Genomic DNA, 144,179 nt, shown 5'->3' with positions numbered 1-144,179 from the left:
CTGGTTATCACAGGCGACTTCAATGCCCCCTGCAGACTCTGGGGGTACAAACGCGAGGAGGCCAGGGGGAGGCGGCTTGCGGAGCTTATATCCACCTTAAGCCTCACCCTTCTCACCGACCCGGCCACCCCCACGCACCTTGGTAACTCGGTGAGCAGGGACACATGCCCTGACCCCACTCTGGATAAGAACACACGACACGTTACATGGACTAACCTAGAGGAGACACTGGGCAGTGACCACTGCCTAATAAACACCACACTCTCCACATCCTTTCAGACGGAAGGACAGCCAAGCGCGAATAGTTAACTCGGACAAAATGCGCAAGGAAAATATCCCGCCTATCCTCCATTCAGGCAATTACGCAGACTGAGCTGCGCACATCATACTCACCCAGAAGAAATACGAATCCATATTACAAACATCAGATACATCATTACAAACATCATTACAACCCCGTGGTTGACAACCACCTTCTGCATTTGTGGGAGGCCCGTCAGACCCTCACGCGCCGATGGAAACACCAGAAGCATAATAGAGCCCTTCGAAAGCGAATTCAGCACCTAACACAAGCAGCGGAATACGCGACGCACTTAGCAGATACAAACTGGGTAGACTAATGTAATGATATCGCACATCAGATCTCAAACAAGGGCACATGACGGCTATTTCGCAGCCTCATTGACCCCACACAAACGCGAGGAGAAACGCAAAGACACCTACGAAGAGCCATTCATGGATTTCAAGGTACCACAACACAACTAGTGGAAACGCCTCGGGACAGGTATCTCTGCCAGCAGCAAGATCCGCGAGGTCCGCAGTATACATATTCGGGAAGCGAAAACGAGACCCTAGACGCCCCTTTCCTCCTACATCACATGAAGGCAGCATTGGCAAAGATGCGCAGAGGAACAGCTCCTGGTAGGGATAACAACACAGTCAAGACGATGGCAAACTTGGCCGACCCTACGCTGACACAACTCTTGGAATACATTAATGATATCTGGAGTGGCCGGACGTCGGTCCACCCTGAGTGGAAAACATCCCTGGTCACATTAATCCCCAAACCAGGGAAGCCAGTAAACACAGACCACCTTCGCCCCATCTCCGTAACATCTTGCGTGAGCAAGTTGATGGAAACGATGGTGCGGGACAGACTTTCGGAATATCTAGAGTAGAAGGGGGACTTTGCTCCTACCATGTTCGGATTCCGTCCTCATAAATCGGCACAGGGTGTACTCCTGCAACTACACCGAGAGGTTATCCAACCGGTGGTGATGAAATACAACAACAGGGCCATCTTAGCCTTAGATCTCAAGGGGGCCTTTGATAATGTTAAACATAGCGTCATTCTTGAACACCTCAGCGACACTAACTGTGGAAAGATCACGTTCAATTACGTCAAGGACTTTTTATCGGCCAGAGCAGCCCTGATCCGCATAGAAAACTCAGAATACTGACCGTATCAAATGGGTACTAGAGGGACACCGCAAGGGGCTGTCCTCTCTCCCATCCTAGTTAACATCGCCGTGATGCATCTACCACGCCAGCTGGCGGGCATAGAGGGTATTCGCCATGCCCTCTATGCAGATGACATCACGGTTTGGGCAACACAAGGGAACTTGGGTAACATTGTGGACAGCCTGCAACAAGCTGCAAAAATTGTACACACCTACGCGGCGCGCTGCGGACTCCAATGCGCGCCCAACACGTCTGAATTCTTTCACATCAGAGGAATGTCTAACGAAAACACAGATATCTCCATCACGCTTCCTACGAGTCCAATCAGACGAGCGGAGGAGATCAGGGTTTTGGGCCTCTACATTCACCAACAGCTCCGAATTGACACAACACTCACCAAACTGAAGAAAATAGGGGACCAGGTGGGTCGCATGAACCGCAGGGTCTCCAACAAGAGGGGTGGACTTCGGTGCAAAGATGCGTTGCGGCTGGCGCACGTTTTTGTAACCAGCAGGGTCATGTACTCCGTCCCTTACCTCTACCTCCGCAAACATGAGGAAGAAAAATCGACGCAGTAATTAGGAAAACGTTAAAGAGGGCGCTTGACCTTCCGATCTCTACATCCAATAGCCGTCTTAAGGCTTTGGGTGTGGTGAACTCATGTCAGGAGCTTAGGGAAGCCCACCTTCTCAACCAGTACACACGGTTGGCCCAAACACACTCTGGCCAAAGTCTACTTGCACGACTGCATATAAAACATGACTTCCACCTACAGGAGCGGGTCAAGGTGCCAGAACTGTGGCGCACAGCCATTCTGGTCCGACCTCTCCCCACTAAAATGGACAGAGATGAACTCACCGCACAACGTGAGGCGCGCGCTCGGGCGCTGGAGCTACAATATGGACAGAAGACAGGTGTCTACTACGTGGACGTTGCTGGCCCAGACCCCGAGGGGTGGTACACGGCCGCTGCTATTCACGAAGGAACACATGTGGATGGGCTAACCTTTAGGGCGTATACTGTAACACAGGCTGAAGGGGTCGCCATTGCGCTTGTGGCCTCTCACAGTAATTCCAGATGCATTATTACTGATTCGTGGGGCGCATGTCGCAACTACGTAGCAGGGTACATCTCACCCTTAGCCTACAAAATACTGCGCAACTGCATAAGGGACGCGGACACTCAGCCGAAACGTATTATTTGGATTCCGGGTCATCAGATTGCGGGGAAATGAGGCTGCAGATGCGGCTGCCCGAGCGCTCATTTCCGGGTTTCCTCCGTCAATCCCAATGGAGACAGACGGGGAGGGTTACCCTCTCCTCCGGTATAGGGAAATTTTAGAATATTATAAGGAAATTCATCGCCTCTACCCTCCTCCTACAAGGGGGCTGAAGAAAGCAGATGAGGGCATCCTATTAGGACTCCAGGCTAACACAACGTTATGTCCTGCAATCATAAAACATTGCGATCCTACGGTCACAGGACAGTGCCAGCACTGTGGTGAGGTGGCGGACACCTACCACATGGTGTGGGCCTGTCAAAACAACACAGCCCTTACTCCTCACCCGAACACTACACGAGAGGACTGGGAGGCGGCCCTGCTTGGCTGCTCAGACCTTCGGGCCCAACAGGCCTTGGTACAGAGAGCCAGGGCGGCGGTTTCAACCAATGGGGTCCCGAAATAAAGACTCCACCTAGTATGTAGGAGCCTCGAAAGAGGTCCCACAGCTCTTCTTGTAAATAAATGCTTTTCACCACCACCACCAAAAGACAAATCGCGGAAGAGCACCGTTTGATTACCATTCCAAGCAGTTCCACAGCGTACCTAGCGTTGTGTCCATTGTTTTGAAAGTGCATCAGTTAGAAACAGAAATTACTCGTTTTGAGAAAGTATAAAATATGTTTTTATTCTTCTCAGGGCTCAATAACCTGGTCCAGCTACCACCATATGAATATTTCATTGACACTTGTCTCGTCAAACCAATCAAAACGCACTACTTTTGTCGCCACTGGCACACGACGAAACGTCACTTCCCATAACAAAAAATAGCCGATGTGTGTCAGAAATCAAGGTAGTTTATCTGGAAAATAAAATTAGAACGGCTGCGTTTTCGGGGATGCCACTTGCGCAACGATGTCGGCGCAATCCACAGTACCAGAACAAGCGTTGAAAAGGGCATGCTTAATTTGTGTCGCAGGGCCCCTTTAAAGGCTGTCACTCCGCTAGTAGCTGTGTTGGGTAGGCTGCCCTTGTGTTCCGAGGAGGAGCAGCGTTTGAGAGCCATATCAAACGCAGGCGGCGTTGAGTCAAACGTACGGGACGCCACACGTAGCGACACTAAAATTATGCGAGAGGCGGGCCATGCAGCGTCGCCGCCCGCACTGCGTTAGCGTCGTCTCGCTGGCGACCCACGCTAGTCTTCTATTTCTGTATCATAAGAAAACTGGCTTGGGTTATGCGCATGCGCCCTGGCGGCTCGCAGATCTCTCGGGTCCGCTATCTCCTTGGGTCCCCAATTCTAAAACTATGTTGTGTTTCGCCGGAGTTGGGATGTGCGCTTCCGACTTGTGCTTTGATATACAGGTCGTGGTCGCCCGTGCTTGCGCGCTTTTCTCTTGAAGGGGAAGGTTTGTGCGTCTTGTGATTTCACCGCGATGTTTGCGTTGAAACCGCACGAAGGTCAACTCGCTGCAGCGGCCGCGTTTGCGAGTGGATTGAGCTGCTAGCTAGAAGAGCCAAAGTAGGGGCTACTTGGAGTAAGAACTTTGACAGTTAGCTCGCGCTCGTTCTCTGCATGTGTGTGCATTCTTTTCATGCGTCCTCTTTTGTGTTTGAGCAGCGCGCTACAAGCGCCGAGCTGTGAGAGTTGTTAGTTCGCGCTCGCGCTGTCTGTGCTCTTTTGGTGCATCCTTCGTGATTGAGCAGCGCGCAGCAAGTTTCGAGCTGCTTGCCATCCTTCGTGCGCCATTCCAATTTGTTGCTATCGCTTTCTTTGCTTCGCCCTCGCGGCGAAAACGTGACTTTTCTTTACCAACGCATCTGTTATTGCATGCCTTTGGTTGTAATCCACGAACAGAAAAGTATCATAATCATGAACTGGCACGCGCTATCTTCGCCCTGTTCTTCCTCTTGTTCAACTTTTTCGCTCCGAGAACACGTACGCCCGTTTTTCCGGCACGGGATGGAATGGGTGAAAGATCGAGTACAGAGAGAGAGAGAGAGATAAACAAAGAGAGAAAGAGAGAGAAACAAAGAGGAAAAGAAAGAGAGAGAAATTCTTGGCGGAAGAAAATTCTTGGCGAGGCGGTATTCAAACCCACGTACCCACAATCCGAAGGCTAGCATCGTAACCACTCGGCTATACGGAAACTCTAGCAGTGCATAACATAGCCTTGCATAGTATTGCGTAGCAAGGGGGTTACGAAGGGAAGTGAGGGTGAGGAGGAGAGATGTGAGGTTGAGAAGAATGGAAAAGAGGAGGAGAGCGATTGAAGCGTAGCATAAAAAGAAAACGAAAGAGGAAAACAGAGAGTAAGAAAGGGAAGAAAAACAGAAAGCGAGAAATAGAGAGAGAGATAGCAGAATGAAGTTTAAGAAAGATAGAAGAAGCGAGAATAAAGACAGAAAATATTTTTAGAACAGCAGCAACGCGGAACGGCGACAGTCAAGTTGGTTGATTGATTGGTTGATCCTCAGCTACTTGGCGCAACCCACTGTGGGGGATCGGCCATGAAACAGGTGGTGCCTTATTTTAGAAATAAAATTGTTTTACAATCCGAGTATGTTTAGGAATGGATGGTTTAAAGATAAATTCACTGGTACAATCCAGATTTCCAAAAAAAAATTAAGAAGCCAATAGGTTGAAACAGCGAAATTCTACATAAACTTGACATTCTATTCTTTTTGTTTCCCGTAAAAAATCGCACACGGCTTCGCAAACGTTCGTGTGGCTAAAGCCCATTTCACTTGCACCAAAGGAAAAAACGACCGGAAGGGATATATTCAAGCCCATCCTTCGGAGGGGTTGTTCTAGCAATAGTTTTCTTTGATTTGAGAACAATCTGCATGTTAAAAAGAAATGATGCAGAGGATCTCTCTCGTTGCAGTGGAGGCATAAGGGTGACTGTACCAGACCCGACCTGTGTAGGTAAAAGATCAGGGGGGAACTCGGCATCGTATCCTGGTAATTGATATTTATGCCCTTCTAGAGCAGCACCAACGATTTTTCATGGATACTTAAGGTGGGGAAACTCAGATGTTGCAAAAGCCGATGTGGCAAAGGTATCATCATCAGGATCATCATCATCATCATCAGCCTGTCTACGCCCACTGCAGGGCAAAGGCCTCTCCCATGTTCCGTCAATCAACCCGGTCCTGTGCTTTCTGATGCCACGGTATACCTACAAACTTCTTAATCTCATCTACCCACCTAATTTTCTGTCTCCCCCTCACGCGTTTGCCATCTCTTGGAATCCAATCAGTTACCCATAATGACCACCGGTTATCCTGCCGACGTGCTACGTGCCCGGCCCATATCCATTTCTTCTTGATTTCAACTATGATATCCTTAACCCCCGTTTGTTCCCTGACCCACTCTGCTCTCTTCCTGTCTCTTAAGGTTACACCTATCATTTTCCTTTCCATCGCTCGCTGCGTCGTCCTCAATTTAAGTTGAACCCTCTTTGTAAGTCTCCAGGTTTCTGCTCCGTAGGTAAGTACCGGTAAGATGCAGCTGTTATATACCTTCCTCTTGAGGGATAGTGGTAGATTACCATTCATGATTTGATAATGCTTGCCGAATGAGCTCCATCTCATCCTTATTCTTCTAGTTATTTCACTCTCATGGTTCGGCTCCGCGGTTACTACCTGTCCTAAGTAGATGTACTCTTTCACAACTTCCAGTGTCTCGCCACCTATCGCAAAGCGCTGCTCTCTGCCAAGATTGTTCCACATTCTTGGCAGAGAACAGCGCGCAGGTATACGACGTGGCAAACTTTTCAAATCGCGCCGCTGACAAACGCCAACGTCGGCAATATAGAGATTATGAGACCATTATGGGATGCCACCGCAAGTGCATCTGCATATTCATTGAGGGTTAAACCCTTGTGACCTGGTAGCCACTCTAAGCGAATAAGGCGATAATGTCTTCGTACAAGAGACAAAATACTCCTAAGGCATTCGAGAAATTAGGTGCACTTAACCCACATATGCCCAGTGTCCTACATATAGGACGCTTCTTTGATGCACTCGAACATCGCTATTTCTTTACCTGACGACTAGCGCTACTTACAGGACATCAAGCAGGCCTCATTCTCAACGTGTGCAAGCATAGATATTGCTTGCTTTTCACGCTGCCACGTGCCGACCGCTTTCTCCTGGCAAACGCGTGCTTTGCGTGAAAGACGTCATGGAGAGGAAGAAGTGCACCTGAAATGCCGACCAATTTCTCCGGGCAAACGCGTGCTTTGTATGAAAATGCGTGATGGAGAGGAAGAAGTGGAATGTCGGTATGCACGTGAAATGTTTCAAGGCTTACCACACCCACACCTAGCACGTCTATTGCCCAGCGTCCCATATTTTTAGGACGGCTTGAAAAACAGTGTTGCGTTTACCTGGCACTAAAAAAACTTGTGCTTTCTGTTGAGGGTAGAAGTACACTTTTTGTGAAAAAAAAAGTTGTTTGTCATTTTTTCTGAGTGTGCAGATAGACAGACAGTCTGTCAGAACGATAGCATCTGTTATTGATAGGGGTAATTTAGGTGGGCTAGGACAAGCGCAAGCGATTCCGCTTGATAAATAGGCGTAATATCGGGTAAAAGAATTGAAAAAGACCAATCCAATGCTGGGGATGCAATTCCCACTCCTGCCTTTTCTTCACAAACTGAAGCGTCAGTCGCTATAACGATGTTTGTTTCTAAATTTGACAGGCGGTCTTCCAAAACAGCATTCAGGTACCTATTGGGTAAATGTTTGCATTCCTTAGGAAAATTGTTTGAGGAGATCTGTTAAGTACAAGTACCTCACGAAGGCTTATTTCTACTTTTTCAAAGAGTTTCTGTGCGATAATCACTTGTGGACACCTTAGTCTAGACCACTGATGGTTAAAGAAGGACGTCGGCTGATTAATAAAAACATACTGTGAGCTTCTTTGAGGTGTCACATATATCTTTAGGAAGGCACGTACTGTTAGAATTTGGAGCCCTGTAAGAAGAGAAGGCAAGTGCGCTTCTTTATACAAAATAATATTTGCGACAAATTTAGAAAGCCCAAGAAATAATCTTGTGATTCGCGTTCTAGGAGAACCAGTGGTCGAAGTTTGTAAACAGGTGCTCCAGAAAAAAATACGTTACAGAAGCACGGACTCAGCGGGAGCAGCGTTCTTTCAGGAAAACCAAAGAGGATGACCCACTAGAAGGCGCTAGAGATCGCAACCCATTACTCAATTTCTTTGCTACAATAGAAAGAGTGAAATAGAAATAAGCAGAGACAAAGAAATAAAAAAATAGCGAGAAGAAACAAAAAGAAAGCTAGAGAAAAAGAAAACGAAAAAAATGCCCCCACCTCCCCGAAGGGAATCGTGAGGAAATGCGAATGCATTTCTTGCGCCGAGAGAGGGTACTGTTGCCGTCAGACATTCGCCCTCGCCGACTTCTGCCATCGCCTCGAGAGGCGCCCAGCCAGCGAACGGTCGAGAGTGAGGCGCGAGCGGACGGGACAGTGGGGCGCCAGCGTTCTCGGCTCGGCGTTGGCGTTTCACAGCGGCGTCTCGAGCACATTTCCGGATGTTCTTGAGAGGCGCCCAGCCAGCGAACGGTCGATAGTGAGGCGCGAGCGGACGGGAGAGTGGGGCGCAGGGAGGAGAGAGAGTGAACGGCGAGAGAAGGAGCGGCGAAGCACTGCACCTACCCTATCCTACACTCTCTCGCACCACATGCTCCGGTTGCTAGGGGCGAGGATAAGCGCGCGCGCCCGCAGCTGTTGCTATGAGAGAGGGCGCCGCGGACAACGCCGGATGCCTGACATAGCCCGACTAAGAAATGCATTCGCATTTAAAAAGGGGCTGCCATCCCATTCTGGGGTGCTGTGCAGGATGGCCCGAGTTTGGCGAAACTCGGGATCTTTCCGAGCTCTGGCGACGCCCCTTTTCAACGAGCTAACAGTACGAGAAAGTGAAATCCATCCCTCAGCGCGCGCTCCGTTCCATTGGTTACGATGGAACGCGGCGTCACGTCAAGGGCGGTCGAGAAGGTTGGGTGTTGTCTTCAAACTAGAGGCACCTTCTTTCATATGTTTGTCGTTCCACTGAGTGCAGAAGTGCACCCATGCAAGAAAAGTGACAGAAAATTCTACTAACTATATTTTTTATGTGTTCGCGGGCCGTTTGAATCGCTTTTCATGCGTTTAATGTCTGCACTACGTATCCTTTAGAATAATCAGCACCGTGGCCTCCGATATTAGTTCCGACCAAGCGCCTTACAACACCGCGGCTAGAGCTAATCGCCGAGGCCTCGTGTACAATCGCCATGGTCGGCCTCTACATTCTAGCGCGTTGCTCGGCCGGCGCGCTCCCTCTTCGTCCTCTTATTAATCGGCCGCTCGCTCCCCGAGCAGGTGCGGCCGGCTGATTAGCTAATTGGCTGGGCGGTATACCTAGCTAAGTCAGGACAAGCTATGAAGAAGCTGATAGAGCCAAATCCTGCTAAGGCCGAGCTAATTAGGCCACGTCTTACTAGGACCATGCTAAGGAACCCTGTAAACCTAAGAACAAGCTAATTAAGACCATGCTAATGAACATGACGCAAATTAGGAGCGTGTATTTAAAACCAAGATAATCAAGACCTTACACGAGATCGTGGTAATTATTAGAGTGCTAATTAAGATTATGCTAATTACCTCTGTAGAATTCAGGATCTTGCGAATTAAGCCTGAGTTATTAATGTCGTGGTAAATAAAACATTAACAATCAAGACAGAATTATTCAGTATCATGTTAAGACCGAGCTAATTAGGGTCATGCTAGGTAACACGACGCTAATTGGAAGCATGCTAATTCAAACGAAGCTAATTAGGGACTTCCACACCATGTACGCGGGAATGATCACTCTAATTAGCATTATGTTAAGTACATACGTGCTAATGAGGACCTTGATAATGAAATCTAAGTAATTAATGCCGTGTTAATCAGAACATTACCAATTATTACATAACTAATCACTGCCATGTCAATTAAGGCCTAGCTAATCAATAGCACGAATACTGAGACCGAACTGACACAGTCATTACTTCGAATCAGGCCAAGCATACTGAGTAGACGAGCCACGTAATAAGCTCGAATGAGCTAGGTGACCACAAGTTCCTCCGATGGCCCCAGCCTTGCACAAGCAGTGCAAGCTGACCAAATTATTTTATATGCAATGAAGCTGCTGAGCAGCTTCCACTGAAACTCTTGACATGCACACCGGCACTATGACAGTCCGGAGTTGAACTGGGGCCTTTTCAGAATCAGCGAGTTTGTGCTCGAGTTCGCACGTTAATCGATTTGATTCACAGACGCCCGCGGCGAAGATCGGGTCCACCCACCGCGTTTGCTCTTGCGGAGGAGCAGTGCTCACGGCGCAACGCCACCGAGCGGCACGATTAATATATCAGCTTAATCGCACAGACTATGCACACACGCACGAAGAACTAAAGCTTATATCATCACGTGGCTACGATGTCTCGCATTCAACTTCACCGCGCTCACGATGTACACCTAGCTCACAGCCACGGAGCAAACGCCCCTGGTGGGATTTGCGGCGACAAATGTTATTATTTATTTGTTTGTGCAGACATAGTTCCTACCGATTCGTTACTACGGAAATATCTTTAGGCGTGTTATGTAAGTATAGCAGTAACCTGTCCATTTATTTATCTGTAATATTCCAGAGAAGCGAAACGAGCTGCACGAGAGTGCTGCGTGTGAGCCCTTGTAGCCTTCGAGAGTGGAAATTTCCATGCTGCAGGTGGAACGAAAGAATTCTCCGAAAGAGGACAAACGCCCACGAACACCCGTGGGAGGCGCGATGATCAGTCGGCAAAGAGACAGCGCGAAAATCACGCTGACGTCGCTACACTGTCAAAATGTTGACTGAGTGGCGGCGCTGACGCGTTTGCACGCGGCGTTGCTTTGAAAACCGCCGCAAATGTCGCACATGCGTGTGTGACGCCATGCTCGTTCTTGTAGCCGATTTTATCAACGCTGCTATTGCGTGCTCCGCACTGTCTTCCTGTCATGACCGCCGTAACGCGAGCTCAGAGCAAACTCGTGTGCCCGAGAAGCTCGGGCCATCCTGCATAGCACCCCTGCTAACGTTAATGTCCAGCGAATCTGTATCGAACAGCACACATGCTTTTGGGACGGGGGGGGGGGTTATTATTACTTTAGAGTTATGCTAGTGATAATCGCTGTGTGGTCGCTGTGCTAGACCGTGATTGGTTCCGCGATCATTTTCAGGACGACGAACTTGTTCCTTCCGTAGAGTATCCTATTCACGATGTTCTTCTTGTCTTTAGTTTCTGTGGCCTACCCATGGCAGTCTTAGCAAGAACTGAATGAGTTGCTAGACGGGTCTGCTTTCTGTATTTCATAGCGGGAAACACAGGCAGTGAGAAGGAAGGGCCGTTTGGCTTCATTCGAAGCCCTCGTGTGAAGTGCAAAGCACCTGCAACCTCATCTGCACCGGGAAGGCATGGTAGGGTGTTCCCATTGTTCACAGGCGCCTTTTCATTCATCAAGCTGTTTTGACGCTTGTTTTATGTATTTTTTTAAACGAACTCTGAGCTTTATGGTATTGTAAGGGGCTGAAAAAGACAACGAAGAAGACAAGGAAGAGGACGACGTTGACAGACCCTGCAAGCGGGGCGTCATCTTGTCAGCCGCTGAGTTCATTCTCTGTATATATATTGTAAATATATTCTGCTCGTAACATCTTTGGTGGAGGTGCGGGGTATTCACTTCACGCACTATCAAGCACAATATATGCCTGATTGCAAATAAAGATATGCCGTTTGCGTTCATTTGTTAAAAGACATCTAAACTACCCAGAAGTCGAAATTTCGTTGTGGTGTTGCATTTGTTCACGAGACTACAGCGAAAGAGTTCGTCGGCTCGTCTGTCCGTCTCTCCGAATGCCCTTCCTCAGTGTCCGACGTGAAAACGCAAGGAACGCGCGCATCTGCTAGCAGAGGAACACGCGAGCGAGCGTCTGTTGGTGGTTTAGGGGCCTTGCGTTTTGTTTTGTAGCGTTAGCTACACTTGCCTAGCAGGAGCCGATTTCGCGTGGAGGGTCATGAGCCGGGCTGCGCATGCGCGAGGATCAGTGATGTCACACAGCTGGGTCACCGGAGCTGGCATCTCACGCCCTCTCCGACACCGCCGCGCGCGGCTCGCCGCTGCTGGTCTGCGCGTTCGGGAGGAGTGCCGTCGTAGGCGCGGCTGACACGCTGGCGCCGGCGCGAGCGCAGACTCCGCCACGGCCGCGCGCGGCTCGCCGCTGCTGGTCTGCGCCGCATTCGAGAGGAGTGACGTCGCAGACACAGTGGCGCCGGCGCGCGAGCTGCTATTCGCCTTTGCTGTGCAGTCGCCGTCTGACACTGCGCTGGGGCCGCTTGTTAGCGCCTCTGACTGGCGTTAGCAGGCGGGTAACGCCATGGAGAAGGAGAACGCAAATGCTGCTCGACGGCGCAGAAGAGCCGAGAAGCTTATCTCATCGGATCTCGAAGTAGTTGCCTGGAATTTAGCGGTTCAACCTACGAACAATGAGCAGAAGAAGGCTACACGTGCTGCGGAGACACTGGAGGAAAGGGAGGAACGTCTAGCACCCTGACGTTGAGCAAAAATAAATATGCATGTGCCACATAATAACATACCGTGTGTGTGTCAGTGGAGCAGCAGTAAGCATGACAATGAAGGTAATCCTAGACAATCTGGAAAGCTAAGAATAATCCGCTGAACCTTTGCTAACGCTAAGATAAGATAGCCGAGATAAGCGACTGCAAATTTTTTTTGGTCCGCGGAGACGAAGCCGTTCCGGGGTAGAGGTATACTGATTCGCTGTAAACCGAAGGCCACCGAACTGCGCACTGCCTTCAGGCTTGGCACAGCTAGTCCGAAGCTGACCTAATTTGCCTTCTAACACGCGGCTTACTTTCAATGTGATCGTGAGCGTGGAGGCACGTCGCAGCATCCTGTGGCGGTCTATAGCAGCAGTCTACAGCGGTGACCGTGGACTGTGTTTATGGCGCGGCCATATAGATTTATGGCATCATTTCTCGAGAAGAGCGAGCGATGTCAAGCTGATTTTGAGAATGAATTGTAAATTTTAGGCCACCTGCTTTACTATAATGTTCCGATCACACGTTCTCAGAAGCCTCGACTATCGAGTGGCAGCATTTTCTAAACATACTAAAAAAGTTTTGCGCGTCCCCTTTAAACTATATCGGAACCTCCTATTAAATGCGAAGCATTTCATAGCGAACCTTTGGCATTTTGAGCGTCTCTATCTACCTTTCTATCTAGCCGCCTACGTCTGGGTGCTCTCATGATCGCCTCCTTAATTTGGCGTAGACCAAAATTGGCATGGCGGGGTAAGAGGATTTGATGAATATGACTGTCGGGTCATGACATGAATAACGTGAAAATCCGGTCGCGTACGACGTCAAGCCCTTTCCTCCAGACACGTGCGGCACATACCCGTTTATCACGTGCCGAGGTGTACGGGTATCGCCACATGTGATTGGCAATTTATCTACTTGGGAACAGTGTCAACAAAGACATTTGTAATTTAAATGCGAGCGCGTTAAAAAAAAACGGCATCGGCAACATTGACCCGACAAATGGAAAGAATAAAAATTGGGCAGATCCCACGCGTTGTGGGAATTGGTTTCACGCGAAGCAGTCAGCGAGTGCTTCTATGCTGTATTTTGTAGTTTTGAGCCAAGCATTACGAGGTGGATCGACGTGTTCTTGTAAGTGTAGTAGCTGTGTGCACATCTTGGGCTTACTAGGTAATTCAACAACACTGGCATTAAAGGGTTACTTACGGTGCGACGTAACGTCAGCCCTCACGTTAGAGTACAGACGTCAGTATTATCGAAACTAAGTACACTTTATGGTGCAATCATGTGAAAATCATACGTAACTTTCGTGAATGTATTTATTAGGGGTCTAGCAATGCTTTAATATAGCTTGCTGATTCATAGGAATACAAATGTAACGTTTATTAGATTGGTATAAAAGCGGAGCCAAAACTGGAACCACCGACGTTAATCTGAAATGACGTCTCTGTCGTCTGAGTACATATGTGGTGTTTATTGCTTCCTTGTAAAATGAGATAGCCAGCACCACAACCACAACTGACATTGCACCATGATTACACCTGCGTAAGCTCTTTTTCCAAACCAGTTTATAGGCCTGGCGTGGCTCTGTGGTAGAATACCTGACTTCCACGCAGAATGCTTGGGTTCGATTCCTGCTGAGACCCTAACCTTTATTCTTTCCATTCGGGGTCGGGGGTCAACGCGGGCGATGTCGGTTTTTCTTAACTCTCTGCCATTTAAATTATCAATGCCTGTTCTCGCCGTTCTTGGGTAGATATAAACTGTCACTCACCTGTGGCGCATACTCGTACACCGCGGCCCGTGGTAAACGGGTATGTGCCACACGTGTCTGGAGTAAAGGGTTTGACGACGTACGCGACAGGATTTTCACGTTATTCATGTCATGACCTGACAGTCATATTCGTGAAATCCTCCCATGCCAATTTTGGTCTACACCAGTTTAAGGAGGCGACCATCAGAGCCCCCAGACGTAGGCGGCTAGATAGATAGATAGATAGATACATAGATAGAAACGCTCAAAGTGCCAAATGTTCGCTAAGAAATGCTTCGCATTTAAAAATTAGGATACCAGCAGGAATCGAACCGAGGCATTCTGCGTGACAATCAGGTATTCTGCCACAGAGCCACGCCAGGTCTATGAACTGGTTTGGAAAAACAGCCCATGCAGGCGTTGTAACGGTGCAACGTCAATTGTCGTTGTGGTGCTGGCTATCTAATTTTACAAAAATGCAATAAACACTACATATGTACCCCTACGATACAGGCGTCATATCAGATTAACGTCTGTGGTTCCAGCATTGGCTCAGCTTTTATGGCAGTCTAATAAACATTACATTTGTATTCCTATGATTCAGCAAGCTATATAGAAGCGTTGCTCGGTCCCGGAGGAATACATTAACGAAAGTTACGAACTGTATTCACATGACTGCATCATAAAGTGCACTTTCGATAATACAGACGTGAGTGCTGGCGTTACGTCGCAACCTAAGTTACCCTTTAAACGCCAGTATTCTCGACGTGCCTGGTAAGCCCAAGATGTGCACACAGCTGCTACATTTACAAAAAATTACAGTGGCTTAGCTCGGCTATGCCAGGATATACGTAGTGTTAGCAAACGTTCAGCTGATTTTTCTGAGCTTTCCAGATTGTCTAGGATTAGCTTGATCGTCATGCTTACCGCTGCTCCAATGACACACACACGGTATACGTATTATGTAGCACATGCATATTTATTTTTGCTCAACGTCAGGTTGCTTCTTCATTCTTCGTACGCTGAACCGCTAATTGCCAGGTGACTACTTCGGTATCCGATGACATAAGCTTCTCGGCTCTTCTGCGCCGTTGAGCAGCATTTGCGCTCTCCTTCTCCATGGCGTTACCCACCTGCAAACGCCAGTGAGAGGCACTATCAAGCGGCACCAGCGCATTGTCAGACGGCGACTGCACAGCGAAGGCGAATAGCTGAGCGCGCCATGGCTACGGCGTCACACCTCTCGAATGCGCAGAGCAGCAGCTGCGAGTCGCGCGCGCCGGCGCCAGTCTGTCTGCCCGGCTACGACGCCACTACTCCCGCGCTCCGCCACCAGCAGCGGCTAGCCGCGCGCGGCGGTGGCGGAGAGCGCGTCAGATGGCAGCTCCGCACTGATCCTCGCGCATGCGCCGCACGGCTCATGACGATCCACGCGAAATCGGCTCCGGCTAGGCAAGTGCAGCTAACGCTACAAAAACCCGTCGATCCACCTCGTAAGTAACACTTGGCTGAAAGCAATAAAATACAGCATAGAAGTAATCTCCGACTGCTTCGCATGAAACCGTCTCCCAAAACGCGTGGGATCTGCCTAATGTTTCAAAATTATTTTTTCAGTACAACTAGAAGGACATCTTTAAACGAAGGAATAAACCGGTCGATGGAATCAACACTCAACGTTTTTCTATACGGAGTCTTCTAGGGTGCATTGATGCGCGCTTTCTTCGCGTGCACATCGACGCACCTTAAAATGTTCAGTCTCTGAGCGCTAAAGACAACGAGATGCAATGTCAGAAGACACACGTAGAAAGACTGAAATTTTTGCCACCTCAGTAAGAGAATGAGAGTTGCCTGACGAGGATTAAGAATACTTAACGGGGCTCGTCTGAAAAGAGGTGAGGAAAACCCGCTTTATTTGCGTCACTTACAGGAAGCGGGCCCGTTCTTGCGTTGAGCGGCGTCGCTGTCGCCGTCAGTAGCGTAACAGATAGACATGAAAAAGTAACCGATAGACATGAGAAAATAGGATCAGGATCAAATGGGATTTGAACCCGGTCCCTCTGCGTGGCTGTCGAGTATTCTACTACAGAGCCGCGCTGGTGCTTGGAACTCGTTTGCAGAAAGGCCCCATACAGGACTCATGTGGCAACAACTTTAATTGGTGCGAAGGAATGGCGAAGAAGGCAATGACAAAGTCTGTTTCGTCCAGGTTTTGGTGCTCGCTTCGATGAGTATCATGAACGAACTAGCCAACAAGTACGTCTTAGGCCCCTACATAAGGATCTCAATGTCCTCAAAGCAAGGCAGCACTGGTTGTGAACAGTTTGCTCTCTTTATGGGTAGCAAACCGCACCATCTTCTCTGAATGCCCTGGTAGCCCCTGTTGGCGGAGCGCGGTGAACCTGTGTAACAAGCGTCGAAAGCTGGGCGAGTCGGTAAGGTTTCATCTTCAGTTGTGAGTCTGCGCTCGTCTGTCCCTTTCGTTCCTTCTTTGTGTCCCGTCTGTTGCGCAGTTTGCTAGAAGGCGGTGAACCTGTTGTTCGCAGTTGGTTTAGCGCAGCACAGTGATACAGGGCGTGTTTCAGAGCTTCGCCAGCCGCGAACTATCAAAAAATGGATACAGGCTCTGCGCACATTAGCAGCTCGAGGCGGCCTGTAGAGAATGTCCCAGAGGCGCGGCACGAGATGGCGGCATGTAAGAGTGTAATGATCCAACAGAATTACGAATGAGTATGAAGAAAGGCGAAGCTATTGAAGGAGAAGGATGAGGAGCGCGGAAAAATGCGGTGGGATGAGAAGCAAGTAATATGGAGAGCAAAAAAAGAATTGCTTCTTTAAAAATCCAGCCATTCCAACGCTGTGAAAACCATTGGACCGTGAAACTGTCCGTCATTACAGGCATTATCATTGCGATCTAGCACAATTCGCTCCTAAGTCCGCAAAGGCAGCTTCGTCGTAAGGATCTACATGCAGGATCTCCTTCGGGAGTTGACCAAGTGATACATAAGCATTGAGGTTTATTATAGCTACCGGTCGAACCTGGAACACTGTGTGCGGGCGCCATCGGCATGGCGTCCCTATTCTTCGCGACCTCGCGAAGAATAAGGACGCACCTCGCGACCATAGGGACGCACCTCGTGACCTTCGAAAGGCGCGTTTGACATAAAAGTTGATTTGCGTCCTGTCCTGCTAGGGGAGTTTATTCTATTTCCGTGAAATTCAACCAAGTCTTTATAGAAAGTGTTATATTTCTGCATTTGTGTTGCAGCACGGGTACAACGTATTCATGTACTTCACAGATATTCATATTCTGAAAGTGTGGGTGGTGGCCTAGTGCATCAAGAAGCCTATGAAAGTGCTTGTTGCTGCCTCGGAAGAGGCAATAAAGAAATAAACAAGCGTAACTCTGACATACTTGCCTGCGGAACTTGGGGCCCTCTTTCAAACCCGACCGCAAGAGTGAAAAGTTATTTTTATTGATTTATTCTTTTATTTCATACGGTCTTACGTGACAGAGAAACAACTTACTTAGACCACTCCCAAAGCGCATGAAGCATGGGCTCTTTGCAATCGTTTTCTTTTCGATCAAATTAGTTTATTATTAATATATATTGATCGGATTTTTACATGCTTCTTTAATGATGAGTTACTTCTTGACTCTTTACTTCTGAAACAATTTATTTGTTGAAGCCAGTTACTGTCTAAAACAAGGTGCCATCCGATTCATGGCTGATCCTCTGGCCGGAGTGGGCTACGCAAAGTAGGAAACGACGACTGCCGACATGAAATGCACATGTAGAAGTAGGAAACAGGCAGGGGAGGTGACTTGAGTAGCAGAGGAGAAAGTTACAGTGCACAAGGAGAATGGTTGGAACCAAGACAGGCGCGGACGACATGGCGTTCGGCTCAAGACTGGCAATAGCGCAACCTACAGTAAACCGGCAGTGGCGAAACCTGCGGCATCCACTGGCACCTATTAGGAACGAGCCTTTGCATGTACGGAGGATACTTAGTATACAGGAAGAAGACCCAGTCAGAGACTGCATAGGGACCTGAAAAAGACAGTTATGGTAGTTGTTAACATTAGCAGAACAAAATGCACAAGTGACTACTTACAATGGAAATCCAAAAAAACGGCAGTAAGTGGAAGATGGAAGCTTGCGATGAAAAAATCCGTGAACAGGGGGTGGGTGCTCGAGGCGACGTTTCGACAAGTAGACTTGTCTTCTTCAAGGCTGGAACTGGTTTCCTTAGCTATCGTGTGTATATGCTTCGTGCCCTCTCCAGAGTGGGGTTGGTGGAGGGGGGAAGGGGAGGCCGCCGTGACGAACTGTGTGAGTCACAAGGCAGCGGGAAGAAAAAGAACGAAAAGCGGGGGGGAAGGGAGAGGGGAGGGTGTACGTTTCGCTGAATGATTGTCAGTGGAAGCACGTGGCATGTCAACAATTGTAGGTTCGAAATTCCTAGAAGAAGGGCTTAACTCTCGTTCGTTTCCGTTGTGTATGTACCAAACCGAATCGATTCAAGAGCCCCCTTAGAAATGTTAATACCTGCTGGCTGGAGTGTATTGAACTTGTGAATAAGGAATGACGATATTTTCTGTCCCTTGGGGACCGGAAGTTTTACTGAAGTATTCTTGAAAACTTTTCAGCGCGAACTGGACGGAGCACAAAGAAGAGCACACAAGACGAGCGCTGTCTAATAACTGAAGTTTATTGAAAGAAAATTCAAACACCAGAAAACCAACAACGCATGCGCGGATGTTACCTGTAGTCAAATAACTCATTAGGCTTACGTAGTTCACAATCTAAAAGGCAAACGGACGGCTCAGATATGCAGTCATCTCCCGCATCTTTAATGAAGTACGCTTCTGCAAGTTCACTTGCCCTTTTATCTCTATGCTTGTGCAAGATGACAGTATTGTCGAAGAACGGTTTACATTCACACGCCCTACAATGTGTCGAAAGGTGTGACGTCGGCATTCCGACGTCATTCGGCTATTGTGCTGGCGGAGTCTTTCATTTATGCATTTACCCGACTGGCCTATATACAACTTGCCGCAGGAGAGGGGAATCCTATAGACCACTCCAACAGAGCATAAAACGGGGGAGGTTGCGATGCTTCACCGGGCAACCCACACCCGAAGTTCCTCTAGCCTTGTTTTCCATCGCGGCACAAGCTTTACCAACTTTTAGGTTTGACGAAAAGAGAGCATCTACATCAAAACTTTTTGCTATCTTCTTAAAACGATGAGACAGCCGGTGCAGGTAAGGCATGACCGCGTATCTCCTGGGCTGATCATCTGGTTCACCGGTTACAACTTGGCGGGATTTGCACTTCTTGATTAATCCTTCCGAGGCTGACACTAAACATACGCAGGGAACCCAGCATTCTTTAGGCGATCAACTTGCTGCAGAAAGCTATCCTGACATCTGTGTGTGCAGGACTTTTCCAAGGCAGAATGTAACGAATTCATTGCTATGGCATTCCTAATAATCTTAGAATGACTGGATGTGCAAGAAAGCAGAGATTTCTTGGAACGCGGTGTGTAACACCAGCAAACATGGTCACTCAGCAAAAACAAACGGAGTTCTAAAAACTGCAAACAATTCACAGGTGAAATTTAGTCCAAACGCCTTTTCCCAAAATAACTTCATAATGTTAATGTGGTGAAAAGGGGAACAACCTTTATGGAAAAGAAGAAGGTAGCCATCGACGTAGCGAAACATTTTCACCACCAGATCACGCGCTTCACAGTCTACAAGCCGGTCAACAGTACTCAGAAAAATATTGCTCAAAACAGGTGCTACCCTAGAGCCGATACATACACCAGACTTTTGTATGAACTGCTTCCCTTCTCACGTTACAAAGGTGGACTTTAGATAAAAGTTCAACAGCTCCAGGAACGCCTCAACAGACACTAGGCTACAAATGACAAAGGCCAGCTCTTCATTATCTTCGGTGATGCAACATTTCACAGATTTCATCAACTGGTCGTGTGGGAGAGAATAAAACAAATCTTCCGCATCGAGACTAAGCGCTTCGCATTGACGTGGATTATTGTTCGCTAAAAACTCTACAACAACACAGGAATTACGCACTCGAAGAGGGTCCACGACATGCAGTGTAGAAAGCTGCTTCAGCAGGTAGCCGGGCACTTCGTGTTGCCAAGTGTGACGTTCGTACACAATACAGCGAACGGTACTTCAAGTTTGTGGGTTTTGGGAGCAAACAAAGCCTGAAGAGTATTCATGCGTGCCTTCCCAACCGCTGAGGCGATGCGCTCAAAGCCAAACTCATTCAGGAGGGAGACCGCTTGCTTTTTGACGTGGTTAGGCTTCAAAAGTGAAGGCTTGAAATTTTTCGAGACAGCGCTCATGGCTTTCTCCGAGAACGCCTTCTGATGAAGTACCACGAAGTGACCTTCCTTGTCTGACAGCAACAGTCTCAAATGGTTATCGACAAAAAAATTCACAAGTGGTCCCAGTCCCCCTGAAGGTATGGGCCTACCTCTTGGTTGAGAAGCGGATGAGATAAGGGTCCTTATGCACGAAGTTCGCTCCCCTTCAGGAACTTGTTACGAGATTGAGCGGGTAAGGGCCAGGGTGTCAAGCGTAGACAGCTTTGGCTCGAAGCAATACTTCGGACCGAGCTGTAACACTAACTATAAAGTCATTTTGAAGGTGTTTACAAGTCTTACATCTTGGACGAGAACAAGGTGTTATATGGGTAGTGGAATGAGGGTTTACTTTGCATGCACTAACATGACCTTAAAATTCCTATTCCGGCGTTACACGACTTTTGGTACTCCGGGAAACGCTTTCCTAAGGCGCTCGTTGCTTGCCAGTATTGAGTAATACTTACGGAGGATGATATTTATGTTTGGTAGCGCATTTGAGTATTTGGCTATAAATGCTGGCGGCTGCTTGGGCTGTACTACGGGGACCCTTTGAGCTAGTGATGATTTCCTGTCTAGTTGACATGCTTCGTTGTAGACCTTATTTAGAGCATCTTGCGGGTAATTTCTTTTAACATGTTTCCTTTAGGTTGCTTAAGTGGTGAACGTAGTCACTGTCATCGCTACAGATCCTTCTTATACGCCTCGCCTGTCCTACAAGTATCCCTTCTTTGCAGTCTCGCGGGTGATGACTAGTGTAATCTGGGTATTGCTGGCTGTCTGTTGGTTTTCTGTAAAGCGTCGTCTTTATTTTCCTGCTTCAATAGATACCGTCGTGTCTAGGAAGTTAGTTTCACTGGAAGAAATCTGCATGGTGAATTTGATACTAGAGTGAAACTTGTTACAGTGGTCAATGAATGCGTTTAGTGTACTTACGCCATGTTCCCAGATGATAAATATGTCGTCTTTGTAACGGATATAGGTGGTAGGCTTCACTGGACATGATTCCAACAGCTCTGATTCTTGAAAAGCGCAAAGAAATCCATGCCACGAACTCTGCCTTTAATAATTCGTTGAACACGGTAGAAAGCTCCGCAATCCCAGCCCAACACCCAGAACGCCGTAGCGAAGTGGTAGGCATATCACAAAGCTTAAGTCCAGTCGATATAGATCTACTCAAGCGCGGCCTTACATTTTGTCCCACAAACAATGCAGTGAACGAGTACGAGCTTCACAAAGATACAAGTGAATTTTCAAGAAGTTTGGGCATCAAGGAATTCTTTTTTGATAAGGCAGATACGGAAGACGTAAGCAATGACGCTTTGCGTCCGCCAGCCATTTGGACACCAGATACACAACAATGCCAAGACTTAGATCAAATTATAAAACTAGTCTCAAGGGAAATTCTGAGCCCAGCTAAACGGAGTCGAAAGCCGAAGAACTTTACGTATGTAAAACACGAGGTTCTGAAACAACTTTCAAACAGAAAGGACATCGTTATAAAACCAGCGGACAAGGGTGGTAGTATAGTAATCTGGCCTATAGAAAAATATAAAAACGAAGCTATCAGACAACTAAGCAACAACACGAACTATCGAAAATTAGCCTCGGACCCGACTCAAGAATATAGTAATAGCATACAACACACGATCATGTATATTCTAGCCAGGGAATTAATCAGACACTCTGAGCATCGGTTCGTAATGCCTAAAAATAAGCAAGCAGGCTGCTTCTACCTTCTTCCGAAAATTCATAGGGTGTCCATAGATGAACTGCTTATCGCTCAAATCCCGGGCAGGCCTAGAGTATCTAACAACAATACACCTACTGAGTGCTATCAACGTTTCTAAATGATCATTTATCTAAAATACCATCTAACCTACCGTCTTTTGGAGAAGATACACCTCATTTCCTTCGAATAATAGATTCTGTAAACGAAACACAAACACTCTCAGATCAGGCCATTCTGGTGACATTAGATGTCTGCTCCTTGTATACGAATATACCTATCGCTGAAGGGACTGATGCGGTCTCAAAATCAATCATAGAAAGCAAACATACACACAATGCTGAAGTTAACCTATCGTTACTGAAATTAGTCCTGGACGCTAAATTATTTTGAATTTGATTCGACCTACTACCTGCAAACTTTCGGCACTAGCATGGGAACCCTTTTTGAGCCAACATACGCCAACATTTTTGTGGGACAGTTATAATCATAAATAATATCCTCTGTAAGTATTGCCCAATACTGGCAAGCAACAGGCGCCTTAGAAAAGCGTTTCCCGGAGTACCAAAGGCCGTGTATCGCCGCAACAGGAATTTTAAGGACATGTTAGTGGATGCAAAAGTAAACCCTCATTCTACTGGCCACATAACGCCTTGCCCTCGTCCAAGATGTAAGACTTAGAAACATCTTCAAGGTGACGTTATAATTAAAAGCACTGGAAGTGATTACGTCCATCATATAAAATCTAGTTTTACCTGCACTAGTTCAAACGCAGTGATGCTACCGAGGACTTCTGATTTGGAACAATTTTGGAGCAGCAACATTTCCGTTTTGGAGCACTATGGAGCAGCAAAAATTTTCATCTTGGAACACTTTGGAGCAGATAATTTTGCATCTGGGGCACTCTGGAGCAGCAAATTTAACATCCTGGAGTGCATTACAGAAGCATATTGCATTAACATTCAAGCCCCTGAATATTATTATAGGGCTCTTATGAAGGCTAGAAATATTTCGATTCATTGAAAATCTCATGGAAAAAATCAGCTCAGGGGAACTCCATACTTCACTCGCTAATGAAAAAATAAGGGCTCATGCAGTTGAGTGTTCTGGATTGACCTCTTCGGCAATTATTTTCGACACTAACAAACAAATAGAATACGGGATCAATAAAATTGTACTTTATGAAATAACACTCTAAATACACCTATGTGGTTATCAGCAGATGTGGTAGACAAACGCCGTAATGTACAGCAGTGCCTCAATGGCAAAGAGCCTCACTGTCCCTAATGCATTCCCCCAAGAAAACGCCAAGGCGAAAGTTAGGTTCTTTTTCTTCTCGATCGGCAGGTAGATCCTCCCCCTTCCTCTCTGCAAGCTTTCTGCACCTCACCTGGTTTTGCGCTAGCTCCATGATCGGTGCACCGATCACAGAAGCAGTGTAAAGTGATGATGTCATGTGACGACGTCATCACGTGACGTCACGATATATGACGCCATGATGACGTCAAAAGTTTTGACGATCTATGACGTGTTGATGACGTCATCACATGATTATTTCTTGCATCAATCGATTGACGCCGCCAACGGTCAATTTTCGTGTTTGGTAGAGCATCTAAGGCTTTCGCATTAATATTGCAAATTCAACGTTGACAGCCTGGCCGTTAACAACCTGGCCTTACATACCAAACTGTCCTCCACCATGTCACCTCTGTGCCATGCGGAAACAGTTTCGCTTATCATCCACTTCACAGAGTGAAATGGCTCCTCATTCTTTTTTTTTTAAATTTTTATTGTGATAGCAATGATATGGACACTCTCGGCGGATTTTTGCCGTCGCCGTAATTTTCCGTATAAAATCCAAATGAATAACCACCACGCGCATCCTAGCCGCGGATAAAAGCTCGCGAGCGCTGGCGACGAACGCGGCTGAAGCGGAGATTAAACTAGCCGGCCGTCTGTCTCCGTCGCACGGAGAGCGCATGAGGTAACATCTTCCCGCGTGCGGGCCTGCCGTCGATTGCTCATCAGAGAGGAAACGCCCCGCCCGTCTTTCGTAAGGAGCACGAAGGGACGCCAGGGGAGCGAGGGGGGGGACCGCATCGTTCGAAGGGCGCAGTCGCTTGCGCGAGGCATCAGGAGACGGTTCGTAAACTTGCTGTGCTCTCAACGCTTACTTCGCGTTTAGAGAACTCAGAACACGAAAACGCTTCGGTTCCTGGAGCGACCATATTTCCTTAAACCAGCGTTTTGTTGAGTTACGCGAGATCGGATCCAAATGAGTTAGCTGCTAGCCTTACTTCGTATAACAATACAATTTGTTGGTATCGCATTCATAACTGAGTTTTTTTTAACCGTCTGCTACTGACCCTCGAAAGCGAGGGGCGGACGTGTAACAAGGCGTAGCCGCTTCACTGTGGGCCGTGAGCGACGGGCCCGCTACTGACAGCTGCGCATTTGCGGCTGCTCCGACCAGCAGATATGATTTTATTAATGAGATTACATTTTTTAAAAGCAAGCAAAAATTTGAATTGGAACCCTATAGCACGTGAGCTCGAAAGGGCAGGGCCTTTAAGGGGGTATTTACCGCAGAGTGATTACAAAATCGGATGTGCCGGTGGAAGGGATTACGAAAAGGCTCTTCTGGATGAAGATCCATGGATAAAGTATATCTGAGGAAAAGTGTCAACGCGTTCCCACCGTTCGCGTGCTCTTTCATAGACGCGAAGCACGGAAAATTTGATATTGTACCATATATATTTTGCTAGAGATCCGATACTTCATTCCGCGATGTCCAGAAACAGAAGTGACAGACATTTTAGCGGCACGCATGTAGTTATTACTGAATATTGATTTCCTTGCGTGCCATGTGACGCTTGAAACGAGCCATCAGCAGCGTTTCTGGAACAGACGACGTCCGTCGATGAATCGCCGTCGCACTTTCTCGCTACCGATAGGCCTAGACGTCACGAGCTTCTGCGGAGAGCGCGTTTTGCTGTCGAGCCGACTTGCAGAACAGAAGCTACGTTGGCACCGTGCATGGCATCGTGGCTTACTCGGGACGCACGCGCGAGCGCTCTTTTTTATTCAGCGGAATAATTCTTGGTCTATGGTTGCGACTTTGGCAACCCCATGATCAAGCTGCACATGTTCTGACGCGCCGGCGGTGCGATTGCCGGTGATAGACGCCCTCAAACGCGAGACCTTGGCGCAGTTTGGCACAATTTTCGTCGATATTATCAGGATGGCGCAGTAAATACAATTTGGCGAACTTTGGCGCAGTTGGCGCAGGAGTGGAATCACTGCAAACGTCATCTACATGATCGAATGTTCATATTGTCAAAAACGGTACACTGGCGAAACGGGACAACCTGTTAATGTTAGATTAAACGGGCATCGCGCGGACACGCTGAAGTTACCCAAAGCAGTGGCACAGCATTTTAATGTAGCAGGCCAGAATTTCGCAGATCTCAAACTTTACATACCTCAGTCAAACTTCCTGTCCGCAAGAAACAGAAAATATACAGAGTCATACCTTATTCACAAGATCAATACACTCCAGCCAGCAGGTGTTAACGTTTCTAGGGGGGCTCTTGAATCGATTCGGTATGGTACATACACAACGGAAACCAACGAGAGTTAAGCCCATCTTCTAGGAATGTCGAACCTACTATTGATAAAATGCCATGTGCTTCCACTGACAATCATTCAGCGAAACGTACACCGTCCCCTCTCCCCCCCCCCCCGTTTTTGTTCTTTTTTACCGCCTTCCTTGTGACTCACACAGTTCGTCACGGCGGCCTCTCCTTCCCCCTCCCCCACCCCCACTCTGGAGAGGGCATGAAGCATATACACACGATAGCTAAGGAAACCAGTTCCAGCCTTGAAGAGGACAAGTCCAGTTGTCGAAACGTCGGCTCGAGCACCCACCCCCTGTTTACAGATTTTTTCATTACATACAATGGAACGCTTTTAGCAATCGCATGGTAGTAAGGAAGATTGTAAGGAAAAAAATCACAGCATATCCACGGGGTGAATGATGATGAGTGGGGCGAAGCTGCGGAGGGAATCATCTGTAAACCGTGAAACTCTTCCGTGAAATGCGCCGAGTACATAATATAAAGAGTGTGAAACATCGTGTATATATTAAACATCAAACTTTTATTGTACTGTTGGTTTACGTGGTCCCTTCATTATCACTTGTGATCGGTGAAATGCAAGGAAGAAGTCCGCTCCCGAGCGAAAGAGCGCCAAGAGCGACCGCATTCCCCGCTCGCCCTGTGCGAATTAAAGGCAAGGCTAGAGGGAAGACAGGACGCGCGTTCCACGACGCGAGGTCGGTAGCATGCCCAACGAAAGCCAACGGAACGCGATCGTGCAAGTGCTCCGGCTTCGCATCGCCTCATGGTTCTATTTAGCGTCCCAAAACCAAACATATTGCTCAAGGTGTGCCTTGCGTTTTTCGTAGAAATAATTTCTTTATCATGTACATTAAGAGGAAAAGTTGAAAGCTCACTAGAGTGTATCGCCCGCAAAGTATGTCTTTTAGTGTGATTTAACTCTCGTACGGCAGGGTCCTCGCGCCGTTGCCGGTCCACCTCGCCCGTTGACGATCGGGCGAGGTGGCTACATACAATACTACTACTACACTTTAAGAAAAACATCTGGCGTTCTTCGTTCTGCTTTTACAAAACATCTGGCGTCTTTCGTTGGTTTATTTCATCAATCAACGGCGTTTTGAACAAAATTTTTATTGTTTAATCACGCACAGGAGAAATCTCACCAGGCACTACCTTGGAGGTAAACAATGGCTGCTAATGGCAATGAGAGACAGAAGAAGTCGGCTTTTAGCTAACACTTACACTTCTACTTCTACTAACGTTTCCTACTGGAACATGCCAATGGCTGCTAATGGGGAATGAGAGACAGAAGAATTCGGCTTTTAGTTAACGCGCACGCTGCGAATTTTTTATTGTTCAACAACGCACAGGAGAAATCTCCCACCGGCACCATCTTGGAGGTCAAAGCGTAAGACTTGTTACTCACTACTACGAACACGACGACTACGAGGGACGAACGGGTGCCGCCTTAAGGAGCTTCGCCCCTAAAATGTACGCGGCTGCACTAAACGTGAAAGCTGTAGGATATGCGGAGCAGTGACTCGGCTGCTGTTCAGGGACGCTGGCTTTCGCGGGAAGCGCGCGCTGGCGATCCAAACGAGCAGCCTGCTCAGCGTCCATGGCGGGAAAAGAAATCTTCATTTGTGACGCAAAGGCACCGTCTCCCCTCCTCCTTTCCCTCACACAGCTCCTTCTCACCCTCACTTCTCTTTTCCACCCCCTTGCTATACTACACTATACAAAGCTATAATATGATATACCCTCCACCTTCCCCTCCCTCTCACCCTTCCCGTCACTTCTCCTCATCACCACTTCCATTTTTCTCCCTCTTGCTACACTATACTATACACGGATGTGCTTTACCATCCTCCTCCTTTCCCGTGTCCTCGCATCTCTACTCAATACGCTGACTTCCTTGTCCCACCCCTTGCTATACTGCACTAGACCAGCGCGTCCTCTATTTTTGAGTGCCTGGGCGAACGGTCTCCTCGGGCCGTCGCGCGCGCGCTCCGCGTCCGCTCGCCGTTGCCGCGTGGTGGCGCTGTGCAAGTAGACTACGGGAAGCTGGCCCTGAATGGTCGCGCATACCACGAAGCTCACGAATTCGTGTTTGCATCCGAGTTTAATTGCATTTGTGCTTCTTGCAAGCTTTCACAGGTACAGGGGGATGGAAAGAAACGCGAACATAGCGGCGCGCTGTTTTCATCACGCTCTAACCGTGGTGGCAATAAAAAGATGCTAGATGGTCTTTTATTGTGTCATGGATGATGTCATCTTTTCATAAATCATCCAGGCTTTAAGCGCTTGAAAATAGATGCGAAACAGCAAAGAATACAGATGCCGCATATTCACGTGTCTTTCCATCCCCGCTGTACGTATTAGGCCGACAGTCTGTCAGGCCGCGCTGCCGGTTGGATACTTGCACTCGGGTTTGATAGTATTCGCTTTTTATTTTCTATTTGAGTCTATTGAAACCGCCCCAGTGCCTTAGTATGTCATACTGTTGTGTTCCACTCTGCAAATGGACCTGAAAGAAATTACGATTGTCGTTTTATTTCCCTTTATTGATAAAGAAAAAAAATCTCACAGGGTCCCTTATGCATTTATCTAAGACGACTGAAAGGCGAAAGCCATCTTCTTATTTTCTCTCAGTCAATGTATTAAACATTCCCTGCATCACTCTAAGATATTTCTGCGCCTAACGTGGTTTTATTACAGCCTAAAGGATCGGAGGCAGTACAAGCTTTCTGCGCATCAGCGGAGGCATGCTCTGCCTCCGTGATCGGCCCATTTTGACCAAGCGAAGGTGTAATATGACGACGTCACGTTGTGTGAGTCACGATGATGTCACAAAATTTTATGATGTGTGACGTCATATGATGTCATCACGTAATTATTTTATAGCACTCGCGGTGGCGCCGCCAACGGTCAATTTTCACGTTTGATGATGCATCTATAAGACTTTTGCCTTAATACACTATGCGGCTGTCATTCCATGAAATTCCAGCTGTCGCTAGTGTTCAGGAGAGGTGGCTTGAAGTAATGAGGTGGGATAATTGGTCTCCTTATACACCTTCAAACTCCACTAGAATATGCAGCCGTCGTTTAGGACCCGATGCTTTCATAGAATATACGAAGCGGCGGCTTGAGAAGGATGCAGTAGCGTCACTCTTTGCAGACTACCCTTCACGTTTGCAGCCCAAAGTAACAACTGAACCAAGCATGAGAAGTATCCCTATACGTGACCATGTTGCGTCCGAACAGTCAACGAATGCATGTAGCACCAGCAGCAACGCTGCCTCGCATTCGTCGCCATCTGCATGCAGCGCTGACATTAGGTGCCGAAGCTGAAGAAACGACGCCAATGGACACCACATGCGCTACCGGCGAAACAACCGACAATCATTATGTACAGTGTCACAATAAATGAGTGCACGAGGCTGAGCAGGCTGCTCCATGCGACAAAAGCGTCCAGGTCGACAGCCATTCGGCCTCTATTGACGGTTTCGCTGTTTACTAACACAGGCCCTGGACCGCTTCCGGTTTCTTGCGCTGGTGTTGGCTAGCAGAATTGGCGGGGAACAATAGCCTTGGCGAGTAGCCCGTAGAGTTTCAACACTTTTCTCCCTGTGTCTAGCAGAATATTTGAATTAAATTTTCTTCTAAGCTACACACAACACTAAAAGAGTTAGTCCTTAACTATAAGCGCCTTTCTTTTATGTGAAAGTGGAAAAAGAGTATTCCCTTACTCTGACAAAACTTAAAACAACGCTTTACGCTTCGGTGTTGCAGGATCACAAATGAGGTGACCGGAAGTTTCTTGGGGTACACCACGTGCTCCTGCTATCGCAATCTTGAAACCGTCTATACCTTGCTGACTACCAAAAGGGCCAAATAGAAGAGACAAGAAACAGAGCTGAGGAGCCAGATACTGAGGCTACAACAATCCGTCGACAAATACAAAGACGAGCTCAAGCAACTGACAACAGGCCGCACCATTTTTCACGCCTTTCACATTGGCTCAAATTGAGAGTCGGCACTACGACTTTATACTGGAACGACAGAGACTGTTTACACACATCGGTCAGTGATGCAGGAAGAGCGCGGCATATGTAGCTGTTTGTGTTTGTTTTTCATACCACCACGATTTAAGTGGTTTAAGCTCTAAAGTGGTGTAATCACTTGGCATAGTTCTTTTTCTGGCACCAGCTGCTGCTTTCTCCCGGTGGCAACAAACGCAATTCTCAAAAGCTTTACGAAGGGAACAGGCAATCACGTAATCCCTGGAAGCAGCCTAGCGACATTTCATGCTATTTAGCGCATGGACTCCAGGCTTGCGTGTAGTGTGCTTCACCAGTAGACGGTAGCACGCATCGGGGAACTTTAAGCGCCCAATCTTTCAGTATTAGCTCTTGGCAAATGCTGTTTTCGAAAATCGACTTTCAGACAGTCAAAAACCGACTCTCAGTCAAGCGAACGTAACGGTGTCAAAACTATTTTCCGCGCATCACGGTATCGGGCTAGCAGACGTCGCGCGAGCGTCTCGATCAGAGAGCCGCCAAAGACACACGCCTTCGAAATTGGCTGGTTGTCCAGAACGACAAGTGCTTCATGACTGTAGTTTACAAGTTTTCATTATACTTTAAACAACGCGAATACAGCCGAAAACTGAACCATACAGCAACTTCGAATGCAGCCACGGCATTCGTTTCCGCGAGCGACGACGCGACGGCTTGTCTACTGCGGTGGCGGCGCCCGCCGCATTAACGCCGACGGTCGGTTCCCATTGCGCTCCGCTCCCTCACCCAGGTACAGACAAATAGAGGAGGCGCTGACTAGGCACGGCTATTTTTATTTTAGAGCGCAACTCTTAGGTGCCTGTTCCTGCGTTGAGCCGCGTCGCCGTCGCCGTCAGTACCGTAACGAATAGACATGAAAAAGTAGCCGATAGATATGAAAACGTAAAATCAGAAAAAAATACCCAGGATTGAATGGGATTTGAACCCGTGCCCTCTGCGTGGCAGTCGTGTATTCTATTACAGAGTCACGCTGGTGCTTGAAACTCATTTGCAGAAAGGACCCATACAGGAATGATGTCAGACAAGGAATCGCGTTAACCTAATGTAGCGTGGCAGATGAGTAAAATTGCAACCAGTCATCACACAATGCTCATTGCGCTACGAGTTTGTGGTTTAGTGCTCCCACCCACTTATATGTACTAAGCCATAATTCTTCATCGTCACCCCGCAGGGCCGTCTGCGCAAGCAGGCGTTTGGTGTGTAGCGAAACCACAGAGCCGAGATAACGGGGCGTTTCTACGCCTCCCACGCCTAGCCGTGGGCGGTTTTGCCGTGTCCGTGGAAAAGGGGATCCTGGGGGTTGAGCCGACGCCGGGTGATTGGACCTTTAAGGCTCCCCGGCAGAGGCAGCACACCCATTTGGCCCCGGCTTCACGTAGATGGCACCCTTGGGCTGACCCTCCGAGGGGAAATCGGCAGTCGCCTTTTCCTGTCTCTCTCTCTCCCCACATATTCGTCTTTCTCTCTCACTTTTGATCTTTCTTGTGTCCTTCCCACTTCTACTTCCTCGTTTCTCGACAGCAAGGATTAAGCTTGTGCAAATGGCCAACCTTGGCCTAGGAGCATTAGGTTATAGCAATGATGTACAGCTAGCGTATGCAAGTCATGCAAACTCGTACCGTCCCCTTGTTGGGCTCCGTGGTGGGTGGCTGCCATCGTTGCTGAAAAAAATACATGCGTTATGCGTGAAGCATTCCACTTCTTCCTGATCGTGCAGCCTTAAAGCGTGTACGCACCGAAGCTGCCTTGAAATTTGTCCCTCCGCACACAGAATCCTTCACTGGATACCATCTAGTGCATAGCCGTCTATATGAAAGACCAGTCAGGGCTATTTCTCCTTTCCTTGTGGCCAAATCCTTGACTGATTCCATTGGACTAGGATACAAAGCAACCAAAATAGCAAGCGATGACCTCCCCCTTGACGTTCGTGACAAGCTGCGACATGACAAACTTCCTGCACTCAAAGCATTTCGCGATACCCGTATCACAGTGACCCCACACCATTCTTTGAATACTGTCCGTGGCGTAGTCTCAGAAATCGACTTCATTGACCTCAGTGCTGCAGAACCATTGGGATGTTGGCAAGAGCAAAATGTGACTGAAGTACAAAGGATCAAAATTAGAAGAGAAAACAATGAATACGCAACAATACACTTGATAGTCACATTTGCCTCCAGCACATTACCAAGTTTCTCAAAAGCGGTTATAACAAAAGTTGTGTCAGGCCGTACATCCCAAACCCCCGTAAATGTTTCACGTGCCATAAATGCGGCCATGGCTCGCAGACCTGTCGGGGTCAGCTAACTTGCGCTAAATGTGGAGAGAAGGATCATTCTTCTAAAAACTGCACTGGCAAAATCCAATGCATCAACTGTGAAGGTGACCACCCTGCATATTCTCGATCATGCAGAAAAAGAAATCGTCGCGTGCAAAGTTCAAGAAAACATGTGCCTTCTGGAAGCTAGGAAAAATACTCGATTTTTCAGGGCAGGTCCTATGCTGATGCGGCAGGTCAGGGGGCAGCGCCACACCGACACTCGCCATTTAGCCAGCCCACGCACAGCGAGCTGGCAGTGGCATGCGCCCCCACGGTGGCGGCAGTCAAGACTATGCGACCCACCCAGCAAACGATTCCGGCGACTCCAGGGTCGTCGGGCCTCAAGACCACTTCTCATGAGGCGAGGTCTGAAACAGAAAATTGCAGCTCGCTCGTGCGGGCGTCCAGTGCCTTCCGCGAGGCAATGGCCACAACATCGGCAGACCCTAGCGCCTGCGAAGAGACGCGGCTCTCTGGAACAAAAGGAAAAATAAGATGGCTGATCCCTCTGTAATAGGAATCGGTATAACACGAAAGTGAATTAAACGTGTCGTCACAGAAGTAGTTGATTGTTTATAGTGCAGTGGTATATCAGAGCTTGTACAATGTCTCCTGTTGCTTGGCCGATATAGCACCGCTTGATGTGGACGCAGTGATGTTGACGACTAGTGGGACATCTCCGTACCGACGACTAACGCCCATGATCATGATTTAACCTTTGCGGTAGCTAAAATTCTTAACATATACGTGGACATTGCGTATGGTGAATCGCACGCAAAGATGGCATCAACAAACACATAATAAACACTAATACTCGATATGCACTCCTTCAAAGCGTCGTAAACGCGACGAGAAACGCTACGCGCGACGTGTCTTCGCTCTAACCTAGCCATTAACTCTCACAGGGCGAGCGGGGAACGCAGTGAGACAGCCTGGCGAGCGTCGAAGTGCTATTTTTCGATATGAATCGATGCTATGCGCGAGGCTTGAGCTAAAGCCACCACCTCGCGGTTTGTTAAAGCGTTGACGAAATTACACTTCTATTGGAAACGCGCAGAATGAGACGGTCGTACCAACGGCGCATTTTTTTTTCGAGCCTGGTGGCACGCATGTCACCGCCCCATTATAAAGGGGATGCTCATGGCATCCATCCATCCATCCATCCATCCATTCATCCATCCATCCATCAAAGAGCACTGTGAGAGGACAGTGTGAAAGATAAAAGGCGCGTTCATGTCGCCTCCGGTATATGTTCGGCGGTAGTTCAGTGGGCTAAACGCCCGCCAGCCATCATCGCGGACCGAGAGGTCATGGGTTCGACTCCCGGCAACGAAACTTTTTCTCTTTGCCATTTGATGGCGTTCATTTTGCTAACGTATTTCCGTGACGGAAATACGTCATGAAAGTCTTGGTGGGCCGCGGCGTAAAACACTTTCGTGTTAGAACAAAAGATAGTGGGACCGGGCAAGGGCCCTTGAACATCACCCACATTCCTCGATCACACACAGAACACGTATTCGCTCCACAAACATGGCGGCCTTGATACTGTACTGTAACGTTAGAGGATATAGGGGTCCTCGCCGCCTTTCCAAACGACGGGTTGCCGCGCTTCCTCACAACTCAAAAACATTTATTAGTAACAAGAAAGGTTAAAGGGTTACGCTCATCAGACAAACATAGTCCTGCCGGCCACCACACTTGTCGCTCACAAATGATCCTTCATCACGCCAATCGCCCAACGCCCACGCGCACACACCCCGCCAGTCTGTCGCCAACTCCCCGCGCATCGTGTCGTATGGCGCTTTAGTAGGGCGTCTGTGGGACGCGAGCACCCCTACTGCTCAGCACGTGTAGTTATGAGGTGGCGATGCGCGCAATTCCTACACAAGGACCAATGCACAATCTCGACGATATATATAACGGAGCTACTATCTGAATGTTAGCCACAGGAGTTCTGTGTGCTGGAGACGCATTTAAGTCCCATGCACACAAACTTTCTAAAGCGATATGCAATTTTCCAAAAAGACCATGACGGTGCAGACATGTCGTGTGGTGGTGTAGCAATAATAGTAGATAGGTCGGTTGCTTGCCAACATCTAGCCCTAGAGACGCCCCTCGAGGCAGTATCAATAATAGCAATTCTTTGCAACCGACTGGTCACCGTTTGCCCGATATGCATGCCTCCTTACTACAAGATTGATAAAACAGTATTCTATAACCTTGTTGACCAGCTCCCAGAGCATTTCATCATTGTCGGCGACTTTTATGCCCACAACAGTCTGTGGAGAGACTCGAGATGCGACACAAAGGGTAGATTTATCGAAAACTTCCTTTTAAGCTCCGGTGTATGCCATTTCAGTCAAAAGCAACCCACTTGTTACAAATGGTCACAGAAGTCTTACACTTCCTCACTACGAAACATTGAGCAAAATAAACAGGGACAGGAAAGACACACGCACAAGCGCTTCCTTGCAACCGGAAGTTTACTGAAGGAAACAAAAATATAAATAACAAAAAAACACCACCTGAACGATTAGAGTTTGGCGGTCAGATAATGATCTCTAGTTTGTGTAGCGGAACCTAGCTTGTAAAGTATCTCTAGTTTGTGTAACGTTACTCTTCCCCTGACTTCGCCATTGGCTCCGCCACGCTCTTTCCGCACTTAGACTGGAAAGTTGTCCCTGATTCCTTTGGAAGTGACCACTTTCACATAGCCTTGACTCTCATAAAGCCAGAAGAATCTATTCATCCTGAACCGCGATGGAAACTGGCTTCGGCTGATTGGAAGCTATTTAATCAATCCACCTTTTTATCCCGAGATTTTATCACTGGACTTTCTATAGGTGATGCCGTAGCGTATTTTGCTGATTTTGTCGTAGCTGTTGCAGAAAAATGCCTCCCACATACAAAAGGTACGTCTCTTAAAAGAAGAGTTCCCTGGGGGAATCAAGAATGGTGAAGCATGGTGAAACGGGAAACAGCGCAGTAAAAGACAAAGACAATGAAGGAACACACACCACCCACGCTTCGTGTGGTGTGGTGTGGTGCGTTCCTTCTTTGTCGTCGTCTTTTACTGCGCTGTTCCCCGTTTCACCAAGAGAAATCTGAGTTAAATGGAGGGAGAAAATTTTGAATTAAATGGAGGAGGGCTGAGGAGCCTCAGAATAATGGAATACAATTTCTATACATTTCCTTATCGTTCCAGAAGAACCACGTGCACTGGCAGTATTCTCCTAGATCTTCGAAACCGCTGTTAAATTTTTCGTCGAAGCACTTGAAGTTTGTAAAAAACGGCATCGCCATGTCTTGCCTTAAGTCAGCCCTCACCACGTCGTGTGAGCACAAAATGAGTGATAGCTTTAACGCACAGGTTACACATCTTTTAGATGCAGCATATCCTCGTCATGCAGTGGTCACGGTCGCTGAACGTTTAAAGAAGTCTATTGTGTTAAGCCCGAGCATGGTTGCAGAAAGCGATAGGAAGAAACGTGTGGTAGGTATACCGTACATCCATCGCGTATCTCACAGGCTAAAGAAAGTAGGAAGTAGATACGGCGTTAATGTTGTTTTCACTTGAAGGGTGAACTTGTCGGCTAGTTGGTTGAACATATCGTAGGAGGAAATAGCGCGAGGACCAGGACAAAAATAGGCACACATAAAACCACACGTAGCGCTGGTACTGGCAACTGAAGTTTATTGCGGCGAACAACGTAAATAAGTACATATCCACGTATCAGCCAACGTCAAAGAAATCAAGAACAGACAACAGAAGAAAGAAGGATAACGAAAAATGATAAAACTACTCCGATGTAAAAAGCTTTGAGCGCATGACACGAATGGCTACCATGAATCGCCAGCAGAGAGATACACAATTTCCTTGTCAGTTAATAAAACAGAGGGAGTGCTGACACATCTATCCTTTACCATGGCAATTTTGTGAGCCTCGATTATTTCACGCGTTAGTTGAATCCGGTTGGTGGCTTACACTTCGCGTTTGCTAAATTCCCGATTGCAGCCGCACTGTTTACAGTGAATTGCAAGATGGCCGCTGATGCCCCTTGTTACGTGTTACTGGTGTTCACGAAGCCTCTCATTCAAACAGCGGCCCGTCTGGCCTACGTACTCTTTTCCGCAAGTTAATGGTATTCTGTATACCACATTTGCAACGCAGTTAACGAACTGGGACTTATGTGTCTTGTTGCACTGAACGCCGACATAGGTGCGGTTGTTTACCCTACTACACAGCCTGGACAGTTTGTTAGGGGCTGTTAACGCCACTCTTATGTCCGCCCGTTGGCCTATTCGCTTCAAATTATGGGACATTTTGTGTCCGTGTGATTTTATGTGTACCTATTTTTGTCCTGGTCCTCGCGCTGTTTCCTCCTACGAGTTGTTTTCACGGCTGCCAATAAGCTAGGTAAGATTTGTGCCGCTGTGCAGAGGAAGAATGGGCGAGTAAAAGACAAGAAGTGGACCGATATTTGTTTCGTAAAACACACCAACAAATTCATTGATTGCCGTACGAGTGTGGTGTATAAGGCCCCTTTCAGCTGCGGCCGCTTCTACGTAGGACAGACGGGCGGATGCATCAAACAGAGATTGTTGGAACATAAGAGATCGCTAACAGGAGGCTCACCTTCTAATTTTATCTTTACGTTGTCGAGATTGTAAGTGCACGCCAAAATTCGATGAATGCGCAGTGTTGTACCGGCATAGAAATGAACAAACGCGCCTGATGATTGAAGCATGGCATATCGAGAATAGTGGTAGCGCATGCGTGAGCCAACCGTCGATTAACTTGCATGAAGATGAAATCAAATTGCCTTAACAGCTATCTTCCACGTAGACCGCCACGCGTGCCGGATTGATAGGTTCGCCTGTTACATGGGCATGCGCAGATAAGTTTTCGTGCCTTCTTTCTTTTCAGCCGTTGTGCGTCTCTCCAGTTGTTAGTCGGCGTTTGTGGTGTCCTGACTTCTTCCTTGTGTCCGTGTTTGCACGCCCTGTCTTTTTTAGAATGAAGCTAAAGTCATTCTCATCTTGAAACAGGGCAAGGATCCATCGTGCCAAGTTACCGCCTTATATAGCTCTCACAAGCTGTCTTTGTAAAATATTTGAGAAAATGATAAATCACCGTCTCTTACATTGTCTTGAGGCGAATGATATGCTTGACTCCCTCTAGTGTGGCTTTAGAGAAGGCCGGTCAACAACCGACCACTTAGTTCGACTCGAGGCAAACATTCGTGATGTATATTTGCAAATGCAAGACTTCTTGTGAGTATTCTTAGATATAAAAAAGCTTACATACCCAGAAATTTTGGACATTGCCTCTTCAGCTTTTTCTGGAGCTTCACTGCAGTACACCGCCGTAACTGAATGGGTGGTGTTTTAAAAACACTATATCTAGATATATCAGCCGAATTTCAAGAAGTTTCAAGTAACATCGATTAGAGAGGGCTAACTTTGAATAACATGCGCAGAAACGAAACTTGGTCGTCATGCCGTTTTTTAGTTACAGCGCCATCTTGTGAGATCATGCAGTGAAACCACATTCCAGGGGGTTCTAGTTCAACAGCTTCCAAGAGAGGGCTAACTGCATTGAAATGTGCGAAGGTGGAACTGTAAAACGATTGAAAAAGGTTCGCGTTGGTATTGCAATGGAAAAACATGTGTTTGTCACTTTGTCTCGACCTGAACATAGAGACAAAGTGGATAAAGGAGGATAAAGGTGTGGGGCAGTGTGGACAAGTTCATCAATGACAATTGGAGTGAATCGCCGTGGCTTAAGGCAGTATAAGGTGCAGACTGATGCGTAGAGTGGTATAGAGATGATGAATCAAGGTGGATTAAGGTATAGAGCAGTATGAGGTTGTACATCAATTTACTTGAAGTGAACCACAGTGGCCTAAGGTGGATCAATCTGCGGATTAATGCGTAAAGTTGTATAAAGCGAATGGATTAAGGAGGATTAAGGTGTGAAGCAGCATGACATACACCCCAAATGTTATTTGAAGTGTAACAGAGTGTCTTAAGGCGGATTAAAGTGTGAAGGGGTATAGAGATGATGGATTAAAGTAGATTGGGGGTGCGGATTAAGTGTAGATTAATACAAAAGGTGGATTATGGCGGATTAAGGTCTAGATTACTACAAAAAGCTGGATTAAGGTGCGAACGATATGGAATACTATAGCAATGTTATTTAATGTGAGTCAGAGTGGATTAAGGTGGATTAAAGTGTGAAGGGGTACAGAGATGATCGATTAAGTTGGATTGGGGAACGGATTAAGGTGTAGATTAATACAGAAAAGGTCGATTAACGTGCGATACGATATGGAGTACAATATCAATCTTATTTGAAGTGAGTCAGAGTGGATTAAAGTGGATTAAAGTTTTAATGGGTATAGCGATGATGAATTAAGATGGATTGGTGTACGGATTAAGGTGTAGATTATTACAAAAAGGTGGATTAAGGCCGATTAAGGCGTAGATTATTACAAAAAAGCTAGATTAAAGTGCGATACGATATGGAGTACTATAGCAATGTTATTTAAGTGAGTCAGAGTGGATTAAGGTGATTTAAGATGTCAATGGGTATAGAGATGATGGACTAAGGTGGATTGGGGTACGGATTAGGATGTACATTAAACTAAAAAAGGTGTATTAAAGTGAGATACGATGTGGAGTACTATAGCAATGTGATTTAAAGTGAGTCAGAGTGGATTAAGGTGAATTAGAGTTTGAAGGGGTATAGCGATGATGAATTAAGGTGGATTGGTGTACGGATTAAAGTGTGGATTAATAGAAAAAGGTGGATTAAGGTGCGATATGATATGGGGTACTATATCACTGTTATTCGAAGTGACTCAGAGCGGATTAAGGTGGATTAAAGTGTGAAGGGGTATAGAGATGATGGATTAGGGTTGATTGAGATGCGGATTAAGATGTAGATTAATACAAAAAGGTGAATTTATGCGGATTAAGGTGTAGATTGCTACAAAATGAGCTGGATTAAGGTTCGATATGATATGGAGTACGATAGCCATGTTATTTAAAGTGAGTCAGAGTGGATTAAGGTGGATTAAAGTGTGAAGGGGTATAGAGATGATGGATTAAGGTGGATTGGGGCACGGATTAAGGTGTAGATTAATACAGAAAAGGCGGATAAAGTGCGATACGATGTGGAGTACTACATCAATGGTACTTGAAGTGAGTCAGAGCGGATTAAGGTGAATTAATGTGTGAAGGGGTATAGAGATGATGGATTATGTTTGTCTGGAGTGCGGATTAAGATGGAAATTAATACAAAAAGGCGCATTTAAGCGGATTAAGGTGTCGATTGTTACAATAAAAGCTGGATTAAGGTGCGATATGATATGGAGTACTATAGCAATGCTATTTTATGTGAGTCAGGGTGAATGAAGGTGGATTAAAGTGTGAAGGGGTATAGAGATGATGGATTAAGGTGGATTGGGGCACGGATTAAGGTGTAGAATAATACAGAAAAGGTGGATAAAGTGCGATACGATATGGAGTACTACATCAATGGTATTTGAAGTGAGTCAGAGCGGATTAAGGTGAATTGAAGTGTGAAGGGGTATAGAGATGATGGATTAAGATTGATTAGGATGCGGATTAAGAGGTAGAATAATACAAAAAGGTGTATTTAGGCGGATTAAGGTGTAGGTTATTACAAAAAGAGCTGGATTAAGGTTCGATATGATATGGAGTACTATAGCAATGCTATTTTATGTGAGTCAGAGTGTATTAAGGTGGTATAAAGTGTGAAGGGGTACAGGGTGTGTTTAGATAAGATCGAACACGATGTCCCGGTCACCATTCCCGATTTTGATAAAACTTGCTGTAAGTCTAGGCATTACACCCAGAACAATGGCTTCGAAGTTAGTCTTGCGAAAAAAAATTTGTGCGCCTGAAAATAAACATACACATTTTGGCCGCAAAAAAACACTTTTCCGCCAATTTAGCTATTTCTGAATTTTGAGCGCACCTAGCGAATGAACGGTACACTTCTTGGTCGCAATATTTATTCCCCTTAAAGAACAACTGAAATACAATCTTATGAGTCTATTGTTTTCTTTGCTTGTCGAAGCACTTTTGAAGAAAAAAGTCACAAACTTGGCAAATCGCACAAAATACCTGTGTTTGAGGAATTTATTGCTGCAAACAAGTTAAAGTGAGAATAATAAAAATCAGTACATATGAACATTCCTACTTTCGCTCTCTTTTCGCTCTCTGCGAAATTGCAGGCAGAGTTTTCGTTGCATATTATCACATTTGTTGGCGCATAACAGCCTTTAACTTTCACATTGATGCATTCCTTCTCTTGTTCGTCCTTTGAGCGTAGTTTGGCACCCAAGCGGAGCTCATCCGCAGTCGAAGCGACACTCGTGTAATGTGAGCGCCCCCAGCATCGAGCGGCTGCTGCTGCGGGTTTGTCAAGTGGCTGATCGCAAATCAAAGCTTACTGAACCATGACATCTGGCTATGCATTTTTTGGTGTGGAGCTGCTGATTTGCGATTATGTCACGTACAAGTATTTTGAACAACTTATATCCGAGTTTCAGCACATAACGAACGACGCGGCCGCTAGGCTGACTTGTTCACATTTGACGCATTATAACTTGTTAGCAACGAAAATAATGCAACGTTTTTTATGCAGAATGATAGATGACGTCTTTGACTTCAATCAGAGGGATTTTTCAAAAAATTAAAAATGGCCTTTTTGAGAAAACTATTTTCAAAGTATGGCGTTTTCGGTAGATCACTTACGCTTCAGCCCAATTATCGAGTAAAATGGAGCATGATAAAACCACGAAAATTAAATTAAAAGAGAGCGAAAGTATCAAAGTTCATATGTACCGATTTTTATTAACCTCACTGTAACTTGTTTGCAGCAATAAATTCCTCAAACACAGGTATTTTGTGCGATTTGCCAAGTTCGTGATTTTTTTCTTCAAAAATGCTACGACAAGTAAAGAAAACAATAGACTCATAAGATTGTATTTCACTTGTTCTTTGAGGGGAATAAATATTGCGACCAAGAAGTGTACTGTGTTTTCGCTAGGTGCGCTCAAAATTCAGAAATCGCGGAATTGGCGGAAAGTGTTCTTTGTGGCCAAAGTTTATATATATTTTCAGGCGAACAGTTTTTTTTCGCATAACTAACCACGAAAAATTGTTCTGGGTGGAATGCCTAGACCTACAGCAAGTTTTATCAAAATCGGGAATGGTGACCAGGACCTCGTGTTCGATCCTATCTGGACACACCCTGTACTACACCCTTCACACTTTAATCCAACTTACTCCACTCTGACTCACATTAAATAACATTGCTATAGTACTGCATATCATATCGCACCTTAATCCACCTTCTTTTGTAATAATGTACACTTTAATTCACCTAAATACACCTTTTTGTATTAATCTACATCTTAATCCGCACCCCAATCAACCTTAATCCATCATCTCTATACCCCATCACACTTTAATCCACCTTAATCCGCTCTGAGTCACTTCAAATACCATTGATATAGTACTCCATATCGTATCGCACCTTAATCCACCTTTTTTAGTTTATTCTACACCTTTATCTGTGCCCCTATCTACCTTACTCCATCATCTCTGTACCCCTTCACACTTTAATCCAGCTTAATCCACTCTGACTCACATTAAATAACATTGCTATAGTACTCCATATCATATCGAACATTAATCCAGCTCTTTTTCTAATAATCTACACCTTAATCCCCTTAAGTCCACCTTTTTGTATTAATCTCAATCATAATGCGCACCCCAATCAAACTTAATCTATCATCTCTAACCCTTCACACTTTAATTCACCTTAATCCGCTCTGACTCACTTCAAATACCATTGATGCAGTATCCATATTGTATCGCACTTTATCCACCTTTTCTGTATTAATCTACACCTTAATCCGTGCCCCAATCCACCTTAATCCATCATCTCTATAACCCTTCACAGTTTAATCCACCTTAATCCACTCTGACTCACATTAAGTAACATTGCTGTAGTACTCCATATCATATCGAACCTTAATCCAGCCCTTTTTGTAATAATCTACACCTTAATCCGCCTAAATACACCTTTTTGTATTAATCTACCTATTAATCCGCATCCTAATCAATCTTAATCCATCATCTCTATACCCCTTCACACTTTAATTAACCTTAATCCGCTCTGACTCACTTCAAATACCATTGATGTAGTACTCCATATCGTATCGCACATTAAACCACCTTTTCTGTAATAATCTACACCTTAATCCGTGCCCCAATCCACCTTAATCCATCATCTCTATAGCCCTTCACACTTTAATCCACCTTAATCCACTCCGACTCACTTTAAGTAACATTGCTATAGTACTCCATATCATATCGAACCTTAATGCAGCTGTTTTTGTAATAAACTACACCTTAATCCGCCTAAATACACCTTTTTGTATTAATCTACCTCTTAATCCGCATCCCAATCAATCTTAATCCATCATCTCTATACTTCTTTACACTTTAATCCACCTTATTCCGCTCTGAGTCACTTAATATATTATTGATGTAGTACTCCATATCGTATCGCACGTTAATCGACCTTTTCTGTATTAATCTACACCTTAATCCGTTCCCCAATCCACCTTAATCCATCATCCCTGTACCCCTTCACACTTTAATCCACCTTAATCCACTCTGACTCACATTAAATAACATTGCTATAGTACTCCATATTGCTCGCACAATAATCCAGCTTTTTTGTAGTAATCTCCACATTAATCCGCCTTCATCCACCTTTTATATTAACCTACACTTAATCCGCACCCCAAATCCATCATCTCTATACCCCTGCACACTTTAATCCGCCTTAAGACACTCTGTGACACTTCAAATAACATTCGGGGTGTATGTCCTGCTGCTTCACAACTTAATCCACCTTAATCCATTCGCTTTATACAACTTTACGCATTAATCCGTACATTTTTTCCACCTTAGGCCACTGTGGTTCACTTCAATTAAGTTTGATGTACTACCTTATACTGCTCCATACCTTAATCCACCTTGATCCATCCTCTCTATACGACTCTACGCATCAGTCTGCACCTTAATCTGCCTTAAGCCACGGCGATTCACTCCAATTGTCATTGATGAACTTGTCCACACTGCCCCACGCCTTTATCCTCCTTAATCCACTTTGTCTCTATGTTCAGGTCGAGACAAAGTGACAAACACATGTTTTTCCATTGCAATACCAACGCGAACCTTTTTCAATCGTTTTACAGTTCCACCTTCGCACATTTCAATGCAGTTAGCCCTCTCTTGGAAGCTGTTGAACCAGAACCCCCTGGAATGTGGCTTCACCACATGGTCTCACAAGATGGCGCTGTAACTAAAAAACGGCATGACGACCAAGTTTCGTTTCTGCGCATGTTATTCAAAGTTAGCCCTCTCTAATCGATGTTACTTGAAACTTTTTGAAATTCGGCTGATATATCTAGATATAGTGTTTTTAAAACACCACCCATTCAGTTACGGTGTGTACTGCAGTGAAGCTCCAGAAAAAGCTGAAGGGGCAATGTCCAAAATTTCTGGACATGCGATACCATCGGGCGCTTTGGAATCCCTCAAGACCTCAGCAATGGAAATTCATGGGAAGATGTTAAGTGTTGTGGAAAGCAACTTGTGCAACCGAACTTACCGTGTCAAAATCGCGAACTTCCGTGGCACTTTCCGTGTCAAAGTCGCGCTTATTTTCCTAGGCAACGGGAGTGCCGCAGGGAGGAGTCCTTAGTTTTACACTCTTCATCATAAAGATGAACTCCCTGCGTACAACATTACCACCAGCCATATTCTACTAAAGCTATGTTTATGATGTCCAGATAGGCTTCAAATCATGCAACCTTGCGATCTGCGAGCGCCAAATCCAGCTTTCCCTGAACAAAGTGTCCAAATGGGCAAATGAAAATGCCTTTAGATTGAATCTCCAGAAAAGCACATGCTTACTCTTTACGCGAAAGAGAGGGTTTGTCCCAGATCCTAATACCAACCCCAATGAGCAGCAACTTAGGACGAATACAGAGCAGAAGTTTTTAGACATGGTACTCGATTCTAAGCTGACATTTACACCGCACATAACACACCTTAAGAAAAAATGCTTATAGACATTGAACATTCTTAAAGTCCTCTCACACTACTCGTGAGGCAGTGACAGAACATGCCTACTGAACTTGTACAGGAGCCTCATAAAATCGCGCTTGGACTATGGTGTGATAATCTATCAATCTTCCGTACCAAATGTTTTAAAGATGCAAGGCTCTGTTCATCGCCTTGGCATTCGACTCGCCACCGGAGCCTTTCGAACAAGCCCTATTGAAAGTCTCTACGTAGAATCGAATAAGTGGGCACTCGATCTACACAGGGCATAGTGCCACTCCTCATACATCGTGAAAGTTAACGCATACTCCGAACACCCTAACTATGCCGCCATCAATGATACCAGAAGTGCCACGCTTTATCGTAACCGACCGAGAATGAGGGAGCCCTTCCCAATGCGGGTGAGGAAACTAAGCGAAGAATTCGGCATTTCTCTGCATGCACACAATCTCATGGTCCCAGTATAGCTTCCGCTACCCTGGCACTGGCAGATTGTGAAAGTCGACACATCTTTCATTGAAGTCACCAAGCACGCCCCCGATGTGAAAATTAAAATGCACTTTCAGGAAATCAGGGCCAAACACACTTGTGCGGGATTCCATACAGATGCGTCCAAGTCACACACCGGTGTCTCTTACGCAACTATTGGTCCTGCGTTTACCGAAAGCGACGTTCTGCATCCGGAGACGAGTATTTTTACAGCAGAGGCTTATGCAGTTACGGCTGCTGTGCAACAAATCAAAAGAACAATCTACACAAAGCCGTGATATTTACTGACTCCTTAAGCATGGGGAAGTACCTAACATCTTTCTGCAAACATTAAAATCCGGTTTTAAACAATCTGTACTCACTATATTGTTTGGAGCACACACATTTAACCAGGATGTCTTTATACTGCCACGCCGGCTTCTTTTATTTTGATGTATTCGGGTTTGACCAGCAAGGACGGTTATCAACGCTCGAAGCTGACCGCGGCGCAGTGTTCGAGAAGCTTCACGATTGTAGTAGATCGTTTTGTTAAAATTGCTCCCAGGACGCGAATAATCTAGATTATTCCAGTGCTTGCGCGACAACCAGTGATAAGACTGGAAAGTTCGATAGCGCCTGTATAAAAGCCGACGCGCTTGACCGTTTGTCAGTTGATCGACGGTCGACGCTCTGTTCGCCGCTATCAGTGTATTGCTGTACTTTCACTTTCATTTTCTCGGCCACAAGTTCGGCCAAATAAAGAGTTTCATCTCGGACGTGCTGACTGCTGCCTTCGTTGACGTCGCGACTACGTGACAATACGTTGGATGCCAGGTCATATAGAGATGGAGGGCAACGTTCTTGCTGACAAAGCCGCTCGATCAACGGTAACGGGGACCTGTGGCCGTGCGTTGGGTGTGTGGGTCACGGATTTAAGGCCAGCTATTCGTAGAAATATAAGAAAATAATGGCAACGCCTGTAGGATGCTGAAATACGTAACAAGCTACAACTAGTAAAGCCGCAGTTAGGCCCTCCACCACTACTGGAAAAATCACGGCGAACGAACGTGTTGTCCTGCAGACTAAGGATAGGACACACCTTCAGTACACACAACTTTTTGTTGACTGCTAGTGAACCACCTGTATCCAACAGATGTGGGGTCAGGCTTTCGATTCCCCACGTGCTTGTGGAGCGTCCCGAATATGAGCTTCCGTAGTTTACACCCAGCACATCCCATTACACCCAGCAATGTTTCTCGGCACTGAACTACTTTTCAGCATCGTATCTGTTTTCAACTTCTTAAGAGAGACACTTACATTGCAGATCATTGGTCCAAGACGCTCGTAACACGGCCTTCTCTGGAAGACCGACGTTTAGAGATCACATAACACAAGCACACGCCTCTATGCCCTTGTGCGCAAGAGCTTAGCGAGGCCGTTGTGCGCACAGTATTTGGTAAGTTTTATTACATCAACCACATATAGACCATCCTTCATACTCTATCGCACACGTCAACTGAGAACATACTTGTATCGTGCATGCATTTTACGCGTTCACAGCGACTTGTTTTAAGCCACTATGCAGCCGTCTCATGTTAACATTAGTCCCATCATTTCATTAAAACTTCATGCCCAACCCTTTGCTTGACGCTCTTCGGCCAGTTTCGGGCCCTTGCACCAGTAAAATTTACACATCGTCAGATGCTCATCATCATTTGCCACATGCTGCATCAACAAAGTGCACATAATAATGTTGCGGTGAAAAGAACTAGGAAGCTGACCCCAGATTTGAGCAAGACGACGCCTCTTATCGCCGCGTGGGCACCAGCGGGCGTCAGGGAAGAGACAGAAAAGAAAGCATGAGTAACGGAATCAGCTCGGTCGTGTCCTGGCGGTCCTGGTGGTGACGCTCTTCAGGGTTGCGGTCAAGTAGCCGGTGGTTATTTTATGTATCTACTTCTCGTGTCGTAACTGTTTTTAGTGCATCGTTAAGTTTGTAAAGAGGTTTATTGGGCGAGCCCAACGAACGGGTGGTATCTCGGAAAAGTACGCAGGTAGAACAAGATGGTGGTGTTCCAACGCCGATCTCGTGCCTTCCTCTAGCGATGATGATAGCTGAGCCCGTGTTTTCAATGTCTTCCTTTCTTCATTATAATTTCCCCCGTCGAGAAAGATGAAGCCATCTTGGCGATCTAACAGGTGGGAGCAAGCGGGTCGGAGTACGGCTTGAGGCCTTCTACGTGAACGATATCACGTCCACGCCGACGACGGTCGCTGGGCGCATGCGCGTCCCCTCCCCATCTCTCTCCTCTTCTACGCTGCCCCCCTCTTGCAGGCATGCCGACCGCGTTCCCCGCTCGCCCTGTGAGAATTAACGGCCAGGCTAGAGGGAAGACAAGACGCGCGTAGCGTTCCTCTTCGCGTTCCACGACGCGAGGTCGGTAGCATGCCCAAAGAACGCCAACGGAACGCGATCGTGCAAGTGCTCCGGCTTCGCATCGCCTCATGGTCCCCTTTAGCGGGAAATGGTGTAGTTTATTTATTTATTTATTTATTTATTTATTTATTTATTTATTCATTGATTCTCCTTCTTTTGTATTCTTCAGCGCGCTGGGGATGCAAAAGCATAGCCTGTACCACCGCGATTTCTAGGCTGTAAATACGTTCTCTCCTGTTCACGAAACGACAAATGAAAACGAAACGTCAATAGAAATAAATAGCGCAATACGCTTCAGCAAGGTTGAAATTGCAGCAGCGCATCAGCTTTCACGTTCGGCAGTCACGTCGCCGACTGCCCGGCAGTCCTCCACTGAGCAGCCTATGTGGGTATGAATGCGCTTCTTCTCCCCTGAGATGTTGCACAGCTCAAAGCGAGTGTTTAGCGCTATCTAAACGAGCACAAGAATAATATTAGCTATAAGCGGAACTTTCGGTGTATAGAAGATTTGGATAACGCCTCGTTCATGATCTTTATGCCACAAGAAGCCAGTGGAAAAGTCTGGCGCCCTATCTTGTATTCTCCCGTTTTTTTTTCTTCTTGTCTCAGTTACGCCACTAATATTTCGTTAAGCTACGCACGAACTCGCCCAACGTTACACTATACTAAAAAGTACGCGCATGCTCGCTATGAGCAGCCAAGTGCAAGTGTCTTTGCCTGTGCCGATCGGCTAGGCGCAGCCGATCCCGGTGCTTTCTGCTGCGTTATTTGTCTCTTTGTTTTATTTTTCAGGCGAAAGCCTTAGACGCTTAATCAAACGCAAAAATTGACCGTCCGCGTCGGCGTCCCGCGTTTGCGGCATCGGTGTCCAGCGGCATCGGGGACCAGAAGCACATGTTGGGCTAGCCGGTTCATGTTCTTTCAGAAGCCACGGAAGTGGCTATTTCGCGCAAAGAAAACACAAGGGGAGGGTTAAGGGGAGCGCAAACTTTCGACTGTTTATTCCAAATTTATGGCTGCAGTAGCTTTCTATGGCTGCAGTAGCTTCATTTTTTAAGCGCAGCAATCCCTGTTTGCTTCAAGCAGATAAAACCGGTGGCTTCGTGGCAATGAATGCAGATACATACAGTTCCAAGGCAAGAAAGGCAGTCGACAAGAACTTCATGAAGATAAAAGCAGGTGAAACAAGAGTAAAAAGCAAGGCGGTGGCTCTGTGTAAGGAATTGGATCTTGCTAGACTTTCCCGGTCCGTTGGAACTAGCAAGAACAACGCCCTTTCAGTTTTCTTCCCTGCCAAAACGCACAAACCGCATGTTCCTTTCAGGACAATTGTTAGCGAACGAGGCACCTGGCAAAATGTGATTAGTAGTTTTTTAATGAAGCAGTTAAACCGTGTTGCTGTGAAAGACCCGTTTCGGACTGAGAATTCCTCGTGTGTTACCCCCTTTCTTTCCTCGAATCCTACGATAGGCTACTTATCCTCGATTGATGTTGAGGACTTGTTTTATTCTGTGCCGCACCATGAATTGTTTGTATGTGTCAAGAATTGCATAGAAGAGAGTGGTGCTGTTGCCTTTCAGAATGCCGCGGGCATGACCATAGAAGCTTTTATGTCCCTTCTCGAGTTTTATCTTAGTCACCTTCATCAGTTTTAAAGGAGATTTTTATATACCAAGACAAGGCATTTGCATGGGCTCCTGTGTCGCTCCTGTGTTCTGTAATTTGTTTTTGTGTTCTATTGACCGTGCCTTGCACCAACGTTTTAAAGGGGGGTAGGTGTTAAAAGTTTTTAGATATGTTGACGACTTTTTGATCATTTTAGAGCAACTAACTACCACTTCATATCAGCCCATCGTTAACAATGTTGTAGCGGCCTTTTGCCGTCTTGGGAAGGGCTTGGTGTTTACGCACGAGTTGCCGACCGATGGTGCCTTGCAGTTTCTGGATTTGAGTATCAACCTGCAGGAGCGCCACGCCTGTTGGCTTTATTCGCCCAGGTCTAAAAAAGAATTGCTGCCATTCGAGTCGGCGCATTCCAAGACCGTGAAAAGGGCCATATCCAAACACTGTCTAGAGTCTGCACTAACCAGGCCGTGCCCACACGTCATGCAGAAGGGCTTTCAAAACCAATTGGGTCGCTTGACCTTGGCTGGTTTCCCTCGCACGCTCATTAACGCCGTCGCCGAGTCGCTCCTCCAGAAGTTCAAATGTGAACACAACAGTGCTGGAGTTGAGCAAGAGCGAGGAACGGTGAGACCTGAGGTCGTCCCGTATATGCACCGGATTTCACACAACCTCAAGAAGGTTGCAAACGGGCACGGCGTGCCTATTTCCGCGCCACGGAAGCTATCTCAGCTTTGCCCACGTATTCTAAATGGCGGGAACAAGAAACGTGGCTGTGGCAAGAAGCACGCAAACTCATACACAAAATGTGCCACCGGTGTTGTTTACGAATTTCCGCTCTCCTGCGGCAAGACGTATGTCGGCCAGACGGGAAGGTGCGTGAATGAGCGTGCGCGGGAACACGAGCTGTCACTAAAAGGTAAAGATGGGGCACATTTGCCGGCCCACTGCAATTCCCACAAGTGTGAGCCGTATCTGCATAAAATTCAGATTCTTGGGATAAGCAGGGACACCACTGCTCGGGAGCTGTTGGAAGCGTTTCACATAAAAGTACGATGTTTATTATGCATTAGTGACACTTCACTGTTCCTTTCGCGGGCAGAGAGTACGTTCTTGCATCGCAGGTTGTGATTAAGATGGTATCCGATTGTTGTGAGCCTGCCCTTTTGCGCATGTCTATACCTATGTATTGCATTGCACAAAATGTTATCTGTTGGTTGTCTGCCTCGCTTTCTGCGCATGCGTTTACATATATATATATACTACTGCAGTAAATTTGGAATAAACAGTCGAAGGTTTGCGCTCCCTTTAACCCTCCCCTTGTGTTTTCTTTGCGCGAAATAGCCACTTCCGTGGCTTCTGAAAGGGCATCGGGGACGAGTGATGCAAAAGATCATCACGTGATGACCTCATCATGACGTCACAGACCACCAAAATTTGTGACGTCATCATATCACATCGTACCTTGTTCAAAGGTGGGCCGATCACCGAGGCACTGCGAAACCAGGAGAAGTGCCTGAAGAAAAGCAACGAAAAAGCGTTGATATTTTATTCACCCATGTTAGGAACATGCGCTTATAAAATAAAATGTGTGAGGGACCAGGGTGACGTCAAAGGTAGCATGCTTGCACAAGTGAACAAAATAAGCAACGTCATCGAGCACTCTTCGTTCCTACTAGTAGAAACTACACTTCATTGTTGGGTTCATGTTGGTTCCAGGGCTGCAGCCGAAGACTTTTTCAAACTCTGGGTCATTCATCAACGCAGCGTTTACTCGGCGCCTTATCGGTTGATCGCACACACCAGCTGAAGATGCTGCAGTGATCAAGCTCGGTTCTATGAACCTTCGCGGTTGGCACAGGTTAAGCGCATGGTACACGTAAAACAACTGGTTCGTCGAGATGCCCTCTGCGTTCTGGAAGCGGTAGTCCGTCCGATGTCTGCTTCGAGACATGATGTACATCTTGTACAGCTTCAGCACTGGAGCCACAGCAGCAGCCTCAGTGATTTCTCGCAGCAACGCCTGTTGCCGATGACGTGCCACCACATCGCCTACGCTGCCCGCGCTGTCACATACTTCCGGTCTTTGGCTGCTGAAGCACTGCTTTCGAGCCTGGTAACTCTGGCGTGCGGTCGGAGACCACCAAGAAGCCCCGTTGTCTTCGGAACCAGTGCTTCCGCCAATATTGACGCTTCCCTGAAGAAGCGTCAAGAAGAGACACTGAAGAAGACGTGAGCCGATGCGCGGTATCTGGAAGAGCAAGAAGAACTGCGTCGCACGGCCGGTGACGTTGACCAGTGATACTGGGAAATAGGCGTTCCCCGATTCCCGGTCCACGGAACAGTGTGTGTCAAATACGCTACCCTTCCAGAGGTCATTTTTGTCAAAATGGTCCAGCAGCGACGTGCGATACATGTGCTCGCGGATAGCTTGGTACGAGTCGAGCGCATGACCTGCAGTCACATCAGGGAGGTCTGAGAAGAATTCTCGCGCCACCTGGGCATTGCTCATCCAGTGTGGAAAGAAGGCGTGGATCTGTGTCTCCGTGAGACGTTTAAGCAGCTGCGATTTGGTCGATATATCCAGCCATGACGTTTTAGCGAGGGCTGTCATGAGTTCATGCTTGAGGTCGTCGATGATGTTGCGTATAGCAACATTCTCAAGCGTGGACTTGAATCTTGTGTACGCAATGTAATGAACCATGCGAGGTAAAGCTTTGTCAACAGCATCGAGACACACCTCGTCACGGTTATGCATGTCCCATAATGTGGGAAGAACGAAGGGTTTGATGTGGTCCACAAGAATGTAACCTAGGTAGTTGAGTGTGACATGTGGCGGAGTCAACCTAATGGCCTCGATTAGGTCGTTGATATAATCAGAGGACTGCAGCAGAAGGACAGGTTCCCCGGACATGTTACTGAGGGCATCGCCGAGTGCGTTCAAGACAAAAGGCTGGAAGAGGCTCAAGTCCCCGAGGCTTCTGACTTGCTCTTCACTATCTTTACTGGATGAACTTTCAGTCAGACGAAGCACATAGTGAACAAATTCCAGAACCTCGTCTGCAAGGCCTTGTGGTGCCTTCGGGTTCACGAGGCACATCAAATCGTAAAGTACTCGTGCACGTTCGCTAACGGAGTTGTTGTTTCTGAAATCGTCAAGAGTTCCAAAGGCACTCGATTTGTCCAAAACAACAACGGCGTCCGATGTTCTCGACACTTTAGTTAGGTGTACACTAAGGAGTGTCGGTAATCCGAAGTACCGGAGGATCTTGGCGGACGTGTTCCAAACGGTCGAAATAGTGTTGCCTTCATCAGCCTCGTACGGCCAACTGCGCAAACCAGTAATTGTAAAAGCAGACTGAAGGGGACCTGTCTTTAATGAACGCAACGCACTCACGTTCATGCACTCGATCCAAAGATGTCGCGCAGTGGAGACGGGGCTGTCGATAAAGCGCCGTTCCTGGCGGAGTGTTTTCAGGACAGCGCTCTTAATCTCGCTGACGATTAAGGAGTCTGCCGTACGATAGTCTGGGCTTCCCGTGGAAATGGAGCATGCGAAGTCGTAGAAATCACTGCAGGGATTCACAGACCAGTTCAGAGCACCCGCAATATAGGCGCCCTCCCTGCTACACTCGGGAGTCCTGCACAAACCGAACGCCTCCTGCGTGGCAGTGCTCTTGTTACTCTTGATGTTTAGGCTGCGCAAGAAGTACCGGTACCAGGGGCTGTTCATGGTGCTGTTGAAGTCGTCCGAATCACCGAATACTGCCATGTACCGGCGTCGGCCATACACGCTCAGAATGGCGAGTGCCCCGATGATAGTGGCCAGCAGCATAAGGAAGGCGACGATGATGTGCACCTGGTAGCCCGTCTTGCGATTCTCCCGGATGGCCTCGCACCGCGCCTGGTCAGCCATCCAGCGATCGTAGGTCCGGCACGTCTGGCCGAGAGCCAGTTTGCTCGATTTTGCCTGCATAAAAAACACGTGGCGGCTGAGAACTGCTTCGCCAATCCAAGTATCTTGGCGTTCTTTTCTAGAAGGGTGGCGGCTTCGACTAGTTGGTAGGTCATGACATTTGTTATAGCGCGAAATCAGGACAAAGACAAAAGGTACACGAGAGGAGCGCTCGTCTTCGTGTACCTTTTGCCTTTGTCCTGATTTCGCGCTATAAAAAATGTCATGTTCTTTTCTAATTTTGGGGGAGCAAAACATACTAAGCTTGGTGCAGCATAGACGGCCTGTGCCGGCTTTCCCGTTTTAAGTATGCTGTGCGTTACCACCACAAGAAGGTGGAACGCTGCAAACTACGCCCCTTTGATACTGAACACTCCACTTTCTTGTGGTAAAGTATAATATGTAGTCTAAACTGGGGATGCCTGAACGACCATCTAAGAAAATGCAGCAATCATGTGAAGAACGGCTCCAGAGGTCATCTCGCAACTCACTGCCAAAGGTGCTCGTGCACTGCTACAGTTGATCAATGCAACCATAATCAAGCCTAATAATAGAAGCCAAATTCATCTAGGAAAGCGCAGAAGCATGTTTCATAATATATTCATTGACGTTGTTTGAGAAAGACATAGTTTTTGAGTGCCCAGTGATTTGTAATGCGTAGGCCTTGTGTCACGTGCTTCAGCGTATGTATGTGATGCTGCCCTCGTGTTTTTCCACGAACCGAGCTAAAACTTGCGATGTGTGTGTGTCCCGTCTCATATCTCCCCGCGTCCTCAAACCTTATGCACGTCGTCGCCATGCAGAAGCCCAACTGAGGGCACTACTAGTGTCCTTTTGCTCGAACACGGTATATTTGAAATGAAAGAGGACATAAATGAAGGTATTAATTCCAATAAGAACTTATCGTAAATGGCACCGCATAAGGCCAGCTAAGAAGAAATAAACAAGAAGTGCGCAAGTATTCAATTGCTATAACAATTAGATGGACACATTCGATGGCTTTTTGCCGTCGCCGTCACGTTTCATATAAAAGCCAAATCGATAATGACGGCCCGCGCCTCGTATGGCGTGGTCGCGAGCGCTGGCGCGCGCCCTATGTCGGCACACTTCAGCAAACGGCTCGTACACCCTTCTACCTGTTGTTCACGTTGAGACCGCAGACTGCACAAAGAACGCTTCTCACCCTGGAGCGGCGGTATTTGCTTTTACCAGCGTTTGTAGAGTTTCCCGAGATCGGATCCAAAAAAATTAGCTACTAGTCTCACTTCGTATAGCAATGCAATTTGCTGCTTTCGCATTCACCGATTCGCCCTTGTGGCGAAAGTGGTTTTTTCAGAGGCCTTCAATAGAGGCACAGAACAAGAAAATGCTGCCGACTGTCCAGAGGAGTGCACTGCTGTCCGGAAGAACCAGTCTAAGCTACAAATCTAGTCGTCGCCATTAGGCCCGTGCAACAGAATATGGTACGGAGGAAAGCACAATAATATCGGCGTTTTGTCACAAATTATTCCAATATGGTTCACGCGCTGGCATTCATGCCTTTCTGCGTACCCAATTCAGTGCCAAATAAAGTGTTCCATTGAAAATTATTCCATTACTGTGTGGTGTCTATGAGAGACAAATCATATTTTACTCCTAATGATTGCTCGAGAGAGAACCCGGTCCTAAAACAAGGAGGCACACGAAGACGAGCGCTAACCTCAGGATTTTACTCACCCTAACACCGTGACCAATAGAAGGGTGGTAACCACTGAACGAAGCCATTACGTCCAGCAGCAGGCGCTTGGCACGAATGCAGAAAGCGAAGATGCGCGCACGGCAAATGGACACTGCGATGAGGGTTATGAGGAGTGAATTAAGGACTGAGAATTTTTTTCGGTGGTCGCCACCCTCATATCAGTCACGGTGTTAGGGTGTCTAAAAACCTGAAGGTTAGCGCTCTTCTACGTTTGTCTCTTTGTCCTAGTCCTGAGTTCGTGCTATAGCAGTCCTTATAACACATCAACTGGCCTAATTCGCCACCCTTCTTTACCTCTGAATACCAGTGATAGTGGGCTACGTCCATTTTGACTGCAATACGTATAGCTTCCAGGTATTTGGGTTACACCAGCACGGTGACAAAAATTGTTGGAGTAGGCTGGACTGTAGTTTTTGTCGCAAAAAACTGTGTTTTTCTCACTTCCGCTTGCAGTGAACTTGGCTTTCTTAGAACACTCAAAGCCTTATGTACTGAACGAAAGAGGGGGATTCGTCAAGGGCTCTTTTCTTTTGCAAGACACAACAACCTAACGAAACCAACAGACGAATGGAGCTAAGGAAAGTATAAAGGACATTACTTGTATGTCCTAACTGTAGTGTAGTAGTATATGACATAAATTGCCGCAGGTTGTGTCCGCACCTACAACCGTGCAATGCTTTAAGAAAAAGAGCCCTGGATCAATCCCACCTCTTTCGTTCATTCACAGCGAGCGTCTCATTCCGGCAGACCCGATGCCTTAGGCAGCATACGAGGGTTCATTGGTCAGCTTCCTTCTCGTAATGAGACCACGCGCCCCGTAGTGCCAGCCGCCAGCAAATGAGTGGTCCAGACTATGTTGCGCCTTACGATGCTGTCATGTTGCTCGGCCTTTACAGTATGTGGAGACCATGGCATTTCATCGTGCCGATATCAATGTACAGCCCATTTGTGAACATTTTCGCTAAATGACCGTGAACTTTGTGGAAGCATGTAAAGTAAGGGACCAAATACCAGAGTTGCTCGAAGAATTGGAGCCACTTATGGGCATGAATGAACACGAATATTTATCGTGAGCTTCTACTGTTGTCATTGGTGTACGCAGTGTTTTATTGCGGTTTTTGATGTGAACGTGCAGGTAATAAAGAAAATGCGTAGCGTAGTGTTTAGGACACTCGCCTTCGCAGTGTGGGTTCAAACCCAAACTCCGCAGTGAAAACTCGTTTTCTTTTGTTCATTTATTTTGAGTTAGCAATACACATTTACGGTCGGGCGGCATAGTGGCTGGCGAGAGCACTACTTCAGAGAGCATAGGCGTAGTGTTATTGTGTGGCCCTCTATGCGCGGACGCGACTTGGTTTTGTTAATATCAATAAATTCTGCAATACAAAATGCAAAATCCCTGATCTGATCCTGAGGCACGCTGTGGTGGAGGGCTGCGGTAAAATTTAGACCAACTGGGGTTCTTTAACGTGCACTGAGATTGCACAGTACGCGGACTTCTTGCATTGAATTCGCCTCGTTTCTGTATTGTTAAGATGTTTTATCAGTGTACTGAGGCAACCCTACCTTGTTTAAAACAGTTTCGCCTTGAATTATCATAAAATGCCTCCTTCTTTATTTTGTTTTTACCCTTTTCGTAGTTACTCAGCGACTTTTTTTTTCCATCACTGCTATCCAATAAATCCTCTTCACCTTTCCCACTTTTCGCTTAACGCTCTTTGTTGCCATATTGTTGACACTGCCAAAGTATATTTAGTGGTAAGCCTCCAAGTTGTTTTTCTCCAATGCGTATCAACGCTCTCTCTATACAAACACCGGAACACTTTCTCTGCCAATTTGCTCTCTTTCATATTCTTTAGCTTCTCCTCGAACCTCATTTTGCTCTGAGCTTCCCTCACATCAGCCCCGAAACGGTGTTCGAGTGGTTATGGCGTTGTGTTGCTGACCCGAAGGTCGCGGGATGGAATCCCGGCTGCAACGGCTGCATTTTCGATGGAGGCGAAAATGTTTGAGGCCCGTGTACTTAGATTTAGGTGCACGTTAAAGAATCCCAGATGGTCGAAATTTCCGGAGCCCTCCACTACGGTGGCCCTCATAATCATATCGTGGTTTTGGGACGTTAAACCCCAGATATTATTATTATTATTATTCCTTACAACAAAACTTGTCCATTCCATATCACCCTTTAAAGCCTGATTTGTCGTCTTCCCGTGAGCGCCCAACGCGAGTGTCCCACAGTCCTTTCATTCCCATCCATCCCTAATTGCACCTCTGACCTCATGCTCACCATTGAGTTCCCAAATGTAAGACCCTGAACCATTACACATTTCCAGACCTCGAAGCACACCGTACCCATTGTATCCCCACAACGCTCTGTGCTTCATTATTGCAACGTTCGTCTTTCCATTGGCTGCAGAGGCTTTTTCCTGTAGCTCCATGTATCTATCACTCTCATTCATAGGTCGGCAAAAAGTGTGGAGCTCACTCAGACTCACTCATGAAATATATTTTGCCCTGAGAGCTCACTCGGACTCAGACTCACCAAATTTTTTCTCCACCGGACTCACTCGGACTCAGACTCACTGAAATTTTTCTCAGCCGGACTCACTCGGACTCAAACTCACCAAAATATTACTCACTCGAACTCACTCAGACTCAGACTCACGGCTCTATCTGAGTCTGAGTGAGTCTGAGTGAGTCGACTCATGAGTCGGTTAGCGTATAATTGGCTTTCTTGACCATGGTGTCAATGCTCTTTAACACCAATATCTGGCGTAATTGATGCTCTACTTGGCACCACCTTTTGACCTCGTACCTTCAAATATAAGTTATCAGTGGTTGCAATCCAGTAAGGACATTTTTTTGAAAGAGGTAACTTCCAGATATATTTTTATCAAGAATTTTCTGTGAAAGAGATTGCGGGGGGAGGTGAACCTGCCCCCCCCCCAATACGTAACTCACGCCTTTGATTGATAAATATAGAGCTGGTGTATCAACGCTAGTGCTTTGAAGCATGTGTGAGTCGGCGGGAGTATAAACGTGAGCCGACATAGGGCTGATAGTAATGGTGAAGTTGTGTAGAAATAACGATAGGTCGGCAAAAGGTGTGGTGCTCACTCAGACTCACTCATGAAATATATTTTGCCCTGAGAGCTCACTCGGACTCAGACTCACCAAATTTTTTCTCCGCCGGACTCACTCGGACTCGGACTCACTGAAATTTTTCTCAGCCGGACTCACTCGGACTCAAACTCACCAAAATATTACTCACTCGAACTCACTCAGACTCAGACTCACGGCTCGATCTGAGTCTGAGTGAGTCTGAGTGAGTCGACTCATGAGTGAGTTTGCCAACCTATGCTCTCATTTACTCACACTCCGAGGTACTTGTACTCGCTTAACCTGGGTATTTCTTGGCCTTGTATTGACACCGCCTGATCACAGGGGTCATTGATTACCATCAATCCGCACTTCGTTACACTAAATCCTAGTCCAAGTGCTTCACCTTGCCTTCCGCTTATATCCGCCAGCCGCTGTATATTGCTACATGTAGGCTACATGTAGGCTACATGTAGGCGTAACAATATCATCTCGACTGTCCGAAAATAAGACAATATCCGCATAAAATAAACCTGGAAGCTTCTCTCAATCATCACGCCGCCCCGTTTGTGTGACAGATTAACACCAATGTTCCTACCTTCTATCGCTTTTTCGATACTCACCATATACAGCATGAATAAGAGCGCGGACAAAGGACATCCCTGTCTCAGTCCCTTGCTAATCTTAACGTTCTCTTTGCTACTCATTCCTTCCCATTCTGTGCAAACTGTATTTTCTCGCTATATCTCCCTCAAAAGCTGTATACAGTCGTCGCCTATGCCCACTTCTTTCAATATATCCCACAAAATTTCCTAATTAACGTTGTCGTACGCCCCAGCGATGCCTACAAAAGTGACGTACAAGGGCGTATTTTCTGTTTTAGATGTTTCTATACACTGAGTGAGAAAAAACGGGTTATCGTCTAACCGCCTGTCCACTCGAAATCCATTTTGAAGTTCTCCCAAAATATTGTTATTTTCTGCCCACGGTTCTATTTTCAATTTTTACTGCTTGCATTTCCAACCCGTATAGTACCGATGTAGCCTAATGGTTAGTGGTCTATACGAGCGAATTTTATCCTTTTCTCCCTTGCCTTTATAGATTAAGTTCATTCTACTTTTTCTCCAACTGTCCGGTATTTGCCTGTCCTGTAAGCATTTTCCTACGGCTTTCAGCCGTGCTCCTTCAGTGTTATGTCCTAGTTTGTTGATGAGGCAAACGGGAACCCCATCTAAACCCGCGGCAGTGCGCTTTCGAATTTTTCCTTCGGCCTTTTTTCGGTTCAAATTCTGAAGTACTAGCTCTTCCTTGGTTGCTCTCACCGCCAGACTTTGACTCATCGGCGAAATCCCCTGGACGCTCTTATTAAACGAATCGGCTGTTACCTTGAGGATGTAGCCTAGCGCTTCGTACCCTTCCAATTGATTTCCTCCTTCATCTACAATATGTTGTTGCATTGTGACAGACTTCCTACCTAGCGCCTTTATGTGGCTCCAAAATATCCTAGGTGCGGCCTCCCATTTTTCGTGAATCTCTGTCACCCAGCGTTCACTTTCGCCTTTAATTTTTGCCTCGACCAATTTCTGTACAATGGGTTTTTTCTTTAAATGTATTTCCCATATTTTGTTGACTTCGTTCTGCGGCCGCGTCTTCTTTTTTGCCCTTCTATGCTCCCGTGATCCTTCACGTCGCTGCTCGACCGCTTCCGGGATTTTCTATTTCCACCAACTTTTTGGTTTCCTCTTTCCTTTCCAGCAAATAGTTTTTTTCTCTTTCCCTATCTCTTTTGTCAGTAGATGTAACAGCTCACTGTACTCCCAGTCCTTGCCTGGTATTTTGCCTACTTCTACATCGACTCTTGCGGTTATATTTGTTATTTGTGTGTCATTTTAATACGAGCTGCCAGATTTTGATTCCATTAACAGTAGAAAAGAGCGCTAAAAGACGGGACAAAGAAAGGACACAGACCACGGCGCTGTGGTTTGTGTCCCAGCCCAAATGCGTACCCTACTGCAGCCAACCAGCCCAAATGCGCAGCCTACTGCATTTGATTCTATGCTCTGATTTCCAGTTTCATATCCCATTTTAATGTTATTCGTTTATGATCACTACCCAAGCTTTTAATGCCTTTCACGTCTATTCTCATTTCTCTCAGCTTGTGTTAAATTCCTTCAGACATGAGAAAATAATCATTACTTGATTGCTTGTTTCGGACTTCCCACGTGATCAGGCCGTCACATTTAGGCCCCGTGTTAACTATCTAAAGACTATGTTGCTCGCAGAGATCTAGTAATAACTTCCCACTGGTGTCGGAATATCCGTCAAGGTCATGTGTTTGGCCATTCATGTCCCCTAGAAGGATGATTTCGGCCCCATTACCAAATTCCTTAATATCCGCACTCATGCAATCCACCATCTCCCGACTCTTTTCTCTGCAGTTGTTCCCTGAACACAAGTAGGCTACCCCTAGCCAAGTTTTCTTTAAGCGTATTGTGCCCAAAACCCAGAGGTGCTCTGAGCACGTCTGTTTCACTCTAATCCATTTGACTCCGCGGTGAATTAGCGTTCCTACACCCCCACCTTTTCTTTGTAATATGATGCTATTGCACCCTTCTCAATCTTAACTGCCAATATCTGATGGCTCTTCCCAGCTTCTAAGGTGTGTTTCTGTAACCGTATAAACGCGTATCTGTTATTTGTTTATGTGCTCCTCGATCTCTAACCGTCTTGCCTTTTTCTGCCACCCTGCATGTTTATGTAACTAATTGCAACACGCGCATTCTCCCTTTTTCTTTTACCTTTTTTCTGGTTTTTCGCAATACTACCGGTCAGAGTCCTGGTTGGTTTCTCTGTTACTACTTACCCTGGACTCGAAAGAGCCCGCGTGCCTCCCAAAAAAAGCTATTGCGCGTCCTGCCAGTCGCCAGCCCACCTCATGACCAAGCGACTTATCGAAGTGAATTCTGTTTCTTTGCGAACCACTCCACCTGTGCACGTCCCTGTTTATATCCACTACCTAAAAACCCTTTTCTCGACTAATTCGCCATATGCCTTTGCGTCGACAGCCGCTCTTTACAAGTTACTGTTGCGCACTGGTACTTCCGGTACTGTGCATACTACAATTCGCACCTGGGGGACACGGCGCGCATGTCATCGACCCCTTTCACCAAGGTCGTCGCTAGTCCTGACGATTCTTTATTCAAGACGTCATTTAGCCCTCTCGCAATTACCACGAGGTTACGTCTGTGAGCTTTCGCTGCGAGTTTTTTGCTTGCTTGCTTCATGACTGACCCCAGCGTATGTCCCGGGAACGTCTCTATCGAAACTCTCTTATCGCCATTCCACCCTCTCCTTGACTGCCGCTGCGCATCGGACGAAATTTGAATCACCGGCGATAATGACCTGTTTAGACATTCCTTCAGGAACCTGCACCTGGCTGCTGACTAGGTGACTAGCGTGAGTCGCGCCTCCGCTTTGCCCCCTCCCTCCCTCAAAACTACTTCCAGGAGGCTGAGCCCTGTGACCGCTGCATCTGCTTTTGTCATTTCTGATGTTCCCTTCACCTCTCCCCCGCAGGGGGTCGTTGCCCTAATGCTTCCACCGTCACCTGCGTCTTCTTTGTTCATTTTGGCGACCTTCAATAGGCCCTCCTCGGCTGACCTCAACCTTTACTCCATGGCCTTCGTTTTCTGTCGCTCTGTCGCCAACGCATACTCCAGTTCTTCGATTCTCGTTATGAGCCCACTTCCAAAAATGCACAGCGCCATCCGTCCACAAGCCCGTAAGCTCGATCCGCCATCTTTTGCTGGGCGCGAAAACGAAAACAGTCGCATATCTCTGCTTTTGAGATGCTAGATGATGTTTTTATTCATTAGATGCGAAGCAGCTTGTGGTCCAGCCTGTTTCCTCCCTGTGCCGTCCACACCCCCACTACGCATGCGCAACAGCTGGTCCAAGCTTCCGGAGGAGACCGCTAGAGGCGTCATGGCAGCTCCGCTAGATGAAAATGACCTGCGCGCGCGCCGCTAATTCTCCTCCCGGCAACGCCGGCGTCACCGCCACGATGAACGCCACCGGCAGCAATGCTGCTGCTACTGCTGCGGAGAAGAGGGCTCAAGCCGCTGCCGCGAAACGGCAGCGGCGGTAAGCCGACCCCGAACTTCGAGTGAGAGAATCGGAAGCGCGTCGTAAACGCCGCCTGCAAGAATCCACGGAAGCAAGGAGGGCTCGCGCAGCCGAAGCGCAACTTCAACGCCGGCAAGCAAAGATCGAAGCGGTGCGGCAACGCGAAGGCGAAGTAAAACGTAAGCGCCGAGCAGCGGATCCCGAAGCGGCGCTGCAGCGCGAGTTGGCGGCGAAGGCAGCGAAATGCTTGAAGAAACTGCTGCAACCCGGCATGGATGGCGGACGCGCGGTTCAAGCGCGAGTTTCTGGACCGGAGCTTCGGGCAGAGCAACTTTAACGGCAGTTCTTTATGGAACTTTAGGTTGAGCCATGAGCTGCTTTGCATGCTACTCAAAGTTCCTCTTACGGGGAGATGAGTGTAATTTTTTTTTCGTCTTCGTTCAGCGATGGCTGCCAAATTCTTCGTGCGCTGTTCAAGCAACCAGGGAGCCATGACAATGTCCATGACAATGTCGGGAACACGGTAATACCGAATAATAGAATTTAATAGAATAATACCGAATTTAATAGAATATTTTGGTTACCCGAATGGCCAGGAATTGGGCCAATTGACGTAGTTGATGAAGCTGCCACCAGATGCCACTAAAGAAGCCAAAATGGCGCACACGCTACCCGCACCAGTGACGAGGCGGACTCATAGAGGCATTGAAGCAACCGGTTCGTCTCGCTCCCCTGCACACACTCCCGAGAATTATTGTGCTCCAAAAGTTTGTCAGCACCCAGATACAGCCAAACAAGCCACCGCCGGACCACAGCGTACCACCCACAGACCAATGGCCTCAACGAGCGGCTAAACAAGACCATCGCCGTCATGCTGGCCATGTATGTCGACGCCGAACAAAAGACGTGGGATGCCATGCTTCCGTATGCGACCTTCGCATACAACACGGCCATTCAAGAAATGACGCAAATGACGCCGAACAAGCTGGTATACGGAAGGAGCCCGCAACGACGCTCGACACAGTGCTGCCAACTGGCACCGACGAAGACAATCTCGACGTCGCTGCTTATTTGCAACGCACCGAAGAAGCTCGACAGCTCGTCCACTTGTGCATCAAGAACCAGCAGAGGGTCGACAGCCGTCACTATAATCTTCGACGACGCCACATGTAATACCAAGCCGGTGACCATGTGTGGGTCTGGACGCCAATACGCCGACTGGGACTTAGAAGCTTCTTCGACGATACTTCGGACCGTACAGGGTACTTCGACGACTCGGCGCACTCAACTACGAGGTCGTCCCTGACGGCATTACGAACTCTCACCGGCGCCGTGCGCGACCTGAAGTCATCCATGTCGTGCGCCTCAAGCGATATTACGCGCGTTAGTGAATCAGAGGACTGTACGTTTGCTTTATTATTGTACTTTCTTGCTTGAGCTTATTGTTTATTGCGCTTTCTTGCTTATTGTTGTTATTTATTGTTGCATGCATTGACCCTCCCCCGTGTTCTGTTTTAAGCATCGGGACGATGCTCTTTCAGAGGGAGGCATTGGCACGTGCCTTTCTTATTATCACTTTTGCTGCATTCAGTTTTCGCCCACAAAAACTGTCAGCAACGCTCAGCGCGAACCGCGCCTGATTGTTCGAGAAGCTTCGCGATTATTGTCGATCGTTTTATTAAGATTGCACGAGAGACGCGAAGACTCGAGCTTATTATAGAGCTTGCGCGACAGCCAGCGATAACTCTGGAATATTAGACGGCACATGTATAAATGCCGACAGGCTTCACCGCTTGTAAGTTTTGTCGATGACCGACGCCCTGTTCGCCACTATCAGTGTACTGTCGACCGCAAAAGTTTGCGGGATGTGCAGCGCGTGGCGGAGCGACGGAAATCTGCATTGCTGCGTCACCTACCGTGATGCGGCGGGTGTTGAGGCTATCGGCCTCGGCGATTAGCGACGTCGCGTTTAGACAACGTGCCGCTGCCGGATCTAACCACGGGGGCTGCGGCCGATAGCCGCAACACCCGTCGCATCACGGTAGGTGACGCAGCAATGCAGTTTTCCGCCGCTCCGCCACGCGCTGCACATCCCGTAAACTTTTGCGGCCGACAGTACATCATGTATTGCTGTAGTTTGAGTTTTCATTTCCTGGCCAAAAATTTGGCCAAGGGTGCTATGCAGGATGGCCCGAGTTTGGCGAAACTCGGTATCCTTCCGAGCCACGGTGTAAGAATATTCAGGTGTTGACACTGCGCTCGCCTAAGCGGCCAGAAAATGTTCGGTTGTCGGTCCGTTGAGCGGTGCGCCATCTAATGGCTTGAGGCGGAGAGCGCCCGCGAGTAGCCGAATCACGGTGGTGCTACGTCATCGCCGCCGCGCTCGCCGTGCCCTCTCCTGTTGCTCTCTCGATTTCGCCCCTCGACGCCGCTTGGCGGATGCACATTATCCAGCAAAATGGCACAGAAAAATGCACGTTATCAGCAGCATGCGCGTTGCTATGGAGACGACTGCCCCGCTTTTCGTAGCGCCCTCCAAGTCATCTTGATAAAAAACCGAACATTATCTGGACGCGCGTGGATTGCGGTTTCCCATGCGTTGGGGGAAGAGTGTCATCACCTGAGTATATTCTTACACCGTGTTCCGAGCTCTGGCGACACCCCCTTTTGAACGAGCTAATAGTACGATAAGGTGAAATCCATCCCTCAGCGCGTGCTCCGTTCCATTGGTTACGATGGAACGCGGCGTCACGTCAAGGGCGGTCGAGAAGGTTGGGTGGTGTTGTAAAACTAGAGGCACCTTCTTTCATTTGTTTGTCGTTCCACTGAGTGCAGACGTGCACCCATGCAGGAAAAGTGGCAGAAAGCTCTACTAACTATATTTTTTATGTGTGCGCGGGCCATTTGAATTCATTTTCAAGCGTTTAATGTCTGCAGCAAGTATCCTTTAGAATAAGCAGCGCCGTGGCCTCCGAGATTAGTTCCGACCGAGCGCCTTACAACACCGCGGCTAGAGCTAATCGCCGAGGCCACGTGTATAGTCACCATGGTCGGCCTGTACATTCTGGCGCGTTGCTCGGCCGGCGCGCGCCCTCGTTGTTATCTTCTTCATCGTCTGCTCGGTCCCAGAGCACGTGAGCCCGGCTGATTAGCTGATTGGCTGGGCGGTATACCTAGCTAAGTCAGGTCGTGCTATGACGAAGATGATTAGGCCAAATCTTGCTAACGTCGAGCTAACTAAGCCACGTCTTACTGAGACCATGCTAATGAAGTCGTGTAAAGCTAAGAACAAGGTAATTGAGATCATGATAAATAACATGACGCTAATTAGGATCGTGTAATTACAACCAAGATAACCATGACCTTACTCGCCGAGATCGTGTTAATTAGGATCGTTCTAATTACGATTATCCTAATTACATCTGTACTATTCAGGACCTTAAAAATTAAACCTGTGTAATCAATGTCATGGTAATTAAGAGATTATTAGTTATTGTTAATTAACACGACGCTAATTAGGAACGTGCTCATTAGGATTACGCTAATTACCTCTGTACTATTCAGGACCTTGCGAATTAAACCTGAGTAATTAATGGCGCGGTATTTAAAACATTATCAAATAATGCTAATGAACACGACGATAATTAGGAACGTGTACTTAAAACAAATATAATCAAGACCTTACTCACCGATGACGTGTTAATTGCGATTGTGCTTATTATTATTACGCTAATTACCTCTGTACTTAATTAATGTCGTGGTAATTAAAACATTAACAATAAAGAAAGGACTATTCACTATCATGTTAGTTAAAACCTTCCTAAGCAATAGCACCAATATTGAGACCGAACTGAGACGTTGATTACACCGAAGCAGACCAAGCAGACTGAGTAGACGAGCCACGTGAAAAGGTGGAAGAAGCTAGGAGATCACAAACTCCACCGATGGCCCAAGCCCTGCACAAGCACTGCAAGCTGAACAAATTATTTTATATGCAGAGAAGCTGTTGAGTAACGTCCACCGCATGAAACACTTGACAGGCACACCGGCACTATGACAGTCACGAGTTGAACTGGGGCCTTTTCAGAATCAACGAGTTTGTGCCCGAGTTCGCGCGTCAATCAATTTGATTGACAGACGCCCGCGGCGAAGAGCTGGTCCGCCCACCGCGTTCCCTCTTGCCGAGGAGCAGTGCTCACGCAACAACGCCAGCGAGCGGCACGATTCATCTATGAGCTTAATCGCACAGACTATGCATCACGTGGCTACGGTGCCTCGCATTCAATTTCACCGCTCTCACGACGTACCACTCAGAGCTATGAAGCAAGTGCCCCTGGTGGGATTTGCGGCGAGAAATGTTACTGTTACTTGTTTTCGGAGACACTGTTTCTACCGATTCGCTAATACAAAAAAATGTTCATACGTGTAACGTAAGTATAACAGTAACCTGTCCATTTATTTATCTGTAATATTCCAGAGAAGCGAAACGAGCTGCACGAGAGTGCTGCGTGTGAGCCCTTGTAGCCTTCGAGAGTGGAAATTTCCATGCTGCAGGTGGAACGAAAGAATTTTCCGAAAGAGGACAAACGCCCACGAACACGCCCGTGGGAGGCGCGATCATCAGTTGGCAAAAAGACAGCGCGACAATCACGCTGACGTCGCTGCACTGTCAAAATGTTGACTGAGTGGCGGCGCTGACGCGTTCGCACGCGGTATTCCTTTGAAAACCGCCGCAAATGCCGCGCATGCGTTAGTGACGCCATTCTCGTTCTTTTATCCGTTTTTAACAACGCTTCTATCGTGCGCGCCGCACTGTCTTCCTATCGTGACCGTCGTAGGGCGGGCTCGCAGCAAACTCGTGTGCCCGAGAAGCTCGGGCCATCCGGCATAGCACCCCAGATAAAGAGTTTCACCTTGAACACGTCGACTTCTGTCTTCATCTACGTCACGACCACGTGACAATATGTATGCTCCGTGTGTACACAAGTGGAGCGCGCTTAGCCTTCAACATGGTGGAAATGTGCACGACGGCCGCTAGATGGCAGCAGATTTTGAATAAGGTCTACACCAAGAACGGGCGAGACAGAGAGTAGCCGAACGTGCGATCGCAGACTGACCGCTTGCAAGCAGCGAAGTCATGCCGGAAGAACGAGTGTAATGTCAAAGCGCTCGAAACAATTCACATATCGATGGAAAAGAAAAGGTTCTCAGTAAAATTCAAATATACTTCACTTCATTGCGTGACTTCGGAAGACACTGGAACTATTGCGAACTGCGTTTGATAGACTACATAGAACTTGAGAAGAGTTATTGTGCGTGCGCGACTAACCTGCGAGCCCTGAATGGTTTGTAGTGCCGTGCGCTGAGTACATCGCTAACCAACACATCTCTAGCCAGCGAATGAACAGATAGCGCAGGGTGTTAGCAGTGACGTGAATTCGATGTACCGCGCAGCCAGTGTGGTGGCTCGGCAATGTTTTGTTGTATTGTCGCATCCTTTCATTCTCGCTTCTTGGTCGCGGGCAGGAAGATGTTGAAAATGGAAGAAGAGGACGCTCGCGCACCGCGCGCCCACCATCATAATTAGGAGGTTAGTGGGGCATTAAAGGTGGAAGAGGAAGGCAGTCAAGCCGTCGGTCTCTGTTCATTATACATTGTATGAAGCTTTCTGTTCGCCAGATACTCTACTTTCCGTTGATCGCGGGCCCTTCCTTGCTGTTCGCAATAGCGGAAGGCAATGCAACGCCGGCGTGAGATGCGAAAGCAAAGAGGGCATTATTTAAAAACAAAAACACGTCAGCGAGCGCACACGTACAGCGTGCAAGAAAGCCAAAATGACAATACTAAATCCGCATGACAGACTACGTCCACAACGCATTATGAACAACCACTGTTCAGTGGCGCGCCAACTCGTTCGCCAGTGGGGGGCTGGTGTCGCTCACTCTGTCCGCCATATATATATATATATATATATATATATATATATATATATATATATATATATATATATATATATATATATATATATATATATATATATATGTCTGAAATCAAGAAAGAATCTACACAAAGAGATTGTGCAGGTTGGGCCGCCCTATACCGCGACAACACAGCAGTGTTTAATAACATTTTGGAAATTTTATCGCCAAGTTTAATATTAAAGTACAGCCACTTTTAGCCTGTTTTTCATCTGAGCATTCCATCTGCAAACTTCACACTCTCAGTTTGGCGTTGTAAATACGGTGAGTATGAAGAACCTGCTATGACTCTAGGACCTTAAATTCTCACTTATTAAACAAAACATGTGGCTTACAAAGCAAGGTACTTCACAGAAGCCTTCAGAATAAGCCGAGTGCCAATTTCTTTACTCTTAGAGCCCTCTAATATAAAGTCTTTCTAAAGAAAAAGACCAGGTTCAGTCAATTATTATTTATAGAAACCACATTGAGCTTGTTGTCTATACTATGAGATTGTAAATAACTACGAAGTTAAATGCTAAGTGTTGTTCCTTGCCCTCCTATTTTTCCCAGCTTGGGTGGGAAGTGAACGGGAAAGCGCTGAAGTGGCTCTTTACTGCTCCCCTCCGGCTACTCCATGTTTGTCTTGTCTTTCTTCGTGTCCCGTCCTTAGCGCAGTTCGACCAGAATGAACTCGTACCAACTAGCCCAACTCTCCACGCTGCATACTCCAAGTAAATAGCCTATGTAATTCTGTCTAAGCTAAAATATTCTTCGAAAATATGTGGGTAATTATAACGTTGAACTGCCCCGCATTGGTTCCTTCTGTATAGGTCGTTAGCTGTTAATGATTGGTCGAAATTTCTGGGTCATGCTCACAGCACCTGCTCGTAACACGACGCAACAAATGACGCGTAAGTGATCCACCGCGTAATTACCACTTACGCATGACTACATTAAAAAAATACTCTTTTCAATACGGCGCATCGTTGGACATTGGTTCTTCACCATTCGCCAATCTTTTTCGGTGCGCCGTAAAACCGCCTCCTTGTTACGCGACGTCACAAGTCTGTGAAAACTCGAGGCGTTGATATGAAGTGTGCACAACAAGCAGCGCATTACTGTGCTGAACAATAACTAAGTTTTTTTTTAATAGCCAGACAGTGTCTTTTTCTAAACGTAATTTAAGAAGGCTGCCCGCCAGTCACATTGGCAGCGGTTGCTTATAGCAGCGGGCGGGATGGACTCATATGTGTATAATAGATACTTTCAGTTGTAGTATAACGATAGTGAGCTGTTTTTGCGCGTATAGAACTCTCTGTGAACTCATCGTTGCTGAGAGGTATAGAGAGAAATAAACAATATTAGGAACGGACACAATCCTTCGCAGGTGGGCAGCCTACTTAGTCCAGAAAACCATGGACGCTGATCATCTCCCTAGTGAGGTATAGATCAACCCACAGGGCAAACATGAAAGCTGGGTTTTTCAATGTGCTGGATCCACTGCCTTGTGACAAGCCCCCGCGACCGCTGCAGGCTACCGTATTATAAGCAACTTGTGAAGCAAGCTAATCGGAGACTAAAGTGGGAATCTTTTTTAGCTCTCCTGGTTAGGCACAACTAAAATACTCGACATTTCTGCACACTCATCAGCTCACAGCAGCTTAGATATGAAACAGTGGCTATGCTATTCGTTTTGAAAGAAAGAAACTAAATTTCCTGAAATATGAGAGCGTTTGATCGGGCTAAAAAACGTTTACTGGTTCGCGCCCGTATTTGCGTCGCCCATTACTCAAATTTCAGGCCAGGCCGAACAAAATAAAATCATGAGGGATTGCTGTAATCTTATAGAGCCCCTGCTGAGCGAGAGCCTCTTCTGCAATGCTCGAGCGCAAGCCGCGAAAGCGTAGAATAGGCATAGGCAGCCCGCACAGCAGAGAGCCTACAATGCGTGGTCACGACACACGGAGGACAGTCGTCACAGCAGAATTGTAGGAAACTTATTTTACATAATTACGTTATTGCTGCGTTCAAGTAAAACTTTGCCTGACTTGTTAGTTTCCCAGTCTGCAGCCGTCATTGACCACTGTCGAGAGTGGGGGGGGCTTTCTTGTCAAAATACCACTTTCTTGTCAAAATACCATGACAAGCGCTCGCGTCTCATTTCAGAGGCTTATCACATCCACAATAGCGGCGAGGCATGTGTAAGCCTCCCCTCGATTTCCCACCTTCCGAAGGAGATAGCATTCATGTCCCATTGATCGCCTTACTGCCTCTCCGCAGGCTGTCTCTTCAATTTTCTGTAGTTTCATTGCGATAGTGGTGAAGTTTACTTATGCTGACTAAAGTAATAAAACACATTTCTTTGCTAGTCAGCGCCGTGGTCTCGTGTCCTTTCTTGTCCCGTCTTTTTAGCGCTGTTTTTCACTCGTAATCATGAACCAACCAGCCCAAATGCGTAGCCTACTACAGTTCTCTTATGCAGTCGCCTTAGATGACTCGAACGCGAAAGCCATCGTCTTGTTCTTTTTTTCTTCTCAGCCCATGTATTGAACCTCCCCTGCCCCCTTCTGAAAGTTTTCTGCACCTAACGTGACTTTGCACTGCCTCCGGGATCGGAGGCACTGCAAAGGCATTCCTTCACCGTTTCCTGCACTGCAAACGCAAACTAGCCGAATTGGGCGTTTTAAGGGCTACAATCCCCCTTAATACTGCCTCCATCTGGACAGTACTACCTTAGGGTGTAATGAGGTGGGTGCAATAAAGTTCTGCGTCCTCAATTTTACTTCGTTAAGAAAATATGTGGAAGAAAGGAGGTAAATTCACTATCTGACGCCATTCGTCGAATGGAGTTAGAGGAACAAAAAACTCCCATCTCATTTCCTCTGGCATGTTTTCTCTTTTTTTTCCGAAGCTTTCCATAATGCCTTCAGTGCTGGCGGGCATGCATGCAGCTGTGCGGGGGAAAGAAGTAAAAGAAAGAGGCGGCATGCTTCAGCACACTAAAAATCCCTTGCACAGATAGCCCAGAGAAAGAGATATACGAGACCCTCCGAACGGCTGGAGAGGAAGCGAGCAAGCCCTTTGGCCTTGGCGGCTGCAGCCTACTCGGCCCGCCCCCGCCAGGTCAAAAGCAAGCCAGACGAGGCGCTACCGAAGTGAAATGGGACAAAGCTTCGCGCCGCATGCGGCGCGAAGAAAAAAAAAACAGAAAAAAAAGAAAGAAACGTGAGGAGGGAGTCGTTCCCGCGGCGGCGCGATCGTCGTAGCTAGGCAAGGCCGGCTAGGCCTTGTCAACACCACTTCTCAAGTGATCAGCTGTGTCGGTCGTGTGTGCGCGTTTTGTGCCTGCAGCCTCACTGTGTTCTCGCCGCTGGATGTGATATGCGTGGTTTGACGACAGTGCGACATGCTGTGCTGCGAGTGGGATAATCGCGACGGCCTGTCGACTCAAGCGAGCGTGCCGCTGTGCATTACCAAGCAGATGATGGGCACCCTGCGTGCTCGGCACATTCAGGAACAAAAATGGTAAGTAATACTGATGTTCTCTCTCTTTGCGAGCCCTTATCGTCGCTTATGCACCTGTAGATGACCTTCTGCACATTGCATCGCTTGAAAAGTGCAATGAAAAGCAAAAAGAAAAGAAAGAAAAGAAAGAAAATCGGCATGTCAACCTTGCGAAACGCCCGCACCATGAGCGTGGCATGTAACCCATGCCGTACATTACACGCATGTCATTCATTGTTTCCATGTTACCAGCTGTCATTTATGTACGTCATACAGTCACGTCAGGCTATGCCAATCTTGGTATGATATCAAGTTAGAGAACCGGACGCGAGTGCATCACGCTCCATGCCGTAAATGACATACATGTCGTTATTTTCATGTTACTATATGTCATTTATGTTCGTCGCACAATCACGTCACGCTATATCAATTTAGGTGTATGTCAAGCTAGCGAACCGGCCGCGAGCGCACCATGAGCGTGGCGTGTGTACATGACATGCATCTCATTATTTTCATGTTGCCAGCTGTCATTTATGTTGGACGTGCAGTCACACAGCACAATACCAATTTTGGTGTATATGGAGCAGGCGAAACGGCCACTAGCGCCCCCGAGACCACGTTGTCAAAATAACGCCATACATGACAAGCGTGTTATGATTTGCAAGTTAGAAACTGTCGTTTATGTGCGTCATACACTCTTGTGACGCCATACCTATTTTGGTAAATATCAAGTTAACGAAACAGTCGCAAGAGAACTAAGAGAGTGACGTGTAAATCATGTCGTTAATGAAATGCATATCATGATTTTCAAGTTAAGACCCATCATTCATGTTCTTCATGCAGTCGTGTCATGCCACACGAATTTTGGCATACATCCCATTAATGAAACACCCACACGAGCTATGAGTCGTAGGCGGCTAGATAGATAGGTAGATAGATCCGTTCAAAGTCGTAGAAGTGTTTAACAAATGCTTCGCATTTAAGTCGTTAAACTCAGATAGCAATGATGTGTGATGCATGCTTTGGAACTTCTGTGAATATCACTCATGCTTCATACGACCAGTCAATCGACCCAGGAGTGCGCCCTGATAAAGTTGTTTGCACGATATAATTTTCTTGCCTGCGATAAAGCATAAATGAGGCATGATGCTTTCAGGGAATATACATTAGAGCAAAAGGCCACGGTTATCACATTGTCACATGATGGAATGTGCATAAAGGACAACTTTGTTTTCGATTTATTCTTTTCTCCAACTTCATTTGTTTGTTTTAATCCTTCATCATCGTGTCAATTTGCGCACATTGACATGTGACAAGACCGTGCGCTCTCATTTTGCAGCATCTACCTTGGATGCAGTAAACTACCCTGGACATCTTTCTCCCGCCATGCAACTGTGAGAACCCACCGAAGCACAGATTGTCAGGAAGTGAAAAGACTTTTCGGCAACAATTTTGCATTGCGCACTCTGCCCATCTCCTGAAATAGCATATTAAGGTACAGGGTCGACCACATCTAAGCTGAACACCTCATTAGTATTCAAACCGGTAAAACTAGAACGTTTCTTATACTTCACGAGTGCAATGCCCGTTATAGAACGTCTAATCATGGTGTCGACAAACACAGTAATGATTTTCCGAATTATGTATTAAACAACAGCTTCAATGAGGTCTTGAATACTAATGAGGTGTTCAGCTTAGATGTGGTCGACCCTGTACATAAGCAGTGTACCTTCATACATATGCATCAAGGAACAGTGAAATGCATATCAAGGTACATTAACATCATTAGCTTGGATTCATTTAGCTAGAACGAATAAATCATGTTAAAGCTATACAATGACGGCCATATCATGTGACAGACATCTGCTAAGTGCAGTGTGTATTGTGAAGCACATGCGTTTTATGGTATTGAATGAATGGATAAATGTTTATTCCAGCAAAATACAGGAAATGGGCCTCAAGTGAAAAGCGACAGTGGTAGCTTGAGAAGTGCACAAGGCCCAGTAGAGCAAAAAGAGAGACAGAGCAGCAGAAATGTGTGCACGTTCAAAGGCAAAACATATACGCATACAAAAAGAAACAGGAAAGGCAAAGCAGAAGAAACGTGCACATTCAAAGGCAAAACACCTACGCCATCTGCAAAGTGACAAAATCAAAAAGGGTGAACATTTACGCTAGTGAAAACAATCAAAATCAGAAAACAGTGAAAACAAAAAAGAAGGAACGGCCATTCAACGGCATGGAAGGAATGCAACTTCATTGGTCACGTATCAACAGTGGAATTTGCCAAGGTTACATGTGCATATTCTTAGCCATTATGAGATGTGCAAGGCTAATTTAATCGCATTGATATAAGTCAGCTGTTGAGTCAGTTGAACCAGATTGTTGAATCATCTTGTTTATTCCATCTCGTTAATTTGCTGTTTTGCATTATGTTGCCATAGTTTTCAAGGTCAATACATAGTATCATGACTGTTGACACAATTTGACAAGGTGAAAGCGCTGTTATTGTGCCCAGGCCTTAGTTTATCCTCACTAAAAGTGCGCTGTTTATTTTTGCCATGATTCAGTGCCACGTTGCCCAATCTTCACTCCTAAACAGAGTAGGTGCAGTTAATCAAGACCTTGCTAACATTCACAACCCTTTTAAAGTGTACTTATAGTGATAACTTTACTGACATCAAAAACTACCCACATAATGGTAAACATGGCAAGAGTACACTTCTGGTGGTGTTTCGCATTTTTTTTACATCCGTTTGTTTTTCGCCCTGTGCACACGAAGTGAAACGCTCACAAGGAAGTACTTAGCAGCATCTCAATTTTGTATTTATTTCGTGTTTTGACAAAATGTCTGCAATAAGGATAGTCAAGTGCGAATCTTCGGTAAGACATTCATTTTTATGTATACAGAAATCTTAGTGGACTTCTTTTTTGTGTAATTTTCAGGAATACACTTCTGGCAAAGCAGCAAGTGTTGCTTGCCCACCAGTCTGTGTTCAAGTCAAGTGTATTGTGGGCATGAGTGTCGGCAGGATTTTGTCTTGGGGTGCAAGGCGGCGTAACGTGTCGGCCTGTTGAGCAGGAGAGCATTGGTGTAGCTTGGGTGGGGTCAAGTGCTGGTGTGTCTTGATGGCGGCAGGTGCCCTTTGTGCAAACCCCTGCCGACACCCATGATTGTGGGAACACCCTGATGTGCCTCACTTTACACTATGTCGAACAGCTCGTACATCTTACCACATTTAGGCCAACACTGGTATTGATGCAGAGTGTTATGCGCAATACTGCGTGCAACCTTTCTGATATCGTGTGCATTTGAAAATTTCGCATTGTTTAAAAAGACGCTGAGTGAACCCAGTGTTATTCAGCAAACATAAGTCTTAACAGGGGCAGTTGGGCGAGTTGGTGTATATTCATAGTTAAAGAGGGGGGTGCAAAAAAAATCACAGCACAGAGAAATGAAGGGGACAGGATGACGCGCTACAAGCAACTGAAGTTTAATCGAAACCACAGAAAGATATAAACACACAGTACGAAAAAATTACAAAACAATCACAAATCCATAGAGGAATGAAGGGGGCAGACAGGACAGTACGCTACTAGTAACTGAAGTGTAATCAAAAACCACAGAAAGATATAAACACGCATGACTAAAAAAGCCAAGCACATGTTCAACTTCAGTTGTTAGTAGAGTGTCGTTCCGTCCCCTTTGTTGCTATGTGTTCTGATTTCGTTTTCACGTTTTCCTTGCCTATGAACTGAACTCCTGACTGTTTCACAGTCTCTATATATGTGTGGTCAATTTTTATTCATCCTCATGGCATATCAAGTCCTAGGATCCAGTGTGCAAAGCGACCAGGCATTATTTACAGGAATTTTTGTATTTAGTGCCTGTGATAGCCTAATTGCAAGTTGACGTTGCCGCCATGGTGCTTGGATTATTTTCAATGTGGTAATTATGCGTAAGCCATCAAGTGAGGAATTAAGGATGAACTTTTGAGTTACAGATGGCACTAGCTGGCATAAAAACATAGAAGCATGGCTGTACTTGTTATGCATATTAGAAGTATTGGTACATTGCAGTCATGTGATTATGCCGACAAGTTCCCAAGCACACTTCCAGAAATTTACGATGGCTTCCAGGTATCTGTGAGTAAATATGTACAGCAGCATATGAAGGCAACCTTGTAATTTTGTGGGCATTGCTGAATGCTTTTATGCACCTTGGTAAGTGGACCTACAGTCAACACCACAGGTCTATTTTGGGCTTTTTTGTAGGAAACTCAACTCCAAAATCATGTGCGACATGATTTGATGCCATAGGGCAAACTAATGCAATAAAAAACTGTACAACTGCCTGTCTACACGGTTTCATATTTCCCAAAAGTGATGCTAGCCTTATTGTACTAATTGGTTGCCTTCGTGTGTAGGCTGACACCAAGTTCCTTGGGTAGCTTATTTTTTTTGGATTATACTTACATACTGGCACGGTGAAGTGCACACGTTAGTGCGCATCATGATGAGATTTTACACCCTACTTTCGTATTGCTTTACAGCTGTGAATTATGTATAGTGCTTAGGCTGTACTGTATATGTTGTTCCATGTGTTCAGTTTTGGGAGTAGGTTCTGTGCAAGACGATGGAAATATATACCTATATCTTTACATTGACACGAGAACTGCTGATGTTTTGATTCCAATAAAATGTTGCAACCACTGGTTCTTGTATCAGTTGAAGTATGACTACTTGTCGTGCATGCAAATTGAAGAAATGAATTTGTGCTTGCAAAAGAAATTGCTGAAACACTGCCTGCTCAATGTAACTGCTTGTGTTTTATTACCAAACACATTGATCAGATGATTCACAGATTATGACACGTTGTAGAAGATAGGCAACAGAAAGACAGAAAGTCATCACTGTGTTCTAACGTAGATTGGGTGATCTTTTATCAATAGTAGCATAATTGAAGGTTGCTGTTGTATAAATAAAGTTTAACGTAGTGTGCAGGTGGACGAGGGAGTGCACATATGATAGTTTTTCCAGTTTTCTGCATATTTGCTACAGTCCTCGTGTTTCTGTGTTACGATTGTGAAATTCTGAATTGCAAACAAGCCAACCTCTCTGCTGCTGTGGTGAAGTCATTCAACAGAACCATATTTTCTCAAGAACAGCTGTTCCATTGAGGAAGAGGGTAATGCTTTTTTTAATGGGTACTGCATCATCTGTCTGAGGGGAGGGCCAAGTACACATGGACGTTCACAAGAGAGAAGTGCAAGTACATTAACTTTTTTTGTGGGAGACCTGTCACTGGTAAACTGGGGAGGTTGACCTTGACCTTGGGGCACGCGTTAGGCATTCGCTTTAACGCGGTGGCGTGATGCTTACCAATAAAAGCTAATTAGTAAGAAATGTAGGTAGTATCCGAGTATGAAAGCAAACAAATACTGAATATGTGTTATAGAGAATCACTGAATGCCGTGCTAAAGCGTGCATTGCGAATAAGCGCTAATTGCGGAAATAGATAAGCGTTCAGCTGCTCAGAAGGCGCTGCTCGCGGCTGTACGCGCGCATTCAACGCACTTTATGTAGGCGCGTTACAATGTCCTTGTAACTCTGGAATTTTCTGCGTGTGTAATTTTCATATGCGAACGCAGGCGGTCCGCGCTAAAGGGTGCATTGCGAATAAGCGCCAATTGCGGAAACAGATTTTTGTTCAGCTGCTCAGAGCGCGCTGCTGCCCCTGCGTGCAGCTCGCCGCAGTACGCGCGCATTAAATGCACTTAATGTAGGCGCGTTACAATGTTCTTCTAAGTCGGGCCTCTGCGTGTGTAACTTTCATATGAGAACGCAGGCGGTCTTCGAACCGCTCATAACACGCTGCCCAATCTGGACGCGCGCAGTTCGCGGCTGCAGAAATAACGAAAATTGCTCCACAGCATACGCTCATGGAATGCACATACGTTCGCTCATCTGAAGATACCTTTGTCACGCTGGTATTCACGAATTTAGCGCGAGCGAAGAGGGCACACGTTTATAATTTTTCTAGCGGCACGACACGGTGAACCGGAGAATTCGGAGCCGAGGGTGTTTACGTCGATCGGCTCGGCCTGCATGACGCCCCACAAATTATGTATTGACCTTCCGCAAGAGCAAACACACGCCGATGGTACAAGAACAGAAGTTCGAAGTTGTGCCGACGGGTTACCAGCCGCTTTGTACATACATTGGTACATATATAAGCCCACGAAAAAAACAAGCTTGCAAGTGGTGGCGCTGTGGTGTAATGGTTATAGTGCTTGCTTTGAGTGCGTGTGGTCGCGAGTTCGATTCCTGTGTCGTGCGTACTTGTATGCAAATGTCATGATTGTGCATAAATACTTTGATGTCCATTTTCTATTATGTCCTAGTGATGAATAGTAGCGGAAATTGGCCGGTAAACGTAATATACTGCCTAAAATATGCTTTTTTTTTTCATTTCGCGACCGCTCTACGGCCTCGTATAAAAGGAGGCTTTAACAGCTCTCAAAAGAAGCAGAAAAACTCTCAATGCGCTCTGTTCAAGCCCCCAAAATGGCTTACATAAAAACACCAACTTTACCTCCAAAAGGAGGCTTTAAAAGCTCTCAAAAGAACCAGAAAAACTTCCAATGCGCTCCGTTCAAGCCCTCAAAATGAGTTCAATAAAAACACAAATTTACCTCCTTAGTTCCGTCTAATCACTCCCTTAAAGGATGTAAATAAAACCTCCTTTTGAACCTCCTTTTGAAGGGGGTTTTGCGTAGTACCTTTTAGATGCACGTTATGCGTCGAGCCCGAAACTCCCTAAAAGGCTCAAACCCGTTTGCAGTGTGTGTTCGTCTGTTTTCGGCTGGTTTAATTCCTTGAGGCACTGCAACTATTCTGCAACCTCACCTGGTTTTTCCCTGCCTCCGTGATCGGCCCACCTTTTACCAAGCGACGATGTCATGCGATGACGTCAACATGCGGCGCCACGTGATATGATGTCATAGTCACGTCATGATGACGTCACAAATTTTTAAGATCTGTGACGCCATACTGACGTCATACGGTTATATCGTCACGTGACAATTTTTTGCATCACTCGTGTTGACGCCGCCAACAGTCAATTTTCGCGTTTGATGAGAAATCTAAGGCTTTGTCCTTAATAGCACTTGATACATTTTCTTTCCGGGGCTGGAGCTTGACTCGGGTCCAGCGTTGCCAACCGTAGCAAAATTGCCCTACTGTAAGACATTTTGGGAATATTTCGGGCAGCGTGGGGTAGGCAGTAATACGATTTTCCCATCAGGCGTAGGGTAATCTCCACTGTGCGCTCGTCATCGATCAATGAAAAATGTAGACGATCGACTGGACATCTCCGACGGTGACATGCCTAAAACGATTCGAAAACTAACTTTTTATTTGAATGAAATTGTAACTGTTTCAATTCACATGTCAACAGCGTAGGGAAGAGAAGAAAGATAATACGTCACGCAACCCTGAAGCGTTAACATTGTTTTATTGCGATAGCAATTATATGGACAGTCTCGGCTGATTTTTCCCTTCGCCGGCGCGGCCGTCATGCACCGTATATGTATATGTGTGTATATATACAAAAAAGCCACAAAGAAAAATAGTTCAGAAATACTTTCCGACGCGCGGCACCGAACGGCCGACCTCTCGCTCCGAAACGCGCGGCGTTATACGGCTGAGCCACGGACAGTAGCTTCTTTCAGCATGCTAACGGCGAGCTATTTATATGCGCCATTTACTTCAGCGTGCTTTCTTACTCACCAGCTAGACAGCGCGATGTGCGCTCTGCGCGCTGGGCGCGCTTTAAAGGTTATCGCCCCGCTCATGCGAACGCTGAGAGTCTTCGCCCTACAGGACGTGGTCACCTTCGTGCACTTATTTCAAGGATATAAGGGAGTGGGAGGAGGTGAGGAGCGGGGGGTTGTATGTCTTGTGCTTTCTCCGCGATGTTCGTGCAGAAGTCACAGTGCGTACGAAGACCACCACTTCGCTCGCTGCAGCGGCCGCGTTTGCGAAAGGAGCGCGCTGTTCAAACAGAAATAAGTAACAACTGCGACATTTATTTCGCGCTCGTCCCTGTGTGTACCTGTTTATTTCGTGCATCCTGCTTTATGTTTCAGCAGTGCGCTTCAAGTATCGAGCTGTGATGCATGATAGTTCGCGCTCGTCCTGTGTGCATTCTTTTCGTGCGTCCTTTGGGCTGGAGCGACGCGCTGGCAATTTCATGCTGCTTTCCGTTCTTCGCGATACATTCCAATTTGTTTCTATCGAATTCATGGCTTCGCCTTTGCGGCGAAACTGTGACTTTTTTTTGCAATGAACGGTTTTTTCCCTCTCTGCCGTCTCCTATTCATTTGTTGCGTGGAGAGGCTTTTAAATTTTAACGCGATAGCGTTAGAGAACTCGTGTCGCAGAAATACCGCCGTCGGCGTCGGGACCGTTGGTTGTGAGCGAAAAGTCGTCCGTGAGGGAAAAATCGAGAAAGGAGCAAATAACGTAAAGAATAAAATTTTCGGTCCCATTAAGGATCGAACCCGGGCCGTTCGCATGGCAAGCAGGTGTCCTACCACAAAACCACGATGTTACTTGCAGCTGCTTTGGAAAACAAAAACACTACATAAATGCCATGTAGTGTAAGGAGTCTCCTTAACGCATTTTGTTCGACAGGTGTCACGACGAAAACGAGCCCACTCGGCTAATTGTAGGCGCATTTGGGACGCCATCAAACTACGTCGAAAAAGGCCGGGATAGTGCAGCCATCGCCTCTAAAACACACACGAACTTTCAAACAGCTCTAAAAATGGACAACTATGTCCATCTAGCGGAAAACATATCAAGCCAATGCCACCTTTCCAGAGAAGGCGTTGATCAAGCAAACAGCAAACGCTAGACAATGTGCTGCCGTCTGTGAGACATTGTGAGGCTCTTCATGGCCTCCGAGATGGCAAGCGTGCGGCGTCTATCTTGGAGGCCATGCGACTCTTGCTTTAGATCAAAAACATGTATGTACCATTCTCGCGCGCGCGCGTGTGTGTCTGTGTGCGTGTGTGTGTAACAATACACATTAATACGTATGCACTTAGTGGTTGAAGGGCGCTCTAGGGCCCGGATTTCGCTATTGCGTTCAACTCTTAAAGGTGAAGCTTAAAGGCCAACTCCGGCGATTTTTCGAGGTCGATGGATCTCAGTGAAATTCGCTGGGTACGTTCCTTTGCACGTTTCCGTCATTTATGCCAAATTACAGGCTTGAGACATGCGCAGATGGTTTGCAAATGAATTTTAAAGATTGTCTGCAAACGCCCTCCTGGCTTCCCACAATTATTGGCAACATTGCGTCTGTGACGTCAGTGTTCGCAAGGCGGCGGAAGTGACGCAGCCGAGGGCACCGCTAACTTCGGCGCTTAGGCCGCTACAGCGAGCGTCTGCTGTGCACAAGGCGACAGACAGCGTTGGTTTGGCCGGCGCTTCGCTGGTCGTCCCGGCTGTCACAGTTTTCATACTCCACGCGGGCGTGACCGGCATGCCTTGCACGACTTCCGGTTCGTTCGTAACAACGTCTACGTCATACGTAGACAGTACACTCGGTTGGGTTTCGGTTTCGGTGTTGGGCTTTTTTGCTTATTTAAAATTATTCTCCAATTTGCGGAGTATTTCTGCTATCGGGCCCGTAACACGAGCGTCTCAGGAACATAAAAGCACCATTACTTTGACATGGCCAAAAAATCGCCGGAGTTGGCCTTTAAGGGTCCCCCAAAATTTTTGCAACGGCGGTCGGTTCCAATTAAGGCGAAGGCGCCTTAGATGCCTCATGAAACAGTAAAAGGGATCGTCGGCGTCAACGCGAGTGATGCAAAAAAAAAAATCACAATCTATTTCGTCACCACATGACGTCACATATTACCAGAATCTGTGACGTCACTGTGACACCGCATAATGTGACGTAAAATGATGACGTCATCACATGACACCGTCTCTTGGTCATAGGTACGTCCATCCCGGCGGCGCTTGAGGTGCAGAAAGCCTGCAATGCCTGCGATCACGGAGGCCACGCTAGGTGTCGAAACATACCCAGGAATTCGGGACATCGCTTCTAGTTCACCGTTTTTCACACCACGTGGCGTACGGACCTTCAACGTTCAAAATTCGCGCGATGACGCTTGCCGTAATCGCGCGGATTGAGAAAACCACAATACATAAAAAAAGCACGACGACGATATACAACCAGCGAGCGCGAACCTCAGTCGCCGAGTGATAACCGCAACGCACGCGACGAGCGGCCGCTTGCGCTGCTCGACTGTGAGTCAGCAGTTCTGTTGTACTGAAAGATTGCACACATACAAGGCGCTTGGCTGTGCTTGATAACTACGAACTCTCGAAAGAGCGTGCTGCCCTTCTTCTCATCCCCTGCCTCTTCAATATAGTATTTCATCCGATGATATTCTTGGCTCCGACGGGTTTCTTAAAAGAAAGCAAGAACGCGTCCTTTAGCGCTGCTGTTTTTGTAATGTGAAAAAAAAACTAACTTCTAGAAAATAATGCAAGCTTGAGAGGCGGTGATGACAATCGCGGGTTTCCGAATGTGCAGAGTCTGACGCCCCTAATTTTTGTTGGCCTCAATTTATAAAATCAATATTTCGCGCTATTATGTGGAGACGCCTGGCTGTGTTATATTCGCTGCCACAGACATTTTTCTTTAAAGCTCAATAAGCAGCAGATGTAAAGGAAGAATACATTTGCAAGCAGAATATTGTTCGATGACCTTCTTAAAAAGGAGGTCGCGGCTTGAAACCCGCCTCTTGCAGCCAGCTTTATTCGGGACAGAGTAGCGCGTTCCTATTTTTACATGGTAAAGTTCGCTAAAAGGCCCCTCGTCAGGACCAATTTATTATATTGATTACGAGCTGAAATATTTCATTTATGTGAGCAAGGGACCTCGAAAAGCTGTTTTATTTTTATTCTCTGTCTCGTGTGTTTGTTTACCGTAAGACAACGTAGCACCTCACCAGGCGATGTTTGGGGCAAGCTGAGCAACCTTTCACGAATGTGTTTTTTTTTTTTGGTCAATAAGTTCGCTGTTCACTATTGCAAGAGTAGGAAGGCACTGAACTGCCCTGTTACCGTGGCGCCAGAAGGTAAACATTGCTGTCAACGCAGGCCTTGCCCGCCGCGGCGGAGCAGTGAATATGGTGCTCGGCTGCTGACCCGAAGGTCGCGGGTTCGATCCCGGCCGCGGCCGTCGCATTTCGATGGAGGCGAAATGATAGTGGCCTGTATACTGTGCGATATCAGTGCACGTTAAAGAACACCAGTGGCGGTATTTTGTAAGCATTCCTAAAATGGACGGAGGCGGTCCGTCCGTTTGAGTCGCACGCGATTGGTCAATGTGAGCCGTGACGAGCGCCGCGACGCATCGCGTGCTCACATTGACTAGTCACGTGCGGACCGCCTCCGTCCGTTTTAGGAATGCTTACAAAAAGCCGCCACAGATGGTCGAAATTTCCGGAGCCCTCCACTAGGCGTCTCTCATAATCATATCGGGGTTTTGGGACGTAAAACCCCAGATATATATATATAATGCTTGCCTTATCTTTGCCAAGGCGATGCAGGAAAAGAACTCTGCAAGCGGAGTTCCTTCCCTGCTTTCCCCTACGTATCGTAGGCAATGTGCCCTCTTTTGCTTACATGACGAGCCCCACCTTCCTTCTGTTTTTCTGCGCGGTGCCTTTAGAGTGACCGCATTGAGCGTCTCGCAGTGGGAGGTTAGCTGAAGTCACGTGCTGTAATCAATGACGCTAAAAGTAGCGTGCTCTGGTGCGCGACTCACATCTCGCAGGAAGTATGGCCCCCTCTGAGATGCACGGACTACGTTTTATTATTTTAATACTTGTAGACACGTTGTTCATCTACTAATCTACTGACCTAATTGGTCAGAAATCTTATACGATGAAATTTTTTGTCCTCGCATGCCTCATAATCATCTTAGAATAACAGAGAGCGTTTGTGGTGTCCTGACTTCTTTCTTGTGTCCGTGTTTGCACGCCCTGTCTTTTCAGAATGAATCATAATCATCGTCTCAATCGTACAGTAATGTCAATAAACACATCGCACCGTCAGAGGGTGCTAAGTAACTATCATTCATCAAGGAGAGAGCGTTGTATGGCTCGTGATTTTAAAAATCCGGCGTTCGGCGGCGCAATACCATTGGTACCAAAACTCGAGTGGGCCGATACCGCAGGCTGTGCAACAACGGGTGAGGTTGAAAATGCTACAGGGTGAGGGTGGGACGAACAATGCAATTGACTAATAACGTTAAAGTAGTTTAATTAATGAATGTCTCTCCAGAGCATAGGCTACTGCGGTCTTCTTAGCGTGAGCTAAAGGGGTTAAATTTTATTCCAGCGCCGCCGAGATAATGTGCATACACGCCATGGGAGCGATTGACAGATAAAGCGTGGCGCCGCTAAGCGCGAGGTCGCGGGTTCGATTCCCTGTCATCGCGGCCGTATTCCAGTGGGGACGAAATGCAAGAACATCCGCTCACTTAGATCCAGGTGCACGTTCAAGAACCCCGGGTGTTTAAACCTATTACATAATTCCCCACTGCGACTTGCCCCATAATGACATTGTGGTGATGGCAAGTAAAATCCCTTAAATTATCATTATTTACGTAGGACGCTAGGGGACAACAGAAATACTACGTGAATAACACCCCCCTACACACGCTTCATCATTAACGCGAGAGTGTCACGCACCGTGTTTTGCCTAAATTAATGTTGGGCATGTTCTGTCATCTGCTTATTAATAATTCGCAAGTATCCACGTGTATGCGCCTGTGGACACTTAGGAATTACGAATGCTCTTGCCGTAGGATAATATATTTATATATATATATATATATATATATATATATATATAAATATATATATATATATATATATATATAAAGGGAGAAGGTTATGATATTCCTCTAGTTTTGCTTGCTTTGCTCGCTAGGCCGTCTTCTGGCGCTGCTGTCGCATGCGAAAAACTACACTGCAGTGTGTATTTTCGCGGGGTACAAGTCAAGAAATGGCTTCTCCTGGTCTTTGTGTTATTTTTTTCAGTCATATAGCAACTTGAGAAATCCAAAACACGACTAGACGCTTAAGGGGGGTGCGGTTTAAACCAATGCACTGCGGAGAAAACATTCAACCAGGTTAAATATAAAGGCTTCGAGCTTTCATTTTTTAAATTCAATTTACATAAACCAACACTCTACCAGTATCAAGTGTTAATAATAATAATAATAATAATAATAATAATAATAATAATAATACTAATAATAATAATAATAACAACAAAGATAGATAGATAGATAGATAGATAGATAGATAGATAGATAGATAGATAGATAGATAGATAGATAGATAGATAGATAGATAGATAGATAGATAGATAGATAGATAGATAGATAGATAGATAGATAGATAGATAGATAGATAGATAGATATAGCTAGCTAGCTGCCAATTTGGTGTTGGCTGGCTGGCTAGCTAGCCAGCCAGCCGCTTACGTCTAGGTGCTCTCTTGATCGCCTCCTTAACTTGGTGTAGACCAAAATTGGCAGGGGAGGGTAAGAGGATTTGACGAATATGACTGTCGGGTCTTGACGTGAATAACCTGAAAATCCTATCGCGTACATCGTCAAACACTTTCCTCCAGACACGTGTGGCACATACCCGTGTACCACGGGCCGCGGTGTATGGGCATGCGCCACAGGTGATAGACATTTTATATCTACCCAGGAACGGTGAAAATAGACATTGCTCATTTATATGCGAGAGCTTTAAGAGAAACCGACATCGGCAGCGTTGACCTGACAAATGGAAAGAATAAAGACTAGGATCTCAGCAGGAATCGAACCTAAGCACAATTCTGCGTGGCAGTCAGGCATTCTACCACAGAGCCACGCCAGGGCTACAAACTGGTTTGGAAAAACGGATGATGCAGGCGTAATGTCGGTGCAACATCCATTGTGGTTGTGGTGCTGGCTATCTAATTTTACAAGAAAGCGATAAACACTACTTATGTATCCTTACGATAAAGGCGTAATATCATATTATTGTATGTGGTTCCAGTGTTGGCTCCGCTTTTATAGCAGTCTAATAAACCTTACATTTGTATTCCTATGATTCAGCAAGCTATATTGAAGCATTTCTCCGATCCCGGAGGAACACGTTAACGAAAATTACGTATGGTATACACATGATTGCAGCATAAAGTGTACTTGGTTTCGATAATACTGACGTATGTGCCCTAACGTGAGGGCTGACGTTACGTCGCACCATAAATTACCCTTTAAACGCCAGTGTTGTCGACGTGCCTGGTAAGCCCACGATGTGCACACAGCTACTTGACTTACAAAAGCACGTCGATCCACCTCGTAACGCTTGGCTCAAAACCATAAAATACAGCATAAAAGTACTCGATGACTGCTTCGCATTAAACCGATTCCCACAACCCGCGAGATCTGCCGAATTTTTTTCCTTAGCCTTCGCCCAGTTTTCGCGCTGTTTTCAACGCAGTACTCCTTTAACTCGTGATCTCTCGTAAATGTTTCTTGTGGCACATGTCAGTGATAAATGGCATCTATATTAAACGAATAAATATAATTGATTACGGATAATGATATTTATCGCTGCTAATAATTAACGATATTCTATTATTTCCTGCCATCGTACTATAACTGCATAGATTGATATACTCGCTAGCTATATATCTTAATTATGACCTACACTGACAGCTTTCACCCCTACATTTAAAATATGTTGAATTCATCATCGCTATTCATTAGTAACGCATTTCATGCCAAGGTGCGAATGCAGATCAACATTATAGTAAGTCATTCTCAATGTGAATTCTGGGCTAACCTAATTTTAAAAATTCGCGCAGCTTGCACTCAGTCGCGCAAAGCTGGGCTTGAGGAAAGCTGGTCGACCCTTGGCTGGTCCTGGCTTGACCAGCCAAGTTTCGACACGTGTATTCACACGCCGATGCACGAAGTGTTCAGGGGATCACATTGTAAATCACTAGTATAGACTAGGTGTTGATAGGGTTCGATTGGGTATCGCTTCGCCATCACAACACGAAGTATGTCACAACACCACTCAATCACAACACTAAATTAATCACAAGGGCCAATCACAAGTAAATCACAACACCAAATGAATCTTCTTAAGCAGATTAATTAGAATAATTAGCTTAATAGCATTGTAACTGGAAAACAGCGCGAGAAGACAGGGACGGAAGGGCACACACGCAACGCTCGTGTGTGTACCCCTCCCGTCCCTGTATTCATATGCTGTTTTTTTCGCTACAATGCTACAAAACCAACAAGCCCACCGACATGCAATAGCTTAATAGGTCTTAGTGGCACATTGGAGGCTTGGTCTCGATTAGCTTGCATCCCAAGTCAGACTAGCCTTAATTATAACTAAATTAGCTTAGTTAGCCTAACTCGCACATTCGAGGCTCGGCCTCGACTAGCTCCATTCGAAGTCAATCTAAGCCTAATGAACTAATTAACATAACTAGCGCTAATTAGGTCAGCATTATTTAGTCTTAATTAGCATTAGCTCGGTACAACTTGCCGAGCGCGGCATGACCGCAACAAGAATCTCAACTCGGCTCAATTGTGGCTAATTAGCCTCTGAGTTAATTATGCCTGGCTAATTAGGCTTTGCCCTGCTCAACTAGGCTTAATTAGGATTGGGTATGATTCACTTGGCTTAACTAGGCACAGTTATGCTGAACACGCCGACATGATGATTGTTTGTCTACATTGCGAATCAGACAAAGGGTGAGCATAATAGCTCGGCTGTAAAAATAGCTATTTTAATTGTGCTGCAGAGCCCTTAATTGCCAATTAGCAAAACATTCTAAATTTATTCAGCCTCTCCCTCTATGCTTTCATTTGATGCATTACAATGATATCGTCCTATTAATTTATTGACCATCTACCCGCATACATTGGGTACCGTATTCATACATTGAATACCGTATGCATTTCATGTACGTATGCTTCTATACTGAAAGCCTTCTATTATGAGCTTAAAATTGGTGATTTCATCGTTACAAGTGATGACTTATATCGTCAGGGTGCAAATGCGCAAAATGTTGCTGAGTAAACCTCAGTCAGTGTGAATACTTGCGGGTACGTCATTGTCAGTTTTGGTAATTATCCATAATAATTAAGCTAAATGACCCCTAATCACGAATTAGCAACTTGAGATTGTTACATCTAATTAAGCTAAAATACTCCTAATCACTAACTAGCAAACTTAAGATTCTTATATCTTTCATCCTCTTCGCCTCTACTCCATGTGATACATTACAACGCCATCCTCCGATTAGTTGATTCTTAATTACCCCTTTCCTATTTAACACTAAGTATAAGTATTAATAATTCCAGATTATGATTACCATATCTCTTATACCTTTGATTCGAAATTAGCTATAACAGTAGCTACTGCTAGTTACATGCGATAGCCATCTAGTATCAATGGTGTACATTGCAGCACTATCTGTAAATATATATATTATACATGTCCTTCTATACTGACCACTTTCACTAATAAGTTCTAAATAAATTTTTAAATTCATTAGTACCTTTGATTATATATACCCAATAGAGGAAGATTCGATGCGTATCAAAGTCTCTTGTTAATTCTTACTTGCTTTGAATTATGAGGAGCTATTATCGTTTTTGATCATCTGCTCGAATTAACTTACGATTTCTCATTGGTAATTATCAACTGAAGAACTCCACAGTATTCATACTCTCCATATCTTGAGCAGCTTCAAGAAAAACAAACTTGTATAAAAACACTGACATTTTCACGTGTTTTGCGGCCACCGAAAACACTATCAAGCGCATGCACCCTTATAAGGTGGTTTCGCTGCAATGCACCTTTTCACAAAAGTTCCCTTCGAATCTCAGAAACTTCGCCAACATCAGCCAAACTTCACAGGTACGAAGATTGAATCATAGAGATTGAATCACTTTAGTGATTTAAGCAGGTGAGGGCGCATTGTTTTTGTATAAATTTTTGAATTCTCTCCTATGGAGTTTCACATAGCACATAAAAGTGGTTCTCGAACCCAGGAAGTTTATGGGAATAAAGCAAAATTTCTCGCACTGTGAGGTGATGACACCCAGATTATATGGACGAAGTGATTTAAGGGTATATTGAAGCGTTGCACTACAATAAATGTTTAAAGGTCGTTTCCCATTCAGTGACGCTGCCACTCAGCAGCCCACGCAACAGATGGCGCTAGTTGTCGATGTCCCGAATTCCTGGACATGTATATCGAGGCCGGGGGATCAACACAATCGACTGGGGAGAAGGAGATAGCTTTCACCTTCCAGGCCAGCTTAGCAAGCGACTTTTTCTAATGCCAGTGTATGGATGAACGCTAAGATCGTCCCGGCCGAACCTATTATAGCTGAATTAAGGTTCTGTTCCTCTAAAAACCCCTTATAAATTCACAGCGCAACCATTCAAGCCTAATCGCAGATTAACCTTAGTATTCCTGCTATTTTTTTTTTTTTTTGCTGTCTGCCTGCCTTTCGGCCACCAGTCCTCATGTCCTCTTACAATTATTTGTATCGCCGACCTGTTTCTTTCGAATGCAGTCTCCAAAACCCGAAGCTTCATGTAGAGTGATGCCCGAACATACACCCAGGTGGATATCTTTCCATTCACTTTCAACATTCTCCGTCGTTTCCTTAGCTTCCACAGAGGATGTACATACTGTCACGTGGTTTATTCACGTACAAACGTGAAGAAACGACGAGGAACATCGAGGAACGTCGAGGGTCCAAAATCCAAGCGAGCGCAAGCTCGGGTCGCGTGGCTACCACTAACGATGTGGCTTGCTTTCTTGGCTGCTTCGTCGTTGTCTGTATTGTTCACTACATTTGCCCCCGGTGAATAGCGTAGCCATCCTGGCGACTTAAGGCGTTGTCAGTATGGCGGGGTCATATTAGGGCTTGAGGCGACTCACGTGGACGATTTCCCTACCACGACGACGTAAGTCTTGGGACGGTGTCAAAGGCTCAACCTCATAATTGATTGGGGACGTACGAGTGAGAATGCGGTAGGGCCCGTGATATCGGGCAAGTAATTTCGACGATAGGCCAGGAGTGTTCGGTGGGATCCAAAGCCAAACCAGGGCACCTGTCGTAAAAGTAGGGAGAGGTCGGTGTCGTGCCTTAGCTTCTGATGGCCTTGATCCTCGGTTGTCAGCGAATGGGCCAATCGTCGGCAATCTTCGGCGTACCTGGCAACGTCAGGAATTGCAGTGTACTCAGATGAGCCAGGCGTGTAGGGAAGCATAGTGTCAAGCGTGCATGATGGATCGCGTCCGTACAAGAGAAAGAAAGGCGAAAAACCTGTGGTCGCATGCGTAGCGGTGTTGTACGCGTGCGTGACAAACGGAAGGACGGTGTCCCAATTGGTCTGGTCTGATGCGGTGTACATTGTCAGCATATCGCCGAGAGTGCGATTAAATCGTTCAGTGAGGCCATTCGGTTGCGGGTGATATGCGGTCGTCATGCGATGAATGATGTTGCACTGAGCGAGCAATGCTTGAGTAGCGTCAGATAGAGTCACTGGAAAATTTTCAGAGTATCGCATCTGTTTTCCGCGCGCCGCCGCCGACGCGATTGGCTTACTCGCATCACGTGACCTCTCGCCGCCATATCCCTTCCAAGCGCTTTGGGTGCAAGCGCGTTCAATACAGAGCGTGGCCGGACATTTAGCAGTACCACGGTCCCCAGAAGTACTTCGTCGCTTTTTTAAACGAGTCATGCGGACAGAGGAGTAAGCAGACTTTTTTTTTGGGGGGGGGGGGGCACGGACCCGGTGTGCCACCTCCTGCCTACGCCACTGCATGCAGATGCCAGAAGAGAGTAGCTCACCATCAATCGAACGTTACTGGTGAGCTACTCTTGGAATCTCGTTTGCCGTGTGGGAAAAATTAATGCCAAAGAGCGCCGTTCTACGTGGCTGCATAGTTGGCCTAAACGAATTCGCCCCCTTCGAATAACACTGCTTCCTGCAGTGAACTACACTAACTTCGCTGGAAAAGATCTCATGCGACAGGATACTTTACGCTTTTCGGTTCGTCAGCGATATTGAAAACTACATAACTTTCTATTTGCTCGGCTGTTTATATCTCGATCTGTTGAACAGATTACGCATGCTAGCGGAGTTATAAGCGTGTCACGCACGAGAGCGAAATCGAAGATTTATTAAAATAATAACTGTTTACTGGTATACCTTGAAGGCAATTGTGGCATGATCTTTGGCATTGCACAAAACAGAAGCGTGGAACTCTGTTGATAAACTTGGTATAAGGCAATGTTATCAAGCGTATTTTTACATTTGTTGCAAAAAAATGCTGCTAATGCTGCATTGCACCGAGCGTACCATTAAAATACTCCATAGTTGGTGAGAAATGGTCTCAGCAAAGAAAAGAGCAGATCCCACACTTTGAGCGAGTCGATTTTATGCGAGCCCTAGGTCTATATACATACTGTGTTGCAGTAGAATGCACTTTAAAAATTTCGGGATGTGCTATTTCTGATCAAAAGAACGTAAAATACCATGCCGAGGAAGTTTTAATAAGAATGCATTATGAAAAAAAAAGTGCAGCAGTGCAGAAACCGAACCCCGGCTGTTTACGCGCTGGCAACGCCAAAAAAAGAACTGTTTGTCGGAACACAGCAAAATATTTGCAAATTCATTGCAACGTTCGGAATATTAAGGAGACAAGAAATAGGAAATGAAAAAATTAAGTAGTGATGTCAATAATTTTTGATAGCCTATTTTCTACGTATCGTAAAATAAGATGCACCTTACCTACCGCAAGCCGATTTGCCCGTGCGTTCGGCTGCTGGCGTTCCGAATCAAGACGTCGCGCATAACTTCCAATTACCGTACACACACAACTTCTATGACACATGTCAACCAGTTGAACAGCAAGCACGGTGCGCAAGCAAGCTATGCGTCAGCAATCAGTCGAAGGATGCAATGTTGAATGTTCTCGATGTTCTATAACGTTCTCGAGTGCAGTGAACCTCAACACCGACTGCAAAGCTAGCGCAAACAGTCAAGATTCACCCAATGTCGAAGTAAATGGCATCTCGCACGATGTCACTGCGCCAATGCAACTATGTTTACAGATCCGGACCTAGCGAACACGCCCGGGCGTGACACGAAAAGAGACCGATGAAGCGATGAAGAGAGTTCGCGAGCACATGGCAACATTCGCCGAACGTTTCATTAGTTACACCGCTAACCGCGCAGTCGATCCATACTTGTCGATGACTCGAAATCTATTCCAATATCCTCTTGAAGAAACACACACATATAATGCCGTTCTGCCGAGCGTAACACGGCACTGAGGCTAAAAGATCGGTCACTTCTCAACACACGCTAGCAACGCGCCGGACGGTCTGGAAGGGACATGGCCGCCGCCACCCAATGTTGCCCGCGTGCAGCCTACCTTTGCGGTACTCTGATTTTCCAGTGACTCTAGCGTCAGACAGAAAAACACGCCCTCTGTCGCTCAAAAGTTCACGGGGAGCACCATGGCGAAGGACAAAGTTGCGTAAGATGAAAAACGCAACTTCTCTTGCTGTTGCTGTGGGCAGGGCTGCAGTTTCCGCGTAACGTGTGAGGTGGTCTACGCCGACAATTATCCACCTATTTCCAGAAGAAGTCGAGAGAAGCGGTCCGTATAAGTCGATACCGACGCGACCAAATGGACGCGCCGGACAAGGCAGAGGCTGAAGTGTACCGGCTGGGCGTTCAGGTGGAGCTTTACGGCGCTGACAAGCAGTACAAGCACGTACGTACTTGCGCACAAAAGTATACATGCCGCGCCAGTAGTATCGCTGACGCAGGCGGTTGTAGGTCTTGAGAGCGCCGGCGTGAGCACTTTGCGGGTCGTTGTGGAAAGCAGTACAGATATCCGTGCGCATGTGGCGTGGTATCACTAGCAGCCGCCTCCGACCGTCAGACGCGTAATTCCGCCGATAGAGGAGGTCGTCTAGAATAGTGAACTGCGTCGCTTGACGATGGATAGTTCTTGAGGATGGATGTGCTAATTGGTCAGTCAGAAAGTCGAGAAGATGGGAAATCCACGCACCCTTGCGTTGCTCCAACGGCATGTCTGCGAAGTCAATTGGCGTCAAGACAGCTGAAGAAGCTGACGACGAAGCTGTGTCAGCCGGCAGCGGCGAGCGGGATAGGGCATCAGCGTCCGAGTGTTTGCGGCCGGATCGGTACACAACACGAATGTCGTATTCCTGTAGGCGAAGCGCCCAACGACCGAGGCGTCCCGACGGATCCTTCAGCGATGACAGCCAACATAGGGCATTTCTTCTTCTTGTTTACTGAATATCGCTTTATAACTATGCACTCTCAGACAACGCGACCTCGCTTCAAACAGCAAATCACTTGCTCTTGAATAATCATAAAATGCGTTCCTGCTTGTTTCATCTTTACCCTTTCGGTAGTTACTCAGAGCCGGTTTTCTTTCCATCGCTGCTATCCAGCAAATTTTTATGTAGATGCGCTGGGCGAAATGGACAAACGAATAACGTAACAAGAGGACGAGGCTAGTGGTTGCTCGTTTGTGCATTTCGCACAGCTGATCCACATTACAATGCCGTACCAACTAGCCCAAATTGAAGCTTTGCTATCCAATTAATATTTTCCGCCTCTCAGACTTTTCTCTTGACGCTCTTCACCCCTCAGTCCCTGTCCGAAAGCGAGTGCCTTGAACATTAGACCATGCGCCCATGCTTGCCCAATGTTAACTGAACTGAAAGATACGAATGCGCTCTACCGACGGCGCAAAAACCGATTGGGAAGCAGTGGACTTGCTATGGCCGTTTCATTGAGATATTTCGTTGGTGTTGGCGGACTAAAAGCGATCTGCTCGACAACGCGTGTGGTCGATATGAGGAATTGCACATTTCAGCAAAATTCCGACTTTAAATGGAATGCTTAATGCGCGTTTCCATGATCGCGTGATGGTCCTTTCGTTGGGCCGTTCTAGAGGCTGACGAACGCTGAAAAGAAGGGGGAAGACGCCATGCCGACTCGGCCTGAAAACAGAGTTCCCGGGACGGCCGCTAGCCCCGAGATCGTGCTATAGGTGGCAGCACCATTGCCGCGTAAGTGTGGATAGGCGGTCAGCGGCGCATATACAAACGTACACAGCTGCGATTCGTTGTGAGCGGTTTGAGCCGGTTGTCGTCGAAGAAAACACGTTGAGTGCAGCCTACTGGTAATATGTATGTTCTCCATTGTCCAATAGATGCAAGAAGACCGCCCACCGTCACTATTGCTTGTGAGAGAGATGCAATCTGCCAATGAATTGGATGCTCGCCCTCGGCGACTGTTTGCGTTTTTGCACCCGTTTTTGTTCTTTTATCTTTACGTGTTTAGCTTGTGTTCCGCCACTAAGCGCTGCTGTAGCGTGACTGAATTAATGAAGTATTTACTTTACTCATCTGGACATCAAACAAAAAAAGAAATAACGCCCGTATCCATGCGCGTCGACTTCAGATAGCACTGTGTGCACGAATACGCATTGGCATTTTTTTTTCTTATTCAATTGTCCGTGAAACGTACGCTAGTTGATAAGTTTAATTAGGAAAGCTACGTGGCTGACAACACTTTAGCGCTACGGCGACGTTTAACACACACGCACTTGTTCTTGCTCCAGTAACAGTATAAAAGGTAGCACCTCAGCACAGAGGCTTTCTTCGTTTGATTACTTGAATGACAGTCATATGCAACAAAGGTCCGGTTATTTGATGGGAAAAAAGCGCCTTTTCTTCTTTTCAAGCGAATAATGTCCGCTGCCTTAAGTCAGTTTATAAGAACGCCTCACAAACGTTCACGATAATGTAAAAAAAAGATGAGCTTTTGCGTGAACTTACTGCGACGTTAACGCAAGGCATTGATCTTAAAAACACAGCGCTTATTTAGACATGGACAAAAGAAACATCAAACGATTTGTCCATGTCTAAATAAGCGCTGTGTTTTTAAGATGAATCCGAACCAATGAGCTCGCATCCGCCAAACTCTTCTAGAACGCAAGGCACGATCGTCTCAATTACCTTTGACAGCCTGAGTACTTGTACCTAAGGACAAGGCGGCTTTCGTATAAATTTCGCCCCAAGCCAAAATGGCCACTCTGTTTTATCCCTTCCGTGTCATTCCATTTTCTATTGGTTAAGCGGACAATTTGAGAAAAATATTTCTGTGTAGTGGGACCAGGACCGTGGAATAAAATTACATTTTAAGCACAACTAAACCTCGCCACATAACCGATAAACTACAGCCACGAAATTATACACCTAACAGCGCGAATGTGCATGGCTTGGAGCCTTGTTTTGTTTACCACCGATTCCTAAATGTCCTAAATATATTCCTAAATATATTAACGCGGTATTTATTACTATTCACGATGTGCTTGAACCACAAAGCGGCACCCACGGTGAAATAATTCTAGTGAACGGAGTGTACGACGACCACACAGAACACTCTCGACAACTGCACTCACCGATCTTATTACAGTGCATATACTGCTTAGCAAAGTCAAATGCTTCTTTGCATCGTGTTAGGCATGCGTACAGTTAAAATTGAGCTAACACAACGGAACAAAGCATTCTTTGAGGATATACATGACCTATGCGCACAAGCAAACATGACGTGGCTAGCGGACGACGCAGAGACCAATACACACAAGGCGCGGTTCAGCCAGTAGGCGCCAGGCGGCGACTCCGCTCGATCTCGTGCCAATAATAGCACTTATATTAGCAGGGAGCATTGCGCGATGAGAAAGAAACAATAAAATAATAGGCGTTGTTCAGGCACGCCAAGCTTCGCTTGCCTCCATTTGCCCGATTGCGGAAGCGCCCCTGGCATTTTTTGTTGTTGTTGTTCTGTATCTTTTCATATTGAGCGTATATTCTGCGGTTTGCATAAGTTCCTTTGTGTATTTACATCTCGTTGAGGGACTGACAGTATTTGAAGATAAGTAAATATCTCACATTAGGAAATTTCGCTGTTCCGTACACAATAAATTTAGCCTCTTTATTATTTTCGCTTCTTTTATGCTTGCGTTCAATATCAGAAGCTTAATATCACCAACGCCTACAACAACTGCACTTTTATCTGTCTCAACCCTTACTTTTTCCAGCCAGTCTTCACTTTGTCCCTCTTGTGCACATTCAATAGATCAATCACTTTTCAAACAGAGAGCCTCTGAAAGATGCGCTCCTTCCACAGATGAATATAGTGGCGTTCAACCGTTATAATGTGCTGAGCGGCGCCGAACGCAGGCCTCGTCATGTTGTGAATACTTTACTCCTTTTATCCCAGCATTTGTATCCCTAAAATTGATTTGAAATCGATTTGCCACTACTAAAATACAAGCATGGAGAAACGCCAAAATTTCAAATTCATCCTAAGGCAAGCAGCGGGCTAGTTTAATCGCCATTCGCGAACATGTTCTGTCAACTAATCTGACCGCTAGGCTACAAAGGGGCCACGCGTAATGTTGCGCCACGTACGCTGCTTTCACGCATATGTCGCAACCCTTGCAGTGAGGCTTTTCTTTCTTCGCCACAGCGCGACATTATTTCGCAATCAGGCGCCGATGTATTTAGGCAGCAGTGCGCGACTTCGGATTTTTTTTCTCAATTGTCTTTGGCCTATTGACTAAAGTCCAAGTCAACTAGCTGGGAGCATTCGACGGCGCCTCCGCGTGAGCCGCAATGTTCCGAAGTATATATAGTTGACATGCGAGTTAACATTTCTAAGATATTACAAAAGCACCACTTCACGATTAACTTGACTGATCCCAAATGGACAATGTGGGTTTCGGTACTGGGGAGGAGGTAAACGCATGCAAATAACCTTCGGCTATGGATTGTACTGAAACTTGATAATTTGCTTGCATTCAACAAGCCGCCGGTGCTGTCTTTTCGAGCTGTCACCAGCATAGATAGGTACGATTGCGTTTTCTAAGACTAAGTGTCGCTGCCAGATCATTCACAACATTCTTCTACGTACGTGACCGTAACGCACACAACTTCACGTAGGCAAGACTGAGATACTGCATCGATGCCGGCATTTTTCATACCGTGAGAACATCACAGAGCACGCACCTGTGGGTCCCGCGGCGCGAGCGGTCGCTGGTCGAGGTAGGCTGGCTTCCTAGTTGGTATTATGGGCACCTGGCGGCCACTGTCATAGGTGGACGGTCCAAGTGTGCCTGTGGTAGATGCCAGGTAGGACGCCGCGAGACCAGCCGTGGCGCCGCCAGCGAAACCGCCACGCCCGTATTGAGCCTCAAGGTCACCGTAGCTGTCGGTTGTAGAGCTGTCTGTCAGATACTCTTCTTCAGTGTACGTGCGAGACATGTGGCGAAGCACCGGAGCTGACGCCGTGTACGTGGACAGAGGGTTCAGCAGCGGTGACGTGTTAGACACCATGGCCGCCGTGGGTTGATACGCGGCACTGCCGTAATAATTGTACGGATTGTTGTAGACGACGTATTGGGGTGGAGACGCGAGCACAGGTTCTGTGGACTGGTACGAGCTCACTGCGGAGACAAACTGCGGTTGAGGCTGCTCTAGAAAGACGGGCTGCTGTGTGTAATCCTGCACTGGCGATGAGTATTTCGCGATCTTAATGGCACTGAATGCGGCATCAGCCTCGCACGCCCACTCTTGTGGAGCACAAGTAACGGGTGTTTGGTACGTCATCAGTGCGGGTTCTTCAATGAACACTTCTTGCTCGTAAACAGGCATATCTGCCTGCATGCCTGCCTCCGGCCCCTGCTGTATGACCACCTGTGTCTGCCTCACTGAAGCAATTTGTGGCAACATCGCGACCGATGGCTGCGCTAAGGTTGGGGGAGCAAGGTACGTGTCTGCCTGGTATGTCTGGTACGAAGGCACGTGAGAAACGTAAGTCTGGTTCGTGGCCTGCGAGACCAGGCTCTGCTGTGAGAGCACAGTCGAAGACGGCGTGATGAGGCCCGTCTGATACTGCGGTGTCGTATGAACCACCTGAGTGGCGCTCAACACTCGCTGGGCCGGAGTCATCACGTCTGTAGAGGCAGAAATTACTGGCCTCGCGTAAGCGGGGACGATAGCAGGTGCCGACACTTGCTGGGTAGCCATCATCATATCCTCGGCCAGTAGTGGCTGAACCTCCGGTACCACCTGCACTTCCATGTAAAGAAGAAAAACGTTGGTGTGATTTTGCGCTGCAATTCTTACGACATTTGAGCTTACTGCAGGATTCCAAATATGTGAAGGCTGCCGAACTGGAATGTATTCAAAAACTATACCCCTTGCTGACGGGCCGAGTAGCCGTAATAGCCATTCTACTGCCCGCTAACGTGTGACAACGCGATCGCGAACCGCTTAAGATATACACCCTTGCAATTTTTTAAACGTATCGCGCGAGCGTTGAGCGCGGGATGTGGTAGTGTATAATATTCTCGAAATGTAACGAAGTCTGCCGACGATGCGCAAGCGCACAAAGCCCACTGAACTGCGATCGCCGTTGCCACGCTGTTTACTTCAACCTATCTTTAAGTAATTTTTATGTAAACGACGCCGTACAACGAATCACGTCGGAAAAATGTTCAAGATTATGCGCATATGCGCTATGAGCAGCCAAGTGCAAGTGTCCTCGGCTGTGCTGGGCCTCGAATTCACTTTCCGCAGCGTTATCCGCTTTCTTCTTTTTCATTTCTTATTGGCGCCTTTCACAGATAATTGTCTAAAGCCATGAGCAGACTCGAGGAACCGGCAGGCGCCCACAGATAAGCAAGCATACGGTGCACTTTGTGTGCTTGCACATCGTCGGCAGATCTCGTTACCTTTCGAGAATATTGTACACTACCACATCCCGCGCTCAGCCCTCACGCGATACGGTTAAACATTTCATTCACTCACTCATCTTTATTTTCCTTTGTCAAAAAAACAAGCGGACGGGACTAAAAGCCGCACCAACGGCTTGACAAGGGTCCCGACTCCCTGTTACATGGCAATGCAGTGAACAGCCATAACAATAAATGCATTATGGCACTCACTATGATACACGTAATCAAAGGTGACAATTATACAATAGTTAGGAAGAAGCAGTAGCTACACTTCAGCAAATAAACATAATTCTTTATTGCACACTTGACGCGCACATGAAACTGCATAGACACCACATAAATATGTCTGTAAATTGCAAAGGTAACACAAGCATGTGCTATCACATCGCAAATATAAACGAAAATGGAGTGGGAATTCATGCATGCTATGCTATTCTAAGATGACCTTGATCATGCAGTAATACTTAATCTCGTCATTAGATGTAACAAGAGGATCGAAGCCATCCTTAAAAAGTTGATCGAATCGTTATGGTACTGTGAAGCTCAATGACTGCGCACAACGGTGTGCCGTACAGCCCACCGTTCCATAAATGTGGTGTCCTTGACAGACCGATTTTCTTTCAGGTGTGCTAAAGAGAGAATGTAGTTTTCTTTATTACGCAGAAACCACCTGTACATCAAAGTTAACCTGTAGTCAAATAAACAAATTCAGGCATAATATCATATTTAGGGAAAAGGCCAATGCGAGAATAAAGGTAACGTGCATTTGCTATCTACCGCCCAGCTCTCTTTTGGAACATATGCAACATCTGTAGTTTTGTAACACCAGTTGTACGCCATACAACACTGCACTAGTCCAAATGAGTGGATACAAAGGAATTATAAGGAAGAATTTATCCTTTAATAGGAAGCATGTGTCGCAGCTTTGACGTGACACCAAAAGCGCTGGACATTTTAAATCGAATGTATGCATTATGTTGCCTCCAAGTCAAATGTGCCGAAAAAAGAACACCAAGGGATTTTATATTCTTTACCAATTCTATCACTTTATTTTCTTGTCAAACAATGGTTGTGATAATGTTTTCCCTTTGGGTCAATATAAAATTGCTTTTCTCTTCCCTGAGCTTATTCTCTTCTCTGAGACTTGCTTTTCTCTTCCCTAAGACTAGAGGGACGCGCTTGGCATTTCCCTCTGGTCCGGCCGTGGTGTTCAATCACACTTTAACATGCCGCGGGATGGCGACCAAGTTCTGCGTCCAATATGCGATGCTCTTCTGGCTATCACACCTCATTCTCTGATTACGCTTTCACCGTTAACTACTACAGCTACCACATGGGTTTGTTTATTCATTCACCATGGACGTTAGTCGTCGGGATGGAGATGTGCAACCAATCGTCAAGGTACATCCACTTTAAACGGTGATATAGCTGCCAGACATCAATATACATTGTACAAACTCTCTTATATCAATGTACAGTAAACATTCAGTTACTTCTGTGAGGGCACGCTTTACTTTCGTGTTATTCCGATTCCTATGACGCAGGGATCAACCATCTTTTTTAACAGGCCGCCTGGTAGATTTTGCAGAGCTGATATCTACATATTGTATATTGTATGAATGAAGGAACACATGGGCTGTTGCACGGACGCCATATATCTGGAGCTTTAGAAGAAGTATAGCGTGATAAATGAAGTGAAATGCTTCCGAAAAGTCAATGCATACACCTATTATGAATTCCTTGCTAGTGAATAATTGTAAAAAAAATTCTTTTTGAGCAGCTAGCGCAGTTTCTGTAGAACGATGTTTTCTGTAGCCATGTTGAAAGTGATAAAGAAGGCTATGCTTATTGAAATTCGACGTCAAACGAAAGCGTATTATTTTTTCTATACCTTTTGGAAATATCGGTAGGATAGCTATCGGACGGTAATTGTTTAAACTATTCTTATCGCATTTCTTATATAATGGCACCACACGTGCAACCTGCATCATTTTGGGGAAAACGCCACTGGACAAAATGATAATATAAATCTGAGTGACTACTGGGGTTATGATGCCAGGAACATATTTTACGGGAACCTTTTGGATTCCATCAGCATCTCTTCCATCAGCATTTTTTCATTCAGTGGAGGTAAGAAGAAACTTCAGGAAAACTAGCAGGAGCGAAAAAAACTGAATCGGGGTTCCCGTTCCATGTTAAAGTTTCATCAGCTGTCAAAGATGTGGCTATTTGATCTACGCTATCCGTGTATTGATCCGCAAAGACGCAGTTAAAGGCATAAGCGAGCGCTTCCCCTGATAGCTCTTTACATTCGCTCAAGATTTTAGTTGAGTAGCTGCTGCACTGCTTGGGTGAAAAAGCACGTTTGACTTGCGCCAAAGTGCTTCCGATATCTGCGTCTTTTCGTCACAAAATAGATTTATGTAATAAAAATCTTTTGCATCTTTTAACATAGATGCCAGCTGGTTTCTGTACGATTTGAAGTATGCTTGCAACTCTCTTCGCTAGATTAAACGCTTGTCTGGTACTCTGGCTGAACAAGAGGGAACAAGCTCCCTCGCCAAAGTAAAGTCACTCTTCTGAAATGGAGTACATGCACTCTCGGCTGGACTTACGCTACTCCTTCACAGAGTTTTACCACGGCCGCTACATAGAAAAAAATAGGTGCGGCCTGCTGCGTGGCACCGAAACGGCGTCTGGGGCCTAGTTTTCCTTGCGCCCGCTCTGGCGCCACCACACTGGTACAGCTGTTTATGGAGAAGCACCTGGACAGTAGCGTTTGTACGCGCGACACTTACTCCAATCAAGCCGCAGATAACGCGTTTTATAGTTGCACATTACAGGTTGAATATTGAAGTCGTTATTAGAAGTGCCGATTACCCCACATATGTGAACAGTTTGCCCTAGGAGTACTAATGTTTTGTAGAGTGGGCCTCAATACTCTCCATGAATACTGCCCGTTTGGCTCACCTGAATTGAAAAGTGTCACTGAATCACTGATCCCGTTTATGGGCAGGCGGACGCCGGGCAGATTCCAAGGGCTGACGTATCGGCCCACCAAAACGCACCACGTTAAGCGCGCACAGTTTAAATGTAGATCCTTTTAATGCGCCAACAAACGTCGGTTGTGGTCCGAAAACCAAGTTAGAGCCAAGAGTTGATAGCAGAAACAAAATGTATTCTCAGTTAAGGCAGTAGAAGCACCACACAAACTTGCACGCTTGGCAGTATATAATACAACTCACAACATCACTTAGCTGGTGTTTAAAACAACGGGAACAAACTTACCGTGCTACAAATGCACTCTCACCCATTCGATACTATCCAAGATTACATTAAAGGCCTTGAATTGCGGGCTGCACCGAACGTGTGCAGCCCGCAATTCTTCGAACGTTTCTCGAATATTTCTCTTCCAAGAGAAACACTCAAACGAACTCCAGCTCCAAAACACTCTCCAAAACAGTGCTTTCACGGTGCCATCACTCGATTGTTCAAGATCGACTGACACGACTAACTTGAACAACCCTACCATCCGTAGTCTCTCCTTTGGATCCTTTCCGCTTTCGCGAACATTCCAAGTGATTGTTCGGCGCGTAGCATGTAGCACAGCGACAGCTAGGGGAAATGGATTCGTCTCGCCGGTTCGTCTGCGGAAACAGTCGGTTCCACTTTGATTTATTGAATTCTCGCGATCTGCGCTAGCGTTAAGCTGTCGCGACGGCGTCTTCGATGGAGAGGGTGAGGGCACGGCCTGGGTTTTTCTTTTTTTTTTCCGTTGCGCGCGCCCGTTGGAGGGAACAATCGGGTGGTACCTTGATGCTGTTTGAGCGCTCGTCTGTTTTAGCGCTCGTTTGTGAGAAAAAGAAGTGCTCTGTAACGACCATTACGCTTCCCGACACTGTAGATCGCATGGGAATACGTGGTACTTCACAGTAGCGTCTTTTCATGCGTTCGAGTTGCACAGCGGCACACAAGAGCTTCGCGGATTCACACCGCTGAAAAAAACCGCCTGCCACACACGCGCGCACCAAAAAATCGTACTCAGGCGCAGGAATCATGAGGCAAGCTACTCACACGCGCGGTCACACACGAGAAAGCACACGAAAAAGCACACGGACACGCATAAATCCTGAGGTGACCACATAGTAACACGAACCGGCGTCTGCCTTGCGTACCGTACTAGTGGCGCCCTCACCCAAAACAGCGTCCGCAATTGTCAACTGAGGCGACCCGCGCTCGCCCACTGACGGTGACGCGACGCAGCAGGCTGCACCTGTTTTTTTATGGAGCGGCCGTGGTTTTACAATGCTGGTTGGGCTAGAGCGCATGAACTACCTCTAAGAGTAGAATCACTCTTGCTACTAGGATGCTAGGACTAAAGTCTAAAAAAGAAAAAAAAAGAAAACCCTCGTGCGCTTTCTACAATGTAACAGTGAACCTTGCTTAGAATGCCTGAAGCTTACCTCACACTCACAGAACTGACACCCACACATTCAGTCTTGCACAACAAGGCAGCACTGAACATAGACTGCTGGCTCTATTTTTTTCTTTATTACCTTGTTCAACGTAGCACAGAAAGATAAACGTAAGCACATCAGTGATGCACTGACTCAACAATGCCTAGAAGGTTTTCATAGCTCACAGAACATCAAGGACAGTGTCCCAGGCTGGTGGTTCAGGCTGGACTGTAAAACACTCAAATTTGAACTACACTCAAAGTTTTCCCTAGAAAACTTTAGGTGAACATCTGCGTTACACACTTGCATTCTCGTTTACCACAATCCATGGAGACCCAGAATCGTAATTATATCATATGGATATCATATGGAGTCTCTACTGATAAGGACGTTATGCCAAAAGGGTCTAGGGGGGCTGGTCTTTTATAGTGCGCTGGAGGACATCCCAATAAAATACCGCATCCGGCCATCTAGAAATGCATGTTCAATGTTCTCTGGTTTATTGCAAAGACGGCACTTAGTTGTCCAATGAACATATATGCATTTTTCCTGAAGCCATGTTTCACGGGTTGACTATTCGTATGACTATTTGTATGGAGGAGGGAAAGCATAAGTCAGCTCTACCGCAGTGCCCAGCCGTTATGCGGTGAAACATACAAAATTCAGAAGGGGCCGCTGTCATTGGACATATTGTAACGCGGCGCTGAAAGAAGAAGGAAGAGGAGGAGGAAGAGAAGAAAGGAGGAAGAGAGGCGTATTTCAGCACGAGCCTCCAGTCTCTACCTGCAGATCCCAGTCGCCGCCGTCCATCACCATCCCGGCGGGTTGCTGCGGAATACCACTCAGCACCAACAAGGCGTATTCCTGAAGATAACTACCAGGCGTCACGACGTGCTTCTGCCGAGCATTACCCAACTTCGCGTACCTCTGCTCCCGCTAATGTAAGCCGAGAACTACCTGTTTGCTACGCATGCGGCCTCCGATGGCATACTTCGCGCTTCTGCCGCCGCCAGCCGCGAGCACCACGCTTTTCGACGTACCCTGCTCGTGTGCACGAAACCTCGACCTCTACACCTGTCATCCACCCGCTACGACAGCAGTGGCCTAGCAGATTCCGCAACGAGTCCCCCGCCTCCGAGCGAAGCCTTACGCCGCCTCCGACACGATCACGCCGTTCGCCGTCCCCGCGTCGTCGGTCGCCTTCCCCGCCTCAGCTGGGAAACTAGCTGGTGCGACCGATGGAGGTGCGGTCGCGGGACGGTCAGATTCGCCAATTCCTCCTGCTGTTGTGATGCTAAAGAAGAAAGTGAGTGTGCGTATAGACGATGTAAATACTATCGCCCTTGTAGACACTGGTGCTGCTATTTCGGTATTGAGCCTTCGTTTCAAAGATTGTTTTTTAGGCCATAAAGTTATGTTCGCGTGGGACCGCTAAGAAACTTTTCGTGGAGTTGGAGGTGAAATGCTGCGCCCTGTCGGTATTTGTTCCGTTCTTCTTTCTATTGGAGGACAAAGTTTCAGAGCCGAATTCTCTGTGTTAGCTCACGCAACTCATGACGTCATTTTAGGTATAGACCTCCTTCGTGAATGCGGTGCAACGCTTGACTGTGGAACTGGAGAAATGCTTCTACAAAGCACGTTGCCAACTGCCGCCATTGGTGACTTTCCAACTCACCCAACTGACGTGCTTTCAATTTCTAAAGATGTGTCGATCCCTGGTCGGACAGCAGTGTTTGTTCCCGTATGCTCTTCTCGCGCCCGGTTAGGACCCTGCACCGCACTTGTAGAGCCTGATAGCACCAACGCTATTAAGAAGAATGTATTGGTTCCGCGGTGCGTTATTCGAGCCATCGACGGACATGCTTTTTTGTGGACGGTCAACGCCTCCCCAGAGCCTGTTGCTCTCCCAGCCGGACTTAAACTGGGAACTTTTGAAGAGCAGACCGCAAATGACATCAGAATGGTTGTAGAGTCTTCAGGCATCAGTCGGACAACGCCCAACTACTCGGCCGAATTGCGACGCATGATTAACAAGTCGCTGCCTTTTTCCGAGCAGCATGTTCTCGAAGAAGTCCTTGCACGCTATGTGGCAGTCTTTGATTTTGCTCACGACGAGCGTTGTCTCACGTTGCCGAAATCCCGTATGCACCACCGAATCAAGACGGGAAATGCTACGCCGATACGCCAGAAACCCTATCGCGTATCCCCTTCTGAAAGGAAAGTGATCGCCGAACAGGTCAACGACATGCTGCAGAAGGGCGTTATTCAGGAGTCATGCAGCCCCTGGGCAGCTCCTGTTATACTCGTGAAAAAGAAAGACAACTCGTGGAGGTTTTGTGTTGACTACCGCCGCCTTAACGCCGTCACAAAGAAAGATGTGTACCCTCTACCACGCATCGACGATGCTGTTGATTGCCTGCACTCCGCCGCATACTTTTCATCGGTCGACCTAAGGTCTGGGTACCGGCAGATACCAATGCATCCGTCTGACAGAGAGAAGACTGCTTTCATTACGCCCGATGGGTTATATGAATTTAACGTTATGCCGTTCGGCTTATGTAACGCCCCAGCAACCTTCGAGAGATTTATGGATTCCATCCTTCGCGCTCTCAAATGGGAGACTTGTATGTGTTATCTAGATGATGTCATTATATTCGGACGGACATTCCACGAGCACAATCAGCGGCTCAGCGTTGTTCTGGATTGCGTCAAACAAGCTGGGCTCGTTTTAAACGCAAAGAAGTGCCATTTTGGTGAGCGCCAAGCCCTGGTTCTCGGATATCTCGTCGACAAGGACGGCATACGACCAGATCCCCACAAGATTACTGCAGTCCGCAACTTTAAGCAGCCGACGACGGTGAAGGATCTTCGTAGCTTCCTGGGCCTGTGTTCTTATTTTCGCAGGTTTATTAAGGACTTCGCCCAGCTTGCTCATCCACTGACGAACTTGCTCCGGAAGGATACCCCATACCAGTGGACCGTTGAATGTGAGACTGCCTTCAAGCAGCTGAAGTTTTTGCTCACTTCCGGGCCACTTTTACGTCATTTCCACCCGGAGGCACTCACGGAACTGCACACAGATGCTAGTGGTGTCAGCGTTGGCGCTGTGCTCGTTCAGTTTCATGACGGACGTCAACACGTCGTTGCGTACGCAAGTCGTACTTTGACGAAGGCTGAGAGAAATTATACAGTAACGGAACTTGAATGCCTCGCGGTTGTTTTCCGTCCAAAAATTCAGACCTTAATTGTACGGCCGACATTTCAAGATCGTCACAGATCACCATTCACTGTGTTGGCTTGTCGGACTACGCGACCCAGCTGGTCGATTAGCTCGTTGGGCATTGCGGCTTCAAGAATACAACTTTTCTGTTGCTTACAAGAGTGGTCGCTGCCACGCAGACGCCGACTGCTTATCTCGTCTTCCATCTCAGAATGTGGACACTGATGACGACGATTTCGACAACTACCTCGTTGCGATTTCCTCCAACTTCCCTAGTTTAGACGCCTTCGGTCACGAGCAACAGCGCGACCCTTCAGTGAGACAAATTATCGATGCGACCCGCAGCTCTGAACGCGCAACGCCATTTGTAGTTCATGATGGCCTTCTATATCGCAAGAATTACTCCAGCGATGGCGCCCCACTGCTACTCGTCGTCCCCGAATGTCTACGCCTTGCGGTCTTCCGCGCAATGCATGACGACATTATCTCTGGGCACCTTGGATTTGCCCGGACGCTTCACCGTATCCGACAACGTTTCTACTGGCCGCGATTGTGGAAGACGACCAAGCACTACGTCGCGAGTTGTGATGTCTGCCAGCGCCATAAACAGCCTACTACTCATCCGGCAGGCACACTGCAACCTGTTAAACCACCGACTTCCCCTTTTGAGAAAGTCGGCATAGACTTACTCGGCCCCTTCCCTAAGTCTGCCACCGGCCGCCGCTGGATTATCGTGTGCGCAGATTACCTAACGCGGTATATTGAAACGATGGCAGTTGTTTCAGCCACCTCATCAGAAGTGTCGTGGTTTCTGCTGCACTCGATTATCCTCCGTCACGGAGCCCCTCGTGTGGTGATCAGTGATCGCGGCCGGCAGTTCACCACTGATGTTGTTGAAGAGTTGCTACGGCTCTGTGGGTGTCAATGTCGGCATTCCTCACCATATCATCCACAGACCAACGGCCTAATAGAGCGCACCAATCGTACCATCATCAATATGCTTTCAATGTATGTCTCAGCGGACCATAAGAACTGGGATGCTGTATTACCTTTCGTTACATACGCCTTCAATACCGCAAAACACGAGGTCACAGGATATACGCCTTTTTTCCTTCTCTATGCTCGTCATCCTCAAACCTTTCTCGACACCATACTTCCTTTCTCGACAAACGAGAATGCCAGTGTTTTCGCTGACTTTGTGTCGCGCCGAAGAGGCGCGTCGACTTGCGCGACTTAGAACTCTCTCCTCCCATGCCCGTGCTAAAGACCATTACGACGCAAGACACCTGCCAGTCACCTTCGCCAAAGGTGATTTTGTCTGGCTATGGACGCCTGTTCGAAAGAAGGGACTCTGCCAGAAGCTCCTTTCCAAGTACTCCGGTCCCTTTGTCATTACCCAGTGCTTGAGTGACGTCACTTAAGTCGTTGCGAAAGTGACAGCTGAGAACCGCCGTTCACGCAACACGCAGGTTGTGCATATTGCACGATTGAAGCCCTACAACAACCGATCACTCTGACTCGCTCGGTGAGCTTCGTCTTGGCCGGAGGGAAATGTAACGCGGCGCTGAAAGAAGGAGGAAGAGGAGGAACTGGTACGAGGGATTGCTGACCGGCGGTTTGCGACCGTCTCTTGTGTTTTTCTCCAGCTTCTACTTCGCATTGTAAATAAACCGATCACATCCGTAACAATATTTTTCCTTCAAAAAAGGCGTATTTTGTTTTTTTTTTGTTCGAAGGTGCGTTTCGTTTACGCCAGAAATGACTTCGCTGACCCCTCCTTGAAAACCACTGTATGTTACAGATAGTGCTTGCGTTCTGCCAGATGGTTTGAACCGATGATTCTTCATGCAAACATCGTGCAAATAAGCGTTCATATAAGCGACAGGCAGTAAACGGAAACGGATCAACAGTGATCGAACATGGATGGGTTAATCATTTATCAATGGTCGTATAATTTGTACAATAGATTTGGACATAAACTACAGGTACACGAGGCAGGGGCGTAGCCAGGGGGGTGGTTGGGGAGGGTTGAACCTTCCCCCCCTCCCGAAATTGTTCTATTTTGCATGTGTATATACACACGCACACATACAAACGTACGCACGCACATAAAAAAGGATGGTGGAACCCGCCCCCCCCCCCCCCGAAAAAAATTTCTTGCTACGCTTCTGACACGAGGCAGTAGGAGTGCACATGGCATCCACATTTTTCAGTTTTTATTTATCTGCTGCACTGATGTTCGTGCTTTGTGTAATCCTGAATAACGAAAAAGTCAAGTTGTGTCCTGCCGTGACAAAAATACCCTACCAATTGAAATGATGATGAGTGGGGCGAAGATCCGGTGAAAATCATCGGTAAATCGTGAAACTCCTCCGTAAAATTCGCCCAATACATCATATAAAGAGTGTGAAACACCGTGTATATATTAAACACCAAACATTTATTGTACTGATGGTTTACGTGGTCCCTTCATTATTACCGCTTTGTGATCGGTGAAATGCAGGGAAAGTGTCCGCTCCCGAACGAAAGAGAAAGCGCGCCAAGAGCGAGTGGCTTGTCTGCCTCCATTCCGGCGACTCCGAGCGAAAGAGAAAGCGCGCCAAGAGCGAGCGCCTCGTCTGCCTCTATCCGGCGACTCCGAGCGAAAAAGAAAGCGCGCTAAGAGCAAGCGCCTTGTCTGCCTCCATCCGCCGACTCTGAGCGAAAGAGAAAGCGCGCCAAGAGCGAGCGCCTCGTCTGCCTCTATCCGGCGACTCCGACTCCAAGAGAAAGAGAAAGCGCGCCAAGAGCGAGCGCCTTGTCTGCCTCCATCCGGCGACTTCGAGCGAAAGAGAAAGCGCGCCAAGAGCGAGCGCCTTGTCTGCCTCCATCCGGCGACTTCGAGCGAAAGAGAAAGCGCGCCAAGAGCGAGCGCCTTGTCTGCCTCCATCCGGCGACTTCGAGCGAAAGAGAAAGCGCGCCAAGAGCGAGCGCCTTGTCTGCCTCCATCCGGCGACTTCGAGCGAAAGAGAAAGCGCGCCAAGAGCGAGCGCCTTGTCTGCCTCCATCCGGCGACTCCGAGAGAAAGAGAAAGCGCGCCAAGAGCGAGCGCCTTGTCTGCCTCCATCCGGCGACTTCGAGCGAAAGAGAAAGCGCGCCAAGAGCGAGCGCCTTGTCTGCCTCCATCCGGCGACTTCGAGCGAAAGAGAAAGCGCGCCAAGAGCGAGCGCCTTGTCTGCCTCCATCCGGCGACTTCGAGCGAAAGAGAAAGCGCGCCAAGAGCGAGCGCCTTGTCTGCCTCCATCCGGCGACTCCGAGAGAAAGAGAAAGCGCGCCAAGAGCGAGCGCCTTGTCTGCCTCCATCCGGCGACTTCGAGCGAAAGAGAAAGCGCGCCAAGAGCGAGCGCCTTGTCTGCCTCCATCCGGCGACTTCGAGCGAAAGAGAAAGCGCGCCAAGAGCGAGCGCCTTGTCTGCCTCCATCCGGCGACTTCGAGCGAAAGAGAAAGCGCGCCAAGAGCGAGCGCCTTGTCTGCCTCCATCCGGCGACTTCGAGCGAAAGAGAAAGCGCGCCAAGAGCGAGCGCCTTGTCTGCCTCCATCCGGCGACTTCGAGCGAAAGAGAAAGCGCGCCAAGAGCGAGCGCCTTGTCTGCCTCCATCCGGCGACTCCGAGAGAAAGAGAAAGCGCGCCAAGAGCGAGCGCCTCGTCTGCCTCCATCCGGCGACTTCGAGCGAAAGAGAAAGCGCGCCAAGAGCGAGCGCCTTGTCTGCCTCCATCCGGCGACTTCGAGCGAAAGAGAAAGCGCGCCAAGAGCGAGCGCCTGTTACGATCGCAGGCATCCAATGACATGCGCCATTCGCATTATACAAGCGCAATCTGTAATCTTTAAACGGCAACTCTAAGAAATACATGAAACGCCTTCTAGTGAGCAATTCATTAAACTACACTCTAAATCAAATCCTGGCTAGATTCCACGCGTGCAAGCAGGAAATCGTCTAATTTTGGCCGCCGCTAGACCGTTCGTTAGGCGGCTCCATATGCGGTGCCAAGAGCAACCGGCCCATTTCTACGGAGCCTGCTGAATAGGCGTGACGCAAGATAGGAAGGAATTTAAGTAAAATTTTTCCTGGCTAGGTACGGCCTACACTTACGCGTGACGACAACGTTGCGGCGTCGGGAGTCGGTATTTCCGGGCGGCCTGTGGTTATGCGGCCCAAAAGCGGTCGCGGAAGAAAAATGAAATAACACGGCCATATTAACGCTTTGTGCTTCACAATTTCACCAGGCATCATTGTGACATATTAGAAGACAATTGGTAACTCCGTAACACTCATACATGACGCAAACACACTTTGAATACACACCAGCGGATTCGAACCCGGGACGCACGCATTGAAAGCAGACACTGTAACCGCTACACCACAGCGCCACCACGATCGCGCTGAATTTTCACGGGGGTATATATCTACCAATCGCTCTGAGGCCCTTTCTTTGCCTTTTTCGCTGTTGTGCCTTCGTGTTGTGTTGACATTTTCATTCGGTGAATATATAAGTTCCGGAGCCGGCAGAGCGTCATGAAAGCTGCTGCATTTAGGCTGTGTCCGTGTTCTTCCGCTTGTAGTTGCCGCAGGAAAATAACATTACCTTCAGCGCTGCTCCATGCATCACGGTTACTTCGCCGAGATTGCGCGGATACCAAGCATCGTGCATACATTAATGTGTATGTAGTGAATGCACGGGGTGAGAAATACTGTTTATTCCTACCGCGCGCTGCACGCTCTTATATACCGTGACTAGCGCGTTTTGTGCGCTTCATAGACCACCCAATCTCGCATATAAAGCTTCCATTCGTCGATACCAGCGTTACAGAGGCATTTCAGCGTGCCTACAATAAAGCGTATGTATTTTTTGCAAGGTTACTGACGTACAATTTCGTCCATTCCGCCGCGACCTTTACGCGTCGTGAGCGTTTTCAAGCACATTCGAAGCAGCGCATGTTAATGCTCACGCCACATTGATGAACTGCATATATTAATCAACAATGTATGCATGTAATGCGCGGGCACAGCTCGCGTTATTCAGGCGAAAGCTGCGCACGTCATCTGACAGCGCTTATTCTCAAAGGTTTGAAAAGCACATTTGAAGACAGCATTTGTCTCTACACGTTGCGTTGAACGAGTACATAGCTGGGGCTAAGTACCAGTTTGCCGTTTCATACAGGGAGCCGAAGGTTTGATGGCCTTCGTCCCACTTTCTCAGGTTCGGTTGGAGGCCGTTTCAACCACCGTTTTCCCTTGCCTACGTGTATTTGTCACTGGCACATACATTGCCTTGTTCTCGAATACGCATGATCAGCTGTATACAGCACGCTCGCAGACTAGGCACTCTTCATGCTAATAAACGTTCAGTCATCAGATTACATATGAAGTTTCCAGTGAATATCAGAAGGAATGTGCACCCTAAGACCACACACATTGTTTACAAACTTTTCTCTTAAAAAAAAAAGAAGCTCTAGTGAAAAGGTATTTGAGACTTTCTGCATTTCTTATTACTCACCTTGTGCCTATATACACTCATGAAAATAATTTGTTTATATGCAGGAGTGCTCGGGGGGGGGGGGCAACTTTCATGGAGTTGAAAGTTTGGCTACACTAAAATGCTGAAGTGCACATGCAGAGTACTGAAAGGAATTAGCACATCTGCAAATGTCTGCCTCATGTTCCTGGACTTATACAATGGATTTTTTTTCGGTTACACTCCAATAGACATTACTCACTCCAGCCTTCAGCGTATGTTCAACCAGTGCACTGTTTCTACTTCCCTGTCAATTTTATCATTTTCCGAGCATTGTAGCACAAGATTTCTTGATTTGATTGAATGCAAGCAGTGTACCATTAAATGAAATATGTGTGCTGTATGCACAAATTCTGTTCTTCAGTTTGCTTGCATGACATATTGATGTACCTCAATGAACACGTACAACAAACTATTTTATCGCAGTTTATTAAAACTAAAAGAGTAGCAATTGTCACAAACACAATGATATGCACTTGTGTTCACACGTACGGAGTCCCTTTCCTCACAGTGTATAAGATGAACAAGATCACATGTACTATAACTTGTGCACTATTATTCACAGGAGCAGAACTATCACAGCTGTTCCCTAGAAAATGTCATGGCACTTAGTGACATTCATTTTGCAACATAGGCATAATACAAACACTTTAAGGCACAGAAAGCTTGCCATGCACCAACACCTGAGTACTATGACTTGAGCACTATTATTTACAAGAGTAGGACTGTCACAGCTTTTCCTTAAAAATATCACATCACTTCGTGACACACATTTTGTAATTGCCTCATATGGGCGTAATAGAAACACCTGAAGGCACAGAAAGCTTGCCGTGCGCCCATACTGAAAGACCAAGAGAATTAATAAACTCTCACCACTATCAAGACATGTGACTAAGGCAAAACTAGGTGCTGTGTGAACAAAACAGTTATTATGTTTACTCAACATCACACCTCTTGAAACTAAGGAAGGTAGTCTTCTAGAAAAGGCACGAGATCCAGCTGGCCTCTTTTTACTGTGGGTATACATGCCTAGAGGGGCCTAAGGTGCAAATTAGTGGCAACCTTACTTTAGAACATATCTTTTCGACCTGATAGCGCGACGAAGAATGACTAGAATATTGTGCTCCCAACATACACCCTAAAGCAGAACTGATGAAGCACTCTTTTTTAATCTTGTGCCTTCTACGAACGCATCAATATTTCAAAACCTTAGAAAAAAATATTTACTTCAGAGCATGATGACAAACTTCTTATGAAACAAGTGTTTTACAGACAAGATTCGGTTATGTTTCTAGAGGCAAAATTTTATCAGGCGGCATAAAAAAAAGAAAAGGAAACAAAAGGCCACACAGGGCCACGACACAATGTTTTAGCACCCTTTTCAGCTCACTCAGTTGCCCCATAAGCTAATACTCGTTGTTAGCAAGTTATAAGGTGGGCCACAGCGAGCATCAAAATGTATTAACACTCTGCTCCCTCATGAAAGTTTTTTTGTGTCTTAACGCGACTTGGTATAGCTTCTGTTAAATGAAAAAAAAAAGCTGGTCATCAAATCATGTTACGTTAAAATATTTAGGGTACTCTGAACCATTCCAGTACCTTTATACGATTTTGGAATGTAGAACACTTATTCACAACTGCAAATAAATAACAGAAGATGTCAGTGCCTATCTAATTCTTAACATAAATTGTATGTCGAGCTTGTCATACAAAAAGCCTTAGGCAAAGCTCACACGACAGAGGGCAAAAGAGTGACGCATACACAGTGTAGCATGCGTGTAGCCTGCATCACTCTTTTGTCCTGCGTCATTTGCACAACATCTGAAAGCTAGTTGAATGCTAGTTATGCACTCTCGTAAGAATGTTGTCGTCCAATAAAGAAATAATATTCTTAAAATCAAACACTGCCTTGTGTAACACAGCACTAGAATGTACTAGAATAGGGGAGTGGTCGGAACGGCCGCATTACAGAAAGTGAAGCCCAAATCGGGTCAATCCACTTGTGGCGCTGCACTCAGCGGTGTGCAACTCTTAAACAATGACGCATTGCAGACTACCGAGCGCAATGCCACAAGCGGATGGACCCTGTTTCGGCTTCATTTTTAGAAGCTCGTTCCAACCACTACCCTGTTCTAGTACACTCTAACAGCACCTTGATAGCGAACACTGAAAATGTAACAAGTCGTGCATCCAGCTACACTTTCACTGACGCAAAATGTGCAAAAGCTTGCTGTTTGCCCAGCAATGGGGAAACTTGTCCGCCTTGACCACAACACTCTGAAGCAGTCCTAGAGTTTGTCCAAATGCCGAGGGGTAGCTCAATCCGTCATCTGCTTTGGCAACTGCGGTTGACCTCGTGGAAGCCTCAGGTGTCTCAGTACAAGTACTAGACCTTGCATCAGTTGTCAAGGTAGCTGCAGATTGTAGAGAGGTGAATTTCGTATCAGGTGTTTCACATGGTCCTTGCAAGCTTTGTTCTGTGCCTGTCATTTGATGCACGGCATCTCCTGCGTGGTTAAAAGATCAGTAAGAACAGCCTGCACTGCTGAATGTACCAGTAAAAAATGTGAACATCAAAACCGATTCACAAACAGCGTAGAGTACTCACAAATTCTAACACGAAATCAAATTTTTAGTATAATGACTGGTATGCGCAATTTCTCAAGATAACCACGTCCTGTCGTGACGAATCTGGTCTCTAAGGATAACGTGGGCTCCGATCAACGCATTCGAGTCAAAATTACGCCCAAATGACCTGCAGTGAAAGACAGTGGAAACAAAAATGTGTGCGTTACTTAGCCCTAATTGTCCTGTTTCAATCTGTGAGTACTCTACATGAGAGACAAGCTTGAATTTATATTACTCACTGCAAGCCCTACACATACATATGCCTATTAGTGAACATTTTTAGAGCTATAGATGATCTGCATTAACTACACGTGAGAAAGAGTAGGTGAAGAAGCTAGTATGGAACATGACGCTTTTATTGTTCAACCAAATGCCTTAAGACGACATAAAGGAACAGGTTGATTGTAGTAATTCCTGCATGTTTGATCTGTTGTCATAAACAACCAGCGCTTATAGTTGTCTCGTTCGTGCTGTCATAAATGCACTTTCTAGATACCTTGGTGGTGATCCTTAGCGCTATGACACTTCTCACGTTTTGAAAGAACTAACTGCGTTCATGAAATCTAGTATCAGCAGTGCGCTGGCAAGAAATTGACACCCCAGAGATGCTGCAGTAATTTATGATATCACGCCGTTTTTACAAATTTGTATTGGCACCCACCGGTATGCTATGCTGTGAAGCAGGCATTACGAAGCTGCTGGTGCTGGCACCTCCAGTGGCAGTACATTCGTATTGTCGAGGAACACCTGCACAGTGATAAATGCATTTGCATCTCAGTGACACCAGTGCTTCCTGAAACTGTGGTAACTGTAAATCATACAATAGGTAAGTTTAGACAACCTGGTTAAAACATGCATTAAACATGCATTTATGAGCTATTCAAACAGGCATTATTAATAATGGCCGAGACCTCTCTCATGCTAACGAAATATACTCTGTGATAAGTAAGAGCTGAGCGAGAAGAATAGAATTTTAGAATAGGTTAGTTGGTTCATAATAAAGAAATTCCCACTGCAGAACTTCTCAAGTGCTGTGCTCGCAAACTAAGACAGCCAACAAAAAAAAAATCAGTTTTCGTTAAAGAAAACAGGCACAGCAGCAGTCAGCTGCAGGCCCGTAGCCAGGGGGGGTGGGGAGGCCTAGGCGCCCGGCCCCCCCCGAAATTTTGGTGAAGTATGTGTTTTTAATAAAAATAAATAATAAAAATCTTTGTTTTTCTCAAAAAGTCAAGGCTTTCAGCAAGTGCCCCCCCCCCCTCCGAAAAAAATTCCTGGCTACGGGCCTGGTCAGCTGTATGTTCCTACTGTGCCAGCTCAATGGCTTGATGCATCACATCAAAGGGAGGGGGGGGCGGTGCCTAGTTCCCCTCCCTCAAAATTTTGAAGGAGGGGGTGTTTTACTCAAAATACATAATGATAATAGCTACTTTTCTCATACAGTCAAGGCCTTCAGGAAATGCCCCCCGCCCCCCTCGCATGCCACAATTAGGTCACCAAACAAATGCAAGCCATCAACTGAGTATACTGAAAACAAACTTGTCACTCACAATGTATGTACACATGATAAGATGACTGGCTGTTAAATATTGTATTCCGAGAAAAAGCGCATCTATGATGGGATATAACGAAGATGACACACAAAGCATGTAAATTCGGGAGTAGTTACTGCTGCGCTTAATGTTCTGCCGCCAGTACAACACGGTCATATGTATACACATAGCTGGCGATGTGTGTCCCCCTCCTCCCCTCTTTGTTTTTTTCGTCCACTCTGAAAATTGCATCCTGCACAAGCATTAGCACATATCACGGCAGCATCAGAGAGACAAAAAAGCCCACTTACCAATTCGAACATGTTGCACTGGACTGTGGCCGCAGTACGCACACCAACCGGCCTGGTATGCTGCGGCAGCCTCATTGTTCACGGCGCGGCAAAATCCGTCGCACTCACATTGCGGTGTGTTACATTGCCCTCGACACACAGCTTTCATATCCGTTGATGAAAACATATTAGACAGCGGCAGGCGCAAAGCGCGCAGTCGACGCAGTTGAGCTCTTTCCAAGTAGCTACGTTGACGAACAGGTGAAAGTTATCGTTACCGAACTCCGGCCAGCCAGTCTCGTGATGGCGCGGCCGCGCGGCTAACACGAAACTTCTCAGCTTCCGCTGTTCTCGCCTCTCTTTTTTTTTTCCCCATCACGCGCGCGCCCTGGGTATCATGTGATAATGCGCGCTGTGCGCGCGTCTTAATTTTTCTTCCTTTTTTTTTCGTTCGCGCGCCTGGCGCATCCTTGGTGCAGTAGTTTTCGACGCTTCGCCGGCTTCGCCGCGCCCTGTCGCTTCTCTCGCGTGCGCATCGGCCTGTGGGGCCGTATACGGAGTTCGGCCGCTTAAGAGCGATTGCATATAGGCGGCACTTCTCAAGCTCGAGGCCGCGTAAAAAGAGTAACGTATATTTCTCTTCGCCGGGCTGTCCATAGCCGTGATGATAAACAGTACGTAGAAGGATGCCGCTTATATCGAGGCTATTATCCAGGACCGTACTGAGAGGGTAGAGCTGGCTACATACATACTACAGAGGAGGGAACGACCCACACCCTAAGGAGCTTCGCCCCTAAAATAAGCTGCCTACAGCGTAATCCTGACGGCTCTTAGCATCCCGCTTTTGGCAGTATCATATCACGCGGCATGCAATATTGGGCATAGTTTTAGACGAAAGCCTCAGGTGCTTCATGAAACGCGAAAAGTGACCGTAGGCCTCGGCGGCATAAGAACTAACGGCCCAAAAAGTCGCTTGATCACAGGTGAACTCATGATAATGTAAAAATGACGTTACAAAACATGGCGTGAGATTAGGGTGTCGTCAAATCATGATGCCCCGATCCCGGAGGTTGTGCGACACCACAGCTTCAAGGAGGGGGGGGGGAGGGGGTTGAGAATGATCAGTTCAACACACTCTACTGCTGCGAAGAAAACGCACATGGATTTCGCCGTTGAGTCGTCGTGGGTGAAGGCACACGGGCACACATGGCTTTTTCTTTCCTTTTGCATGCGGACAAGCACCCACACTGTATCAGCGAACCATAGCGGGATTCACCTCGCGCGCGTGTCTAACATCATGATAACGTCACTGACAATTCTAACACACCCTAATTTTCTCACGTGAATCGCAAGATAATATAACGTTTAACACAGCATTACCGCATTGTTGAATCCCAGCCCCTAAAAAACATATCAAGGGCTACCAGACTAGAAACCAGTTGGTCGCAAAAGTGTGGCTTTTCATTTTATGCAGGCACGTTGTCTCTAGCGAAGGCACTACACTGCACACCACTTCCCAACTAAAAATATGTGCCACAGAAATTGGGCAAACCCCACTACTCCACACTGGTCCACTAAAGTGTCGCAAATTGAAGAATTCGGCTAAAATACGCATGGCATTCACATGGCTCCTCAATATCGTGCACGAGAGGCAAGCGCATGCAACAATCCATACAAGACGACGGTCGTCATGCCATGCAGAAAGAAGGAAGCTGCCGAAATCGAAAACCATAAAGGTGCATACGCTACGTTCAAAATTGACTTCCCGCTCTTTTCTTATCTTTCGTGAAAATTGTATGGCGATTCATCTACTTTTCATTAAATCTCAGTGTCCGCTCTGTGCCACTTGCTACAAAGCCTCGCTGGTCACCCACCTTCAGAGAGTGGAAATGGCTAATCCCAGTAAAAAATGCGGGATGTTTGCGCTAAGTCGCACAAAGCTTGGCACAGCGAAGTTCGTTCATCCTCAGCTCGTCGTGCTGCAGCACGGGAATCCCGAAGACGACGGCGATCGAATCCAGCGTGCTTGGCCGAAGAAGCGGCAGCCAAGAGGCGGCGACGGGCGGGTCCGTATTACGCGCAAAGCTTGCCACTCTGAATGTGTTGAAATCGCTGTCCCTGAGCCACGGTGTAAGAAACTGTGGCGGTTGCTATGGCGGGCTCGGCGGCGGCTGCTCCTCGGCGCTGCGGCGGCTTGGCTATTTTTACCACAGGCGCGTGCAGCTGTGGCGGTTGCTATGGCAACGGTACAGTAGGGGCTGTTTGTTAAAGGACGTCTTACTCCAGCTTTACAGTTTCGCTGTTAATAAAGAGCGGCGCCAGCCTTCCAGCTCCGCTAGTCAATCCATTCGACAGGGTGTAATGGCGGTGACTGCTTTAACCAACCTCGTAACCTACACGCAAGTAACAAGGGTCCCGTTGACTCAAGCGCACAGGTTAACTCCTCCTCATGACATAGCTCAGTGGTTCTGTCTGTCTTACGTCAAATACCTCAAGACTCGAGCATTCAAGACCTTACACCATCAACCGGCACGTGGTCGTCTGGCCTTGCGTCTTTGTTTTTCCCGTTAGCTCTCCCAGAATTTTTCATGTAAACAGTCGGTCACGGTCACAGCACTGGTATCAAGCTGGTAGCCCGAAAGAAAGCTTTTCCTATCCTCCTTTATAAGCAAAAGAGTAGTGTAGCTCCTGAAATTGATTTTAACGACACAGAATTCACAAGAAGATGTATATAGATAGCATACTCAATCATCAGTACACTCACTGGCAGTCACACTAACATGACAGGCGTGAGTGCATGAGTGAAAGACGAGACGAGTGCATGAGTGAAAGAAGACAACTGCATTGTCAGCAGCTTTCAAAAAGCGTTTCAATGCCGCTACAAAAACTATAACGAAAAAAGCAAAGATTATTCGCGCCTAACCACCGTCGTTCGAACAGATACAATTGGCACCGTCTCTGAGGTCTTATAAAATGTGGTGTCCAAGAATAGAATAATTTTCACTCGAAGTACAGTTTGGAACGTATTCATAGAGCATGAATACTTAGGTAAAAGTCAATTTCATTAGGCATGTAAGAACATGCCGCTGGTAATTATGCTCTGATAGGAGTGGTCAACAATACGAAGCAAGCAAAGTTTCAGGCGAGAAACTGCAACAAACACGGACGAGCGCTAAGTGGAGCGTTGAGTACGAACGAGCTCGATCCCTCACGTGGTTACGATAAGACTGGCCGTGGACTACATACATTGTCAGAGATCAGACTTGTTAAGCAAATCTTACATCTAAGAGAATTATTTTCTGTTGTTAATTAAAAGCACTCTAAATCTACTCGCCTGGAGCAACCACCGTCTCAGATAAGAGAGCAGAAAGCCATTTGAGAAGCGGCATTGTGCGCCTTTCGCATACTCACCACAGGAGAGGCCGCCTGGAGGTAGAGCCCTGCGTCTCCGAGGGCAAGGCGTGCCTGTGAAGGCACCCTTTCCGACAACGGATGCTGAGAGTAATCGTCGAAGCCTGCCGTGTAGCGCGAGAATCTGTATGGCACCCGATCATATGACTGGCTCGAACGCGCGTAGTACGTGGGGTAGTAGCGCCGGTATGTGCCGTCCGAGTGCCAGCTTCGGTCCTGGCGGTGGCGACGCTTCTGTCTGCCGCGCTTCCGCCGGCGCCGCTTACGACTGCCGTCGCAGTCGTAGTCGCCTTCGTCGCCCCTTTCGACGAGCATTTCACGAAGTCTCTGGACACCCTCGCGACTCTCTGCGTCGTCCCAGTCGCCCACTCGGTCCTGTAGAGCCGTCACACGATAGCAAGTGACCGAATTCCTTGTGGTAACCGTGTCACTGGATGAATGGTCATCTGCGCCTTTCATTCGATATACTTTTCCTGAGCGCAGCTTCCTCGGGTCCACTGTCGTGATGTGGGTGATAAACTCAAACTCTTTCGAGCCCCGACTTGTGCCGGAGACCGACGAACGACTACTTCGGCGTTTCGTCGACGCGCTGCGACGCCACGAGCTTCCCGTTGTCGATGACGTCCAAGAGGAGCTGCCGGATGTGGAGTCCGATGAGGAGCGCCGCCGTGCTGAGGAACTTCGTCGTCTCGACGCCGAGGACCTACGTCGCCGCCGACGCCTTCGTCGAGCACTAGGCTTCCTCATTGGCTCGGCATCGCCGTCGTTCAAGCCAAGCCAAGAGCAGATCGTATTTATGCAAGAACCCTGCCGCTGTCCGGACTTGTTGCGACGTGACCGTCTCCGGGAAGCTTGGGGCAAACCGTCCAGAGAAGGCGCTGGCTGCGGCATTACGCGGAACTCGTCCGCGACGTTCTCAAGCATTTGACAGCACTGTTGCAGTGCGTTTGCTACACTCGCAGCCGGCGCAGGGGACGGATATCTGAGCGGGGTCTGCATGTAGCCTGCAGGGTTGAACAGCTGACTATGAACCATAGTGAGCATGCCGGGTGTCAACTGCGGCGGCTGCTCTTGCAGCCGCTCGAATGGTATGTCCCCAGTGCTTTCCCAGTCCTTGAGGGCACGTCGACGTTGCCTCGCGGCCCGACGGCGGCGTCGTCTTTCTCTGCGAGCGCGGTGGCGCCTTCGGCGCTCGGCACTCTTAAGCCTCTTGAGCTCACGATCCGTCCGACTGTTGACCATCATGCTAAGCTGGTTCAAAATCGCAGCCTCTTGCTGTCCATCAGAACTGGAGCTGCTGGTCGCCGCTGCCAGTACTGCCGTGGGTGCCTGCAGCGGCACCGGCATCACGGCAGCCGCCGGATAACCTTCCCGCGGTGGACTGATTGCCACTTTGGTGTCGATTCGCGGTGCACCGTCTGCTCCTGTGACTTTTCTCGACGTTGTACGTATTATGCGTGCGTCGGGGCTGATATCGATACCGCGGGTATTAGCGCCGTAAAATCGGCGCGAGCGATGGCGGCCTGGGCGGACACCCGGAAGCTCGATGCGACGGATGACGTTCTCTTGCGATGTGGAATAACGCGGCTCTCCGCCGTCCGGTGACGGGAACTCCTCGATTTGCTGCCGCGTAATGGCCTCGATGCCATGGCGGGGAGGCGGAGGTGGTTCCTCTTCGGGTTGTATCATCTCTATCTCTGTTTTTGTGCGTATCTTGATCTGCGGGCCGCCAGGAGCCTGTATTACCTGTTCAGTCAATCCCGGCTCCACCATAGCCTCGGCAACGGCAGTCTCCGACTGAACTGCCGGTACTGCCGGAATAGCTTGCACGTTGAACTGCTGCGTCGCCGTCTCCTCCGAGGAACTTTGGCCAAAAGGCCCTAGCGGCTGCCCTCCTTCTGAGACTGCTATGAGCTGCTGCAAGTTTGGTGGTTCCTGCGACGACAACCTATTGAATGTCTCCGGCGTGCCGACCATGCGGATACGCTCCGTAACGGGCCCGTCGAGGGAAGATGATGAACGCTCGGTGGTGACCATGATCATGCCTTCCGGGAAGCCCATTGGTGGCAGTGGTGGTATGTCCTCTGCTGGTGGCCTTGCAGCCGCGGCAGGCGCCTGAGCTGCAGGTGCAGACGGCGCACGTGATGGTGGGGTTGCTGGCGCCGGTGGAGCAGGGCTTGTGGGAGGCGATGATTTCTTGCTGCCCTTTGTTCCCTTGCTCTTCTTTTTCTTGCCCTTCCTCTTCTTCCTCCTCCTCCTTCTCTTTTTCCTCTTGTGCTTTCTCCTTTTGTGTTTTTTCCTATGTTTCCTCTTGTGGTGGTGCTTTCTCCTCTTGTGGTGGTGCTTCTTCTTGTGGTGGTGGTGCCTTTTCTTGTGGTGGTGCCTTTTCTTGTGGTGGTGGTGGTGATGGTGCTTCTTTTCTCCGCTGTCCTCATCCCCGTCTTCCTGCCCGTCGCGATGCTTGATTTTCCTATTAAGTTTAACGCGTAAATGCTTATGACGTCGGTGGTGCCTCTTTTTCTTCTTCTTCTTCCTGCGCTTCTTTCTCTTTAGTGTTTCTGGATCCGGGCGATCTGGCAGCACCGCCATTTCCTTGGTGTCAGGGCGGCGTTGCAGATGCACCACAACATCCGATGCCTGGCGCTTGTCGAACTCCTGAACTCGCACGTCTTTCTCAAAAGACAGTTTCTTATTCTCTTTGATAATGTCATCGCCCCAGTCAAGGTCAGATGGAGTGTCGCCCATTTTGATGTCCCACCTGCAAGGGTAGTGTACAGAATTAGGACGGCAGGCGTTTGTTCATCTTGAAGTTATGGCGGCGGTTACAACTAATGGTGTGTGAATATTCGAAGGCAGTTCGAATGAGTTCGTTAAATTGGCAGGTCCGTAGGATATAGAAATAAATTTTTCGCTCCTTCGAAATCTAAAGTTGCAACGTAGCGACATCCCAAAGCTGCCACGGCGTTTCAATCGCCAGTAATCCATGCCTGCGCGTGGGAAAAGTCCGCGAGTGCAGGCGATGCTTTTTTTAGAGGGTTCAGTCTTTCCTTTTAGTTTTTTTTGTTTTTTGGAGTTCTTCGATAAGCATGTGATCTTATTCTTGTCTGTAGCCCATATATATGTGTGCGTCCATGTAATAAAAAATAGTTGGAAGTCTGCGCTGGTGCTGGTCTTCTCTATGTGTACTGTGTCAAATCTTTGCGCTGAGCAGTTTAATAATGAAATACCAGCAAGCCCAGTCCCAAACTTTACGCGATTGCAGCCCGGAAATAGAGCGTCCCACCTCCACCGAACATGGAGCATCCCATGATCCGGGCGACTGTCACGTGAAGCTATGACGGAAAAAATTAATGCAGCGGTTGTGCGAGCAGGCAGCGCAACAAAGTAGTGCAGGGTCATTCTATGCCAAGTGTCCCAGGCGTGGTGCACACACACCGCTGATTTTACTGATAAAACTTGTGCCTTTTTCCTGTGCCACATGGAGTATTGTGGCAAAACATTTTTGCTCGAAAAGAAAATTTCGCAATCGTGGCGCCCCCTCGAAGTTCGCTTGTATTTGTTAAATTGTGCCTAATAGAAAAATGTGTATAAAATAAATTTTTGTGTGTTGAGCTTTGAAACCACGCTTGCGCTATTACAGAGGTGCTGTTTGGTTGTTTTTTTATTGATTCCGAAAACTTTGTGTTTCACTACCAGCTACGTATTTTTAAAAGCTACAAAAACGTTCAAAGTTCGTGAAATTTCCTCGAGCTATCTCCAACTCTCCCTAACCCATCCTAATAATAGTAGGATTTTTAGGAGAGTGCATTTAGTACAAAATATGTTTAGGGGGAAAATCGACTTTAAATCTTACCCCTAAAAATTGTGGAATTAGAGAAAATAGGCGATTTGTCGCATGTTTGACCGCATTTTTCATACTGATGCGGCCCGAGTAAAAATCTTCATCATGCGGCGTTTCGTAGAAGACTTCATCGTTAGGTAATGAAGAATGTCTAATCAAATCATTTTGTTTTAGGAAGAGAATAATTTTTGAATTTGGCCCTCCGAACGCGCCCTGCATTTTTTTTGCCACTTCGCCGCAAAACACGTGGACGCTCTTGCAGCTGACACTCGTCACAGGCGGCGGCAAGATGCGAGATGTATGTCAGTGGCTCGTGAGTGCTCGAAAGTCTTGTGGCGTTGATGTCAGGGCGACGTGTGATGAATTCGCGTTACAACCTGAGCTTGATTGGCTGGCCCATTGGGAAGTTTGGACGCCCTAGAGCAGGTTATGCTATAGTTGGCCCAATGTGCTACAGGGCCGTCTGCACAATTGGCATACACATACTGAAATAAATAATGCACACTGTATACCCTATTTTTTTGGGGGGGGGGCGGGGGGTATACATGTCGTGCGGACGGCCCTGTAGCACATTGGGCCAACTATAGCATTGTAATGCTCACATTGTAACGCGAATTCATTACTCGTCGCCCTGACATAAACGCGTCAAGACTTTCGAGCACTCACAAGCCACTGACATACATCTTGCATCCTGCCGCCACCTGTGACGATTGTCAGCTGCAAGGGTGACCAGGTGTTTTGCGGCGAAGTGGCAACAAAAAAAATGCAGGGCGCGTTCGGAGGGCCAAATTCAAAAATTATTTTCTTCCTTAAAACAAAAAATGATTTGATTAGACATTCTTCATTACTTAACGATGAAGTCTTCTATCAAACGCTGCATGATGAGGATTTTTAATTGGACCACATCAGTATAAAAAATACGGTCAAACATTCGACAAATCGCATATTTTCTCTAACTTCACAAATTTTCGGGGAAGATTTGAAGTCTATTTCACGCCTAAACACTTTTGTACTAAAATACACTTTCCTGAAAATCATACTATTATTAAGATTGGCTAGGGAGAGTTCGAGATAGCTGAAGAAAAAATCACGAACTTTGAAAATTTTTGTAGTTTGAAAATACGTAGCTGGTAGTGAAACAGATATATTTCGGAATTAGTAAATAGAACAACTAAACAGCACCCCTGAAATCAAGGCTTGGAAGGACGTCCGTCTGGTCGGGAAGAATCACTGAATAAAAAGATGAAGAAGCCGACCACAAGAAAATAAAAAATGTAATGACGTTTCGGCACCCACAACCGGCACCTTGTTCACAATGAGAGCGAAAGGCGGAAGCTAAGCGTTTAAATAGTCTTCAGCACGTGACCTAAACATCTTGCGTATGCGGGGGGCAGATTACCGTCCGTGCGGTTTAGCGTGTTGTTTCTCGTTTGTATCGCCAAAGATTCCAGATACAATCTAGAAGTCAAGTCCTTCTCGGTAGCGACAACACGTGCTCTACCCCAGTCTATCTCATGATTTGAGGCTTGCGCATGCTCGGCGAGCGCGTTTGATGACACCTTCTCGTTTTTCACATCATAACTGTGCTGTTTCAGCCGTCGCTCGATGTGCCCGGATTCACCAATGTACACACTATTGCAGTTCGCGCACGGGACTTCGTACACAACACCAGGAAAGCACTCTTTTCGTAATTTGTCTTTCACGTTCACGAGAGTGTGTTTGAGCTTGCGCGTTTGTACATGAGCTACGTGTACGTCGTACTTGCACAGAACACGGGCCAAAGTCTCACTCACGCCAGGCACGTAGGGTATACTGCACCGTTTGGAGCATTGTGACGGGGCTGTGGAAGATGTGTTCCAACTTGCGGTCGACGGACAACACGAAGGAATCCGGGTAACCACTTCCCGATAGGTCACGGCGCACCCGTTCCATGTCAGAGGATAGATCAACAGACGTGCCGCAAATCTTGTGGGCACGCTGCACTAAAGATGACACGATGGACCTCTTATGTGCTTCCGGGTGTACCGAATTAAAATGTAAATAACGGCCGGTGTGCGTGCTCTTTCTAAAGACAGCGAAAGAGAGCCCAACACCGTCGCGTTTCACCAGAACATCGAGAAAGGGCAATTCTCCATTATTTTCTTCTTCAATGGTAAACTGAATGGAATTTTCAATGAAATTCAGGCGGTGCGCAAGCGGATCCAAATCTTCTTTGTTGATAACACAAAAGCAGTCATCGACGTAGCGAAGGAAAATCTTCGGGGCTGGAGTGAATGATGAGAGCGCTCGGCGTTCCACAGACTGCATTGTCCAATTGGCGGCAAAGACCGAGATTGAAGCCCCCATGGCTGTGCCATGTACTTGTTTGTAAAATTCGCCCTTAAAAACAAAGTACGTGTTAGACAGACAGAAGTGTAGAAGTCTCACCAGATCTGGCGCGTCAATAGGCGTTCTTTCGGCAAGAGTGGAGTCATATTCCAGGGCCTCCTTGCATACTTCAACTGCCAAATTAATGGGCACACTGCTGAAAAGTGACACCACGTCAAAAGACACCATGACTTCACCGTCGTCTAAGGACAGGTCATTGGCTTTTATTGCGATAGCAATTATATGGACAGTCTCGGCTGGATTTTGCCGTCGCCGTCATTCACGGTATATGTACATATATATATATATATATATATATATATATATATATATATATATATCAAAGTCCCAAAGAAAGAAAATTCAGAAAAAATGCTTCCGAAGCGCGGAATCGAACCAGCGACCTATCGTCCCGCAGCACGCGGCGCTAACCACTACGCCAGAGAGCGCAGATCCTTCAGGTAGCTAACGGCGAGCGTTATATACACACCCTTTACCGATGGCAGGACTCAGAGACGGCAGGCGCTTTTAAGCGTTTCTTCATTACCAGCGAGATGGCGCAAGGAGCGCGTCGGCGAGCTCGCTCGCTCGCTCCTTCTTATATTTGCGCAGTGAGAACCTTGCCCTTCCGCTGTCTGCTCGCGCCGTTTTCTCGTGGTGAGGGGAAGAAAGATGTTTCAATCTTTCACCGTGATGTGCGCGCTCATGTTGCGGAGCGTACGAAAGTCACTCGAGCTCAAGGGACGCCGCTAAACGAACAAACAGAAGATGAGCGCGAACTATCAAGTGTCACAGCTCGACACTTGAAGCACGCTAGTTTCGTTCGCTGCTTCGGCCGCCTTTGAAACAGGAGCGCTGTTCAAACTGAGAGTATCCATTGGCGAGCCTCACTTCGCATAGCATTAGTTTCTTGCTATCGCATTCATTGCTTCGCCCTTGCGGAGAAACTGTGATTTTTTTTCAATGAAGTGGCTAGAATTCTGGACGTGAGTGTGACTCTGACCGACCAGAGGAGACATCAGACGATGCAAGTAGTCAGAAAGCTTGTAGAGTGGTGACCGGGTGAAGTCCACGATGGGTCGTAATGGGACACCAGGCTTGTGGATTTTGGGGACGCCGTAGAGTGCAGGAGCAGAAGCGTTTTGGCACAGTAGCTTGTAGTAGAGTTTCTTGTGTTGGGCTGGAATGACCCGGAACACATCGGCGAGAAGTTTCTGAAAATCCTTCTGCAGTCTTGACGTCGGGTCTTTCTCAAGACGAGTGTACGTGTCTTCGTCAGAAAGCAGCGCCAGCACTTTCTTGTCGTAGTCACTCCTGTTCATTATGATGGTCGCGTTGCCCTTGTCTGCGGGGAGCACCGCGATGTCCTTATTTTTACGAAGGCTCTTGATGGCGGCGTGTTGTACGGGCGTGAGCGGGCATTTATGTGCGTTTGAGCGGATGTTCGAGAGAACACTTATGGCGCGGGTGCGCGCTTCGTCACGGCGGGAGGGTTCCACACGACTGACAGCCCTTTCCACGCCACAGACAACATTCTTTATGTCGGAAGCCGGGCCAACATTGAAATTTAGGCCCAAGTGCAACACATCGAGTTCCGCACAGCTCGAAAGGTTGTGAACTGTTTCCCTGGCACTTTGAGCGCGCGCGTTGCTTCCTTGACGAGGTATCAACGTGTCCAGCTTGTTCATTTGCGAAAGTTCGCTTCGGCGCAGTGGCATGCTTGCCTTGTAGTTGACGTGCAACTGCACGCTGGGAAATTCTTTGGGATATTGATGCTCCAGGCGGCGACGTGCGAAGAATACTTCATTTGTCAATGACCTTCTTTTGTCTCTGCAGTCGAAAATCCGTGCTTGTAGAAGACAACGCTCAGCTCTGGTGATGGCGTGGAAACCAGCCATTGTGGGTAGAAGTCTAGGTAGGCGTAGGGAACGGGGGATCAGGCCACGGGTTTTGCAGGTCAAGTTAAAACTAAGGTGTTCCTGAAAGGACGAAAGACGGCAGGTCAAGGAGACGAACCGGCGGATTTCCGTAACGAAAGATTGGCCGTACGCCCGCCGGAGGTAGATGAAATCAAGGCTTCGACGGACGCGGTTCTGCTCCTGCACTCTACGGCGTCCCCAAAATCCACAAGCCTGGTGTGCCATTACGACCCATCGTGGACTTCACCCGGTCACCACTCTACAGGCTTTCTGGCTACTTGCATCGTCTAATGTCTCCTCTGGTCGGTCAGAGTCACACTCACGTCCAGAATCCTAGCCACTTCATTGAAAAAGCCAATGACCTGTCCTGAGACGACGGTGAAGTCATGGTGTCGTTTGACGTGGTGCCACTTTTCACCAGTGTGCCCATTATTTGGCACTTGAAGTATGCGAGGGGGCCCTGGAATGTGACTCCACTCTTGCCGAAAGAACGCCTATTGACGCGCCAGATCTGGTGAGAATTCTACACTTCTGTCTGTCTAACACGTACTTTGTTTTTAAGGGCGAATTTTACAAACAAGTACATGGCACAGCCATGGAGGCTTCAATCTCTGTCTTTGCCGCCAATTGGGGGGACAATGCAGTCTGTGGAACGCCGAGCGCTCTCATCGTTCACTCCAGCCCCGAAGATTTTCCTTCGCTACGTCGATGACTGCTTTTGTGTTATCAACAAAGAAGATTTGGATCCGTTTGTGCACCGCCTGAATTTCATTGAAAAGTCCATTCAGTCTACCATTGAAGAAGAAAATAATGGAGAATTGCCCTTTCTCGATGTTCTGGTGAAACGCGACGGTGTTGGGCTCTCTTTCGCTGTTTTTAGAAAGAGCACGCACACCGGCCGTTATTTACATTTTAATTCGGTACACCCGGAAGCACATAAGAGGTCTGTCGTGTCATCTTTAGTGCAGCGTGCCCACAAGATTTGCAGCAAGCCTGTTGATCTATCCTCTGACATGGAACGGGTGCGCCGTGACCTATCGGGAAGTGGTTACCCGGATTCCTTCGTGTTGTCCGTCGACCGCAAGTTGGAACGCATCTTCCACAGCCCCGTCACAATGCTCTAAACGGTGCTGTATACCCTACGTGCCTGGCGTGAGTGAGACTTTGGCCCCTGTTCTGCGCAAGTACGACGTACACGTAGCTCATGTACAAACGCGCAAGCTCAAACACACTCTCGTGAACGTGAAAGAAAAATTACGAAAAGAGTGCTTTCCTGGTGTTGTGTACGAAGTCCCGTGCACGAACTGCAATAGTGTGTACATAGGTGAATCCGGGCACATCGAGCGACGGCTGAAACAGCACAGTGATGATGTGAAAAACGAGAAGGTGTCATCAAACGCGCTCGCCGAGCATGCGCAAGCCTCAAATCATGAGATAGACTGGGGTAGAGCACGTGTTGTCGCTACCGAGAAGGACTTGACTTCTAGATTGTATCTGGAATCTTTGGCGATACAAACGAGAAACAACACGCTCAACCGCACGGACGGTAATCTGCCCCCCGCATACGCAAGATGTTTAGGTCACGTGCTGAAGACTATTTAAACGCTTAGCTTCCGCCTTTCGCTCTCATTGTGAACAAGGCTCCCGTTCTGGGTGCCGAAACGTCATTACATTTTTGATCCTATTGTGGTCGGCGTCTTCGTATTTTTATTCAAACAGCACCTCTGTAATAACGCAAGCGTGGTTTCAAAGCACAACACACAAAACTTTACTTTATACACATTTTTCTACTAGGCACAGCTTAACAAATACAAGCGAACTTTGATGGGACGCCACGATCGTTAAAATTTTTTCGAGCAAGAATGTTTTGCGAAAATACTCCATGACGCACAGGAAAAAGGCACGAATTTTATCAGCAAAATCTGCGATGTGCGAGCGCCACGTCTGGGACACTGGGCATGGGATGACCCAGCAAGTATACGTTTAGTTCTATCTGTCACATTAACCTTTAAATAACAAAAGCAACCGTCGTGTTCAGTGGAATTTAAAAGGGCCACAGACCACCAGCGCCATTTGGTAGATAAAAGAGGCTACCATTTGTTAAATCCGTTGTTCTGCGATTGGGCGCGCTGTGCAGCCTCGTGAGAAATAACTTGGGGTAGTGACTAGGGTATTTTTCCATTTTAACACGACAGCATGCGAACGCACACGCGAAGAAAAACCCATCTGTGTCGAATTTAAAATGAAATCACTGCATTTCTTTTCATTTGTCTCCGGAAGAACTTGGCGAAATTAGGTTTAGTTGCCTGATAGCTTCGCTAATTCGCATTTATGACAATACTGAACTCTACAGGTACCTGCCGGGGAATGGAAGTTTCTTCGCTAGATCGCGTAATTTGTAAAATCGGGTTTTGTTGGGCAGAATTTCAACTGTAATGTACGCGAATTGATTGGAGTTGGATTCGATTCGAAATAAAGTTTAGAATTCCAAATATTCAAGTTACATGATCAGGGCGCATTTTTAAAGCGCAGAAATTTCGTTAAAATTGTTTCATCAGTCAAGCTGGTCAACAATGTCGCGCAAACGGGAAACTTGCACAACGGCTCCGCTGAGCGCCACCACGCGTACGCATTTGTTGTCGCACCCTAAGAATAAATGTAAGGTCCGCCCGCAGCGAAATTTGCATAGTTCTCAGCGCATTCTTTAAGTTCTGTGACGTCAAGCACGTTTCGTGTATTTCAGCTGATTTTTCCATATAGAAACATGTTCCTATCGGTAATTTTCAGTCAAATTTCCTGCCCAATTCAAGCAAATATTTCGACATAACGGCTCAGTCAAACGCAATATTGCTACATGCATATTGCCATGCGCGCCATGCGCGCGTGCGCCCTATGAGGAAGACGAACAGCTGTCGCTGCTCAGGCTCTGAGCTTAAGCGGTCAGCGCTGCAACCACTGTTTTAGAATATATCTTGTCTACAGCCTCGTTGACCTAGCGTCTCTTCGCTCACGTAACAAATTTGGTGGAGGTGGAGCGTTCGCCGTCCTCGCCACGAAGCTTCGCAGCGGCTGCACCGTCCAGTCTTCGACAATGCTTTCCAATGAACACCACCCGTCTCCCACTACACCTGCGGCGCCAGCGACAGCGTACGTTACAATGTCCAGCCTCCGCGATTCCGGTACATTCTTCGCCCAAGCTAGCCTTGACGCCGACTACTGACTCAGTATGTACGAGCGTGTTAGCGAAAGTCACCGATGAGACCCTACCATGATGCTCGCCAATGTTTTCTTCTACTGCGAGGCACAATGCGTGTATGTTCGATACGAATGAGACCAAGCACACCAGCTGGGATATTTTCAAAGGAGCAACTGGAGAACCGTCCGGTCGACAAATGGCTGCACAAAAAGAACTTGTGCATTCGCCAACCGAATCGCATGTCTCGCACACACAGGACGTGCTCGCGCTGTGCCGGAACGTGGACGAGCAAGTGTCCGAGGGTGACAAGGTGGGTCACATACACAAAGGCATCGCGGACGACGCTTTCAACTTGCTCGTGCACACCAACGTCTCGACCATCGATCTCATCTTTAAAGAGTGTCGCCGCTTCGAAATTGCCGAAACCCGCCGCGTTCTGCTTCAGTTTTATCGTCTACCTACTACGGCTGTCACGTCAACCTGCAGCGATCTCGGCGCCGCACCACCCATTCAGGAGAACGTGACGCGGATCGTTCGACGGGAGCTTGAAGCGGGAAATCCGGCGCCATTTCGTCCACTGCCACTCGACCAAGGCACTGCGGTCACAGTTTTTCAGACAGTCGTGCGGCAAGAAATTGCCAACCTCGGTTTCCTGTCGCCTGCTCCGTCTCTCGACCCGACCCCCGACCGATGCCAATGAATGCTACCTGCCATGACCCATATTTTCCACCCAGATCGAGCAATCCAACGCAATGGAAAACTGCAGACGACAGACCGATCTGCTTCCGCTGCCACCGAGTTGGTCATGTCTCCCGCTGCTGCCGCACCATTTGGACTCCCCCATCTTGGAGCCAATTTTTTTTTCTCTTTGCCCATACGTACACCCGCGTCGATATTTGCCCAGTCGTGTGTACCCTGCAACTGACGCACCTAACACCCGCTCGTTCACCGTCACCGCAACGCCGCTGTTGCTCGTCGCCCCAACCACGCCGCTGTCGTTCTCCGACGAACTACACATCCTCACAGATGGAAAACTAGATCATGGAGCTCCTGGAGGTAGTGCTGCACCATTTTCGACTGATCCAAATCCTCCGTTCACGCTCCCTACTAACAAGAACTTACTTTAGGTGCATGTTGACAGCATTTCATTTCATTTTATTTACCCTCAAGACCTGAAGTATTACAGAGGGGAGTGGTTAACAATATATACAAAAGTAAAACAAAAAAGCAGCAAAAGTGGCTAGTTAAGACAAAGAATAATTCGTCAGTTAAGTCCGGGAGTTGATACTGGAGCTCAGGTGATTGTAATGAGCGCTCATCTATGTCGCCGACTAAAAAAAGTACTCACACCTGCTACAACTAAGCCATACGCGTCGCCGATGGTGGAACTGTTGTCATCACTAGAATGTGTACGGCTCGTATTAGCCTTGCCGGACGCCATGTTCCCGTTGCATTTACGCTGCTCAACAATTACCCTCATGACTTCATCTTCGGGATACACTTCCTATCGACGCACTCTGCCCTGATCGACTGTTCCGCCGGTAGTCTTTGCCTAGAACTCCCCCTTCTTCCAGATACTCGCCGCCCCGAACCACAGCCTTCATCCGCATACCACCTAAAGCCCTGAAATTCGTCCAATTGTCGCCAAAATCTCCCGTGCTTGACGGTGACTATGTCGTCAAGCCTATTCCAGTTGTCCTCCTGGCGCATGACTTCGCTGTGCCACACTCCGTCGTCACCATAGCCTCGAACCGGATATACCTCCCGCTTATCAATTTCCGCTTTACGAAGCAAGTGCTACCTCAAGGAATCTCGGTCGCCACGCTTCTACCCATAGCAGACGACCACGTCACCACTTTTGCGGCAGACGTATGCTCCGATCTTTTATGTCGCATCCAGGATATCAATGCCTCGACACGGCTTTACGTCTCATGATCACCCCGGACCTCAAAATTGAGCAATCAGCCGCCCTATGCCGCCTTCTGGCTTCCTACCGCGACGTATTCGACATTGACAATCGTCCACTCGGCTAGACTTCACTCGTAAAGCACCACGTAAACACTGCTGATTCTCTTCCCATTTACCACCGACCATACCGGGTCTGTACCGCAGATCGTAGTCATTCAACAAAAAGTCAACAAGATGCTAGCCATAAGGATTATTGAGCCCTCCTCGAGTCCTTGGGCGTCGCCCGTCGTGTTTGTTAAAAAGATAGCTGACACGTGGCGTTTCTGCGTTGATTACCGCCATCTGAATCAATTTATGAAAAAGGACGTTTACCCTTTGCCCCGATTTGATGACGCTCTTAACTGTCTACTGGTGCGCGATACATTTCTTCAAACGACCTACGCTCTGGCTATTGTCAGATTGCTGTGGACGAGAAATACGAAGAAAAGACTGCGTTAACTCCCGATGGCTTCTACCAATCCAAGGTTATGCCGTTCGGTGTATGCAACGCCCCAGCGACGTTCGAGCGTATCATGAACTCTCTGCTATAAGGGTTCAAATGGTCAAGATGTCATTCTTACCTCGACGATGTCCTTGTATATTAATCTACATTTGAGACACACCTTCAGCGTTTGTCAGCTATCCTCGACGTCTTCCGCAATGCTGGCCTCCAATTGAACTCGTCAATTGGAGCTTCCCATCGGGTGCCTTCAACCCATTGACATTTCATCAGAACCGTTTTTTCGCGATGGTTTGGACCTACTTGACCCTTTGCCCCTGTCTTCCTCTTGCAACAGGTGGCTAACTGCGGCCACGGACTACGCCACGTGCTACCCCATCACACGAGTTCTTCCAACAAGCTGGGCTACGGATGTCGCCAATTGTTTCCTGCACGACGTAATTTTGCAACATGGAGCGCCACGCAAAGTCACGTAACTCGGTCACGTAACATTGTTCGCTCAGGTAAAAGTATTTTAATGTTAGGTTACGAACTGTTAGTTCTTATGCGTATTCTTTACATTAGCAGCAAGAAGTACTCGTGGTTAGAACGGCAAGTACCCAGCATGGCTGTCTTGCATAGATGCATTGCACGCGATCCACGGTCGTAGGGGCGGAGCTTGTATTCATTTACAGGTTGCAAACGACTGCAGTCCGAAAGTGTATTTCTCAGTCTTCAAATCTGCTGCTTCAAACCTGCCGCCCGACCCACTGCAGACAAACGAAAAAAAAACAAATCCAATGCTTTAAGGTCGTTCCAGGCTATCTGATTGGCCTTCACATGCCTGTAGCTCGCTTCCTGATTGGTCCGGTGCTTACGCCGCCGGGGTCGCGTCGACGTGCCCGCATTGCTCATCGCGTATCCTTGCAGACGCTGCACAGTGCTTGTTTGCACCATTCCGCAATCAGGGACCGACAATCGTTACTGCAGCTCAAATTGGCCGCCGTAAGCGAAAATATCTTACGCTTAAGACGAAAGCGTGATCGCCAGATTAGACAGCGCGACGCGCTCGTCGCCAACACAACAGAAGCGCGGCCGACCACTCAATTACTGGTTGTCTGAAGACTGTCAAATACGTCGTGCACTGACTCAGTGAAAAAATTTGCGCATCCGTAATTCGGCATGCGCGACCAAACACATTTAGCTCAGACTTCATGCATATACCGCAAAGAAGCACAGCGTACAACGGCAGATCAAGGCACCGAATAAAATAAAAGATGATAATTGCACGCGGACTACTCAAATCTGTGGTTAACCTTGTAGTTCGGTACCTCAGGCTCCACGACGGCTTAAGCCTCGCTGCGTATTTTCTTCTGCCTTCTGCAGCATTAGAGTATGTGTATTGTTGTATACTGAGATGAGCGCAAGAAGAGTGATCAGAATTGGTGCGCGGGAACGGAAGGTATTAGCCTTCAAACTTCAACACACCAGCAGTCGACTAGAAAAAACGTTCCCTTTCGTATTTCCCACTGCCACTGACGTCAATAGCAGGCTCCAATCACCGCGTGCCTCTCATAGAGACAAACTGGAAGACTCACCTTAGGGATGGATGGATAGATGCTATGAGATGAGATGATAGATGCTATGATAACGGGGTGACGATATGTGCGCCACCAGGCTCGACAAAAATAAAAAGAAACAAAAAACACTTGCTTCTTTAACTTGGGCTAATGCCTTGTCAACATCGATTAAATTGATCTTGCTATAGAAAAAAAACGCCAGGCCTGCGCTGAAACCGCAGCACAGTCACAGCGAAAGCTGGAAGAGCGGCGTTTCTAGAGCCCGTTAAGCTCTCCTGGGGCTAGAATACAAGTACATTAGAAAGGTACCCACTACGCCATTAATCACAATTTTTGTGAAGTTGGGAAGCACCTACTAAGCCATTATTCGTCATTCTGCGGAGAAGCGAGGCACCAGCTACACGTCTCTAAGAGATTATGTGCACTTTGTTGACGCGACGACTGATGACGATGAAGAATTATGGCTCAGCCCTTTGTAATGGGTTGGAATCTTTGAACGGCCCGCCAGTTATGTAATTTGCATTGGGTGACGCCCGGTCGCTATTTCCCTCTCCCGTCATGTTGTATAACATACCTTGACGTGGGAGAGAGACGGGGGGGGGGGCGAAGAACTTTACTGAGACCCCGAGGAAATGGATGGCGCTTATGGGCTTCGTTGGCAACCAATACAAGTGCACTTGCGAGGAACCCACTACGCTATAAATCATTGTAATTTTACTGAGACCCCGAGAAAGTGGATGATGCGCTTATGGGCTTCCTTGGCAACCAATACAAGTGCACTTGCGAGGAACCCACTACGCTATAAACTACGCTACGCTATCTCCTATCTATCACACTATCATTGTAATTTTTGAGAAGTAGGGTAGCAGGCACTGTGCCTTTTTCGTCATTCTACGTGGAGCGTTGGTACCTGCTAAACGCATGTAAGGCATTATGCGCACTTTGTTGATGCTGTGCCTGATGACGATGAAGAATTATGGCAGAGCCCTTTGTAATGGGTTGGAAGCATTCAACAACCTACTCGTTGCGCAATTCGCATTGTGTGACGCCTGGTTACAGAATTCGCGTTGTGCGACGCTTGGTGCTTATTTTACTCTTCTACCACGCTATATTGCATATGCTAATGTGGTTCCTTCCCGACATGAAGCCTGTATAGGACCTCTTTCCAAAGCAGTTTGAAGCACCGGCATGGCTCAGAGGTTGAATACTGGGCTCCCACGCAGAGGGCCCAGGTTCGAACCTCGTACCATCCTGGAATTTTTTTCTTATGTAGTTTTTTTACTTATTTCGAGCGATACTGGTTACGGACACCGGCGGCGGCGGCGGCGGCGGCGGCAGCGGCGGCAGCGGCGGCGGCGGCGGCGGCGGCGGCGGACAACTACGGCGCCAAAAACGGCCGGTGAAATGATCTCATAACAGCTTTCGCTGTAAAAGAGCATGAATTCACAGCCCAGCTCTCTGGCCCTTGCGGCAGAAGGTCCTTATTTTTCCCACTATTTTTGTTCTTTCTCTCTACATTCCTGCCACCAATACTCTAACTCCCTGTTACTTATTTCTATTGCGGACATGTTCAGCTTTCCATTCCTGTCCTAAAAACCTGAGGCTTCATGTAGGCTTGTACCCAAACGTACTCCTGGGTGGATATGTCCACATTCAATCAGAACACGTTCCGTCGTTTCCTCAGCTTCCCCAGCATGTACATTTTTCTTCCTCTTGACTGAACCTCGTAGCGCACTGCGCAAGCACGAAGGGTAGAAGAAGAAAGAGAGACGGGAAAGAGCGTTTTTTCCTGTCTCTTTCTTCTTCTACCCTTCCTGCTTGCGCAGTACGCCACCCTTTCAATGATAGAACCAAAGAGCATGCAGAAAGGTCTTCTTAGTGAACTTCGCTTTATAACAACGCCTTAAATGTCAACCCGTCCTCGCTTCAAACAGTATAGCGCTTCCCGTTGAATTATCATAAAGTGCCTTCCTCCTTATTTTGTTTTTTGCCCTTTCGGGAGTTACTGTTATGGCTGCCACTGACGACACGATGTCCCTGAGGCTTCCGAGACCCGGGACATCTTGATCTTTCCCAGAAACGGGCTCTCCGCGGCAGGAAGCGCCCCACGAAGTCAAGAGTACGGTGCGAGCTCCGATGACCAGCGGGGCGATGGCAAAGCGGGAGCCGCCTTCACAATAGGCCGCGGTGGCTTGTTTGGGATACTACGACACGGAACGGTCTGTTGTGTTTTGTCCAGAGCAATTATAGTTCGCCGTAAACTCTTTTCCCGCCCTTCTGAGGGGAGGCGGAGGAAGAGCCGCGATCTCCTGTTCTCCAGGCCTGACCCCATGTGAGTGTCATCGACCACAGGAACGTTGCTGCATCAGCGAGCGCGAAGACCCATCTGCGACAGTGTGTTATTGCCTATAGCGTCTTGGTGGGTGACGTCGTCTGTGTGATTGACTACAACCAAAAAAAAGGAGCCAGTCTGAGTATTATAATGACGGTGCTGAGTGAGGCAAGACGCTCTGCGCCCTGGGCTACTGGCTCATCCAGCTTGCTCTTCGCTGATCACATAGCGAGTCACCATATAAATAGATTTGTAAAAATTGTCTTTAAACCTGTTTGTTTTCGTTTTCCCAAATTCTGAGCATCAGTTCCTCAAACCGAAGACTGTCACGCTACTAAACGGAGTCCGGGTCCAACGTAACACTAACGTCGCAACATTACCCAGCGCCGGTTTGTTTCCATCGCTACCATCCAATAATCATCTCGGCCTCTCTGACGTTTCGCTTGACGCTCTGTGTTGCCATATCGCCTGCACTGCCAGCCGTATATTTATTTATTTATTTATTTATTTATTTATTTACCCTCAGGGCCTTTCGGCATTACAGAGGGGAGTGGGTTACAGAGGAAATGCTTGGAAAGGTGCAAATATTAATAATGGTAACAGTACAATGCGATTAATACATTATTTGTTAATTATACAATACTAGCTGAGTATGTCGATATATTGTACAACGAGGAAATGAAGAAAAAGAAATGAATAAGATGAAAAAATAGAGTGATTCTTATTTGATTATTATACAATATTAGCTGGACATGTAAAATACAGCGTTGAAAACAAGACTGTAGGTGCTTCTTTTTATTTAAGGCATAATGAGACCGACAGATGTAGCAATAAGAACGCACCATATAAACGGGCAGGTAACATTAGTTGATACAAGTGATTGTTACTATACAATGTCAGCTAATGCTTTAGGAAACTTTTCGTTGCTAACAATAGATACAATATCAGCCGGAAGGTCATTCCATTCACGTGACGTACGAGGGATGAATGATTCTGAAAAGCATGTTGTGTTACAAGCACAAATTCTAACTTTGCTCTGATGATCAATGCGGTGATATAAGTAATATGGTCGTGACATGAATTCCGGGTCTAGAGTAGGATGGTGATAAATTTGTGAAAAAATGATAAACGAGAATTTTTACGGCGTGTAGCCAGTGACTCAAGACCGAGATGTGATTTCATTGAGGATGCACTTGCCATTTGATCGTAATTCCAAAGAATAAAACGACAAGAGTTATTTTGGATTAATTCGATGGAATGAGTTAGGTTGTCGTGTAAGGGGTCCCATATAGCTGATGCATACTCTAGGTTCGGCCTTAGCAATGTTTTATAAAGTAGTCATTTTAATGGCGATGGAGCGCGAGAAAAGTTACGGCGCAAATAACAAAGGAAACGGTTGCCTTGGTTAGTTATGTACTCAATATGTTTGTTCCATGTTAGGTTAGATGTTATATGTACGCTCAAGTATTTATATGAATTTGTAGCTTCCAAAGAAATGTTAAGATGATATACGGGCAGACAGCTATTCGATCTAGATATTCTCATAAATTTACATTTGTTAATGTTAAACTCCATACGCCACTGTTGACACCAGTTGCAGGTGTTGTTAAGATCGGCCTGAAGAGTAGTGATATCTTGTGGGGTAGTTATTTCTTTGAAAATTACACAGTCATCGGCAAACAGGTGTATATTAGAAGTTACTGCCCAAGTCAAGTCATTGATATAAGTAAGGAATAAAAGCAGTTCCAGAACCGAGCCTTGTTGCACTCCGGTCTTAACGATACTAAGTGGTGAGTCATGATCATTAGCTGTTACGAACTGGGAACGATTAACAAGGAACGACTCAATCCATTTTAGAAGGTTACGGCCAAGGTTTAGTATGTGTGGTTTATGAAGTAAAAGTCTATGGCTTACTTTATCAAATGCTTTTGAATAGTCTAAAAAATGCAATCAGCAAGGGAAGAACGGTCAAGTATCTGGTGTAGTTTGTGAGTAAAAGACAACAATTGAGATTCACAAGATAGGGTTTTGCGAAATCCGCGTTGTGAAGGTGTAAAAAAGGAGTTAGATTCAAGAAAATTCATCAGGTTAGTAAAAATGATATGTTCTAGTAATTTGCAGCAGGTGCTAGTCAATGATATGGGACGATAATTTCTAGGTGAGGTTTTGCTTCCAGATTTATGTAAAGGAATAACTTTTGCTCTTTTCCATGCGAGTGGGAGAGATGATGTGTTGAGTGATTGCTGGAAAATTTCAGTTAATACACAGATACAAATACCACAACAGCTTGTCTGCCCATCTACTCTCTGTCACATCTTCTCTTCGAACTTCATTTTGCTCTGAGCTTGTCTCGCATCACAACTTGTCCATCCCATATCGCCCTTTACAGCCTCATTTGTCGTCTCTCCGTGAGCACCCAATGCGAGGCGTCCCACGGTTCTGTGACTCAGACTCCGACTTCATGCACACCACTGAATTCCCAAACGTAACCCCCGTAACCATTACACCTTTCCACAGATCTCAAATAACCTGATACCTAATGTATCCCCATAACTCTGTGTGCTCCATTATTGCAGCATTCCTCTTCCTTTTGCTGCCGAGGCTTTTTCCGGCACCTTCATGTACCTTTCACCCTACTCAGAGGAACTTGCATTCGCTTACCCTCGGTATATTATGGGCCTATATTGATACCGCCTGATCATTGGAATCATTGAATACCATGAATCCACATTTTAACAGCGAAGCTGTTTAGCAAACCGTTTCTTGTTCACTCCGTACCAATAAACTATCATCACCATAAACAGGTATGCGCCACAAAAGTTTGGTAAATTCCACTACTCACCACTTGTGCGCTAAAATCAAGAAGAAAATTATCATTGTTATAAATGGGTATGTGCAACAGAAATTGGGTGAATCCCACTACACACAACTTCCACTAAAAATGGAGAAGGCAACAGTCAGCCTAACCAATGGCTGCGAAGCGACGGCGATGAGCCGAAGACCCCGAGTACGTACAACGAGAGAACATTAGGGAACAGGAAAGGCAGCGGCGGCTGCGAGAAGACACCGAAGCGATGGAAGGCCCCGCCAAGGACGACGTTCCCGTACATCTATGAGAGGTGCGAACGCCTGGTTTCAACGCAAGGTTCTGTCTCTGGAGTTAGGACATCGATGTCGTGTCTGTAACTGCATGCGGTTTAACTCGAACCTCTCTGCGCAAAGAATCAACGTGGAAACAACCTAGCATCCCTTAAATAGAGCTTAGTTACGACCTAGACGCAAGCTAGAAACAAAGTAAATCACCTAGCTGAGGCCTAGAAACAACCTAGAAGCAACCATATTAGTCTCGAGAAGCGTGCAGTTTCGCCGTTTCAAGCCTTGCGCGGCTTAGTGCAAGCTTCGCGTGATTTTTTTACACCACATCCTAGTGCTAAACCTCCACTTTCCCTTCTGCATATATCCGCCAGCCGCTGTACATCGTCTCGACTGTCCGCAAATAAGACAATATCGTCAGTATAAAATCAACCTGGAGGCTTCTGCTCAATCATCACGCCGGCCTGTTTGTGCGACAGATTAAAATAATGCTGTTACCTTCTGGGACTTTTTCCACCCTGATCATGTACAGCATAAAAAACAGCGGGGACAAAGGACATTCCTGCCTCAGCCCTTTGCTAATGTCAACGTTTTCGTGACTACTGTAGGGTTTTGCGGCTATAGATAGCCCTGAACCATTTAGAGATGAGGCCCAGACCCAAAGAGACACATCTTTACTGGTCCAAGCCTCGGCCGCCACTGGCAGCTGCCAGCAGCTGCCGCGTGACACGAGCGCACACGTGATCGTCGTCGTCTTCTACGCGCTCACAGCCGCCCATCGCCCCCATACTGCCCCCTCCCCTCGGAAAGAAGTGAGCGAAAAGTACGCGAACATCACAACGGTAGCCCGCGCAAGTGTCCTGACTATCCTTGGCCACGGCGGACTGCGCTGGACACACACGACCACATGCTGGCGCTGTCCGCCCAGAACTCTCTGTGGGACCTCATGGGCGGCCGACGCGGGAACTGCTGACGCACGCAGCGGAGGCAACTCTGCCGCCGTCCGAAGACGGAGGCGCACCGGACTCGCTCAGGTTGACGACCACGGTCGCCAGCATGACCACAGTCGAAAGCATGACGAAATGCCGACGCTCCTGGTGCAGCACTGGTCCTAGCGAGTCATAAGCCGTTGTCGTATGTCGTTGCCGTTGTTGCCCACCAGACCATTCCTGTGCGGGTGGTGGCCACTCCTCCAGGTAGGAGTCATTGAACGCAGGTGACCTCGGCAGCCACGGAAGCGTGACGTCCTCAACAAAGCTCCGACTGCATATGCCTCCAGCGCTCACGTCTCCCTCGCAGATGTTGCGCTGCAGGTCAGACACGCTGGTGCAGTTGCTCACGTGGGCGGCAGGTTCCTCCTCGAACGGGTCCACCTATCCTGCCACCCTCCCCAGGGATTCCTGCAGCTGCGTCACCTCTTCCAGCCTGGATTGTTTATCCGCTTGCTGCTGTCTTGCCTCAAGCCCCTCCATCAGCAGCTTGTTCTCGATCTCAGCCGAGGCCAGCACCTGGTTCAGCTTTGCAAGCTCTTCCTGCATGGTCTCTAGTTCAGCCTCACTCCTCTTCAGACCGTGTTTGAGCATTGTCTCAGAGTCCGACGCCAGACTGAGCTGCTTCTCTAGCCCTGAGACCTTTGCCAACAAAGTCCTCTGGCCCTCCTCGAACCCCTGGATCTGCTCCTGGTTCTTCTTGCACTTTGCCTCCTTCTGGTTCAGTTTCACAGTTAATGTCTGCGCGACTGTCCTCTCGGTCGCGGTCCTGTTGGGCCTGGGCGAGCTGCGCACGGAGAACAGCCGCTTGCATCCGTAGCTCGTCCAGCTGGTGGCTCGTCCTGGAGTGCGCGTTGCAGCTAAAGCTCTTCCTCGTGGCTGCGGCGCATGTTTGCCAGTTGAGTGCCGCGCTCCAACAATTGCTCCTCGAACTTGGCAGACTGCTGCTGCTGATCCCTGAGGCGCTGCTGAGCATCTGCAAGCAGCCTCTCCATGCGACTGTACTCCAGCGTGTCCTCGGCCACCTTTCAGTCCACGTTCAAGATCTGAGCTTAAAGCGTCTGGATTTTGTCACTCCAGGATGTCTTGGCCTCGAAGAAATGTTGCCGCGACTCGTCCAGCTGCTGTTCGAGCTGTTTCTTTAGAGTACGGACCTTGTCCTTCAGGCCAGAAATGTGGCTGTCCTTTTCATTAATCATGGTGGTGGCCTTGGCTTTGTAGACGTCGTGCTCTTGCTTGAGACGACCTACCTCAGATTCAAGGGCAGCCTTGTCCCTCTCAAGGTCACGAGCGCAAACCACCTCGGTGCCGGACTCCGATTTGTCTGGTGTTAGTCTCGTGTCCCTGTGCTTCCGGTTCCTCCTCTTATTTCTTGTCTTCTTCCTTTTCTTCACGGCCGCCGCATCGTCATCATCCCAGGACTTTCTGACCTCTGCTTCAAGGTCGTCGCAGCCACCGGCCGTGTCCCCAGAAATCGCGTCATCCAACGCCGTGTTCGCTTCATCGTTCTTGGACGCTGCACCCTCGCTGGCGGACGATGCGTCGCCACCGCGTCGCTGGTCGTCCCGCGCTGTCGGCCCGCCGCACGAGCCCGCACGAGCCTCGTCGCCGACCTCGTCAGCGCACGCATCGTCCCCGCCTTCGTCGTCGGCCCCAGGTGCCACCTCGCCGCACGAGCGCGCCACAGCCTCCATGGCCTGCGCGGGCAGCGGGACGCCGAGGTAAGCACCGAGGTGCTCGAGGGCGATGATGGCACGCTGCTGCTCGTCGGGGGTCATTCTCCCGGAAAGGCAGAGGCGCATGAGGGTCTCGACCGGCTGATGTAGGAGGACCAGGTCGTAGACCCAGTAGGTGGCCATGGGACACACCGTGGGACGTTTTTCGAACCAAATTCCTGGCTACGTTCGTGAGCGTCGTCCGCAAGGAAAGGGCCGAAGCTCTACTCGAAACCCGTGTGAAGCTCCCAAACTAAACTCGGCGCTCTTCACGAAAGAAAGGACCAGACTCCTGCGCCAATCAGACCCCGAAATGCCCGAAACACAAGAAAGGTGGCTTCATAGGAGGATTAAAGCTGGAGCTCTTCCCGGCACTGATGCGGAACCCACAGAGCCGTGTCCAGGAATTTGTCTCCGAAGCGACGACGATTTAACAGACGCTGGAAATGCGCGCCGACAATTCGATCGCCGCTCGACGCCAGGGTACGCAGAGGTTGTCACTCTGCTGGGACGATCTGCGCGACACCATGAGGGCCATAGTGTGCGAAGAGCTGTGAAGAATATTCCCGTCGACCGAGCCAAATGTTCTGGATAGAAAATATCGTGCTAGAAGAAATCCAGCAGCCGTCGCTGAGCATCCCGTAACCGCCAAAGCCGCAGCTGCAAGCTCTGAGCTACGCTGCTGCCGCCCGACGCAACGCCTCCCCCCCTCCTCCGCGGCCACGTCAAGACGCTGCACAGCCGGAATTCCGCCGCCAGACACCACTACCGCCACCGCCACGAACGTCATACCAACCAACTGTCGATCAGCGCTACACCGCGAGGAATACTGATGTTTGCCGCGCCCCCGACCACTGCCCACTATGCTACCATTGCGGAGAAGCTGGCCACACCTACCGCGGCTGCCAGTGCCGACATATGTAACTACGTGGTTTCTCCATCAACGCGCCGCGCCCACAGCGGGGTGAGCGACCACGCAAACATTGCGGACTGCCTCGCAGGCACGCTGTGGACACTCCGACGACTTTCCCTGTCGCCGTCGCCAGGGCGCTACATGATCTCACCGCAGCGCCGCCAGTACACCGGATCTACTCGGGGCCGATCCGCGACCCCTTATCCGGAAAACTAAGGGCAGTAATTTATGGAGGTGCAGTTGGTGTACGACAAAATTCCGAAGATCCTCCGCCGCCGCCGGCGACGGCTCAACGAAGTCTTACGCACACGCCGCAAACCGAACGGAGCCCGGACGACGAAACTTCGTTACCGGAAGAAGGCCTGACGACACCGCGTAAAAGCAGCGGAACAAGACGACCTCGTCGTGATCCGACGCCACGGCCTAACCGTAACGCAAGACGACGAACTAGCGACCT

General features: G+C 47.3%; 1 protein-coding gene across 1 annotated transcript; it reads right to left on the bottom strand.

The window, feature by feature from the left end:
- Positions 1-50,554: 50,554 nt before the first annotated feature.
- Positions 50,555-96,924, bottom strand: LOC119386487 (neprilysin-1). Its single transcript, XM_037653760.2, has 2 exons — positions 96,574-96,924; positions 50,555-52,900 (listed from the first exon to the last, which is right to left on the bottom strand). Exons 1-2 carry the CDS (start codon positions 96,898-96,900, stop codon positions 50,606-50,608), a joined length of 2,622 nt encoding a protein of 873 aa, XP_037509688.2. The 5' UTR covers positions 96,901-96,924; the 3' UTR covers positions 50,555-50,605.
- Positions 96,925-144,179: the final 47,255 nt, after the last annotated feature.

The sequence above is a fragment of the Rhipicephalus sanguineus genome, chromosome 3 (genome assembly GCF_013339695.2).
Source record: "Rhipicephalus sanguineus isolate Rsan-2018 chromosome 3, BIME_Rsan_1.4, whole genome shotgun sequence".
Taxonomy (NCBI): Eukaryota; Metazoa; Arthropoda; class Arachnida; order Ixodida; family Ixodidae; genus Rhipicephalus; species Rhipicephalus sanguineus.
This window is presented reverse-complemented; position numbering and strand designations above follow the sequence as displayed.

Excerpts from the sequence above, each read along its gene's own strand:
- LOC119386487 (XM_037653760.2), bottom strand. The coding sequence starts at position 96,900 with ATGGTGTCTAACACGTCACCGCTGCTGAACCCTCTGTCCACGTACACG. Across the intron at positions 52,901-96,573 it reads TCGCGCCGCGGGACCCACAG|GCAAAATCGAGCAAACTGGC; the intron begins GTGCGTGCTCTG and ends TTTTTTATGCAG.